At 31.5% G+C, this 102,865-nt stretch overlaps 2 protein-coding genes across 4 annotated transcripts; one reads left to right on the top strand and one right to left on the bottom strand.

Annotated features, from left to right (window-relative positions):
• Positions 1 to 17,868: 17,868 nt before the first annotated feature.
• On the top strand, positions 17,869 to 71,836 carry LOC134715101 (jouberin-like). 3 transcript variants are annotated; one of them, XM_063577029.1, is made up of 35 exons: positions 17,869 to 17,921; positions 25,818 to 25,886; positions 28,843 to 28,912; positions 29,533 to 29,575; positions 30,445 to 30,577; positions 31,666 to 31,741; positions 32,985 to 33,654; positions 34,827 to 34,941; positions 35,289 to 35,469; positions 36,032 to 36,127; positions 36,701 to 36,794; positions 37,189 to 37,284; positions 37,885 to 37,986; positions 38,486 to 38,611; positions 39,240 to 39,304; positions 39,632 to 39,766; positions 40,670 to 40,724; positions 41,309 to 41,424; positions 41,894 to 42,059; positions 43,500 to 43,641; positions 44,577 to 44,591; positions 47,741 to 47,793; positions 48,299 to 48,393; positions 48,842 to 48,975; positions 49,272 to 49,412; positions 50,058 to 50,139; positions 52,434 to 52,554; positions 53,262 to 53,381; positions 53,952 to 54,084; positions 54,365 to 54,435; positions 58,022 to 58,087; positions 58,696 to 58,858; positions 59,849 to 59,916; positions 60,474 to 60,562; positions 67,892 to 71,836. In XM_063577029.1, the coding sequence occupies exons 1-35, from the start codon at positions 17,909 to 17,911 to the stop codon at positions 67,995 to 67,997; spliced, it is 4,020 nt and encodes a 1,339-aa protein (XP_063433099.1). In that variant the 5' UTR covers positions 17,869 to 17,908; the 3' UTR covers positions 67,998 to 71,836. The 3 variants fall into 3 exon arrangements, with proteins under 3 accessions (XP_063433099.1, XP_063433109.1, XP_063433091.1); XM_063577039.1 differs by lacking the exon at positions 17,869 to 17,921 and adding an exon at positions 18,013 to 18,036; XM_063577021.1 differs by lacking the exons at positions 17,869 to 17,921; positions 44,577 to 44,591 and adding an exon at positions 20,597 to 20,645.
• A 16,064-nt stretch (positions 71,837 to 87,900) lies between these two features.
• On the bottom strand, positions 87,901 to 99,760 carry LOC134715119 (acid sphingomyelinase-like phosphodiesterase 3b). The gene is made up of 6 exons (XM_063577051.1): positions 99,570 to 99,760; positions 96,810 to 97,020; positions 95,532 to 95,779; positions 95,020 to 95,183; positions 92,899 to 93,079; positions 87,901 to 92,474 (listed from the first exon to the last, which is right to left on the bottom strand). Exons 1-6 carry the CDS (start codon positions 99,640 to 99,642, stop codon positions 91,831 to 91,833), a joined length of 1,521 nt encoding a protein of 506 aa, XP_063433121.1. The 5' UTR covers positions 99,643 to 99,760; the 3' UTR covers positions 87,901 to 91,830.
• Positions 99,761 to 102,865: the final 3,105 nt, after the last annotated feature.

The raw sequence follows: 102,865 nt of genomic DNA on the forward strand, positions 1-102,865 counted from the left end.
TATGAGGAATGACCGATCAACTTACAATGAAAGCATGGTGTACGGTTATTGTCAGCAAATAAGCGAACTTCAAAGCGGCCTAGGCTAGTTCTGAGAGGAAGAACAGGCTCACAGTTCAAAATATCGATATACCGTGCCCCATTTTCTATTTCGGTCCCTTTAATATAACCTCTTTTAACAGAGCCAGGAACAATTTGACCAAATCGAATCATTTGTGCAACAATATAACGATCGTCAAGCTCGTATGGAGCATCTTTTATGGTAACATGTGTTATTGACTTTTCTACATCAAAAAAGTTAATTGACCTATTCCTTAATGTTATACCATTTACTACCAACGTATCTTTTGACTCTACGTCTTTAAGAGACACAATACATTCTTTTTCCGTAATTTGTATAGATCCAACATTGTTTATATGGATTTGTTTACTTATTTCTGTTAGAATTTCATCGTGTTTTATCCCTTTGAAACCTTTGGTGTAATAATGTATGGATAATTGTCTGCTTACCCTCGACATTTTTCAGTGAGTTGAAATCAGGATGTCACAACAGGACACATAAACAAAGTCAAATTATGCATATACTGTGCAAAATGTCATTCTCTTTGTTTTCTAAATCCTTTTGAAGAACAAATATATGAAAATCTTGAAAAAATTGGCACCAGAAATATCCAATATAAGGAGTTTAAATTAATTTTCCGCTGCACAAAAACTCACACGTCCATTTACAAAGGGACATCACTCATCAATTATAGCTTAAATAAAGAGTCGTTTGACAATTTCCTCCATATTGTCCTTATTGAAGGTCGTATCTTATTTATTAGTTTTTCTTCATTTCAATTTCTATCTATCTATTATAGGCTTTTACGATGCAAAAACGCATAAACTTGATTGGTACAATTGTCATCAAAGGACATTAACTCTAAATGAAGTCGATTTGAGATTTCGACCATTCAGACTTATTTGTAGAACTTATCATGCTGATTATTTTGCAACTGTCTATTGTAGTTTTTAAAATAAAAGGCAGAATTGGAAAAAAAGTAAAATTTGTCCTTTTAAGGAAATAAATCCTATAAGAAAACGTCTGACAGTTTTAACATGCTGAACATTTTTTTTATCCTATCAGAGTGTCCTATTTATGAAGGTTTGAAAAATTAAAGACAAAACTTGCATTATATTCATATGTCTTTTTTTTTTTAGCTATGTCTGCCATTTTGCTTAGCAGCCGGGTCATCTGACACACATTTTACACTGAATATCCCAACGATAATTGTCAATAAGTTTATTTTTTGGTCTGACAGTTTCAGGGAAGAAGATTGAAACAGTAAACGGACGAAGGACGACAGACGCCAAATTATAAAAAAAAGTTCATGATTATAACACAATGTTGACTGCAGTATCCATATTTTAGACATGTTTACCTAATATGTCTCTTTGTTTTGTTCACGCACCGTTGTCAATTTCATGGAATTTGATGCGACTGTCATACAAGTGATAGGTTTGGCTAGCTATAAAACCAGGTTCAATCCATCATTTTCTACATAAAATAATGCCTGTCAGGAATATAAAAGTTGTCATATATCCATTTGTTTGATCTTTGGATTATGCCATTTGATTCAGCATTTTTATGATTTTACTTATTTTGTGTCCTGCGTGCCAGGTTGGCTAATGATACACCAACCATTGATACTAGGATTAAATTTTGATACAGTGTAGCCTGTGTTGTCCGACACACTAGGACCCGAAAAAATGCCGGATTAAGCATGGTGTCGGACTACTAATGGGTTTTTTCTGCAAGTATAGACATATTTTGGGACAAGAAAAATGTGTCGGTTAGAGCAGGATGTTCAAATACCCAGGCGTCCGATTAGGCAGGTTACACTGTATATGTTGTGATCTATGTTTACCGGAATGTTTGTTTATTGTATTTGGTGACTGTTTATTTCAACATTTACAAGATTCATTGATTTGTTTTGGTATTTGTTCCCATATATCTTTATCAAATATATTAACGTTCGACGAAAAAGACCGATCAAATAATTTACAATGCATATTACCATTCTCTACATATGTCGAAAAACAATACAGATGAAGCATTTCAATATTTGAAACCCAGGGTAGAAATCCACCACCATAAACATCTTCTAACCACAGAAAAGGTACCTCCTTAGTTGTGTGATACATTTTTTTAATGACATCAATGGACGTTATAGAGGGATTTCCATTACAGCGGATATGTTGGATACCGGTAATAAAAAAAAAGATGTTCTCCATTTTGAGTTACTTTGTCTCAAGGGTTCGGTATCGATATGCATACAACATTCTAAAACATCCGTTAACAAATTGTCTTTAGTCTTTTGTCGAAGGTGTTGAATTAATAATGGAATATTGATAATAACCTCATAATCAACTTTTACTACGAACTATGCGTTACTGCAGAAGTTGTTGACCCAACACAAACTAAATACACGTTTATATGTTAAATTTCTGTAATAATCTACAAAATTACCTAGCACAATATCCATATATGCCTCACTTTCGTCTTTAATTTTCTGTTGGATTCCTGGTCTTGTGGAAAATATATTCAATGTGTTCATTTTCATAATCCGAAATTATCCATATGTTGAACGTATCTGTAGGCGTGCCCATAGACTTTCTTGTAGAACTATGTACAAAAAATAACAAGAAAACACCTTTTCCTTTACATTTCATGTCATTGTTCAATAATGCACGATACTGATGTCTGTGTAGCAACGGATTTTCCAATTTGTCTTCTGATATGTTCCTGTAAAAGTATTCAAACTCTGTAGAAATATTCATTCCTTTATGTAGTATAAAAAAAGGGAAGATGTGGTATAAATGCCAATGAAAAAACTGTCCCAAGAGACCAAAATGACACAGACATTAACAACTATAGGTCACCGTACGGCCTTCAACAATGAGTAAAGCCCATACCGCTAATCAGCTATTAAAGGCCCCGATAGTGTTCTGTTAGATATACCCTTTCTTCTAGTTAGTTCCTTACTTTCAGTCCAATCATTTAAGATGTTTGGTATGCACTATTTAGTTCAATGAAAAATAACTAAAATAATTAAAAATCTATTATTAAATATATATGTTCCGGACCATATGAGTATTTGGACCATACGCGTATGGTCATGACCATATGGGTATATGCTCATATGGTCCGACCATACGCGTATCGTCGGGGTAATTAACACTCTGTTACAGTTTACTTTGAATACTTCTAAGTTTTTCATATGGTTTGACCGTTCATTAGAAATTTAAGTAATTTTATTATTATATTATAATAAAAAGATTAGCTAAATAAAAATTAAATGTTTCACATAGTTATTTTTACTTACTTGTCAAAACTATAATAAACACATTTATACCGATGGTCACTACCGATGGTCATTACCGATTTGTTATTACGAGTGAATTGCAATATGTCGACTTAAACAAATAAATTCCCAAAATGTATTAATGAACTGTTACACAAGAAGATAAGTCACTGGAAAGTAACATAGTTTATTTAAGTTGTCTTGTGAATATGATGTATTGTAGTCATATTACGTTATTTGAGATCTAGTACGGGGCGCCGAATGGGACTCTTGTGGTTTTGTACTCAAAATTCAATTTTGTACGGACAAAAGTGACTTTTGTTCAACAAAAATGAGTTCAGTTTAACAAAACTTGTATCATACTACAAATTTGAAATTTTGTCATACAAAATTATCTATCAGCGGACAAAAGTCACTTTTGTCATGACAAAATTCATTTTTGTTACAGAGACTTGACTTTTGTTACCTAATTGGAAAATTGAGCGACAAAAGTCAATTTTGTATTTAAATTAGTTTAGTTTGGTTTCTGTGAACTAATTTGCATACAAAATCGACTTTTGTTACACAAAATTGACTTTTGTTACACAAAATTGACTTTTGTTACACAAAATTGACTTTTGTTACACAAAAATTACTTTTGTTACACAAAATTTACTTTTGTTACACAAAATTGACTTTTGTTACACAAAATTGACTTTTGTCTCAACAAAATTGACAAAATTGAATTTTGTCTCAACAAAATTGACAAAATTGAATTTTGTCTTAACAAAATTAACAAAATTGAATTTTGTCTCAACAAAATTAACAAAATTGAATTTTGTCTCAACAAAATTAACAAAATTGAATTTTGTCTCACGAAAGTCAATTTTGTCTCACGAAAGTCAATTTTGTCTCATAAAAGTCAATTTTGTCGTCACAAAATTGACTTTTGTCTCAACAAAATTGACAAAATTGACTTTTGTCTCAACAAAATTAACAAAATTAACTGTTGTCTCAACAAAATTTACAAAATTGACTTTTGTCTCAACAAAATTAACAAAATTGACTTTTGTCTCAACAAAAATGACAAAATTGAATTTTGTATCAACAAAAATGACAAAATTGATTTTTGTCTCACAAAAGTCAATTTTGTCTCACAAAAGTCAATTTTGTCTCACAAAAGTCAATTTTGTCTCACAAAAGTCAATTTTGTCTCACAAAAGTCAATTTTGTCTCACAAAAGTCAATTTTGTCTCACAAAAGTTAATTTTGTTTCACAAAAGTCAATTTTGTCTCACAAAATTGAATCTTACCGTACACAATTGACTTTTGAGATTTAATTTCCATATCAGGTAACAAAAGTCAATTTTGTATGCAAATATGTTTATATTTGCATACCTTTAAGACAAAATTGACTTTTGTCTACAAAAATGAATTTTGTCATGACAAAAATGAATTTTGTCTACACAAATGAATTTTGTCATCACAAAATTGAAGTTCTCACAAAACAAGTCTGTAGCACATAGTTTTGTAAGACAAAAATGATTTTGTTATGACAGAACTGAATTTTGTACAAAACCACAAGAGTCCCATTCGGCGCCCCGTATCTAGAGCTTCTTAAAAACACCGTAGACATACCGGAATGACCCAAGACCTCGGTATCACTGTACGCATGCAGCTGCAAACAGGCTAGCTTTTCACTCGAAAACAAAAGGTGTAAATGAAAAGGATCGTGCACAACCAAGACTTGCAAATGCAAAAAGCTATGATACCGTAAGAAAGTAAATGGCACCACAAGCCTACTTTAAACATATTTTATTTGAAAAAAATCATGTACAGGCATACACATATAAATACAGTGTTAACATATCACAAAAGGATTCGGAAACAAGGTTTCCCTTATATTAATCCGTCTCCCTGTAGAAAAAAGATAAAGGGAAATAACTGCAAATAAAAAGTTGATTTTTTTTCATCAGATCTTTCCTATATATATATGTGCCGGCGGCGGAGTGTGTTTACAGGGGTTTACTCCTGGTTTGCCCACTTTTAATTCTACCGATTATCTATTAGTAAAGAAAACAAAAAAGACAAAAGGTTTAATGAGCATACAATTGTATAGTCTGTTCCAACTTAGGTATGGTCAGGTATATTGTTAGTAAGTGTTTTCTGCATATTCAGGTTGTTTTTTTGTATAGAAAAAATTATTAAAAAAATCAAATATTTTTTCTCATTATTCTCAATTTTATAAATGCATTGCATAAGGAAATATGTAAAATGAGGATAAATACAATCTTTTAAATTCACAACAAAAGTCACAAAACATGATATTCACAAATCTTCACTTCATTGTCCAGTTCAAATGGAGGAGATGGGATCGATCATCAGCTGCGTCCGAGTAATCTACCACGCTGATTAGTCCTTGTTGGAATCTTTCTTTCAGTAGTTGGAGTCTGGTTCTTATACTCTGTATCGTCATGTTTTTGGGGGCGGGCTCCTCCTGCTGCATACTGGATAATGTTGCATTCTGTAAGTGCCTGTGTCTTTTTCAGTAGCTCAATGATCTCGTAGATGTTTGCGTGAGCATGTTTGAGTCTCTTCTTAAGTTTGTCGTGCCATCCTTCCAAGTGATTTGTGGTGGGGGTCCTTCTGTGTAATAGTGATTCCATAGAAAACGGTAGCTTTCAATCCTGAACTCTGTCATGTATTCTGTAAATGAAGTTGTAGCCAGTATGTTTTCAGTTTCTTAAATGTCTTCTTTAGTGTTTAGCCAAACTTCCCCAACAAGGTGGGGTGGAACAAGAGGTAGTACTGCGGCTCCTTGTTGCAGTTGAGTTATGTCTTCATCTCTTTAATAGGACTGTAGTCCATATTTCTGTAACTATTGCCAAATACACTGGGTGAAGTTGAAGTAGCAGACTTTCACATTAACCCCTGGCCACACTGTTCGTGCTGCGTTGTTGGTTGCTGTTTCATAGTCAGTAAATAGCCTTTCTGGTTGAAGTTCTAACTGGTGTTGTTAGCAATCATGATTATTAATCGAAAAATATTTTATTGTTATTTTTTTTTTTGTAAAAAAAATGCTAGCTTGGATGCAGATTGCTGTGTAAATTGTGTTATATTTATAGCTTGGCTATTGAACAGTTGCATTTATATTCTAGTTGTTAGAATAAATTGGATATTTTTTATATTAAGTTTCAGAAGTGTATTTTATTAAAATTTTAAAAAAATAAGTTAAATAAAGTAAAGATATTCAATGAGATTTATTCTAATAAATCTTTAGTTTCATTCTTTTACTTTTTACATTTTTTCAGAATGTACCAATAATTAAAACTATTTGTTGATAAATTGGAAAAATAGTTCATTTCAAGTGCACATTTTTCCTATTTTTTGTATGAATAAAAATACATTTTCCTGCCAAAAATATATAAAATTTAGAAAGTTTTGCACACTTTCCTTGATTTAATAACAGAATATAATGTTCTTTTGAACATTTACAGGTAAAATAAAAGGTAAAAAATATTACTATAATTCAGAAATAAACTATAATTGTTAAAACAACAATTCCCTCTATGTTTACATATACATGTAATTAAAAGTGGGCAAACCAGGATGACACCGTTTACAGGACATTGTCGAGTGTCTCACCCAATTACGATCTTTATTATGCACGAACGACGCTATTAGCCAAAACGCTTCGAATCTACCAAAAAATTGTTGCACTTGTTTAAACACGAGTACATTTTCCTCTTGATTAAGGTTATTGCAGCCAAATAGGAGTGTTTCTATATTGTATGGGAAGGGAATTTTTTTTATCGTACGTTTTCGGACAAGGGAGTAATTATTACACTCGAGGAGAAAATGCTTACTGCTCTCGATTCTACCACAGGTACAGTTTTTACTTTCTACAAGATTTCTCTTAAATAAATGTTCGTTCAGATTGCTACAATCCATCCGAAGTCTGGCATGAAGTATTTGTCCTTTCCTGTCTCCATAAAAATAATAATTTGGCATTTTTCTTACATTTTGATTAAGGTAACTTTTAAGTGTAAACTTAGATGGACTTAGTCTGATATCGTCCGGAATAGCATTCCAGGATCGAATAACTGAGGGGAGAAAAGATTTCTGGTAAAATGCAGTTCTACACTTTATATGTTGCGTGTCATTCGTTCGTCGTGTGTCATAATTATGAATATTAAACAATTGCTGAAGGATAATGTCGCTTAAATAATCGGGGGTCTTATTGTGAAACATTTCATGAAATTTTATAAGTTTGTGTTTTTTACGTCTTTCTGATAGTAACTCCCATCCTGTTTCGTCGTATAATTTATTTATGGACGATAACTTAGTACCACCAGTAACTATCCTAGCCGCTTCAAGTTGCATATTTTCTAGTTTGTCACTTAAATAGTCTGGAATGTTGTCCCAAATGATATCTGTATATTCAAATAAAGGTCGGATAAAACTTAAATATATAGTTTGTAAATACTTTCTTTTCAATTTGAATTTCAAGGCACGAAACAAATTTAATCTAGGTGTTATCTTTTCAATTATTTTATTGACATGAGAATGCCATGAACCATCCTCATGAAAAATTAAACCAAGGTGTTTATGGCTTTCTACTTCTGAAATCATATCATCATTCATATAAAGAGGTGGATGATGGGGTTTAACTGATTTCTTGGAAACTGTCATAGCTTCAGTCTTTTTTGCATTAAAATTTACAAGCCATTGGACTGACCAATTGTTGATAGTCTCTATATCAGAATTAAGTTTGCTCGCTGCTGCATATTCATCTTCAACTACTATGAAAAGGGAAGTATCGTCAGCATGTAGTTTTATATTACAGTCTATGTCGTTTACAATGTCATTTATATATACTAAAAAAAGTAAGGGGCCTAATATTGATCCTTGAGGGACGCCAGCATTTACACCAAAAGTATCAGAGGATTGACCTGAAATAACAACTTTTTGTTTTCGATTTGATAAATAGCTCATAAACCATTTTAATAGGTTTCCTCTTATTCCAATATTTTTAAGTTTATAAATAAGACCTTCATGCCAGACTCGATCGAAAGCACGACTTATATCAAAAAAGACAACACGAATCTCTTTTCCTGCTTCTAGAGCTTTGCCAAATAAATCTGTTATGTGTAAAAGTTGGTTAATTGTAGAATCTCCAGGCATGAAACCTGACTGGGCACTTGTTATTATTTTATGTTTTGTTAAAAAGTTAAAGAAGTGCTTAAAAACACAACGTTCCATACTCTTACCATTGATCGACAAAAGTGATATCGGTCTATAGTTTGACACCAGTTCTCTATCACCACTTTTGAAAACTGGTATAACGCTTGCTAATTTCCAGGTTTCTGGATACACAGCTTCACGTATAGATTTATTGAAAAGCTGAGCCAGGGGCCTACTTAACTCTCGAGCAGCATACTTCAGAAGCCTACCGCTAATTTCATCAGGGCCCGTCGCTTTAGTGACATCTAACAGAGACAAGTGATCAAACACTTCCTCTTCGGTTATTATAATATTGTTTAAAATTGGTATATCATCGGACATGGGGGTATTAGGAAAAGACGCTTTAGAATCATCCACGGTAGCTTGCTTACAAAAAAAGAGATTAAATGCGTTTGATTTTTCATTGTCGTCTTCTATATATTCATTATTTACTAACAAATGGGGGTAATTTGACGCTTTCGAATGCTGTCCAGATAAATTTCTTAAAAGCTTCCACCAATTCTTAACATTGGTTTCTGGATTCTCTAATATATTTATTTGTTTGTTGAAAAAGTCAAGTTTAGCTGTTTTTATGAAATTTATGCATTGATTCCTAACATACCGAAATTGTCGCCAAGAATCAGCAGTATTTTTCTTTTTTGCCATTTTATGAAGTCTTTTTTCGGCGCCGAATTAGTTTTTTTATATGACCAGTTAGCCATGGCGGGTCTTGAGATCTAAACTTGACAAATTTACAAGGTATATGTTTTGCAGCTATTTTTAATATAGTTTCTGTAATTTTTGTCGCGGCAACATTTACGTCATTATTATTAATAGTATCATCCCAATTAACTTCACTCAGATCAAATTTATATTTAGTTAGGTCTGCGTGGTCATAGTCCCAAATCTTCCTATTAAAAACTTTATTTGGTGTTTTTTGAATGTTTATTATGCCACTCACAGGACAGTGATATCTTACATTAGCTTCCAAAATATTATCACCGACTTCAGTATATAAAAGTATGTCAGGATCATTTACTAAAATTAAATCCAGTAAAGATGAACTGGTCTCGCAGAAAAATGTCGGCTGATCAATTGCTTGGTTCAGGCCGTTTTGCAAAATAATATTTGTAAGTTTTGTGTTTCGATAATTCAACAAATTTTCGTTGAAATCGCCCGTTACTACTATTTTATCAATACCCGAATTGAAAGCATTTTCTATGGACAAATTCATATTATCCCAGTATTGCGCATTAGAATCAGGGGGTCTGTAAAATACTCCAAACAGACATTTACATTTTTGTGTGTTAATTTCTTTCCAGAGACACTCTAGATTTTGTATTTCAAGATCATGACGTCGTTTACTTGGTATATTATCTTTTACATAAACTAAGACCCCACCACCGATTTTGTCTCCATCCCGATCCTTTCGATATGGATTTTTAAAATTATCTAATTTTAATTGGCTATCAGCTATACCGGACTTAAGCCATGTTTCGGTAAGTAATATTATGTCCCTGCCCCCCCAGCTGAGCTTCGACTATAGATTTTTTAGGGAGAAGGCTTTGTATATTTAGGCATGAAAAAGTCAAAAGATCTTTATAACGATAAAAATCTAACATATCAGTTGAACTATCGTTATGGTTATGCATGTAGTTATTCGGTGAGTCGGACGTTGGCCCCGGATTTAGTTCGATATCACCTGCCGTATAAATAATAAGAAAAATATATAAAAATAACTGACAAATCGATAAACAAATGTCATTTGTATTTTCATATCTACCCATCAAAGGAGTTGCTTTTTTGGTGTCTTAAACCCATCTTGTACTTTTTAAATACGAATTCAAACTTGATAGCAAACAGGTAGAACAACTTTGATTTTTAAAATTTGTTTTTAATTCGAAGTATAAATATATTGTGAGAGCCTTTGTGCCAATTTGGGCAAACAGATTAACTAATATAACGGTATGTAAATCGATCGAGTGAGACAGTCGAGTAGACCTGACATAGTGTAGCCTACATGCAAGAATATAATTAGCGATGAAAACTAATAATGGCAGCAATATTTAATCTGTACGTATAAAATTGATACTTTGTCATGTAACAATCATCTGTTTTTTTTAGATAAAGCTTTTGTATTATTGAAACGTTTATAATGTAATTTGAAAAAAATACCTATATGGTCCAAATACTCATATGGTCCGGCCCGTTCATAACCAAACGAGTATTATACTCATATGGTCCGACCATACGCGTACGGTCGGACCATATGAGTATACGCATATGGCCATGACCATACGCGTATGGTCCAAATACTCATATGGTCCGGAACATATATATTAACACCCTCAAATCGATGTTCATCGATTTGACTCAAATTCTCATATTTGATTTATAAACATTTAAAACATTTATTCAAATTAGAAAAAAGTCTTAAATAAACAATTTGTATGGCATGGGATTGATAACATGTAGCTCCGTTTCGTGTGTTTTTTAGTCCTGACGCCAACTCTTTAACTATCGAGTTGACCTCCGATCGACATGTAAGCGATAGGAACAATTATCGCTATTTTGTGCATTTTTCGTTTTATCTTTTTTTGTGATAATTTTCATATCATGCTACTCGCTTGAGATGGAATAATTATCACTAGAAACTAAGGAGTCCACGTGGCGTTGCTAACGAAATTGACATGAACATGATGAAATTGACAACGTCGTCATAGGTAAAATAGCGATAAATAGATTATCATTGGTCATCTCAACTCGATTGCTTTTCTCACTTTCGCTGTACCAGCTCAAGCGAGAAAATCAATCTCGTTGAGATGATCAACGATAATCTATAAATATATATAGATATAGATATAAAAAGAAAGCGAAATAGAAAGCAAAATCGTGTGATTAGAATTTTCGGGTCTGTTTAATTTCCATTTATCCTGCAATTGGGTGTTCTACTATACAGATACAGCCCTACCGATATCGCTATGCTGTATCTGTGTATTATACAGATATCGCTTTAAAGATCCGCCCACTGCAGGACTTAGTATTGTATGAACCTGCGTGACCTCAGAATGTGTATTGCAGTCGCATTCTAATGACGTATTTAAAATTCCGAATTTACAATTACTTTTATATGTTCTGTTCGTTTTCAAACATTTCTTTAGAGCAATAAGAATCACACCAATTTTCTTATAACATACACACATGAACAGCAGTCTTTTCTACGATGACAACTATCGATGTCTTGAATGTGTATGATTGTGTAACAAAAACAACCATGTCAATTTCAGCATGCATGTTTAGTGAATGTCGAGTCTGAGGCGTAGGGCAACTCGTACACTCCTGTTTCAAATTGGACAATGTTTTGTTATTAGTTTTTACTGTTGAAATTAGTTGTTATGTTAGAAAAGGTAATAACTCGCCTTGAGCGATGTATTATTGTTGACCATTCGAGATTCTTTTTTTGCGAACCCATCTTCAGCTGAATGAGTGATTATTGTATCGTATTACTACAGGGGCCTCAAGGGATTTCAAATCGAAAATAAATGTAAAACATGTGTTTTTGTGTCTTTCAAAAACACAAATAATATACAGAATTAACTGCAGGATAAAGACTATAACTGTTTAGTGTCTTTAAATATCAGCATATAATATCGCATACACCTTGTGTCCTAGCCTCGTACAAATACAGCTGATATTTTAAGACACTAAACAGTTATTGTCTATATCATAGATTAAAATACTTGCTAATTGGGTTTATTTTACATGTATTTAAATGATTTTTTTCAGGATGGATTATATCAAAATGTATCAGAGTTTCTGACGTTTCCACTATATACTGCAATGGATATCCCTGCAAAATGACCATTGGTATCCCAATGTCAGATTAGTGTTGAAAGCAAACCCATTAGACACTACTCCAAATGGAAAGCGTCTTTATTGGAGTATTGGTATCCAATGTTTCCACTATACCGGGATAGAAGTTACTCCATTATGTTAATTGATGTCATTAGAAATGTTTTACAGTATAACATAACTAAGAAGGTATCTTTCGTATGGTTAAACGATGTTTATGATAATAGATTTTTAACCAGGAATTCAAATATCTTTATGCCAACTTGTAATGGGACATATTTGATGAATTGGAATATGAAAGAAAAAGCATGTAAACTAAAAAAAAAACATTTAGTGAAAAGAGAGGCGAAATTTACTAAGAGGACATTCAAACTCGTCAGTTTAAAATAACCTGACAAGTTGACAAGGCTAAAAAGAAAAAGAACAACACACAAATCAAAAGAGTGCAATAAAAAAAACATATGCATGTACATTGGCACTCATACCACATCTTCCTATATCTATCTTACAACTAAAAACTAAAAACTGAGCAAAAAGAACCCCACCAAAAGCTGGGTTCTCCGGAAGGTAAGCAGATCCTGCTCAACACGTGGCACCCGTCGTGTTGCTTATGTCAGAACAAACGTGGTAGTGCGGTAAGACACATTTGGGGAAAATGTGAAGAGATTGTTGTGACGACATATGGAACATATCCGTCGTAAATCACTGATGTATGTATTATATAATGGTCAGCTTATCCGTAATGGTGTCCGTAAGAATTTTTGAATGCAAGACTTCAAATTCGACACTTGGAACACTTAGTTCAATTGCTTCCTTGTGAGCATCAACCCTCTATCAATGAAATCATGATAGGAAACACAAGCCCTGAAATAGTGTATCAATTGAAATATATATGATGTGTATGCAGGCGCTGCTGGAATGCTGATACATAGAAATTGGGAAGCTGAAAGCATTTCTTCTGTCGTATAGTTTTGTTTCAACCGAGCCTCATAGTCAATTCCTTGATGTTTTTCCAGATGTGAGGCAGAATTTACTGTATCTATTGTATATTTTATCTCAAGTTCCATGGGGGGCGGTAGATGCGTTCAACACAGTTACCAAAATTGGAATTTTTATTAAGTGAGAGAACATCATCTATAAAGCGGAACGTAAAGTAAAATTATACTGTTTTTCTTTCTTCCAAGGAAATTCCTGCATGAAAACAGCCTCATGGATAAAGGAACAAGTCTACAATAAAAAGAGCACCGTTGATTCCGATGGGAATGTTGATTCTTTGTTGAAAAACAGATCCTCCGAAGGTTACTAAGTTGTTGTCAATCAAGAAATCAAGCATCTTGACAATATCAGTAATTGTTGGGTTTTTTTGTGTAAATAAGAGTGGTGTTTTACAAGGTACGATTTATCCGAGGATAATCCATTTATCCCTCCTTCAGACAAGATACGTTTATCTAACTTAGCCATGTTTTTTGTGAGATAAAAGCATGACCAACTGTTTCTATGATCTATGGAATGCTTTAGTGATTCACACCAATACTAGAATATGAAGTTTCACAATAACTTTGAAGTCCGGCTTTGATTGTTGATAAAAAATTATGTTAAGAAATTTAGAAAGAGGTTTTGTGGAGCACTTGGAAGACCAAGCATTACAACGTTATCTCAGTTTCTGTTTGAACATTAAAATATGTTAGAATGAAGAACAAAAATTGATACGGACTTTGTTCCCTTTCAATGGTAACGCCTGTCTCGTTTTATATATTATCTTAAAACTACTTTGTTCCCTTTCAATGGTAACGCCTGTCTCGTTTTATATATTATCTTAAAACTACTTTGTTCACTTTCAATGGTAACGCCTGTCTCGTTTTATATATTATCTTAAAACTACTTTGTTCCCTTTCAATGGTAACGCCTGTCTCGTTTTATATATTATCTTAAAACTACTTTGTTCCCTTTCAATGGTAACGCCTGTCTCGTTTTATATATTATCTTAAAACTACTTTGTTCCCTTTCAATGGTAACGCCTGTCTCGTTTTATATATTATCTTAAAACTACTTTGTTCCCTTTCAATGGTAACGCCTGTCTCGTTTTATATATTATCTTAATAAAACTACTGAATAATTGATATTCAAGAGCATTAAGATTTGCGCAACTGTATTCCAAATATAGATGGTATTAAACAGAGACGATTTAAAAAAAGACATTTTATTCTTATTAATGTATATGTATATGATTTTTATAGAATGGAGATAATATCATCTCTCTGAACTTTTTTAATGTTTCATTTTAGTTTATAAAAAATGTTTTTCTGTTACAAATCATGATGTATTGTTTTATGTATACGTGTTATGCTGCCCATCAAGGGCCCTTGATTGGAATAATAAATATTTTTATTCTTATTCTATTACCTTAATACTATTAGACTCGTATTTGTTTTCTTTAACGTGTGCAGTATCGCCGATTCCCTTAACGTGTGCAGTATCGCCGATTCCCTTAACGTGTGCAGTATCGCCGATTCCCTTAACATGTGCAGTATCGCCGATTCCCTTAACATGTGCAGTATCGCCGATTCCACACGATTCGGTACTGGTTATTTGCTGGTTGGTCCTTTTTTAAGACTTTTAAGTCGTTTGGGACTCTCAAAATCAGAATTTAATTGCTATACTTGAAAGTGTTCAGTCTGACGCAGCCGTGACGTATCGTCACGGAAAAAGGGGGGGGTACTAAACTTACCAGTATAACAGTATAAACAATTTATATGTTGAAACTCGCCGGATGGGGAAAATTATCTGAAAGACGACGCAATCATAGACTAACTCATTATCACAAAATTTTGAATACACCAGAGTATTTAAAAAGTAAAATCACAAAAATAATGAACTCTGAGGAATATTAAAAAAGGAACGTCCAAAATCAAAAGGCAAAATCAAACTGAGTCCAAACACATCAAACGAATGGATAACAACTGTCATATTCCTGACTTGGTACAGGCATTTTCTAATGTATAAAATGGTGGATTGAACCTGGTTTTATAGCTAGCTAAACCTCTCACTTATATGACAGTCGCATCAAATTCCATTAAATTGTCAACGATGCGTGAACAAAACAAACATACTCAAAGAGTTAAAATGTCAAAAATAGGGGTAAGTACAGCAGTCAACATTGTGTTATCATCTTAACACTATAAAAACAACAAATGTAACGAAGAAGCACAAAAAGGCATACATCAAATTTAACATCCTCATTTTGCTTATCCTATACGATTTTATTTATCTATGTAAAGTCTACCCGTAAAGGGTGGAAGGTTTTCAGTACTGGTGTAAAATTGTGCTTTTGAAACTCGCACAGGTAAACCTAAAATAATTTTGTCGTTCAAAGTATGACGGCATACATAAATGTAGAGTCACGTAAAGTAGATAAAATCATAAAAACACAGACTTAACAGAAAAAGTAGTATTTAATGAATAAAAAAGTTTTGTCATTTAAAGTATGATAAGATCCATATGTAAAAGTAATAGTAATAAATGAAATAGTTTGTCGTTCAAAGTATGATGTTTTACATAAGCACAGAGTCACGTCAAATGAATATCTCAAAAAACTGACTTAACAGTAAAAGTAATATCAATAAAGACAAAAAAAAGAATACAATAACACGTTTTTTAAGATGATAACCAACGTCACGACGCAAAATCTATACTTCAAGACCATCTTGTATTATTTGTGAAGTTGATAAGGAATATTTATCAACAAGTTCTTGGTACCTTCCGATGATTTTTTTTAGAAAAAGGACAAGACGTTCTTTGACATACCCCTGGTTTATCAACTTTCTGCCCAGACACTGGTGACGTTTTACAAAGTCTGAATAGGAGCTGCAAGCTCTTGAATACCGAATAAGTTTGGAAATGTATACTAGTATTCCATATGCAGGTGAAGTTGGTATATTACTACTTAGGTGGGGGAAATTGATAATTTCAAAATTAAAATCGTCTCGTTTCTCAATGATTCGGGTACTGAGATGACTGTGTATGTCAAATTCGAGGTATAAGTCTAAAGATGAGGCGGAGGAAGCCGTGTCTGTTGTCTCTTTAATTTCTAATTCTGGTGGGTATATTAATGGAACCCAATCAGAAAAGTTCGGATTGTTAATGGAAAGAAAATCATCAGTATATTTGAAAGTGAAATTAAATAACATGGCTTCTTTGATCTTCTTGTTTTTGACAACTGTCTGAAGGAACTCCGATTTATATGAAAATAAGAAGGGTCGACAAGAAGAGGTGCACAGTTCGTTCCCATAGGAATAATTGTGTTGTTCTCTCCTGTTTAAGCCTTTTTTGTACCTTCTGAGAATATTTCATTGCCAGCACCATAACAGTAAATGTGTATTTATAATATCTTTTTAAATTGATATGTTGATGGAAGTAAACTTTAACATTATTCATATAAAAGGACAAAAAGTACTGTGTAATTCCTTTCTGTTACGTTCTGTCAAGTTACCTGATAAATAATTTCTTTCTGTTACCAACTGTCCTGTTAGATCCTGTTAGATCCTGTTACTCAAGATTCTCTCATGTTACCGACATATCGGACTATATTTTAGCCGTATATTTCGTAACCTTTTGTATTGAAAAGGCTAGAATAAATAATTGGCATTTTATAAACTATTGCAGGATATACTAGTAGACCACAAATAGTATCTTTAACATATTCATTATTCCCATGGTTTTTATTTTAACTTTACATAAAAAAAAAAATATTGTGGCAGCTGAGGGTGAAACGAACATATTTTTTTTCTCAGGGTCAAATTCTATTTTTCTCCCAAAACTGGAAACAAACTTTTTCCTAAAAGAATCCATAGCCCCCACTCCCCCTCCCCAGAAAATAAAATCAAATGACGGCTGCCTCAGAAACTTTTTAAAATTGATTCACTTTGATAAAAGAAAAGAACTAGAATTTTCTGTACCATTTTTAAAATTGCCATTGTTACCACATTTAACAATTGTTTGAATTACAGACAACAGTTCCTAGGTCCTCAATGTGTGTTCATCGATTTGGTGCCATTTAAATACCGGTTCTAAAGACATTATTTTTTCCTATTGTCAAACAAGACACTTTCGGCAGTCTCAGCGGCGGGACAACTTAACATTCGTCGGAAACCATAGAACATCTATAACTTCTGACATCAATGTTGGGATAAATATGAAACCATCATTGTTATTCATGCTCGGAAACGGTATTTAATAATATAATTTGTTGACCCCACGCCCCTTTTTCCGGCTCCCCCCCCCCTTTTTCCACATGCATTTTTCCCACCTACCGTTAAAAGAGCAAAGTGTTTCATTGAAAAGTTTGGTTTATTGTCTTACTGGACAATTGGAATTGTGATGAAAAGAGTTGAATGTTAGTTATAGGATGAAAAGTGATCAGAAAAAAATAAGATATAAAACTGATATTGGTCATTGATAATATTTCAACCAATCGAAAGAGGCGTTATATTTGGTTGCCAAACGTAAACAAAAATGGCGGATGAAGGTAATGTTTTGAAAATTTACACATGTTTTAATAACATTTATCCTAAAACTGATATTATTAAAAATTTTACGCATTGTCTAGTGCAACAACAATAAACAGCAAATACACAAATCTTGTAATAATTGTAATTTTGTGTAAGAAACAACAAAATAAATGTCAATGTTTACCACTAAAACATGATCTGACCTGAATTTTTTAATTTTTTGGTTGCAATCTTTATATTCAGTAAATCATTTCGTATAGATTAATTTTCTTTATATTCATTGGAAAACCTTTGGACTTTTATAACTTCTGACATCAATTTATCATTAAAGATGAGACTATCAATTATTCATGTATAGATTGACAGTTTTCTTGGAAAAAAGGGTTGTGCTATTTAAAATATCTTTTTTTATCATGTTAATTGAGAAATGAAATTGAAACTGAACGAAAAGTTGGCAGAAGCAAGTGAAATTAACATTTAACATGTTTTTTACTACCTCTTAAAGCTGGTTGAAGTAAATAGAACAAAGTGTATATATATTATATAATAGATCATACATTTGTCATACATCTACAACCAGACACATATCTAATAAGTCTGAAAGTAAATTCAAAGGGAAATACATTCAATGCTATAAACATTTCCTTTACAGACAAACTAAAGAACAACAATCTTTTTCTTAATATTCTTTATGACAACACCCTTTCATTCTCTTGCCTTAAAAAGCAAAACCGTAAGAACAAATCACAGGTACATCAAATGTATTTAGACTAGTGAAATTTTTCATTTCTGGAATTAAAGAAATGAAACTTTTAAGCACCAAGGACCTAATTGTGCATATCTATCATGATGAGATCTCCATAACTTGTATTTTGTTAATGAACCACCATTGTCCAATTATCTTTCATCATCGTCAAATGATCCCGACTATTTAAAAATAACTACACTACATGTACATTGTATGATTGAAAGGTGTATATATATTGTAGTCAAAATTTATTACTTTCAGGCCCGTAGCCAGGAATTTCCAAAGGGGGGTTCGTTGGACTCACAAACTCGACTTTAACAGTCACAATTCAAACAGAACATTGACTTTAACAGTGCTTATTTGTTTTCAAGGAGGGTTCGTCGCAACCCTCCTGGCTACGGGTATCAGGGATTTCCATGGCCTGTTTAAGGATGGTGCCCCGCCATCGTTCAAATGTCTTGCGCCATCATCAAATGACTTGCGCCATCGTTCAATTGTCTTCCACCATCCTTCAAAACTTTGATTGTTTTAATAGCCTGACGCCAATTTTAGCGATTATAATCAAATGCATGTAATTGCATAACCCTCAGGCTTTTTTTTAAAGTATAATCCAATACAGTTCTAACGCCTGAGGGATATCCAGATAAAGATCGCTAATCACTTGTACCTGAGCTTGTACAGGTAGATCAACAAACCAAACAGGAGAATATTATCTGAAGATAGACTATTGATTCATTTGTCGAATTATTAAACTAAGTTTCCGCGAATGCTTATGATAATTCAGATTAAATAAAAAAAATAATAATCCTGTTACAAAGTTTAACAAATCGAACATGTGCTTTTATTTTCACTTATGCAATCAGCATCCCCTTTTTAAGAAGTACAATATTAGACATAAATCAGTAATTGTTATTTCATCGCAAATAACTCGAGTACTGCTGTATTGTAACAATAATATAGAATTTCTTTAACAGTTAAAAAGAAAAAACTTTTAATATTTCCTCTAAAGAAATATCGTACAGTAATTCCGAATTCATTTTGTAGTTTTAAAATACAGTCAAATTGATACATCTGTGTTTCCGGTTTATTTTCAGACTCGAAAGATGCATGTTGCATAGCATCGATTCAGGGTTTCCCCTGGGTCAATTATTTTTTTCGCCACATCTTTCGCCAAAACAAAATATTTTTCGCCACTTTATTATTTTTTTGCCAAATAATACAAATATATATTTTATTTTTAAATTGACTTTTTTTCCAGCCCCCCCCCCCTTTTTCCCTAAATAAGAAGTGTTTTTATAACAAAACAAAACATCTTACCACTTGAAATTGATCCCTCGTGCAAGGTGTAGTCATTACATTGAAGGGTTACTCTCATAGAGTTCTTCATAACGATAGTTTTCTTTTCTACTTCCATGACTTCTAGACCATCGTATATGCTTGAAACACGTGTGTCACTGAAACGACTTTAAAGTACCCACTCAAATCAAGGATATAAATGAAAGTTAAATGATAAAGTTTTAAATCAGAGACCTTCCTTGCTTTTGAAAATTTTTCGTCAATACAACAGTTTTCTGGACTATCATTAAAAGAAGGAGAGGAAGCGTAAAAATTTTGCTTCTAACACGTGCGTCGCAACGTGGTTAATAAATCCCATTTGTGACATGCACCAGAAGCCATTTAACCATATATCATACAATCAACACCTTTATTAATTAGTCCTATGATGTCGATAGCTGACCATAGCTATAAATGCAATCAGCTGATTATTGATTTTCTGTCAAAATCTTAACGAGTTCAAGGTGAATTCCGGATATTGTCTGATCGGTAAAGTCAGAGAAACCCGAAAAAAGTAAATAAACAAGATGGCTGAAAATAAATCGTTACATTTCTTTCGCCAATTTCTTTCACCATTGACAAATTTTAATCGCCACAAGTTATATTTTTTCGCAAATTGCAAAAATGGCGACGGCCAGCAGAAACCCTGATCGATTTGGTAGATAAAGTCATTAAAAACCTTTTTATTTGACAACATTTGCTTTAAAAATCTTTTTAACCTTATACATAACCCATACAAATAGTTTTGTCGTTGCTGCAAACCAGCCATACTGGTAATCATGGTAATGAAATTTGACAGTGTCCGTGAAAAATAAGCTCCACATGATTTTTAACCCCCATAAAAATTACCAAAAATATCAAGAAAACTACATGGGGACCTTCGTGATAGCTATTGGTAATTCTCGACTAAGGGGAAGGGAGGGGGCATGAGGGCTTGGCCTTTGAAGGGTTACAAACGGCAATTATTGAAAATATATATACTTCTATATAGTATTTATAATGAAAATTCATATAAATATAATTTAAATAAGCAATGCATTAGCATGTTCACCTATCCTTATGTAGAGGGATGAAATACATTGTACTTTCGATCGCTCTACACTGAACGGCGTAGATACAGTTTATGATGATGAAAGTTCCTCCATTGTTCAATTTTCATCCATGGAGATCCCTGGGTATGACTTTGGTTAGCGATTCCATATAAATAAATACAACAGTACTACACCCTGTTCAAATGTCCTTAATTAATTAAGCTAAAACAAAACCAGGAAAATACATCAACTACATGTATATCAGGGGTCCAAATTGGCGCTGGTCTGTTGGTCGGAGACCAGTAGATTATGTCAGCTGGTGGTAAGGAGGACAAGTAGAAATTTGTCGATTAAACCCACTGATTGCATCACAATTTAGGTTTGTTTGCAAACAAATTTAGATACTTGGAAATCATTTTTTAAAGAGACCGCTGGGCAAAAAAATAAATCAGTGTCATCTTAAAGGAGGATCGGAATATACATGTAGTTTATGAAATTGACAGAAGGAAACCTAAATATAAAAAATCCTGGGAATTGAAAATAAATTTTATAGTCGACTGCAATGTAATGAATATTTTAATCATTTGTCTCGGTTATTCATGTTTTTGAAATGTGGCTTATTTATGGGCAGCGCTCGAGACGACCCAGTCAGGCACCCTATACATTTGTAGTATGGTTGTTGTGAGGATTGTGATGATGTCATTGATGTGGAAGACAATGTTGAACTATTTTTCTGTCCTTGATCCTGATCTTGAGAAAGAAAGTCATTGAGATTATCAAAGCTTTTGTCAAATGAATGTAAATTTTGCAGGACCAGTAGATTTGCAGCCAGATCAGTAGATTTTTCAGTCCACTGGTCTGGCTGGCCAAAACACAAAAAAGTTTTAAATTGACCCCTGCAATATGACTACATATTTATAAGACATTCTAAGAGGAAAATAACCGGAACAACAGAAAACTGAACTGCAACAAAAACGAATGCAAACCTAAATAAAAACAATTAATAATAAATGCCATTTTCCTGGTACAGGATATTTTAAGAAAACAGGGTGGTATGAACCTGGTGTAATGGCTAGCTGAAACCTCTCGCTTACATTGTATATGGCAATGTTAAAAATATTGCTAAAATGATAACATTTCATGCTAGCATTACAAATAAAAAAAAGATAGAGAAATACACAAATAAATAATATACATTTTTGTACATGTACATGTAATACTACACAACAACATGTAAACCACAGAATAACGAAGGACACCTCCCATGAATCAGAGTTCTCTTTAAGATGCGTATATGCATCATTTTTGAAACTGTGTGTCCCATGAACAGAGGCAGATTTAGGGGGGGGGGGGCGGGGGGCCCGGGCCCCTCCTTTTTGGGAAAAATTTGGTTGCTTATATAGGGAATCACTGAAGCGTGACTGAAGTGGGCCCCCTCTTAGGTCAGTCAGTGGGCCCCCACTTATGAAAATTCCTGGATCCGCCACTGATGAACGCATCCTGATTGTATCCCCTGAGTCCCAAAAACATTGTTTTGCTTAGAAGATTTATGATTGTCAACATTGTTTTGTCTAGAAACTTAATGGAGTCCATATTGAAATATTTTTTTTTAAATGTGGCCCTACACCAAGAATAGATAGACCAAGAAAGAAGTCTGTTGTATATTTTGTAATGAAAAATTACTATTAAGAGATCATAATTTATATTAATATGTAATAAAAACTACAATTTAACGTGCATTGATTTAGTTTAATTTCGTCATATTTCATTATATTAAGACACATGAAATTACATGCATCCTGGACTCATCAAAATCTTTTGGGACTCACCATTTTTGAAAGTGAGGACTCACAAAAGACACAATGAAAACTCCCCTGGTTATTTATGTTTTTTAACAAATTTTCATCACATTATTGCAGTTAAAAAAATTCTGAGTGTTACTGCCAAAATTGTGAGTAACCAACTCCTTTAATGTCCACACAATATTACAAATACATGCCAGAAATATTCTTTTCTATACATGTATATATGTTATATGTTATAAACCAGTCTAAATTGAAAACTACGTTCAAACCTATGATTGCTTTGGATAAAAAACACAATTTTTATACTTGTGCATATGTAAAACAAATTTTGTACATGTAGAAGCACAAACAACATTTTCCAAAAGACCAAAAAAGAGAAAAAGTACATTTAAGGGGGTTCGCGGGTCTAAATCATTTATATACGATTTCTCTATATTTTTCTATAAATAAACTTTATCTTATAGTGAATAGAAAAATAAAATAAAAAAATGGGGTCACCGTTCATTTGCGCTCACAATCTGCCTTCGAAAGAAGCACACAAGTGTTTTTTTTTCTGTTGAACTAATAGGAGAAATAAAGGTTATATCGAAATAAAAAATGAAATTTATTACAGAAATCGCTCAAATTTTACAATAATTTAGTTTAAGTACAGCATATATCGAAATTATATTAAAAATTATAGGTCACCGATGAGTTAAAAGAGATATTTCAATTTTAAAGCCAAAAAATGGCATTTTTCCACCAAAGGGAGATAATTTGGAACTTTGTCAATGATGTTTACATTTTAAAAGTCATCTGGGGCCAACACGAATTAATTGTTTTGAATGTTTTTGTACCATATGATAAAGTAACAACTACAAAAGGTAATAAATAAAATTTGTAATGAAAAACAAATGTTTAATTTTTTTCTGAAATTTTTATACCCTCGAGCCTCCTTAAACAAAACGCATTTGACTAACAGGTCGAACAACTGATGTTTTTTAACCCTGCTGACTGCCATGGGCTATTGCCAAATAAAATTGATCACAAGATGTAACAAAATGGATCTTAATATAAATTTAATACTAAACAGAAAGCAATTAATGTGTGGCCACGATGTACATGTTATGCCACAAACAAAAGGTGTCAATATTCTTTTTGTACACCGGATCCGGATTTCGACAATAAATGTCTCTTCAGTAATGTTAGGGATCGAAATGGTATTTGGAAGGCCATATAAAAAGTACCCTCATTTTAAGATAGACTCTTGAAAGAGTCAATGTAGGATGAACGGATCATATAAACCGGAGGGAAAATATGGTACAAGCCCAAACAAAAAAATATAAACGAGTCTAAATTGAAAACTACGTTCAAACCTATGATTGCGTTGGATAAAAACTGTAATTTTTATACTTGTGCATGTAAGCAGATTTGTATTATTATTATAAATTTGATTTGTGTAATTACTTTAAATTTCGATGACAGCTGCAGCAATTGAACAGTCCATCTTTTCAATAGAGAAAGAATGTATATATTATAAACCTACAAAGTAACTGGAAAGGGAAAGTCACAAAATATATATTGTTCAATCAAGTTCAACATACTTTCAAACTATTTTTTTTTTCATTGTACATCTGTTGCTGTTAGTATTTTTTGTCCTGTTTGTAGTACATCCTATTTGTCGTCAGCTGTGACATCTTTGATCAGTTATTGTCAGCTGTGACATCTTTGATCAGTTATTGTCAGCATCATCAAAGTTTGTTTTGAAAGGAAAGATTACTGTAGAATCCTAATCGAAATTTAAACCATTGTTATCCAAAATTATTAAATGGCAACTGTTACGTCGGAACTGCCCAATGATTCAAAGAAGAAAATATGAAAACAGTTTGAAATAGTCGGATACATCTGAATGTACATGGTGACATTGTAAAACGTCACAAAAGATTATTCAGACACTGTTACTTATAGTCCTGTACAAATTGAATAGAGATAGAAATTATTTTGTATAACCATAGTCAACTCTATATATCATCTACGTCACATATACATGTACATGCATACATGTATATGTATGTTGCAGCTGGGTTTTTTAAATTATTGTTTACAATTTATAAATTCCGGAATAGATTTCAAAGGAATATAAAGCTTTTTAAACAACAAAGATATTGTACTATAGAAGAAAGATGTAATGTTAGTAGTTGATAATAGAAAGGGATGGTAACAAGAATGTGATAATCAAGATCAGCTGAACTTACAGTCTGTGCCAAATTGTTTGGTCTTTGTCTGACAGAAAAAGAAATTTAATGTTTTTCTACTATAATATTTTCATGTAAAATATCTGAAAATATAAGTCTTATCGAAAGACCTTTTGTCTGACATTTTATTCATCAGACAGACTTTTTGATATCGGTACACTATACTTACATGACTTATTAAATTCTAGCTTTTACAATTTTGGATGACATAAATACCCCCAATAATATAACATTGTATAATGATGGAATTTAGAACTATTATATATATATCAACTAATCCTTCTTTTTTTTACAATTTTTATAAAGTTTAATGTCTATAAAAGTTTAAATATGTTCTTTCTCTCAATATGAAGTATTGAATTTTTGCATACAATCATATTCATAATAATAGTAAACTGCGTTTAACTTTCTTGATTATACAGCTACATTTCTTGTAAATGAATAAAGAAAAATTTTCTGTCCTCACACAATCTATGTTTATTTATGGAATAAGTAAAAATAGAAGAAGTGAATGTGTATTATGCATGTAATGTGTGATATAAATATAGTTAAGGATGAATTTCATTTTATTTAACAATGTACACATTATAGTGATACATGTAAGAAGTTTATTAAGAAATATTAATAGAACTTATAAATTAGTACAATTACTTTCTATTAACATGATTAAAAACACTACCATAGATACTCACCTATTATTTTTAAAGAGAATAATTAGTCAGTTTATTTTTTTTAAATTACAAGACAATCTTTGTTGTAGGCAAGGTAAAGAAGACCAGAAAGCCTAAAGCCAAGTCTGATATAAAGGAAAATGCAGGGATTGAAATGGGTAAGTCAAAACATTAGAAGTTTCTGTAAATAAGCTTCAAAGGTTTTTAATATAAAGGTACATTTGTGCATGTACTTTCAAAGTTGTTTGTAAATGTGATGTGCCAACATGGCCAATGTCTGGTGATTACTTCCATCTGTAAATGTGATGTGCCAACATGGCCAATGTCTGGTGATTACTTCCATCTGTAAATGTGATGTGCCAATGTCTGGTGATTACATCCATCTGTAAATGTGATGTGCCAACATGGCCAATGTCTGGTGATTACTTCCATCTGTAAATGTGATGCACCAATGTCTGGTGATTACTTTCATCTGTAAATGTGATGTGCCAATGTCTGGTGATTACTTCCTTCTGTTAATGTGATGTGCCAATGTCTGGTGATTACTTTCATCTGTAAATGTGATGTGCCAATGTCTGGTCATTACTTCCATCTGTAAATGTGATGTGCCAATGTCTGGTCATTACTTCCATATGTAAATGTGATGTGCCAATGTCTGGTGATTACTTCCATCTGTAAATGTGATGTGCCAATGTCTGGTCATTACTTCCATATGTAAATGTGATGTGCCAATGTCTGGTCATTACTTCCATCTGTAAATGTGATGTGCCAATGTCTGGTCATTACTTCCATATGTAAATGTGATGTGCCAATGTCTGGTCATTACTTCCATCTGTAAATGTGATGTGCCAATGTCTGGTGATTACTTTCATCTGTAAATGTGATGTGCCAATGTCTGGTGATTACTTTCATCTGTAAATGTGATGTGCCAATGTCTGGTCATTACTTCCATCTGTAAATGTAATGTGCCAATGTCTGGTGATTACTTCCATCTGTAAATCTGATGCGTCAATGTCTGGTGATTACTTCCTTCGGTAAATGTGATGTGCCAATGTCTGGTGATTACTTCCATCTGTAAATGTGATGTGCCAACATGGACAATGTCTGGTGATTACTTTCATCTGTAAATGTGATGTGCCAATGTCTGGTGATTACTTCCATCTGTAAATGTGATGTGCCAATGTCTGGTGATTACTTTCATCTGTAAATGTGATGTGCCAATGTCTGGTGATTACTTTCATCTGTAAATTTGATGTGCCAATGTCTGGTGATTACTTCCTTCTGTAAATGTGATGTGCCAATGTCTGGTGATTACTTTCATCTGTAAATGTGATGTGCCAATGTCTGGTGATTAATTCCATCTGTAAATGTGATGTGCCAACATGGCCAATGTCTGGTGATTACTTTCATCTGTAAATGTGATGTGCCAATGTCTGGTGATTACTTCCTTCTGTAAATGTGATGTGCCAATGTCTGGTGATTACTTCCATCTGTAAATGTGATTTGCCAATTTCTGGTGTTTACTTCCATCTGTAAATGTGATGCGCCAATGTCTGGTGATTACTTCCTTCTGTAAATGTGATGTGCCAATGTCTGGTGATTAATTCCATCTGTAAATGTGATGTGCCAACATGGCCAATGTCTGGTGATTACTTTCATCTGTAAATGTGATGTGCCAATGTCTGGTGATTACTTCCTTCTGTAAATGTGATGTTCCAATGTCTGGTGATTACATCCATATGTAAATGTGATGTGCCAATGTCTGGTGATTACTTCCATCTGTAAATGTGATGTGCCAATGTCTTGTGATTACATCGATCTGTAAATGTGATGCGCCAATGTCTGGTGATTACATCCTTCTGTAAATGTGATGTGCCAATGTCTGGTGATTACTTTCATCTGTAAATGTGATGTGCCAACATGGCCAATGTCTGGTGATTACTTCCTTCTGTAAATGTGATGTGCCAATGTCTGGTGATTACTTCCTTCTGTAAATGTGATGTTCCAATGTCTGGTGATTACATCCATATGTAAATGTGATGTGCCAATGTCTGGTGATTACTTCCATCTGTAAATGTGATGTGCCAATGTCTTGTGATTACATCGATCTGTAAATGTGATGCGCCAATGTCTGGTGATTACATCCTTCTGTAAATGTGATGTGCCAATGTCTGGTGATTACTTTCATCTGTAAATGTGATGTGCCAACATGGCCAATGTCTGGTGATTACTTCCATCTGTAAATGTGATGTGCCAATGTCTGGTGATTACTTCCATCTGTAAATGTGATGTGCTAATTTCTCGTGATTACTTCCATCTGTGAATGTGATGTGCCAATGTCTGGTGATTACTTCCTTCTGTAAATGTGATGTGCCAATGTCTGGTGATTACTTCCTTCTGTAAATGTGATGTGCCAATTTCTGGTGATTACTTCCATCTGTAAATGTGATGCGCCAATGTCTGGTGATTACTTCCTTCTGTAAATGTGAGGTGCCAATGTCTGGTGATTAATTCCATCTGTAAATTTGATGTGCCAACATGTCCAATGTCTGGTGATTACTTTCATCTGAAAATATGATGTGCCAATGTCTGGTGATTACTTCCTTCTGTAAATGTGATTTTTCAATGTCTGGTGATTACATCCATCTGTAAATGTGATGTGCCAATGTCTGGTGATTACTTCCATCTGTAAATGTGATTTTTCAATGTCTGGTGATTACATCCATCTGTAAATGTGATGTGCCAATGTCTGGTCATTACTTCCATCTGTAAATGACACAATTATATAAACAATTCCCCGCTATATAAATGACTTTTTCTAAAAAAAAAAAAAAGTGGTATGATTTTGAAATGCTATAAGCAACTGTATTGGGTGTATGGAATTATTATAAGTTGTACATGTCTGTCGGCCACATTCATCTGACCTTGACCTCATTTTCATTGTTCATAAGTCTATGTTGAGTTTTCCAGGTTATGTCTGTTTCTCAGACACCATATAGCTATGAGCAATAAATCAACTATGTATAGTTGGTGTTCAGAATGATTGTAAGGTGTACTATGTTTTATTTTTTTACACAGCTCATCATCATGTAGATAATTTTATAACTTTTTCAGATTCTTTTGGTGATAGTGCAAAGTCAAAGCTGGATATTTTACTTCAGCAAGCTGTAGTTGAGTCCACTTCGTAAGTTTAAATACTTTTTTTAAAGAAAATACAAGTTTAGTTTGTTTATAGGTCAAATTTTATTTGATAGCTACATGTAGTATCAATTAATTTGGTGTAGTGTGTGTTTTACAATAATGATGCGCCCTGCATCTTTTGTTTTAAAGATAATGATAGATTATTTTGATTAATTATTTGATCATTTCAACAAGATTGATTTTCTGGCTTGAGCTGGTACAGCTATAATGAAAGAACTTATTCCTTCTGTGTTAAAATTTAGATTAAGTAAAACAGTGATGTATTTGAATAGTTATCACTGTAAATAGGGATTCTTATATTTACAAATGCAGATTTTTGGTGAGGTGGATCAGGCAATATAACAGATATATTCAAATATCAAATCCAGAATTATTGACATTGTCAATCCTTCAAATATAGTTATTCCTATTCTAATTCAATAAACTTTAAATGTTTAAAACATTGACAATGTTTGGTAAATGTCAACTGCCATTGTGCAACATTTTTTCAAATGTCATCCCATCAATGATGGAATTATTGAAGATCATATCCAAACAAAATAAATCTAAATGTATTATTTTGAAAGATTAAAACTATACATGTTATAATTTGATATATTTTAGGAGTGCCAAAGCCAAGAAAAAGAAAAAGAAAGATGATATAGTTGTATGTTGAATTTAAATATAGTTCAAGAATTTGAACCTACAATGACTTTAGTGATAATTTGCTGTTTTATTGCATTTTGATGCCCCTCCTACGATAGTAGAGGGGCATTATATTTTCTGGTCTGTGGCTCCGTCGTTCGTCTGTGCATCCGTTCTTCTACTTCCAGCTTCAGGTTAAAGATTTTGGTCACAATAGTTTTTGATGAAGCTGAAGTCCAATCAACTTGAAACTTAGTACACTTGTTGCTCGTGACATGATCTTTCTAATTTTAAAGCCAAATTAGACTTTTGACCCCAATTTCACAGTCAACTAAAAATAGAAAATAAAAGTGGGGGTTTCAGGTTAAAGTTTTTTGGTCCAGGTAGTTTTGATGAAATTGAAGTCCAATCAACTTGAAAGTTAGTACACATGTTCCCTATAGTATAATCTTTCTAATTTTAATGCCAAATTAGATTTTACTCAATTTCACAGTCCACTGAACACACAAAATTATAGTGCGAGTGGGGCATCTGTGTACTTTGGACACATTCTTGTTTTTATTTGTTAAAAGTTTGTCATTTCTTGTCTGAGGTAATAATTTATAGTTTACTCTGTCCAAATCTAGCCGATGTTACTTAGTAAAAATCTCTCTCTATGTTGTAATATATTCAAATCTAGGAGCCTTCTGTATACTTTGTAATTAAATTATACTTTTCTGTCTAGTTTGATTAAAATTTAGAAATTCATATATTATACTTTTGTTTGCATGCTAGTTAAAGGCTATAAATCAATATATATATACATGCAACTTAAAATGTTAAGACACTTGAACCACTGTTAAACCATTGATTTGCTAATAACACATTTGTATGAAATATGTGTTTTTGTAGTTGGAATCCCTGCGCAAGGGTGAAGGATTACAGAAGGATGAAGATGCCGCCATTAAAGCCAACACCTACGATCCTAATGATAGTCCAAAAAATATGAAGAGCAATAAAAGGAAACAAAAAATAATGGAAGAAAGTAAGAGAAAACTATAAAGTGATTTTTGGGCTCTCCATCCCCCCCCCCCCCCCCCCCCCCCCCCCCTCTTTTTGGACGAGTTGAGCTTATGCAATCATTTGTCATCATTTATTGTGGTCCTGTGAATTTTTTTAATGCCCAACCTATGATAGTAGAGGGGCATTATGTTTTCTGGTCTGTGGGTTCTTTCGTCCATCTGTCTGTTTGTCCCGCTTCAGGACAAAGTTTTTGGTCAAGGTAGTTTTTGTTGAAGCTTAAGTCCAATCAATTCGAAACTGAATACACTTGCTGCTTATGATATGATCTTTCTAATTTTAAAGCCAAATTAGACTTTTGAACCCAATTTCAGGGTCCACTGAACATTTGAAAATGTAAACGGGAGTTTTAAGTTTAAGTTTTTGGTCAAGGTAGTTTTTGATGAAGTTGAAGTCTAATCAACTTGAAATTTAGTACACATGTCCCCTATGGTATGATCTTTTTAATTTTAATGTCAAATTCGATTTTTTTACCACATTTCGCGGTCCATTGAACATGCAAAATGATAGTGTGAGGAGGGCATCCGTGTACTTTGGACACATTCTTATTTTAATCCGCTCCTCTGAAAGCACAATGGACGCATTCTTGTTTTAATCTGCTCCTCTGAATACACAATGAACACATTCTTGTTTAAATCTGCTGCTCTGAATACACAATGGACACATTCTTGTTTTAATCTGCTTCTCTGAAAGCACAACGTCAAATGTTATGAAATTGGGCAGTAAAAATGTTTGGCATCATTTCTTTAATAATCCTTATTTTGTTCCTTTTTACTGCCTCGTGTAAACACAGAACATGTTCAAAATGGCTGCTGCTGTTGTTTATGGTTTAATGTTGCATGTTTTTACTTGATGAGCAATTTAAGCTTCTCAAAGCCTCAAGTTTTGTTCTTGTATGTTTCAAAACAACTTGAACAAGTTTTGATAAAGACAGGTTTAATTCTTTTATTTTTTCAAAGACACAGTTTATTTTAAACTTTAGAATAAATTATTTTTTAGATACATTTGAACAATGCTTCTAAAGGGTAATTGTTAATTGAATATAAATTTTAGATGCAAAGCTTGAAAAACCAGATAATACAGATAAAAAGAAGAAGAAGAAGCCCATAGATGATACATTAAATGAACTGTAAGTCAAAACCCAACAGGAGGTAATTTCGGTGTTATGACAAAGTTTATACAATTGGTAGCATTTATTTAGCATATTAAAACACAATTTTGCACAATTTTGAGAACCACATTGTGCCTTTTGGTACTGTTATTTATATCATTTCTTGGAATCGCTTCACTCAGTATGTGCTTTTGATTTGGGGAATAAAGTTATTGCAGTAAAAAGGAAGACAAAGTGACATGATACAACTTTTCTTTTATCTCAGAATAGAATAAACAAAGTGGAGATTTCAAATCATCAAAGTTCAACTCATAAGGGTTAAAGGGGCTTTGAAGAACTGGAATTTTTACTTTTATCTAATTTTTAGGGGGTAAAAGAATTAGAACCAACAATGTTCAAGAGTTTTGACTTTAAACTCATTAATTATTCCACTGCTGTGTATTGAACCAATGTTATATTTTCCAGTTTTACACATATATTTTACACATCATTAAGGATAGAAAGTAGTATGTTAGGTAAGGTCCCAAAATGGCCCCCTTTTTAAGCGTAAATTTCAAATTCAGATTTATTGACCAATATCACAATAAATTATAGCTAATTAAGTGACTAGATAGGAAATAAGCCATTTTGTTGAAAATTTTAGGTGTGTATTTCATTATGACGTCACAAATTGTACTAATATTAATTATTCATGAGAAAATCAATGAAAATGGGTAAATTTCCTTAGATTATTGGACAGGAAACATAGAGCGTATACCTCGACAACAAAGATCTTTAAAATAATGTTTGTAGAGACATTTGACATGTCTTATTTGAGTATTATGTTTGTCAACGACTGCACTCTATGTTTCCTGGTCCTTAAGATGATTGAAATCCAGCTGATTATGTCAAATTTCACCAAAATCCCTCATTTTGACCTTTTTGAGATGTAAACATCAATGTGTTAGAATTAAACTTCGACAAACACAGTTCTGTTTAACTTTCTCACATGTCTTTAAGACAACTTAAAACATTTATTGTCTTGTTACTATGAACTTTATAATTGGGGCCAAATATGGTCCTTACAGAACTTACTCCTTTCATGAAACATAATATAAAGTTATGTATTCACCAATAAACCTTTTTTTTAATTTAAATTTTTCTTAAATTGAACCATTAATAAATTACCATTATCAGAATTGCAGTTAATATAGGGGAACATGGAGGTTTCTAAGTTATCCTCCTTGTATGTGTTATATTAAATTGATTAAATCTGTTACAGAGAAACTGAAATCATTTCTCCTGAGAAAACTAAGAAGAAAAAGAAGAAACCACCAGATAACACTGAAGAAAATGAAGTAATATCTCCACCTCCAGAAGAAGCTCTCTCTCCAAAAGGAGGTAAAAAGAAAAAGAAGAAGACTGCAGAAGAAATAGAACTGTCACCTCCAGAGTCTGAAGAAGTGTTGACACCAAAAGAAGGTAAAAAGAAGAAAAAGAAGATTATGAACACTGAACCAGAGGAGGAGCCTTTAGTAACTACAGACGAAGCACCAACACCCAAACCAAGGAAACCAAGAAAAAAGAAAGAAGTATTATCTGAGGAAGAAACTACAGTTTCACCTAGAGAAGAGGAAACTCCTACAAAAACTGGTAAGAAGAAAAAGAAAGCAGTTCTATCAGATGAGGAGCGTCCTGTATCTCCAGAACCAATCACAAGCAAGGAGGGTAAGAAAAAGAAAAAAGCAGTCTTATCAGAGGACGAGCGTCCAATATCTCCAGAACCAAGCACAAGCAAGGAAAAAAAGAAGAAAAAGAAAAAAGATACAGAAGACACAGAAGGGCTTACTGTATCTCCTAGAGAAGATGAGGAGGTTACAACTCCAGAAAAGAAGAAAAAGAAAAAGAAAGTGAGAACTGAGGAGGAAGGTCCACAACCAAGTGATGATGAGGTAATTAATGAAAACATTTTGTTGGTGTTTGTCGATTTGAAATTGAAAAAAATCTTTCCATAAGTAAGTTTTACAGTTTATTTTCTAAAAAAAATGTTTTTCCTCAAATCAAAATGGCTGTCTTTTAAACTTGTCTAATAGGTCTGCCTAGAAGTACAAAAAGATCCTATTAGAATTGAAATAATTTCATAAATCCTTGCTCTATGCTCATTTTAATACAAGTAGGTATTATATTTGTCATCATTTTACACTGCTATCAATTGGTATAAAGTAATGAAAAATATAATGCCTACCCAATTTTAAAATGAGCATAGAGCATGTTTTTGAAGATACATTCATAAACTACTCCTTTTCTGGAATCATTTCACTTGTTTAATGAGTTTAAGAAAACTATCAACATATATATGCTGTATAAAATATAATATTTTGTTGATGATTTTAATCCCAAATAGACTGGCAGGGTTTAATGTTTAACATCAAAAGCACAGCTATAAATATAGATTCTACCACTGCATCAAGTGTGATACTATATTTATCTACTCAAGACAGTTTAATTTTCAATTTTAAAACGCAAGGCTCCCTGCAGTGGCAGATCCATGGGGAGTACCAGGGGTTAGAACCCCCTCTTTTGGCTGATCAATGCATTTGAATGGGGACATATAGTGGAACACCCCCCTTTGTCCTGGGTTGGGAACACCCCCCCCCCCCCCTTTTTCCCCCCTTTTAAAATGGCTGGATCTGCCACTGCCCTGAGAGTTTTTAATATTTAAAATTTAACTGTCGAAAGTGGAAATATTTCATATCACATGTGATTTGTTGGTGGAATCTGTTTCTCCAATGAATTTTGAACAATAAACAGTCAAACTGCTTCTTTTCCAATGATTTACAAAAAGATGTATTCTTTCTATGTGAAGTCACCAGACATGGTTGCCATTTTTCATGTCGTCGCAATAGGAAATTCAGAGGAAAGCAAGAAAAATCAACATCATAATCAGATTTTAACCAATGAAGAACTGAGACCAAGCGAACCACAAGTTAATTAATTTTTTTATACAATGGGTGCAGAAATGGATAAATTGGTGAAGAATTAGAGAAATGTAGTTATCAAATTTATAACCATAATCCATATATTGTTCTTTAACCATATTTATATATTTATTTGTCATTTTAAGGTTTTGTCAAATGCAGACGAAGAGGATGAGGAAGAAAAAGATGAAACTGAAGAAAAACTTAAGGAAGAACCAAAAAAGAAAAAAGGAAAAACAAAAGCTAAAACACCAGAAGAAAGTAAGTTTAAGAAATACCTTATGAAAATAACAACCAGATAAGAGCTTGGTAAACCTATAGTAGATGTCATTTGAATTTTTTTTTAAATGTTGTACTTTTATTAGGATGTCTTAGAATGCCTTGAAATGACCAAGCTAGTAAATAAACTCATCATAGATACCATAAAATTGTCTATTTAAATGAACAATTTATTGATATGCATGCAATAATCAGCAGCAATATAACATTATTAACCATTTTGATACAAGCGAAAAAAGTCATATTGCTCTATCGACTTACAACAAAATTAAAAGTTTTCCAATCTTAAAAAGTAAGTTAAAATTAAAAATGTTGACATTTTTTCCTAGTTGAAAAAGAGAATGAACAAAGAAGAAAAGAACGAGCAGAAATTGAAGACATTGGACAAGTTTTGGCTGTGATGATTCATCGTACAGACAAATTGAAAAATGACTTTCACATCTTGCATCCACTAGTCCGTGTCCATATTGTTGATGAGAATACTGGGGAATATCTTCTCAAGCAAACAAAGTATGTATTTGCATAAGTATTAACAAATTTCTATATTCAAGACTGCTGCAAAGTTTAGTTTTTTGTATAGAGCAAACTATTGATTAGATTCTGTGGATTTATTTAATTTGTTGGATACCAATTTTCATGGTTTACGTGGGATTATGTCAACCTCGATTTTCAATGTTCAAAGAATAACAAACTTTTTATTAGGTTGCAATGACAAATCTATTTGTATTGAAATTGTGTCTAGGACACTTTGTAACAGTAGTAAGTTTTCGTTTAGAGATTAAGCTGTGTGTTAACAGCCCTGATGTCTTTAATTAAATGCTCATTATAGACAACTTTTAATTTATAATGGCACTTCCCATAAAAAAGAAAGATCAGGTTTCTAAAATATTTCTTTTGAGATGATTTCGAGCTATATATTACGTATTGATACTTTCCTATTGTTAAATGTCACATGTTGACCTCTAGATGTTTTGCTTTAGAATTCTGTCACATCTTGTTGTGTTAACTATGTTTGAGTCTAGCTCAAATGTATTTAAAGAATTTATTGTATCCATATTTATTTTATTTTCAGAGATCGGCCTGTCACAGCTTATTTTGAGACTAAGAATGAAGCCATAGATAAGATCTTACCTATAATGACACAACCTTTTGACTTCAAGCAAAAGAAGTAAGAAAACTAATAGTAATACACAAATGGCCTATTTGGATAAAAAAAAAAAAGTATTTTATAAATAGTACAAATTAAAAGAAGAAATAGGTTAAAATCCTACTTTAATAAGTGACCTAATTATTACTACCGGTATTGCATCAAATAAAATATACTGCTTACTACACTGGTACATTTATCTTACAATAAAGTTGAAATCATTGGTGCTGTTTATTGAACATCCTTGCAACAAATAGAAAAAATAAGACTAATTTATCATACAAAATTTTGTACAGTTGGTCAATATGAAAAGAAGGGGAAAAAATAATCTGTACATAATATTTTGATTTTGTATATTAAATTACATCCAACTTCATTTGATCCAATCTTTACTTAGAAAAATCATTTCTATTTATATTTAATAGAAAAGGGTACAACATATATATTTATATTTACATACATGTAATATAAATGGTTTTTAATTTGATGAAAGAAAGTTTGTCAATTCAGATTTTTACAAGCATGTAGAGAGGACTTACATTTACATTTATATATTATGATACTTTAGGTGAAAGTTTATTTTTTTATTTTTAGGTCTGTTTTGCCTGTATGGGAAGAATTATTGCTGTTTAATGAGAACTACAATTATTTTATAAAATCTGATCCCAAAGTTATTGTTCTGTTTGAGGTAAGTTTTCTGTTGTGTACTCTCTAGAAATCTAGATATTTTGTATTTGGTTTTTTTCATGTTGAATGTTGTAATGCTAAACATAGAACTGTTATTTTGTGAAAATTTTCTGCTAAATTGTAAAAAATGAAAAATTTAATGGATTTTTTGAAACAAATATGTATATTACTCTCAAAGGATTAAAAGATAAATGCAATTTATTTTTTATCTCTCTTAAATTTTTAGAGAATGAAAAAGATTAATTGATTATATAAAGCAAATACTGTGTCAAGTTTTATTTATCTACTGTCTTTTATTTACTAATTATTTGTTCTTCTTGTTAACATATATATATCAAAATACTGTTTTCACTAGTAAAATTCATAAATATGAAATGTTATTTTCCTAATTTTAGCTGCTTGACTTTGTGAGTATGAATCATGCCAGTGAGAAGTTTTCTTCCCAAGGGAGTGAAGGAGGATGGTACAGAATAGCATGGGCATTCCTTAAGGTATTATTTATGATATTAAAAAAACAGCACAGGGTTACATATTTAAGAAGATGTGGTATGGTCAACCAGTATAGGTCAAGGTACTGGCTTCAATATGGAGTCTTGGCTCACACAGAACAGCAAACTATATACGCATCTATTTAGTCTCCTTTTGAGTTCATTCACCACAACACATATGAACTGAATGCCTGTATGTCAATGTTGCATCAAGAGTATAACTGCAAATGAAAGGAAAAAGATACTAGAGAGTCTTTCAACTCATAAATCTAAAATCAACTGACAACACCACGGCTAAAAAATATTTGGTTTTCTGCTTTCATCTAGAGAGAAATAAATACCTTGACCCTGATTAATTTCAACACTGAAAACGAATCGATAGAAGATTTTTAATCTCACATTTGTAGTGGCAACATAAATATTTCTTATATCTGATATAAAAGTCTTCTTTTTACAATTAAAAATAAAACATTAGCTGTTAACTACAACTGAAAATGTATTAGACATTCATAGTATATATTTGCACAATAATTATTCCAGTTTTTATTATATTTTTGCATGTTAAGATTTATAGCTTTAACTTGTGTATTATTTATTGTACAGGTTTTAGGAAATAATAATAAAATAAATACTGGGTCTAAAGTGAGATTACAACTGTTTGAACCACCATCTTCTCAAGTTAGGACAGGACCAAATCAACCTGAGGTTTGTTTATTTGTTATTTGTTAATGTCATAATGATTATAAAAAAATATGTGTATTATGATGATGTTGTCTTGCCTGTGACATAAGTCACAGTATGCCTCTAAAGTATAAGTTGTGTCTTCTGATTATTTCTTTTGACTTTAGAAAACTCTCATGTATGTGTCAAACACTAGAACACACTTACATATATGACACTCATTAGGAAAAACTTCCACATATAACACCATTACATATATAACTCAATTCAGAATAAAATAACAAATTTACATACTTTATTACTTAATATTTGACACTAATTATTTAACTCTTACATATTTGCCACACATTATTTTAAATTTACATATTTAGCACACATTATTTAACCCTTGCATATTTGACACACATTATTTTAGATTTACATATTTAGCACACATTATTTTACATTTACATATTTGGAACATTTTATTATGTATTTCAATTTTTAGCAGCCATACTGAAACATTTTAAATATCGTATTGTAGGTTTACCAGTGGTGGAAGGCCTCACAAAGACGTCCCTATCCATCTACAGTATATGTAACATTGAAGGGTATAACTCCACCTGATGAAGTGGAACCTGCACTAAGATCTATGTTTGCTACACAAAAGGTAATGAAAAATATTTTATTTTAAACTCTTCATGGAATATAAGTCACTCCCATTAGAAATAAATTCAATTTAAAACTGCTTTGACTTAGCTAATTGAGGTTACTGTAAATTCAGAAATTATTCCATGCATTTATTATTGAAAATTTTTAACACTGAACAAATAATAGTAATTAATTATTGCAAATATAGGAAAATCTGCATACAATTCTATGTACCAGATATCAGAATGCAAGTAATATTTTTGATTCTTACCCAGTCACATTTTGCTCACTACTAAAAAAGCGTTCAATAAATTCTGAATTTACTTTACTTAATATGAAATTAAGAATATGTGTTATGATTTCTAATGTGACAACTCTCCTTCAAAGATCAAATGAAATAAAATTTAACAACTATAGATAACCATTTGGTTGATTCTAACTTCAACATTAATTTCTTGGAAATTAGATTGCTTTTTTTTCTTTCTTTGGTTTACATATCAGTACAGGATTTTAATTATAGCATGTTGTCATGCAGGTATTTTACTTGTAATATTTTTGTTGTTGAGTTGTAGTTGTATCAATGTATTCTCTACATATTCTTTAATTGATATACTGGTATGTAAATGAACTGTATATTTCTTTTCTAGGAAGAAGGATTTACAACTTATCAAGATTTAAAGAAGAGCGTTAGCTGGGGAGATAAAAAGAGACTGTACGATAATTTGTGTGTTACAATTTATATTTTTTGTCGACTGATAAGTTCAAGATAGAAAATAACAAAAGATTTGTGGTAAAAAAAATTGAAATCATTTAATACGAAAGAAAGAAAACAGTTGAGTTTGTAGATCATTGAACCTAGTTTTTACGGAAATTTCTCAATTTATAAAGTGTTTATTTCTACAATAGTTATCAATGATGAAATGTTGACTGAATGAAACAATATCTGAACTTATTGCATTTCAATTTATTATAAATATTTTTTCATGATATATTATATAACTTTACAATTATTTTCATTGCTGATGTTATATGATTACAGAGATAGTTCCAGACACACCTTATCATCATGGACAAGACTTGTAGGTCAGACCTGTAGGATTCCTAATCATTTAGAACACATGATACCTGGCGGAAGAAGAGGTTGTTATGTTCTGAAATTCTCTCATGATGGCAGGTTAGAAGGATGAAAATCACTTGTTATTAATTTTATATGCTCCCACTGTAATGGAGGGGGCATTAAATTTAACAGTTGTCCATCTCTATGTCCATACGTCCTAATATTGGTTTCTGTTCTGTTCTCTATCTTTAGTTTTCCTAAAAAAAATCTTATGAAACTTATACACAAGGATAAATACCACCAAACACAGATTAAGTATGAATTTTGGTGTAGTCACTTTTTTCTTTCTAGAGTTATTCTACTTTAAAAAATGGTAAAATTACTAGAAAAGTTTTGTTTCTGTTATCTCACTTTAGTTTTCCTCAACCAAATGTTAAAAATGATATACACAATGCATATGATCACAAAACACAGATCATGTTTGAATTTTGGTTGCGTTAATTTTACTGTTCTAGAGATATGACTCTTCACAATTGAAAAAATTGCAGAATTTTCATTTCCATTCTCTAACTTAAGTTTGCCTCAACCAAATGTTATGAAACTTATACACAATGCTTATTACCACAAAACACTGATCATGTATAAACTTTTGTGGTGTAACTTTTCCTTTCTAGAGTAATGCCCCTTTAAAAATGGAAAAATGGCTGAGTTTCTTTTCTCCAACTTCATTTTGCCCCTACCAAAATGGTTGAATGCAATGTTATGAAACTTATACACAGTGATTATTATCACAAAACTCAGTTCAAATACGCATTTTAACAAAATTCTGTAAAAGTAAATTAAGAGGTTTATTCACAATAATTGCAAAACAAGAGCAACAGAAAGTAAATTTCCATTAGCCATAATGGCAAAAAGGAAACTGTCCATATGCAAAAAATAACAAGATAGGCTTGAAAATTTCCGTTGTGTTTTACTTATTATAATAACATGTTCAACTAAACTTATTAATGTATATTCCAGGAGTTTAGCCTGTGGATGCCATGATAGAGATAGTTACCCAATTCTAGTCTATGAAGTAAGTGTGTCTTTCAAAATCATGATATGTGCATTGAAAAGTTCTTTTGTTCCTATAGATTTTAGGGAAAATAGTATTGTATAAGAAGATTTGTGGGCAGTTGGGCTCAAATTGGGTTTGCTGTTGATACGTAAGCAAACCTTGTAAACAGATTTGCAATTATCAAAGAAAACATGTAAGAATTGATGCCAGCATAACTTCAAATACATTACTGTTATGCCCATTCTAATGCAACTGGGAGAAGAAGAGAAAAAAAAACATAGCTAAATCATACATTTTAAAATCAGTCACGTGATGATTGTGTTTGTTTTAATCAACACTTCAATCTGACATGGAGTTAATGTCCTGAAATTGTGGTCTTATCCAATCAGAATTAATAATATATTGTTGCAATATTTGTGAAATTTTCTTGTTAAAAATGAGATTTTGTTTCACTCATTTCTCTAATTGTAAATAGATGAAAATTTGGTAAGTGAGATATAAATTTAAGATATAACGGATCAAAGATATAGAGTTTTTGTGTCATTTAATCTGTAAGTTTCATATAGAAAAAAGTAAATGTTACAAATATTTTGCTATTTCAGGTGCCATCTTTTGAACTGAAAGGAAAATTAAAAGGACATTTTGGTATTGTTTATGATCTGTCGTGGTCAAAAAGAGATACCCATTTAAGTTCCGCATCATCTGATGGCACTGTCAGGTGAGTATTAACAATCCTCAAGTCTCTTTCATAGACATGAAAGTGTCTAAATTAATGAAATAGAATATTATTTATTTGAATTTACACAATAAAGTTGTTAAATTATTTTTACTTCTGTCTGTGTTTGGTATGTCATCTGTTAAGCTAATGTTATGGTAGGTTTGTGCATTGATTTAATTTCAATGTACAATTCCTTATATTTAATGTACATAAATGTTTAATGTTTTATTTTCTTTAGAAAATTACTTTTAATACTTACTCAAACAGACTTGGACAGTAAAAATTGATAGTAAAATAGCAGGATCTAGATTTCAAGTAATACATAGAAAAAAAGTCATACATTAAAATGTAACCAATTTTTTTACATATCTGTCAAAACTTCAATCACAGTATTCTGTTATAACACTACATATATATATTGTTTCAGAAGTAATATTTTAAAACACATGTATATCTTTCTATTTCTTAGAGTTTGGAATTTAGAGGACTTTGATAAAGCTGAGAATATTTTACCTCATCCAGCCTATGTATATACATCTCAGTTCCATCCCCGTATTGACACCATTGTTGTGACGGGATGTTACGATCAAGTGATACGTGTGTGGGACATACAAGGAGAGGATGTCCATGGATGTGTAAGTAGTCGCACATGGTTTGTTATCATCTGGTAGTATATGTCTGACACACATATGTATACCTACACACCTACACATAAAACAGAGGAATAAGTTTTACATTGAAATGTAATATATTTGATATTTGATAAGTTGTTATAATATTAAATTTTTTGGGACACTTTAAACAAGGTTGTCAATGGAACTGTCAGTAGGTACATACCATACCCATCTAGATATTATTGCTCTCATTTTTTTTTGTCTACTGATATGTTACATATGTGTGGAGACGGTACATACCACTGTGTTAGAAACAGACACTCCATTTTATATATTTATATCTAACCAAGTACAGTTTTTACATTGAAAATATACAAGATTTGATAAGAATAAAGACTTACTATTAAATGTCATAAACTTTTATTAAGTTGTTTTACTAAAAGGAATATATGTTGTGATTGCAGTAAGAATAAGACTTTATAAACATAAGAGTTATAACAAAGCTTTAATATATATACAAAGTTTTATAACCTTTTTAGTTTTTATTTTATAAGCAGAAACCATTTATGTGACATATTAATGAAGATTAAATGAAGTTGTGTATCAAAAACCAATTTATTTGGTAAAATCAAAACAGATTTAAAACGCAGTGCATGTAATAGAAATCTTCAAAACAAATGTAAAGCTTGCAAATTTCATATAATTTACAATATTATAAATATACTCTATACTGAACTTTGAAAACAGGTTTGTTCTTTTAATTGGAAGACTGTAAGTACAGTTTTATTCCCAGGAATGAAATTTATTCACAGACTTACTTTATATGCATGAACATTTATTTCAAATCTATCTGGTTCTGTCATTTAACGTGATTTTCTTTTCATCTCCTTAATTGTTTCTCAAAAAGCTCATTAAATCTAAGCACAGTCTCTGGTTTTGATTCAGTGATATGCCTACATCAGTAGATATTCTGTTAAAAAAAAGATAATTTGGATTTGCATCATAAGACTATATTTCATTTAAGTACTTTGGAAGACAAGAACATTATTAAATAAAAGGACAGTATTTATAAATTCTTTATATTGATGAACAAGTTGGATGATCTATTTAGATTTTCCATTTCCTGAAATATTTTCTCTTTATTTTCAAATATTTTTCTCATCAATACTTCTTACATTAAAGAAGTTGGTAAAGGGTAATTTTGATGCAACGTGTTTTGCCGTTTTTATTTCACATGCAGCAGTGAAAAAGGTTTGTCATTCACAGAGTTTCGTGAAATCGTTAAAAAGATCAACGTGCAAGAGATTTTTAATTGTTGTTCATCGGGAAATGGCAGTTTTATTTCGCGTGCAGATACACACACCTTTTCGCCCCTCATTGAATTAATTAAATAACTGATAAATTAATATTAAAACATGTACTTCTAAACCACAATTTTATTTTTTATTTTTATAAATTTAGCTGAAGCAAGAAATAGAGAGTCACAAAGGCTATGTGAATTCTGTATGTTTTGATAGTGATGGACAGAAAATGTACTCTGCAGACAGTATTGGAAGCATCAGTATCTGGAATGTGTTTGTTACGGAACAACCCCATCATAGAGGTAATTTAAATCATTCCATTATGTCATACAAGTAACTTTAGTATTGCAGCCTAACAAATTATGCTTTATTAATGCTTGATTATATTAACCCTAGAGAAAGTTAAGGTGTATGCATGCTATTTCAGGTATCATCAACAATATATTAGTTTGTGATTCAGTTTGTTAAAAGATTAGGTCAGTTAAAGGGAAACCACTAGTTGTAGGTCAACCAAACTTGGTATGCAGATTCATAAGCATAGGCACATCTCTTTGTCTATTGAGATTATTTGGGCCTTTCACCTTAAGTCTAAGTTCATTGACTGTCAATTTTTTGGGTGTTTGACAGGTTCAAGAATTGCCATTATGATTTTAAACAATTACATTAATTACATAAAGGTCAGTATAAATATATAAGATAGTGTGTATTAGTGTGAAATGAAACTATAAGTGTTATACTGCTAATAACTTTATTGTATCCCTTATCAAACACAGTAGTAAGTTCCCTGTTCCTTAATCTAATTTACTGTGTGTAATTATATTGGTCATACCCCTATAAGTGTCTTTGGAAATGTAATGGAAATGGACCTGAAATCAATAAGGACAGACATGTAAAAACATACATGGAAACCAGGAATGGCTCTTTAATAATATAGTAACTACCCATAGAAGTATTTAAATTGTTAGCTTCCTATATAGTATTGGATTTTGTTCATAGTCTAAGGCCATATAGTTACCTATAGTTGCTAAAATCCCCATCATTTGGTCTCTAGAGGACATTATTTGTTTGTCTCATAGGTTATCATGCCACATTTCTATTACAGTTTGAACCTTTGTTTTTGTTCAAATTTTACAAAATTTAACAAATCAGCATAACTTGTGATCAGTTTAATTTTGGATTTTGATTTGTTTTTCAACTACCATATAATGTCCTGTGTATCTAACTTATAATTTTACAGACACGAATAAAAGTGGTATGTATTTTTGAGTGTGGAATACAGATTAACAGTAGCACTGAGTAGTGTCTTACAACTCTATATTAATATATAAAAGTGTCATGAGTGTTGGTTTCTAACTTAGCATATTTTTTTCTCCCTAAACATCAATGAAAACCTTGTGACTGACTTGGTTTTGAACATTATTTTTGTACTGTACATTCTACTCCAGCCTTTATATATATATATATATATATATATATTCATAAGTACGTCTGAGTCAGTGACAACCCTACAACAGATGTATCCATCGGATCGCCATCAATGATGGTGATACATGGCTGTGTAGATAATGTATATACAACTCGTCTAAACATCAACCCAGGTGGTCGTGTGGTCTAGCGGGACGGCTGCAGTGCAGGCGATTTGGTGTCACGATATCACAGTAGCATGGGTTCGAATCCCGGCGAGGGAAGAACCAAAAATTTGCGAAAGCAAATTTACAGATCTAACATTGTTGGGTTGATGTTTAGACGAGTTGTATATATATATATATATATATATCTTTATTCTCAATAACCCATCACTTTGACATGGTAAAGAGAGGGGGTTTTTTTCTTTCTATTTTTAAATAATTATTGTTTTGCTCCCCGATATTATTTGTTAAAACATGTGCATTAAAATCATGTAATTTTTGTACAAAATTCAATTAATATACAGAACTCAGAATAATTTTCTGATTGTTGCTCAATATTTCTGTTAATTTCTGCACAGCCCTTAGATTTACATACTGTTTTCTATGTGCTGCACATAGTTTTGACAAAATTGATAGGGTCAAAGAAATTTAAATGCATGATTGAAAATAATTCAAAATTCTAAGTAAAACTTTGTTAATATTGATACATTAGTCATTGGTTTTATAATTGCTCAAAATATGTTTTACTCCAACCTACAAGTTTTTGACATGCTACAAAATCAAACTGGAGTTGTGAAGTTGATTTGTGATATAAATGCTTTTAAAGTACCTCAGTATTCAAATAAAATACTTATTTCTTATACTTCATGGGTATTAAAAGTCAAACCAATTTCTAGGAGAATGAGTATGTGTAAAAACAATGTAAATTGTCAACAGAAATTAAAATTAGATTGTATTAAATTGCTAACAACTCCTTCACTATTAACTAAGTCATTAACTTACACTTTATGTCTGTTTGTTTTTTGTTCACACATTATTTACAATAAAATGAAATTTTATGCAACTGTCATAGAAGTAAGAGGTTTCACTAGCTTTTAAACCAAGTTAAATCCACCATTTTTATAGAAGTAAGAGGTTTAGCTAGCTTTAGAACCAGGTTAAATCCACCATTTCTATAGAAGTAAGAGGTTTAGCTAGCTTTAGAACCAGGTTAAATCCACCATTTATACACTAGAAAATTCAGGTACCAAGTCAAAAATATGACAGTTGTTATCCATTTGTTTCAGGTGTTTGGGCTTTTGATTTTGCTATTTGATTTAGGGACTTTGCGTTTTGATATTTCTTTTCACAACTCAATCAGGGTAATGGTAGAAATACACATATCAAATGGCTTGCCCAATTTTTAAACGGATTTTTGTGACAAAAATGTCGGTTATTGATTTGGGGATGTACGGCGGGCGGGCGGACGGGCTGCAATCAAATGTTGTCCGTGCAGTAACTTGTGAACCGTTAAATCAAAGCTTTTAAAATTTTAATATGTTGTTACTGACAACTAAATGAAGGTCAAGTTCAATAATGGCGATTTTGACCTTTACCATTCAGGAGTTATGGTTCTTGAAAGATTGAAAAATGGAGTTTCCAGTCGTGTCCGTGCATTTACGCATGACCTGTTCTACCAAAGCTTCCCAAACTTTAATATGTTGTTACTGATGACAAAGTAGAGGTCAAGTTCAATAATGACTATTTTGACTTTTACAGTTCAGGAGTTATGGTTCTTGAAAGATTGAAAAATGGTGTTTCCAGTGGTGTCAGTGCATTTTCTTATGAACCATTCAGCCAAAGCTTTGGAAATTTTTTTTATGTTGTTACTGATGACAAAATAGAGGTCAAGTTCAATAATGACGATTTTGACTTTTACCGTTCAGGAGTTATGGTTCTTGAAAGATTGTAAAATGGCGTTTCCATTCACGTTGTTGCATTTACTCATGAACCATTCAATCTAAGCTTTTCAAATTTTAATATGTTGATACTGATGACAAAATGGAGGTCAAATTTGATATTGACGATTTTCACTTTCACCATTCATCAGTAATGGTTCTTGTGATATTGCCAGGACACAAATAAATATTAATAAATCTGGTTTGCTGTCGTGACAGCCTCTTGTTATTGTTTAAATTGCCTTTAAAAATGGCTTTTCAATATTAACATACCAACTGCAGTGAATTCAAATATTCAGTTAAAGTGTCATTAGAGATAAAACAAGATATTTGTCATAGCTAGTTACGCTTTTTTTTGTTTTTAAAATGAAGCTTGGTGTCATTTTAAAACAAATACCCTATTTTGGCATGCATAATTCATGTTTTTTTCCTACAAAAATAAAAATGCCCCACATGAGTGCAGATTAAAGATTACATTACCCAAAGAGATAAGGGAAACACTTGATTTTGATAGGTTCTTTATGCTCTGACATGTTAGTTTTTAAAATTATAGACAATAAGGATTCTCGCACTTCTTTTTGTTTCTTTTCAAATAATTTAATGATTTACCTAATCCTTATTTTAATATACAAATTTAATTACAATTCCAATATTTTCAGGTAAAAAATGGTGCGACAAGCAATGTTGTTGAAATTTTAGTTTTTAAATGAAAGTGGAATAAACTTGTTGGAAAGGCAAAAAAAAAAACTATGGTGGGACAAGCCATGTTGTTGAAATTTTAGTTTTTAAATGAAAGTGGAATAAACTAGTTGAAAATGTAAAAGAAATGGTGGGACAAGCAATGTTGTTGAAATTTTAGTTTTTAAATGAAAGTGGAATAAACATGTTGAAAATGTCAAAAAAAATGGTGGGACAAGCAATGTTGTTGAAATTTTAGTTTTTAAATGAAAGTGGAATAAACATGTTGAAAATGCAAAAAAAAAATGGAAATGAAGCTGAAGATTTGGTAAATTTTCATATCACTTTTCTTTTAACATCAATGATTATTTTTCCAGGTTTCATGAGAGACTGGACATTGTTCCATACAATATCAGATCCAGAATTAAAGGTCAGTATATGTATAGATTAAGACAAACCTTTTTGAAAATGTACACAATCACAAGTATAGCAGATGGAAATTTATAAATATAAAAAATGAGTATTGTGTTTATTTTATCTATCAAGCAATGATTTGGACTAATAGTAGTATATTTAGATACAATGTTGAACTTAGAAAGGAATAAAAATCTTATGCCACAGGTACTGGACATCATTTCTTAAACCAAAAAATAAGACGTGTGCTCATTTCTTAAAATTTTCAATCTTATGATACCCCTTGATAATGATGGGCCTTATAATTAATTGATTGATTGTTGGTGCATATTCAAGACTCCTGACTATTTCATTACTGCCAGTTTTTATTGAAGGAGTAAGCAAAAGAATAGAAAGATACACAACCTGCAGTATGAAAACTGACCAACCAGTAGGCCATATTTAAACTGTAATCTGATGTGTATTAATTCTTGTGCTATTATATTGATTGATATTTTGAAAGAGAGTTGTCTTTGTTGTAGGACACCCCCATCAATCATTTAAAACTTCATCACAGTGGCCGTAGACTTTTGGTGCATAGCAGAGATAACATAATACGCATGGTAGATCTTAGAGTGTAAGTTATATATTATTGAATATTGCTCTTAGAATTCTAATTTGGATAAAAGCATCTTTATTTCGTAAATCGTCTATGAAAAGTTGATAGGGAGTGGGTCTTATTTTAGTGAAATGTTTACCTTAACTTGATCCAGGGATAGTAAGGTACCCTAAATCAAAATAATAACCAGCAGAACAAAGATGGAAAGAAAAAAAAACAAGACATAAAAAATAACAGAAAATATAAGATTGAACAATACAGAAAAATGTAGGTCAAACATGAGGTGGACACTTGGTATATTCTTACATTACAGAAACAATTAAACAAAGTTGTTGAGGTTATTAATAAAAAATAGTTTAACTAATTTTTCCCTGCAAGGTTTTTCGTTAAATATTTTATAATTATATATACTTCATTTAAGCTTAGAACAAGCAATTGGTGAACTTACTTATTTCTTTTTCCACAGTCAAAGAGTGATGCAAAAGTATATTGGTCATTTGAACTTCCGTGAACAGTTAAGAAGCACAATAACCCCTTGTGGATCATTTGTGTTCTCTGGCAGTGAGGATAACTTGGTTTATGCTTGGCATACAGAAACAGGTATAACAGTTTTTAAGTCTTTATAAGTGATCCAAAAAATAACAGTAGTAATGTTATGATTTTAAAAACGTTGAAAAAAGCAGATTTACTCTTGTTTATTTGATTCAAATTTGTTGAAATTGAAATTTTGTCAGTCAAAACAGTTTAAAATTTCAGAACTAATATATAAAATTCAAATATTTTAGGATGAAATGGTTACTTTTCGCAGTAAATTCAGCTATATGACTGGTATTCCTCATTCAAAAATATTTGACTAACATTAAATTTGATATCATTTCTTTGTGTTCTAATTACAGGTGACCAAGTGGTGATGTACACAGACCTGAATTACAGAAACCCTGTGACTGATGTAGATTACCATCCTAGAGATCACATGATTGCCATGTGTTCAGTAGGAGAAAACCAACCTATCATTATTTATAACTATGATCCACACAGTAAGTAGTCATATTTAAAATGTGAGTTACCTCCCTTTGAGCTATATTATTATAAGCCAATTATCTGTATGAAGGATGAACTATTTTGAAATCTAAGAGTAGCTTCTTATTGACTACTTGATAAAAAGTAATGTCGTAGTGAAAGGCATATGTTTCATAAAACACAGATCCTGTTAGAATTTGTGTTGCATCACATTTACAATTTTTGAGTTATGTCCCTTTAAAAGCTTATATGCAAGATGTGCATCATCTGTGTCCATGAACACAGACACATTCTCTATTTAAGTTTAAAAGTATATCAAAGTTACTCATGTTACTGTTGAGGAAAGTTTAGAATGTACCGTTCTTTTTTCAAGGATACCAATTTTCATGGATTGAGGAAAAATTGTCTTTAAGATATTTGATTTCATTGTTTTTGTCATAGACAACCGACAAGCTTTAAAGACTATTTTTACTTAGAGTAACACTTGCAATTTGGTGGTTAACCTTTACCTGTGAAAACAATGCAAGAAGAAACCAACAAAGAATAATGAATCTACAGTACTAATTATATGTGCCAATATGTATGTACATTGAATAAGAGTTAAATAAACATCTGACAAATGTATGTGTAACGGAGTATTGAGATATCTCTATAAATTTCAGTTGCCCAGATGGAAGCAGGCTTATCTCCAAGACACATAACCCCTGAACCCATTAGAGAACATGAGGAAACTGTTATGCCTGGGTAAATATATTCATATGTTAAATATTAAACCCTATTGTGTATAAAAATTAATATTAGAAGTAGACCATAACAACAGCTATACATTCTTCAGTTTTGTGAAATGATAAGGAACTAGCTAATTAAGTCTCACAAACAAAGTTTGGAGACTATTTGTTTTTGCTCAGTTCTTATTATTAGCTCACCTGGCTCTTAGGGCCAAGTGAGCTTTTCTCATCACTTGGCGTCGTCCGTCGTCTGTCATCGTCTGTCATCTGTCGTCGTTAACTTTTACAAAAAATCTTCTCCTCTGAAACTACTGGGCCAAATAAAATCAAACTTGGCCACAATCATCATTAGGGTATTAAGTTTAAAAATTGTGTCCGATGACCTGGCCAACTAACCAAGATGGCCACCATGGCTAAAAATAGAACATAGGGGTAAAATGCAGTTTTTGGCGTATAACTCTAAAACCAAAGCATTTAGAGCAAATCTGACTGGGGGTAAAATTGTTAATCAGGTCAAGATCTATCTGCCCTGAAATTTTCAGATGAATTGGACCACTGGTTGTTGGGTTGCTGCCCCTGAATTGGTAATTTTAACGAAATTTTGCTGTTATCTTTAATATTATTATAGATAGAGATAAAATGTAAATCACAAAAATGTTCAGCAAAGTAAGGTTTACAAATAAGTCAACAGGACCAAAATGGTCAGTTGACCCCTTTAGGAGGTATTGCCCTTTATAGTTCATTTTTAACCATTTTTCTTAAATCTCGGTTATCTTTTACAAAAATCTTCTCCTCTGAAACTACTGGGCCAAATAAAATCAAACTTGGCCACAATCATCATTGGGGTATCTAGTTTAAAAATGTGTCTGATGACCCAGCCAACCAACCAAGATGGCCGCCATGGCTAAAAATAGAACAAAAGGGTAAAATGCAGTTTTTGGCTTATAACTTAAAACCCAAAGCATTTAGATCAAATCTGATTGGAATTCATATTGTTCATCAGGTGAAGATCTATCTGCTCTGACGTTTTCAGTTGAATTGGACAACTGGTTGTTAGAGTGCTGCCCCTGAATTGGTAATTTTATAGAAATTTTGCTGTTTTTTGTTATTATCTTGAATATTATTATAGATAAAGATAAATTATAAACAGCAATAAATTACAGAAAAGTAAGACCTAAAAATAAGTCAACATGACCAAAATGGCCATTGACCCCTAAGGAGTTATTGCCCTTATAGTCAATTTTTTTAATTTTTCTTAAAATTTGTAAATTTTTACTAACATTTTCCACTGAAACTACTTGGCCAATCATTATAGAAAGGGATAATTGTATGCAGCAAGAATGTTCAGTAAAGTAAGATCTACAAACACATCACCATCACCAAAACACAATTTTGTCATAAAACCATCTGTGTCCTTTGTTGAATATTCACATAGAACATTTTCTTTTTCTTCTTCAACCACTTTAAAAATAAACTTGTTCGCAGCGTTTCTCTAAAACCACTTGTCAGATTTACTTAGGGTTTCATAAAATGTTAGACTAATATGTCTAGATGAGCCATCAATCGTTCGTTTCTGCATCCCACCCCAAAACCATATATATTCTTGAATGGGACGATACAACAAATCAAATGAAATTAAAGGGAAGGGAAGGGAAGTCCCGGGGTCATCCCCACCCCGTTCAATTTGAGAATTTTCTATTATCTTGTAAACGGTCCAGATCCCCACCCCTAAACCATATATATTCTTGTAGGGGACAATAAAACAAATGAAATGAAATTGAAGGGAAGTCCCTAGGGGGTCACCCACCCCCTCTTGTTTGAAAACTTGTAAACGGTCAACATCTCCATCCCTAAACCATATATATTCTTGTATGGGACAACAAAAACAAATCAAATGAAATGTAAATGGGAAGTCCCGAGGGGGTCACCCCACTTCCTCCTGTTTGAATACTTGTAAATGGTGGATATCCCATCCCCTAAGCCATATATATTCTTGTATGGGACAAAAACAAATCAAATCAAATGAACATGGGACCATATGAATGGCAAGTTATCGGAGCTTTGTTTGGGAGACTTCGCAACAGCATCCTGTTACAATTACTTCATGTTAACATTGCACTTTTATTTGTTGATTTTTTTTTTATTAAGAATTGTCATTCAATAAACAGGTTATTATACAAATATTTCTGAAGATCATTCCTTCTAAAACAAACAATCATATATATGTTTCGATGCATTTGAATTTCAGGAAAATGTGCAGATTTCATTCATTACAAATGTAAATTTAAAGATATTATTTATATTTTCTAGTTCTCCTAGAAAAGAGGAATTAACAACAGGTGCTTCCTCCATGATATTTAACAAAGAAGAATTCAATGCCCATACTGCAGGAAGATATGAAAAAGTTTTAAGGAAACTACATAGTGCTACAGTAAGATTTCATATTTTCTTTCTTTGAAAAACTTTTAGCACTAAAAGACTGGCTGATTAAACATTTGCATATCTTATTGAAAACAATCCTTTCTGGTATCTCAGTTAACTACAATTTGTATGGAAGTGTCAACCAGTAATTGTAACAAATTTTTATGCATAATGTTAATGCTAACCTTATTTTCATGCTCCAGTGACCAGGTAAAGTGATTGCAACTACTAAAGCAAAATTTGACTGTTACTTCCATCCACATCATTGACTCTGGTGGATCTATGTTCATCAGCAATCATCCCATATCATTTAACTTTTAGATAAAAATGATTTTGATTTTAATAAAGTTGTATTTGATGTCGAATATTAGTGGCCGAATCATCCCGATTGTATCAATTCAGTTTCTTAAATTAGATCTGTTTTTCCTTAATTGGGTAATGTGGGTCAACATGGGTTTTGATTAGAAATATAAGTCAGTCTGTCAGTTGTAACATAACCTTGACATCATTTTCATATTTAGCAGTTAAAGTCATAGCTTTCAGATTTAACTTTTTTTAGGATCTTTTTCTAAAAAAAAAATGTATCAATTATTTATTATTTGAATTAACCTTTCTACACTGTTGAGTAAGTGAATAATTTCAATAAATAGACAATTAGTTAAAGATTCAAACAGTTGGTAAATACCAGATATGTTGATGCAGTTTTCACTTTTTCAGACTCAAATGGCATCAACTCCATCGCTAGACCTCCCAGGAATGACACCAGCAACTACCTCACCACAACTTGCACATACAGGATTCAGATCATTAGACCCTAATATGACACCAAGAACTATGGTACGTTTATTTCATCTTTGGACCCATTGGTTTCATAAAGACCTTTGGTATGCTTTTTATGCCATTACTCTTAACAATTCCAACAAGAATAATGGTAGGCTCAATTATTACATACAAGAACCATGACCTAGAATTTAAATTAACTCTGTTAGCTTTTGTACTCAATATACCGAACAATTACACCAAGAAGTCTTGGAGGTTTCATGTAGGTGTTTGTGAAGAAGTACTTGCACAAGATTATTGATATTTGTTATTATACATTTTATTTATGGATATAAAACAAAAAAGGGCCTTATTTCACTGAATCAGGAATCTTTTGATTCAGAAAATATAATTGAAATTGTACTTGTTGATGCTTACTTTTTGTTATATTTGCAGATATTCACCTGACATATTTTGAGTTATATATTGAGTTTAAGCTTCGTTCCAGTTGAATTCAAATACATCTAGTTCTATTTATATATTTGAGAATCATTAAATCATGAAAATTTAAGGTTATTTTCTATTTTTAGATGGCATTCCCATCTTCTTTCTCAATTCATTCAACAAATTTTTATTTTCAATTTTTAGATGGCCTCCCCAGCTACTTTCTCACCTCATTCAACGAAGACCATGAGTGGTATAATGCAGCAACAACAGTTTAGATCACAGAATATGTACATGAAAACTGGGGATTCTGACTGGAGACCAGGATTTACTGATGGTACTTATTTAAGAATTGAATGTATCTTTTTGTAAATTGTTACAGTTAACAAACAAGGTACACATTTCTTCATTGATATTTCAAACTTAGGTTTAAATGAATACATGTTCATTATCAATGAGTTTTAATTTTGACTCTCAAGTCAGAAATTCAAATGGGTTATTTTTTTTTATTTTATTTTTTTTAATTTTATTTTTAGCAGATTGAACCAAATAGGTAATGCTCCTTTGATAATGATAAATTGATAAACACAATATTTTATGATTTCTCCTGATTACAGTGGGTAGATATGGTGCCAGAAGTACTAGTCCAACATTTATAGGCAGGCCACCACAACTTTCAATGACAGCTGTAAGTATTTATAATTTCACAACACCTCTCCACATCCCAGGTGGGTGATTTTCTCACTGTGTTGACACATTTGGGCCTTTGGATGTTTTCTGGCCTTTTTTGGGGTTGTGTCCCCTTTTTTTCTATACCCCAAAATCCTTTTTCAATTTTATCATATGTAAAAAAAAAAAGTAAGAATATGCTGTTATTAAACCAGGTGGAGGAGAAAAAACAAATTTTATGTTTTGCTTTTAGTTTTTGGTAGAATTGAAAAAAGGAAAAAATTAGTGAATCATTGCTTTGATCCCAATTTTCATTTATCATTGAAAGTTGTGTATCAATTCCATCGTGACAGCCTAGGTCATTAATTTATAGCATGTAGGCATTTAGTGTGGGAGGTTGTTAGTTTGAGTCCTGGTAGGGTAAAACTATACAAACTTTTAAAATATGAATATAAAAATAGTTTTGCATTGGCATCAATACATATACTTCTAGTATAAACTTGCCACATTTTGAATGATAACAGCTGTAAATCATGGTTTCTTCTAACATCATATATAGGGTGTTGTGACCATGTTGTAAATGTTGTTATTCTGAGTGAATCATGTGTTAACCCCTTTAATAGATATCGGTTGGTCCTTGAAAATCCTGCCAGAAGATTCTTGTATTAAATCAACATTTTATTGTATAGTTAAGCAAATTCAGCTTGTGTATTGAATGTCTAAAATATAAATGTTAATAACATTTAATATGTACAGATTTCATATCAACCCTTGAAGTCTAGCTTGTGTATTGAATGTCTAAAATATAAATGTTAATAACATTTAATATGTACAGATTTCATATCAACCCATGCAGTCTAGCTTGTGTATTGAATGTCTAAAATATAAATGTTAATAACATTTAATATGTACAGATTTCATATCAACCCATGCAGTCTAGCTTGTGTATTGAATGTCTAAAATATAAATGTTAATAACATTTAATATGTACAGATTTCATATCAACCCATGCAGTCTAGCTTGTGTATTGAATGTCTAAAATATAAATGTTAATAACATTTAATATGTACAGACTTCATATCAACCCATGAAGTCTAGCTTGTGTATTGAATGTCTAAAATATAAATGTTAATAACATTTAATATGTACAGACTTCATATCAATCCATGAAGTATAGACTCAAAATCAATAAACTAGAAAAGTTAACTGAATAATTGATAGTCAGGGAAAATTTCAAACTTTAAAAAAAAACTATTTAAGAAAGGTATGTTTTAAAAGTATCAATTGATGACTGATGTTCAATCCAAGGTTAAAGGGAATGATTATGTTTCATATTTCTACTAAGGGGATGTTTAATGACCATGACTATCCACAGAGGTCTCACACAGTCAGTGTAATATTAGTTTCACAGTTTTCTAGTGAGCTAAAGCAATATATATATGGGGTCAGTTAATTCCAAATGGGGTGATAGCAAAACAAATTCATCCAGCTATTTTAACATGTGGCATTTAGGCTAGTGTCCTATCAAAGTGATCAAGTCTTTATTATAAAGAACCTACTTCAATTGGTTTATACAAAAACAAATGCCATCAGGAACATCTTATTCGCTTTTAATCTGTTTTCTGCATTTATTCAATCGTTAATCATCAATTTCTTCATCTAGTGTCATGTCCAAACTTTTTAGATTTTTTCCTCACTACCATTTCTAACTGTGCATTGAAATAAACCATGCTCACTAACCCCTATTAAATATACAGGGTCTATACATGGTCACCCTATTAAATATACAGGGTCTATACATGGTCACTCTATTAAATATACAGGGTCTATACATGGTCACTCTATTAAATATACAGGGTCTATACATGGTCACCCTATTAAATATACAGGGTCTATACATGGTCACTCTATTAAATATACAGGGTCTATACATGGTCACTCTATTAAATATACAGGGTCTATACATGGTCACTCTTGCCAAATGATACCAAAAAATGTAATTGAGGTAAGATAATATATAATGACTGGTTTTTTTTTGCTTGCCTCTTTTGTATCTTCTCCACCTTTTAAATACAGTATATGTCCAGTTTATAATAGTTATTATACCCAATGCAACAAAAATGAGGAGGGTATAATGTTTTGACCCGTCAGTCCTGTTTTTGTCATCACAATTCTTCTGAAACCACACAACAGAATTTCCTGAAAATTTGTTGATAATTAGGACATACTATGTAGATGTGCTTATCGACAGGAAATTATGATTCAATTTTTTTTCTTGAAAGCATTAATTTATTTGTGCAGTGACAATGTTGGGGCATGGGTATGTGAGTGTGCTCACTTATGTTTTAAATTTTTGTACAGAATAAATGAGGTTGCTTTGATTTTTGGGGGGATATCGAGTAAACAAAATGTGTATCAGTTAGTTAATCAAGGAGTTATTGATTGTTTGTTGAAAATTCTTAATTAAAAACTTAAACAATTAGTTGTAGGAATGTTCTATCTAAAGCTTCTTCTAAAAATTAATATATTGTACATGAGCTGTGACGCATGGGAAAATACCCAGATATTTGTTTAAAGAACTCTTGATAACTGTGCCTCCTCATAATTGCATGAAAGTTGATACATCATTATTTGAAATAAGTACAAATGTAATGAGATCTGAAAGTTACTATTTATCAACTGCAATGGACCTATTTAGATGAATATTTAAAATTATTCTTAGAAGCTTTTTTCAAATGATTGATCAAACAGAAAAGTTAATTCATGCTTTTATTCATAGGATTATTAAAATACATCTGGAATTTATTCCCTTGGGATGAGGTATACTCATTGGGTTTTTCCTTTCTAAATGGACTTACTATTACAGCTGATTGCATCGAGTGTCTAGGGAAAGGTAGAATCCTAAGTAAGCTTACTTGTAAGTCATTATTAAGTAAGATTTAGCACCCTCCTTTCAAGGTAGTCTAGTCTTAGAGATAGATAGATTAGTTATCTGTCGGACTAGTCTACTTTAAAAGGAGGATAGTTTATCTAACCTAATAATGACTTCATGTTTCAGCTAACAACCAAGCTGACCAAGGTTTCTACCTTTCCTTACAGCTGTAAACATTTTAATTGTGTAGCAGTTTCATATGATTTTGTATTTTTGATTGGCGTTCCCAATTCCTAAACTTGATTTTTGAATATTGAATTTTATTGTTGAATGAAATGCCATATCAAGAACTGCAAATGCTTTCTGTGACAACATTAAAAACAATGTACAGAAAAACACACAAAACGCTTGATTTAACTCATAATATCATGGATTTAGCAGAAAAATGTAATTATATGAGTTGAATGCTTCTTGTAATTTTACAAGGTTACAGTATCGTTACAATGAGCACACATTATTAGTATGAAGCATGAAATACAAAAAGGACTTAGGTGAATGCTTTTACACCCCAACAAAATTTCAAAAATTGGCATTCAATACTTTAATACATTTATTAAATATTGGTTATTAAATTTTTAATTATATTTAAAACTGCTTAGATTATGTGTAATAATTGTCGTATATAATAACCCTGGTGTGTGATAAATAATGTATTTGAAAATTGTCTTTGCAGGGACCAGGGAAAGCTCAGTTCAGTTTCCAGGCTCCTGCTGGTAAAGCAGTACCTAGTTACAAACAGGTAATGGTAATCACACATTGTAATTGCAATCAAACATTGTAATTGTAATTAGACTTTGTAATTGTAATCAGACATTGTAATAGTAATCACACATTGTAATTGCAATCAAACATTGTAAAAAAGATTGTTTTATCAAGTATTTATTGTAGTATTAAGATTTTTAAAGTTTAGCATGTTGTCTTATGTACCTGTCAGTGAAAACATTAAATGGCTTTTCAAGAAAATTTGAATCCTCTGTTCAATAAAAACACACACACCTAGCTTTTACACACAACAAACATGTATTAAAATGCTATACTACTAAGAACCGTCAAATTGAAATTGAGTTGAAAATAGCTAGGTGAGCTGCAAAGTAATTTGATAGTAGTGAGGTGTAGAAGAGTAATGTGAATATGTTAAACTAAATGTCTTGCATGTAAATGTCATCAAAGATACAAACTTGTGAATGTGCTGAAGTCAGACAAAATGTCCTCAATTGTCTCAACATGAAAATAAATTTGTTTACAAAACTTAAAAGAAATAATTAATGTGGATTGTTTGATTCTGTTTTAGTTAAAATTTGTCTAATTGTGTTCTTCTGTTCTGATTAATATTTTGTATTTAATTAGGTTATTGCTTTGTATAACTACCGTGCCCAAAGATCAGATGAACTCACCATATTCAAAGGAGATGTTATATCTATATTGTACAAAGATAGTGATAGTTGGTGGATGGGAGAACTGCCCGACGGACAACAGGGTTACTTCCCTTCAAATTATGTCGCTGAAGAAGGTATGTCAAATCAATAAAAATAGGAATGCTGACATCCATATTCACTGAACTAGTTCACGTTTTTATTTCAAGGGCCAGCTTGGAGCTGCCTCCAGGTGTGGGATTTTCTTGCTGCGTTGAAGACCCATTGTTGGCCTTCAGCTGCTGTCTATTTGACATGCTCCCCATTCCCATTCTCAAATTTGTTTTGCTCATAGTAATAAATTATTGTATGCATTTATTATTTTGATTGAGGATCTTCAAACAAATGCTAGATTCATAGATGTGATTTCCTGAAATGCCTCCCAGAATAATGATATTAGTATGTAAGATATGATGTCTGATTTTGGCTATACTAATAGTAGCAAGTTTTCTGGCAATGATCAAAAAAAATAATGGTGTCCAGATGTTATCCTTTTAGCCTATTCTTTTATAAAGATTGGTTTGTAATGTCCCATGAGATAAAGCTCTCTTTCAAATATAAACAGTCACATCAGTAATTGATTGCTTCAAAGTGGGTCAAAATTTGGTTTCCATGTAATATCTTTTGAACCAATATAATCATTTGTCCATATTCACCAACCAATGGCCAATTGAAAGAGCAAGTCTGCTGATTTTTTTTAAGGACATCAGGTAAAAGAACATGGTCACTACTACCTATTGTTTCTACTTCTACAAATACAGAAATATAGCTCAGTTTGTGCACCCATAATGCTTCTGGAATTTTAAATATAGTAACATAAGGTTTGAAATTACATAATGCTGTACTAAAAAACATGAAGAAAGTACTGAAATTTCTATGTAAATAAAGAAAAGAAGTGATTTTGCCTGATATTTCATAAAACAAATTATAAAATAATCAGTTCATGACACAGAATAAAATTTAAGATAAACAACATGGCATACAAACTTCCTGTCTGTACCAATAAAAGGATAAATGTTAAAATAACATAGAGTTTAGAGACAATACACTATGAAACGTATGATTAATTAATTTATTGTATTGTACAGGTGCTGATATTGATGCTAAAATGGGTCTTGTACAAGATAGTGAGAGTGATGAAGATGATGATAAAAAGGTAGGTGGTTTTTCTGAGGAAATTTTATCTTTATGAAGTTAATCTGAATATCAAGAATATAAGAGTAAATAAGATTAATTTGACAAAAATACACTTAAAAAAACCAAATGTGTGTATTTCATATACAAGGCATTAGGTATGATCATCTTTGAACAATACAAGAGCTGATATTTATTTTTTTGTTTTTAACTGAAGAGCGTTCCTGTTCTTGCTGTGCAGTGCTGACTCTGCAAATCATTTTGATAAATAACAGAGACTTCCAGCAATGAATGTATAAACAAAGGTAGATGTGTCAGTCATCAACTTCTTAATGACAAAATATTTAGAACAAGCTTTTATCTGAAAAAGTTTGCAACCTTCTATTCTTTGAATTGTTTTGACCTTGTACTGCAAAACCTGTGTGTCAACTAGTTGGTCATGATCTATATATTCAAAAGAATGGAAGTTGCAGAATAAATTTGTTGATAGAGAAATCTGCTTCACTGTCCTTTCAATTCAAAGATCTCTTTTTGTCAGTTGGTATATGTTTGACATCTTTTTGTCATTCTTTATTGAAGGTGACTGCAGTCAGAACAAAGACTGGAGAGTTGAAGTTTATTTCTGCCACAGAAGATACTGAAGATGAGCTTCTGAGTTCAAGAAAAAGGTAGGTTAGAAAAAGTACAAATAGTGTATTGTATCCTGTAAGAAAATGAATAAGCTATATATTAAAAGATACTATTTTCCTGAAAACAAAAACTATTGAACTTCTTCTATGTGAACCTTTGAAAAGTAGACCATTTTGTTTTACTGGAGTGTGATTTTCACTACTGGCAATAACAACTATTCTTCAAACATTGGTGAAGTCACAATTGATACATTCTAAAGCATGTTTTTGTATGAGAGGTTTTGATTATATAAATAAATATATACTGCTATAACGGTTTCTAAGAAGAAATTATAGCTGTCAGACTATTTTATAAAAATACATTGATTTTCAAGGTTTTGTTAAAGTCTGCATGCAAGCCTATATAGAAGTTATACTTTGTTGTACATGTTAAGTCATAGTTCACATATATCCAAGAAATCTACAATTCTACAAAAAAATGTTTAACAAAAATAATTAATCCACAGTATTTAAGATTAACGTCTTTATCACCCACGATTTCATGTTTTTCTCTCTTACTGTGACTTGATTGTAGATGTTGCGCATTGATAGGACATTTGAGCAAAAATAAATAGGATGTTTGAGCGCCAAAGTAGAATCCATTTGAGCGCCAGAATTTTAATCCATTTTAGTTAAAAATCAAAGTTGTCAAAGCCCATTTTTTAACCCTTTTAGTAAATAAATAATATATAATAAATACAAGGCAGCACAATATAAAACATGTCAATTAGAATACAGCACTAGTAGACTCAAGACAGCACAACATAAAACAATATAATTTTTTTTAATTAAAATACAGCACTAAAAGTCTAAAAGGTAAAATCAAATGTTAAAAGTCTGTTCTAGCCTGGAATTTATAAACTAGAGAGAACGTATGCAACGGGCTCGACTAGATATACCCCCTGTGCAATACTGTTCATAGAATTGCATTAGGAACTGCTCGTTCTCTTTATCTTTTCTCGATTGTGGTCCACATTCCTCTATACTTCGTATCTTTATATATTTTGTTGTTTGTAATTTTATAAAAGTATCGCTAAAATGGGCTATCAAAAATACAGGTTAGTGGATCAATCTGGCGCTTAAATGGGCTCTAATGTTGGCGCTCAAATGTCCCCTAGTAGTTTTATTTTTTTCCCTCAAATGTCCTGTGCCCGCTGCCCTTTACCTATTGCAGTTCATTATATTATAATTCTGACCAAATTGCATATTTTTTATCAAATCAAACTGTTTAACTGCATAGAATTTTTAGCAACCCGTCTTATAAAATTTTGAAATGTAAGAAATGCACAATGTTGATAGATAGCAGATATTTTGTTTCCTGTTATTTGTGTATTCAGTGTCAAGTTATTATGTTTTAATCTTAGTACCAGTATTATAAGGAGACAGTAAGTATAGTAAAAATATCATTCAGCAAAATGGCAATGGAAAGGGAATCAGCAAGGGCACAATAAAAAGGGAGGAAAGTTACACTGTGTTTAGCAGTCAAGTGCTATAATTATATGTATTGTTTTCACTGAGGAAAATGGAGAATCACACTTTGATTAATACCGTCATATTACTCAAGATTTCAATCTTTTATATGATGTTGATCATTATTCCTCATGCTATGAACTATCAGAGTTTAAAGTTTTGTCCCAGATCATAAATGTCTGTCAGTCATATTAACCAGAATGAATCAGTGATGAATGTTTTTAAAGTTTTTATTGTTCCAACATCCACTATTTTGCAGTCTGGTGATTCAAACTTTTTGTTGTGGTTTGGCAAAGAATTTTTTATTGCAACATTTGATTTGTAGATTTTTTTTGTCGCAGCAAAGTCTGTGATTAGGTCAGATATGGGGAACCACTAGTTGTAGTACAGTGTAATCATAGTTGGTAGTGACTTGCATAGGCACATTTTCTTGGAGATTGTTATTGGACTCTGCCCCATAGTTTCGTTGACTAAAACTTTTGCATAGTTTACATGTTTTAGTATGTGATTAGGTCAGATAATGAGGAACCACTTGTGGTAGGTCAATGATGATTGGTATGGAATTGTATTAGTATATTGGCACATTTATTTCCATGGAGAATATTTGGCTCTGCCCCCTCAGTCATGTTCTTTTGACTATATTTTGCATAGTGTACATGTTAAAGGTTGTGATTAGATCTGTTTAAGATGAACCACTAATGTTAAGTTAATGATGTTTGAATTGTAGCTGTGTAAGCATTTAGAAGTCTCATTTCCATAGCGATGATATGGCTCTGTACATTCATTATGGTTTATTGGCTTTTAAAATTTGCCTCCAGAATTTTATTTTTTTTTCAATTTCAATTTTCAAAGATTATATTTTGGCTTAAACTGCACCTTAAACTTGAGAAAAATTATTAGTCTAAGATTGCTGTAATATGCATCAATTTAAAAATTGATATCATACAGTTGACCATTAACATTTTTAAAAGTAAGGAGAGTCATTGGAGCAAAAACAATACATGCAATAGTATATAGGGTACAGGCTGTAATATTAGGGACCCTGCATAGTAAAGGGTTACTATCCATCCATTTTAAAGTTAATTGAAATATAATATTATCAATGAATGTCTAGTGTTAAAATTTATCCGTTTGCTCCAATATGTGGAATATCTGATGGCTGTCACTTGAATGAGCTTTGTTTTCACTTCAGTATTGATTATTGGCCTCTCCACTCTAAAATGTAAAAACTTGGTAGATTATGTTTAAATTCTATTTAAAATTGAAGCAAAGTAAATATCAAAGAGCATCCTTACATGCTTTGACATCCCTCAGAAATACCTCAGTATAAATTTGATTGTCTGTAGACTGCTTGTATCTTTTAAATGTTTGTCGCACCTACATTTTGTAAAAATAAATATATTTTAAATACAGTTTCAAATTAATTTTTTATTAACATATTTCTAAGAGTTTTAAAAAAAATTATGTTTTGTAAATGTTTAAGAGCATGTTCTATACTTAGTAATACATTTAAAAGCCTTGATTTATGAAAATGTCAGCAAAAGTAAGAATCAGATAATTTTACAATGAAATTTCTATCAAACTGTATTATTCATAAATCTGGAACGCTGACTTTTCTCAAATGTCACAAAATATAACAATAACCATTTAACTGATTATTGGTGGTATATATAATTCATGACAAGTTCCTACAGCGAAATGACCAACGATTTACAAATGATACATGATCCCTTAGGAAATTGACATGATAAACGGATAAACGTAAACATGTAATTGCATGAAATTTCTTCGTAATGTCCCTGCTAGTTAATTAGAAGTTTTTCATTACCCCAGAAAATGTTTTAAAGAATTATTAAATGTTTGACTAGTGTTTGGAAATGTTTTGGCTCTGAAGCAGAAAAAGCTTTGAAATATTGATGTCTTATTGAAAACAGCTCTGAAAGATCAAAGAGTCGTTACTTGATTTTAAAACCATCACACTATCTTCTAATGAATTTTGTATAATATATGCATGGGTCAACATCATAGTTGTCATTAATTGCTAGTGAAGAATCTCTCTGTGAACTCTAATCACATGGAATTATCTATTGTAAATTCCATGTCATCTCTTTTCTCCAAGTTATACTCATTGATTTTTAGATTTTCAATACTTCAGGTTAAATTCAATTTTTAAATGGAAAGTTGTATTTCATATTTGTTTTGTTTCAATGTGACATGTGAATTAAAAAAAAAAAGATAGGAAAGTTACAATACACTGGTATATACTGGGTGTAAAGTGAAGTACAAGTGAAAAACATTATTGACTGTCCTACTACCAATAAAATGATTATACAGTTTGACAGTGTTAAGGATACTAATGCAGAATTTTTTACAAACAGTATCCTTAAAATATTTTTAAGCTATAAAATGGACAAATTCTTTTGGAAGTCATATTCTTGGCTTCATATAACTGGTCTCACCTCTTCATACTAAGCAGCTTAGATGTTCAATAAACAGTTTAATTCATTATTTTTGTGCCTTAGGATTTAGTTTTGTTATGTGATCTTGTATTCAGATGAATATGGCTATAGTCTTTGGAAATTACTCCCTCTTTTTTTTTCTTTTTTTTTTTATCTTAGACCTCGAAATAACCTATTGTGATTTCTTTGGAATTTAGTGCTAGTTCTTGGCAATTATCTTACCTACATGACATATATTGTTTGTTGGGATATGTCAAAGCTTAACCCATCACAAAAACAAAGTCAAATAAAATAATTTACTCTACAATATTTCATACTAGTCTTTTTCTACGTCTTGCTTATCTTTGTTCTATTCCTCTTACACAGGATGCTTGCAGAAAAACAGGAAAATTCCATTGAATAAATTGAAAGTAGTAGCATTTAAATAATCTTAATGTTAAAGCTGCAGTCTTTTGTGATTAGAGATATTGTTGTGAGGGATTATAGGCTGCCAAGTTCTTATAGAAATGGAAGGCTATTCATATTCCCCAGAACAATAGTATATTTCCATAATATAACAACACTTTCTATGTTAGATTGAAAGCCTGATGGTTTGATCAGGTTTATTGATGTTTCATTTATTAACCTGTGGAAACTTGAAGAAAATCTTTCTGTGAAAAGAAAAAAAAGATGACTTTTAATGTCTAGGTAGATGAAAGCTAGATAGTTATGGGATATTTATTTTTCAAATTACACAGCTTTGCAGTTATATTTGCATAAAAACAGTTTGATCAACTATTTTGTATGGAATTTTTCTTCTTAAGTATGAAGAAAAGGAGATGTTAGGTTAATGGCAGTAAAACTGCAACGCAATAACATATGTAAAATACTGAAAAAAAGCACATGTATATGTATGTAATGAATATGAGGCATTCTGTAAATAGTGAATAGAAAAGATGATATTTTTAATGAATTTTAATTTTTAATCAGATTTGAAATAAAATGCATCATATTAAGTATAAGGAAGTTAATTCTAGAAATTACCTTAATAAATTCTAAAAAGATCAATAGATAGAGGAAATGAATGAGCCATTATCTCAATTCAAGTTCACAGTTTTAAGGTAGCAGTCTGTAGGTAGGCATATTGCTTTACTGGGTAACATTAAACTAACTGAGCCAACCAGATTTTGCTTACCTCATTTATAGCCATGACACAGCAATAATTAACTTAAAAGTTTTAATTTGACCCTGTCATTGATCTGAGCAATATAAGGTGAGGTCCATATCATATATGTCTGATTATTATGGTTTTAAGAAAATGTACACTTTTTCTTTCCATTAACTGATGAACTCAAATAATTAACCATCTACAGTACTTTAAGGGGGCAGACCTTCATCGGACATTGATATCTGGTGTTTTTGAGCTTGGGATTTCAGGATTGATCCTTTGGAGAATTTTTTTTTTTTTTAATTTTTGAATGTCAGGATTTAAATTTCTTTAAATTGGGAACCTCAGGACTTCATGTTTTTAAGCCCCAGATTACTGAATCAGGAACCCTCTGATCCCCTCTTTTAACTGTTTAAAAGACACATATAAACACATGTCCTTTAGGGGATAAATATGTAAAAAACTTAAATTAAGAATTGAATGCTTCTATTTGTAATTTTATTTGGGATGTAACAAAAAGCATGACTGAATTACATTTTATATGATACCAGTTAATTCGTTAACCATTACATTCATTTGACATATCGTGTGAAATATGTTACTGATTTATTTTTATTTGATGAAAAATATTACGGACAATTTAGTAACAACAAAAACATAAAATTCTTTAAGAAAAAAAAAAGGATTTTAAAAAATTGATTTTGTTTGTAAGGTAATTAACATCAATTTCCTTGTTAACCAGCATCTATCATGATAAACATCAGAAATCTATAGGTTTTAATTGTGAAGCAAACTTTTTATTTTTATTTGTACTTTTATGCCAAAGTAAAATGAACAAATGCTATTTTATTTGTCAATGATTTTTGCTCTTGTGGCTATGCACAAGTTTTTGTTGATTTAACTGAAAGGTAAATATTTGTAGAGTTTTCCCACATTTTGAAAGAGAAAAGAAATAAAACGATTTTATATTGACAGTGAAAATGGGGTGTTACAATTTCCTGAAGCATCAGCTGAATCCATGCAGAAATTTGAATTATTGTATTCTACCTCACAAATTATAAATCTATGAGAAATTATTGGTATAAATCATAGTTATAGCAAGGGAGGAAATAAGTCAATTTTAATGGGAAAAGGGAGGTTCATTGATTGAGATAACCCAGTTTTTCTTTTATGAAAGATGCTCTAATGACATTTTTATAATATTTTAAAGTAATTGTTAAAACCTTTCAAGATTAGTTTATTAAATGTAGGACTAGCCCATGTAATATATATATTGAAAGGTTGTGTTGATTTATCAACTTATAGAATTGTGCATGGTGGCATTGGGAGATCATGGCCATATTTAATTTCATTTTGACTACCTTAAGAAAAACACCTAATAGCTATAGGAACTACATACTAAGATATTAAAAAAAAATGCAAGCTCTGTGATTTATTGTGGCATTTGAGCCATATGGTGTTGATGTAAGTTTCTGATGAAGTTGAAGTCCAAACTTAGTTCACATGTTATGATCTTTCTAATTTTAATGCCAAAATAGAGTTTTGACCTGAATTTCATGGTCCACTGATAATAGAAAATGATAATGCATGTGATGAATTCATGTACTATGAACACATACTTATTTTGTATTGATTTCCAGTGGTAAACTTAGCATGCTTTAATACTATTTACAAGAAATTTTAGCTAGAGGATCTTCAAGTACTATCAGTTATTGCACATTACCTTGTCAAAAGTTCACCATCATTTGTGTAGGTTTATAAAGTTGTATTCATATTACTATCTAAAACATTACCTTTTCAAAAGTTCACCATCATTTGTGTAGATTTATAAAGTTGTATTCATATTACTATCTAAAATATTAAAAGTTGTTTCTAGTTCATTCATTTTTCTTAGACAATACTCTGGATGAACAAAGTCTGAGGGAAATATCAGTCAAACTGTGAAAGTATGATGAAAATTTCATTATGAAAATACGAGAGAAAACGATAGCTTGAAGCTTATGTTAATCTGCCAACCATGTCCTAAACTGCTGTGTACCCCTAAATAAATAATAAGCTATTATTACTGGAGGTATAAAAACTAGTAAGATGGGAATAAAACTTCTACAGCTTATTTAACCATGCTAACTCAGCTATGTTGATAGGTTTCAATTAATTATTATTTCTTTCATATTTTGTGTGAAAGTCATTATTTCACACTTAGAAGGTCCTAAATTATTCATTGTTTTCTATTATTTCTTATTATCTTTTCAGTAGAAGGAAAAAGAAACGTGATTCCTTGGAGAATGCTGAAGCAGCCTCACTTGATAGTGCTAGCGGGAAACGAAATAGCAAAATTGTTGGAGAATCAAATGCGTGAAGGATGATTTATTGACAAACATTTTGTGACCTTACTGAAGCATAGCTGTGATAGATATTTTAAGAATTTTGAATCATGTCAACTTCATATATAAGAACCATTGCATTATGGGGTCTTATTTTTTGCTAGCATTTTATACAAACTTTCCAAAAATTCAAAAGGTTGAAAGTTTTTTTTAGATATGATTAGTGCATCAATTAGACAATTAATGTTATATGGATAGGGGTCCCAGTAATATTGTTATATGGATAGGGGTCCCAGTAATATTGTTATATGGATAGGGGTCCCAGTAATATTGTTATATGGATAGGGGTCCCAGTAATATTGATTTTATACTTTAGTGGACAGAAAAATACAAGTTTAAACAGAAATCTTCATGATTTTTTTTTGTTTTTTTTTAAAGACTTGATTTATTTCAAAAATACAAATCAACATTTTCCATAGGAAGATTTTTTTGTTAATTATAAGTATTCCATATGTTTATGTCCCCTGTATTTTGAAATTTGAATAATTTGCTTTTTCAAATACTATTTCAATCTTAATCAAATTGTTTTATTGAAAATATGCCAAATTCTCCACCTTTACTTTGTTATGGGGTTTACCTTTTAAAAAATGGATTGGTAAATGATTAATCATATTCTTGATTTCTATGATCTGTTATCTTGACTTGTTTCTATGGAGATTTCTCCTGTTCATCCGTCCAGGTTGACTGATCTTTGGTTTTAGTAGCTGCGGTAGTTGCATGCATTTACATGAGTTACAATTGAACTATAATTTAAACTATATGGAATCTCATTATATTTTCTATTTATTTATTTATTTGACATTTAAACATTTTCAACAAAACTATTTACTCTATTGCTTCTGTCTGATTCAGTTCTGCTTGTGAATTTAAGTTTGGTTAATTTTATTTTTTTTCATATTTCAAAGAAAAGGATTAAAAATATGATATTTTGCAAAGTTTTGAAATATTTATAAAACTGGTTTTATTTTATGTAAAAGGGATATTTGATACAGTTTAAAATCCATCAGAAACATTTTTCATACAGGACTTTATATTGAAAGACATGTCCTTTGTTGAATATTGACGATTTTGATACGGAGATCGGTTTTCACAATTAAAATGATCAATTATTCAGTGGTCTTTGTAGGATAAACAAATGCATATCGCCTATCACTGATGTTTGTTGTACATTTCGTTAACTGTCAAGCAATAAATTGAAATGGAAAAATGAATCAATAATTGATTGAAATTATATTTCTGATGATTTGTCAGTTTAATGTTTGTTGTATTTGCTAATGTCATGTTTTTTATATTTTTATGCTCTTTTTTGTTATTTAATGACAGCATTTAATATATAAAAAATAATAAATGGTTTCATTCATAGATCTAATTATTCACATGGTACACAATGGTTATTGAAATCAAATGTAGTAATGTTAGTATATTTATATTTACTTCATGTATATGTATTTTAATGGACTCTACTATTTCATTTCTTTTTTATTAGACATCTTTTTTTTAAAGTATTAAGTATATTTATCTTTTTTTACTACACCCCCTCCTCTCACCATTTTGAAAATCATGGACCTGCTTCTGTATGTCATCAGTGAGAAATCATCTACAATCATACCAACTGTTGCCATAGCCAGGAGGGTAGGGTTCATACAAACAACTGCTTAAAGTGGTACCCAACACCTTCACTTAAATTAACTTGGCTTGTTTAATTTTCATAAAAATTTGACTACGGTAAGTATTTACTTTGACCATTTGACAAAAATATGGAAAAAAAATTTGAACCAACCATTTTTATCAGAAAAATTTCACTGGTTATATAGCAGTTTGACAAACACTTATTCTGATCATTGAGCAGCTTAATATTCCCTTAACAACGCAATGTAATTTTAACGGTCAGCTGATTTTCAGAGTTATCTCCCTGTAGTGTTAGGTACCACCTTAAAAAACACTATTGATGTCTATATGTTTCATCCCTGCAAGAATGTGAATCGCGCATGAATAGATTATGTAGTTTCGGAAACATGGTTTATTGAAGTGTAAACCAAAAGAAAAATTCTAATTGACCAATCCAATTCAAGTATTTATAGATATGCAAATGATATAAGACTTATTGTATAGTAAAACATAAGGAAACTAGGCAAACAAATAAAGCCTGGTTGTCTTTTGTTGGTCCCCTTTCTGATCTAATGGCTATGCCAGGGATAGACTCCCTTTGTACCCCTATCTATGTTGTTTACAAAACATTTAATGTAACAAGATAAAAATGTAAGATTTTTTTACATCTCATTCCATTCAAGGGAGAAAGTATACATGTGCATGTTCAATCATTTTCATAAGTTTTAATGTATTTTGTCATCCTTGAAAAAACATCTGCCCATTACGGGGTGACAAAAAGGGGTATCCCTTGATTAGTTACTTGCCAACTGTGAAGCTTATTTAGAAACAAACAATTAGTTATAAAACATTGTTTTTAAACAGCCCAGCAGATCTAGAACCACATTAAACATGATCAAATCTTACTGAAATATTCGTTCACTAGTACTACAAACAATGACATTAAAAATCAATGTTAATCAACAATCTATATAAAGAAATTAGAAAATTATGTCTTTGAAATAACTAGTATGAATAGGTTACAGAGTTCATTGTAATTAATGAGATTTAATATATAAGCTGATTCCGTCCAGGAAGTTAATTCAGGTTGTTGTTGTCGTTTGTTTATTTCCACCCATTTATTTCTTAACTGTGATATGATTAAACATGGTTGTTTATGAAGCTTTGATGTACAAAACAAGATTTTTGAACCTTCCATGCAATTTAATTAACTTTTGTTGTTGATTTGTAAAAACTCAATATGAATCCTCATTTGGTACCTGTTAATTTTAGATGATATTTTTATAATTTCTGACATCAGTTTTATTTGTGATTGTTTATTTCTATAATTATGATTTTTATGGTTGATGATGTAATATCTGCCGTGTTCAATGAATCTGTTCGACTGAATTATTGTATAATTAAGTGAATTGCGTTGATTATTTTTGTGCTTTTTCACTGATAATTGCATAATTTTCACAATTTGTCTGTAAATTATGATTACTTTAATTACCATTTATAGTCTAGCTAGCTTTCTCTGGTGTAGGAAAACTTTGTCATTAGTGTCATAGCCAATGAAGGAGTCGCTGTATTGTTGTCAAAAGAAATAGTAAAAGTTTGTTAAAGATATAATAGACAATAAATCTGCCAAAAATGCAGTTTCTGATTTTCATAATTGTCAAGATATAGTCATAGGGAGTCAGCTGGGCAGACAGTTTTGTTTCAAATTAATCTATCTTCTCCTCACATATAAATTTAATTTGTCGTGCATATGGTATTTGGGAGTAGAAGGTTTTCAAATCTGTCCATTTGTATGTAAAAACATTTTGTTTGCATTTAGAGAGGAGTATATAAAAATGACTTTTACAAATGTTTTTAATTTTAAATCAAATCCAGATAAAGGATTCCTTTTTATTTATACAAAGTTCAGACTTAACAGAACAGAACATTAGCTAACATGATATATATCCACCTAAATTGTTGTGAATACTGTGCTTCATTTTCTTAGTGCCAAAGTGTAATGTCTATTCTTATGTAACTTCAATATTTATAATGTACTTTTCTTGGAGAAGCTATGATAAGGACATTTTGTTTTGGTTTCTTGAATTCAAAATCAAAATTTATGAATCCATCATCATATATTATCTTCAAGACGTTCCTAATGCATGATTCTGTCAAATATAACTTATCACAGTGGCTAATCTGGGGTTAGAACTCCACTTATTTTGTAGATCAATGCATTTAAAGATGACCCATGTTTGGAACCCCCCTTTATTCTTAGTTGGGAACCCCCTTTTGACGATGACTGGATCCACCCCTGTATCAGCTTTGGACAATTCCTTACAAATGATGGCCCTTATCATACCTATTTTATCATTGAAGCATGTTTTCTAGTGATTTATAATATTATAAGGAAAATTACTATGCAAATTATAAATATATTTATATATAGTGTATATATGTAAATGTACTAGATGAATATTTATTATGAAAAATACAAGTTAAAGCTTATCTTGTTTTTATTTATATCAATCGAAAGTTATATTATGTCCCAGCTTACCAAAATAATACAGAATAGATCCATGGTACACATATGCTTACACCTATATAATGTAGCCAGGACTAGCTTCAGTTATTTCTGTGAGATATGAATGGGACTTTTTGCCCAGACCAATCTCTTTCAGCCTAGTTTAATGAAATACTTCATCAAATACACTCTAAAGGTACCATGCATCCTTTCTGTACCTCTGTATTCTGATTAATCTAGGTTCCCTTAGACTGTTAATTGTTTAATGTCCAGTGGCAAATGTTTCAGAGGTAAACGTAGTAAATATATAAATAATTTGCTATCATATACTAACATCTTACTTGATTAAAGGACAATTTTGCTCAACAGATGGAAGTACTGGTATTTTATTGCCAACCTAAAAAAATGTGATATTCTTATTGAGAACAGCATCTACATGTATGTGCTTCTCTGCATCATCTCCCATATCAGCCATAAGTCAAATATTGAATGTAGTTATATCTGAAGGAGTCCAATGATGATTTGCAACAAGAATGTGTCTATTGTACACCGATGCCCCACAGGCACTTTCGTTTTCTATGTTCAGTGGACCGTAAAATCGGTTTCAACACTCTAGTTTGGCATTAAAATTAGAAAGATCATATCATAGGAAACATGTGTACTAAGTTTAAAGTTGATTGGACTTCAACTTCATCAAAAACTTTTAACTGGAAGTGTGACAAACAACGGACGCACAGACAGAAAAAACATGATAGCCCTAAGTGGGGCATAAAAAAGTTATGCGACTCCAATTTACATGTGTTGGGGATTATGTACTCGATGATGTAGGTTTAGTTGTACATCTTAGTTCATATGTATAAACTAACAGATCACATAAACATGTCATGGTTTATACATTAGTTGAATGTGGCTTTGAACTGTTAATATGTATTGATTAGTTGAAATTGGGCATTGCATAGTAATTATACTACTGCTACTCTTGGCCAGTTTAAAATGCTCGAAGTCAGTACATTAAGAAATCTAGATCAGTTTGTACATGTATTGTGTTTTTCTTTAGGGATACACTAAGTTGTGTTGGTAGTGACTGTTTTGATGCCCCTACATAAATGTGTTGCTGGCTCATGAAGATGTAGACCTGATCTAATAAGCATTTTGATCATCGACCTGTTAACAAGCTATGTAAGACATTTATGTCTAAGACTTTTAACATAATTTTTAATTACTGGGTATACTCAGTTAAACACCGAGACATTTCAGCATACTTTGAAAGTATTTATAAACTGAAAAAAATACAGAACGCTGATAAATTGTATCTGCGTTTTTCGCTTTTAGACATAATATAAAGAATCAACCCCAACATTTTTTCTTCAATACATTACCTTAGCTGTATTTGGCGTACTAGTATCTATCACGAATTTCTATTTAATTATTGTCGTCCTGAACATGTGAGGTATTTGCCATTGAACATTACGCAACCAACAATCAATCAATCATGCTTAATCATTGTTCTTTTAAAATCATAAGAAATCATAAATATAATATTCTAACTTGATGGATGCTACCTCTTGTCCAGTAATTTGAAATGGACGAAAAACTTTGAAGCGTAAGAGAATAAAAGGGAGCGTGCACTCATAAAGGTAGATATTGGTATTAATTTTGACAGTTACCCCACATCTAATTATTGCAATTCAATAACAAGAGCCGAGTTGAAACTGTTTAAATTATGAAAATAACTGTTACAAAACGTGTAATTCGAAAAACTACATCACTTTTAAATAAAAATTCATGCTGATGAAACATTAATATAATTCTCTAACCACCTATTTCATTTTCTGTGGATACCTGCTGATTATTGGAAGAGATCGATGAAGCATTATCATTCATGTTTGAAAGGAAATAAAAAGTCGTTATGGTTAATAGCTTTTGTTTTCAAATACTTTAGGTTAAGTCCCATATCCGCCAAATCGATAATTCATACGGGTGGAAACAAACAGCTTACAGCATAATCGAATATTTTAACCTAATATGTTCTTTTAACGTTGCGTCCAGCAGCCGACACGTTTTAAAAATTAGCCAATCGAATTCCTCCACATCCGTCGTATGCATTCATAGGTATTATATCTCATGGGACGTTAGTTTTTTTATAAATCGGAGATGCATGCTAATGGCCAATTATATTTTATGATCTCAGTAATCAATGGAATTGAGTTCAAACTAATTCCCACTCCTCTTTGGGTATCCAGATCGACACGTTTTCCAGTGCACAATACAAATCAAGATTTTATTTTATATCTTAGACTAATTTAAATAAAAGCAAAGAAATGGAAAGGTCAATAGGTTGACATTGGTATTCATGAGTTCAAACAATATTTATTTGAAATAATGCATCACATAGAACTCAGATAGTTCTGGTAATATGTTGAATTATACATGGGATGCATGGGGTTCAAGAAACACGCAAAGTTATTTAGAATAATCGGTATAAAAAACATGATCAACATTTATATATACAATAGATAAAAACTCCCATTCAAATTTAACATATATTCTTAGTAAGAATTTATTTTGACTGTGTAAATATTGTATATAAGCAATAAAGATTCGTTTCTTATGTTTCTTTTTTTTTTGTTAGTTATACCAAACCCCGTAATCCGAACATTTAGAATCACAAACAAACGATAAGAGAAAACATACGCTCTGACATATCAATTGTCTCTAAGCAAAAAATAAACTGAACACTATATTGTAGCCTTCGTTTAAGTGACAATGATCAAGGATCACTAGTACTACATTGTGTTAATTGGTAGTTTTTTTGTTGGTTTTTTTTTGTTGCTTAGTTCATTTTGTCTGTCCGGAATATTGCGCCTGTCCCAAGTCAGGAGCCTCTGGCCTTTGTTAGTCTTGTATTGTTTTTGATTTTGGTTTCGTGTGTACAATTTGTAGTTTGGTATGGCGTTCATTATCACTGAACTAGTGTATATATTGTTTATATAAGGGGCCAGCCGAAGGACGCCTCCGGGTGCGGGATTTTTTCCCTGTTAGTGACCTCCTGCTGGTGTCTGTTCTTCTATTGTCGGGTTGTTGTCTCTTTAACACATTCCCCATTTCCATTCTCAATTTTATTATTATTTAATTTTGTTATATCAGTAATCTAACAAAAATGTCCTTGTCCGTCATCATACATTTAGTTTCATTCCCACTTGATTTGGGGAAAAAATAACAGATACAGCGGGGCTTTTTTTTTTATGCCTGATCCATTTTAAATTTCTCATTTTTACAGATTCTTGAATAAAGAGTCCTTTAAAAAGTTATATTTTGAAAAGGAAATTCTTAAAAATCACGTATGGACTTCGCGTCTTTATTTGAAATCTTGGAGTTATTTGAACTATGTATAACATTGCTAAACTTTCAGGGTACATTTAATGGACTAAACAATGGACTGGGCAGAGCTTACAAGACCAGATTCCAGTATCCCTTTTGTTATGTTTGCTATCAAAAGGGTCACGATTCGGTCCCTTCGTTAAGATGAAAGACCAGATCGTTACTCGTCGCTAATAGAAAGAGGGGATCGCACCTTAACCCCTAATGACTTTATCGTAATCCCGGTTAGCTACATGTAGATGAGAGAAAGGGACAAATTTGGGGACCAAGGGGTCGGATTCTAACCATTGGCTAGCAAAGATGTTTTTTCGGTTGCATGCCAAGTTAATAAATATTTTCTGTTGATTACTTTCGAAAATAAATTCCCAGTTCAAAATATGGAATCTGTGATTGCGTGTTTGTGCAATTGTTACGTTTTGTGCTTAGGTTTCATTTAATTTTCCAAATGCATTTCATGTTATTTAATCTATATGATGATCTAAGCGAACTGTATAATGTATCCAATGTTTGCATTTTGGAGAAACTTTAATGCGATCGTTATATTGGATCATCATGTCGTTCGTCAATATTGGTAAACCTGAAAAATATAGCACGTGGCTGCTTGTACTGTTTAATATTTCACGCGCTTGGTGTTCTACCTGGGACAAAATCATTATTATTATATTAACTTCTGGAATTCTGCGACACACGATAGGTTGGATGCTTGATAAGAGAAATCCTGCGAGAATAGGACACGTTTAAAATGGAATTGAAGCTTCTCTATCAATCAGTACTGCAGATGACAGTCAGCGCGTGCAGGTATTCTAAAGCAATTGGATAATTTAGATATACAGACGACAGGTGCACACGCGATGTTTTAGAGAGAAGTAAAATTGATTGGAAATTAATCAGTAACAAATTTAGTTTCTTTGATGGAACTAATGTCCGAGATGAAACAAATCCAATAAAAACGCACTGCATGCAGGTAAGCACAGCACTGTATATAGGAGAAGTGTAATTAAGTAACACTACATTGACCGATGATCAAGTCAATTTCAGGTATATCAAGCAATACTGTTGAGAATTCTGTGTCAATAAGATTACTTCGAAATATTGTCACACGACACGTATGGTTCTTGTCAAATACTGATTTGACGTAATGTAATTTGCCGGGTGCTTCACTATTCAAGACCCAATCTATACTATTCAAATGAAAGTTAACTCATCCGATCTTTTTTCTCAAGTTGAAACAATTAGCCTCTGATTGTAAATGTATGAAAATTCAATTATTTTCACTTAAGCGATGAAGATATTTTGGAGATTTGTGATTTGTGCAGGATTTGCTGGCTTTTGTTGCTTTAACGAAAATAATTTATATTATTGCTTGGTCTTCTTAACTTTAATCTATTCGGTCAAAACTATAATGGATCACTTTAAAATTAATATTTTTTCAATATGATATTGATATATTCTTGTAAGCATTTCCTTTTCTTCAAACAAAAGTAATCAATTTTTTTTAACTAAATATGCGATATGGTCATTGTTGAAGGCCGTACGGTGATCTGTAGGTTTAATTAATGTATCATTTTGGTCTCTTGTAAATTCGTTCGCTCTTGCTTAAGAGCAAATGCACTGAATTTTTTTTTAGAAACTAGGCCTACTGCATTAATTTTAAACAATGCACGACTTCGATTCAAACAAACTTGGCAATAAAGCGTGGGTGTTTGTGTGATTTTTGCGATAAATCAGTTAGATACTTTGAATCTTTGTAATCATTTCAATTTTTGACTTCCAATGACCGATATTTATTTTTTATTTTTAATGACATAGTTATTATTTACCAGCGACAATATGACAGATTTCATTGGTTTAAGTAATTATTTTTTTGACGGGACTCTCATTGCAGCTTAAAGAGTGTTTTACCATTAAAACAATATTACATTTATCTTATTATATTAAAAAAAAACGCGAATCCACTGTATTACAAGCCAAATCATAAGATATGGATGGATCTCCGTCACAGTGGCTCGTTTGTTAAATTGATCTTTCTTAATCACGAGCAAGTCTCAAGATTGGAACCCATTTTCTTTTAAGCTACTACCCTACCGAGAGCTAATGCATGATATGTCAATTAACATACGGAGAATGCTTTAATGTTCTTAAAAATTATTCATTTGCTAGGATTAAAAATAAAAATTTGGCAATCACCAATCATTTCTGCGCATGCACTATCCGCCATCAGCAACACTCTTTGCAATTCAAAATGCATTTAGGGTATGCAAATAATAAAATAAAAAAAACCAATAATGACCCGAATAGTAACAAAAGAAGTCAAATGTGCAGCTTTATTAAGAAAAGCTTGATAAAACCCTAGCTTCTAAAGAATATAGCCAAAATATCAAAATTATAATGAATTTATCCTAATGCATACGAATGAAGCAAATCATTGGACAGTCTCAGTGGTATCGGTCTTCCTTCTAGAAGCGTGCTTATATATATGAATTAGAATTTGCAATTCCTCGAAAACATAAAAAAAAATCATGGCGATGTGTAGACATACGAGATTGGACATACACATCTATACGGATGGTGTTTTTGGATGGACACAATGCATATCTTTTATATTTTAAATATCTTATTGATTGTAAAAGTATTTGAAAACAATATGATCGTCAGCTTTCTCACCTAGTTCTAATTAAAGCAGTTTAATAATGAAATTCATGGGAATCTTTTGTATTTTTAGAAAAAAACATCCTGCGAATTTGATGTTAAAATATCAATAAATGAAGAAGCCTTTTCAGAAAGGGTTATATTGACACCAGTATATTGAATCTATAATTCAGCACTTAATAATATAAATATTTTATACTGAGTACAGGTTTGTGTAAATTCATGATTTCCGATCCTTGACACAAACAATGCACCCAATTTCAGTTCAGTTAATATGGATAAAGAGACCTTATCAAATATTTATTCATATAACTCCGTGGTCATACTTTGGATGTCCGATCACTGGGGCATGAACATGTAATTATTGATTTTTGTTAATCACCATAAAAATGTAAAAACAGCTGATCTAACGACAAACATTGCCGCATCAATAATCAATATGTTAATTTCAAACGATTGTCTATTGTGAGATGCATCTTGCAATGATCCCAAATGTAGCTGATCAAATAATAAAGTTCTTGGAGAATTTTCCCGGTTCCGGGAGTAACTTAAATGATAAAGTTTCGACATTCTTCACCAGACAAAAGTACAATCAATGCTAATTGTAATTTTACTTTTAGTCTAGTTTGATACAATTATATGTGTTGTCGGACACTGTTAAACAGTTTGTTTCTTTTAAACTGAAATATTTGCTTATAACAGAAACATGCAATACATTTGCATATTTTTATTTTCATCGTGCGTATCGAGCAAAGTTTTTATACAGAACAAAAAAGCGTTGCACGTGTACACTTTATTTCAAAAGATAAGTCCTGCAACAATAATTATATTTACTCGACTTGAAAAATGCCACTTGTATACGAAATCAAATTCAATAACAAAATATCAAATTAATATAGATTAAAAGTTTCGTATTGAATTCATTCTAATGTGAAAGTGAAAATATATCTTAATTGATGATCGTCTAAAATTTCATATTTTCAGGTAAATTCTGAGACATGGATTTAAACATTATTGAGTGGTGGATGGCGAATGCATCTTATTTGGCACTTGTGGAATAATCAGGATACTTGTTTGATTATACACCGGTGCCAAGTAATTAGTGGCGCCTTTTCTACAAAATGTTATCTGGAGGCACTATCGGATCACGTGTGACACCACACAGCCAATGAATGACAGCAATCCGATATCGACATGTTGTTGATGGAGTTTGGTAGGTCTATCATTTGTCGTTTTAGTATCTCGATGTTGTGTCTCCCTCCTCTTTTAGTTTTCCAATATGACCGTTAACCAAATCTAGGCGATTCTTAGAATATTCCAAATTATTTTTTAAACAAAGTATGTTCCCTGTAAATGAGACGAGAAATGGGTTGTGCAAGGTTTGCTGGTTGTCTAATTTATATAAAGTAGAGATAAGATATGGGTTTTTAGTATCAAGCAGAATGAGGAATTTTCAAAATTCATTTATAACACCAAATATATTTCTATTTGTGTTCACAGTTTTCATCATCTTCGTTAGCCAAGGGTTACGATTCAGTGCCCTCCTCTCTTGGAACAACTGATCTCAGCTAGATTTTATGAAGTAGTACAGAGTTTGAAAAAATTACTTTTGAAGCTTTTATTATGATTTGAAAATTTGAAAAGTATGTTTATTATAATCTTCGCTATATCTTCAGGGGAGACATCTGCATAAATTTGGTGATAAAAATAAGGGTCATGTGGCAACTATTTCATTATGTATATGGCCGTCCGGGGTCTTGTTCGTATCTTATTGGGGTTTTCCGTTCGGTTATTTGTTGTTGCTGTCAAAACCTTGTACTCTTTTGGAGATCATATATTGACTGCTGTACGTCTTTTGTGTTATTGTGTTGTTGGGTTGTTTCTTTATTGTGTTTATTTCACATCTACCTGTTTATTTCTTTCATTTATTTCTAGAAAAAAGTTGTTGTCTCATTTGCAGTACACCTCATATGAATTATTCCCACCAATCTAACTATACAAATCCTTGATCCTACTTAATAAAGGCAGACATACGGCAAGTCACAGCATCATCTTGATAAAAAGAATCGTCCAGAGGTAAGCATAGGTCGTCAACAATAGACGAATTTCTTTACAAACTATAAACCTCCAAATCGTCTGTTGTATCAACAATTGTGACTGTTTAATAAAAAGATACCCAATTGTAAAATCTTTGTTTCCTTTTTGAATCTTTCTTACACATTTTCACAGTTATCGTTACTTTGAAACAATTTCTATGTTCTGATAAGTTTAACTCTTGTTCGATTTTTACTTTTCAACCAGCGTTGTGAGTTTCTTTGCAACAATAACATGAATAAATATTGAAACTAAACATTTATCTTAAACATTTTCTCGTTTTTATTGTTTTATTTTTATCATTTCGGGTGCTTTAGTGTTCACTATGCGTTATGGGTTTTCCTCATTATCGAAGGTCGTATGGTGACCTATAGTTGTTAACAACTATGTCAGTTGGTCTCTGGTGGAAAGTTGTTTCATTGGCAATCATGAAAACTCATCAGATCGATAGAAAGCACAGAAACATCTAACAAAAACACCAACATAGCCAAGCAGGCTATTTATACATCCCCATAACACCATAGACAGAAAGTACAGACCTGAGAGTTCAAAACAAATAACAACTTGTATTTAAGCAAACCCCTATACATCTTGGAGTTCAATAACAACTATGTCAGTTGGCAGTGGTCATTCCAGTTGTTTTTAAAATTGAGAAACATCCAGTCAAGTGAGCTTGTATTTTTCATGTATTGGGAAAGAACTTTTTAGTCTGACAAATTTTGCATTGGTGATTGAGACCAAAGTCTGTTGACGAATTATGTTTAATAATGTAAAATAGGTTGTGACTCTTGAACTACTGACCAATACATCTGTAGGGGTCTTGATTTTTCTCATGATAATTTTGGTGAATGTTTAACATATTGTTTCAAACGATATAAACCGGAATACAAATTTTACCGAATTTCAATTTGAGGTATTGTGTTGATTATCGTTCACTAAACATTTTGACTGTACAAGACGCTTGTCTCATTCCACAACATTAATCTTGCTCAGATACACGTAATGGAAATGTATATGATCGTAGCTATTTTAGCAGCTATAAATTGACGAAATGTGCGGACACAATTTTTTAATCAGGCTAGGAAAAGAATGACTTTTGATCTGTGTAATATTGTTTCTAGATTAAGTTGTGCGATACATTTTCACTTGCTATTACTTATATGGAAAGTATCAAGTATGTATACATCCTCAAGGCTTTCCAACTTTTGAATGTGAATTTTCTGATGATGGTAAATACAATACTTCATTTTCTGCTATACAATTGACACTCAATCGAGAGCCTTTTCTGATTTGATTTTATTGTGCGTTTCAGTTCTACAATTTATTTTTACGGTAATGGAGACAATATGCATGGCACGAGCTTTTCCTCAGCCACAAGATTGTGTGTCTTTATAAAGTCAGGAATTTCGTCAAATGAATACCACATTCATGTCTTATCTGTTGAATTTATACACAATTTCTTGGGTTGATTTGTAGTTTGAAGTATGATGCGAATGCATGCTCTATGTTGACAGCTAGGTTCTTATATGCTTTACGTCAAGTAGCAAATATTTCATGTTTACTCAAGACTAAAACAAATTAAAGTAAATACAAAATGTAAGTTATGCAGATATGACGACCCGGACGAAGAGCTGGATATGTGGACAGTTATTGGAAAATGAGTATACTGGATATGGTCAGGAAACTTGCATTGCAACAGGCTACGTACTGACTATTGCAATGATTCTTTAAAGTACAGGCATTTAGCATGAAAATCGCACAACATGTTTAAATGTTAAACAGACCACATGGGTGTAGTCAAGGTAATAATTTTGATGAATTTCTGTTTTAGGTTGTCCTTTGAATGACATTCATCCCATATTTCATTTAAATCATTTTCAAGTTTGTTTTTATCATTTGAAAGATATCTACATAAATTATTGGTATTTTCTTGATTCTGACATTCAGGAAGTATTACATAATTGAATATACAAAAACGTTAATCTAATTTATATTCGAATGGATTGAAATGGGCATGTTAATCTGTCGATGAGTATATACCGGTACTATGCAAAGCAATATGTTAACACCCGTTAAAGATATCATGCAACAACTATAATTTGTAAATGGAAATAGCAGCACCGTCTTCATTAAGAACAACCAACTCTTCCTTTTCATTGTTGAAAGCAATGTCGTAAGGATGTTTGATGCCGTCAGTTTCCCGTAGAATCTCGCCTTGGTACTGACCATCTTGAGAAAACTTGTGGATGTTGTGTGAATCGTATCCAGCAACATACAATGAACCACGTTTGTCTAAAGTAAGACCACTTGGACAGTCTATTTTCGCGTTGTGGTGTATAAATCGTTTTAGTCCTCTGACTTGTTCACAGTGTATTTCCCCATGTTTACCATTTGTCCAGAATATGCAGTTGTGGTCGTCTGTTGTGACATACCAAGGGTCGTATTTTGTGTTTATGGTACTTGTGACGTTTCCATGTGTATCCATCACGCTAAGCTTACGAAAGTCGTTGTGTACGGCTATTTTGTCTCCAAACTGATTTATTGCCTGAAAATTACCTCCTGCTTTCTGATATTGTTTTGTGTGGAAATTCTTCATATTCATTTCTTGGAATCCTTTGCTTCCTGCTGTGACAACAACACATTTGTGGTTCTTTAGTAAGGTCACATCGTAAATAGGGTTGTCAAATTCCAGAGTATCCCATTGGTGAGTGTCTGGATCAAACACGTAGCCATGACATCCAAAATTTTCAACGAGAAACAAGCGACCACCTGGCAATAAGCAACATCTTAAACACTTGACGTTCTCTCCGAAAGTAGCAGTTTTAAAATTCTTCATCGCTGGATTGTAGATTTTAGACATTTGAAAACTACAAATTCAGGACAAGGATTCTCTGTGAAGAAAAGTACCAAGTGTAATTATTTGGTTTATCAATGTTATTAATAGGTGCCATTATTACATTAAGATGACCACAATTGAATAAAAAATCCATGATTCAGAAAGAAAAAAAAAGAAAACTTAGTTGCCGTATATGAAACTATTGAGATGTTGCACGATTGCAAATAAGTCAACTATCAACAACAGTTCAAATGAAGTGGCTGTAAGTAATAATGGGCAACCGTGCGGCCTTCAACAATGAGAAAAAAAAACCATACTGTATAGTCGGCTGTAAATTGCCCGACATTAAAAATATAAAATAATTCAATTGAGAAAACTAAAAGCCTAATTTATAACACAACAATTTACAAAAAACAAATATGACAGGCATGAACCAAAGATAAGCACTGAAAAACAGGTTCATGCCTGTCATATTTGTTTTTTGTAAATTGTTGTGTTATAAATTAGGCTTTTAGTTTTCTCAATTGAATTATTTTATATTTTTAATGTCGGGCAATTTACAGCCGACTATACAGTATGGGTTTTATATATAATGTCGTGGGGTTTAACATGTTTGTGAGCTCTTACTCGCTTAACCTGGGACAGTGGTCAGGTGAATAAAAACAACATAAGAACAAATTGTAAAGATCATTTAAAAAAGTTATTTTTGGTTGAATTTAAGCGATTATATTGTAAGATAACAATTGTAAAATATAGGCTTGTTGTTTGGGAAATTACATGTGTTTCAAGTCTTCAAAGTAGTATAATGAATAAATGAAAATGATCCGTACCGTTAAAACTGTATTTTGATTTCTACACTGGGTTCCAATTTTTATAAAATAAGGAGGGTAATACTTATTGTAAAATTTTAACATTTAAGTAAACCAAATGACTTAAAAATTCTGTTAAAATTTCGACACTCGATCATTTACAAAGAGATATATGTTCTTGAAATAAGTGTTTTTTAGTTTGCGGAATGGTGATGAACGGTTTTTTCTGCGTTTCCTGACAAAACGTGTTCGGAAACGGTCTTTTCGTGATCAAAACAAGATTGACCCTTTGTTAGAAAATGAACACAGGCTTAAATAAAGAAGTTTATAGTTACATTAAAGTTCACAGAATATTTCAATATCAAGAATCCTGTGTAATTTGATCTGTTATTCAAAAGGGAATGGAAAGGTTATTTATTCCAGCTGGCGCTTTAAACTCCAAATTTCTAATAAAAAAATGAAGGAAACTTTTAAAAGATCTTGTGTTGCCGACACATTTAATAAGAACAACATACACTCACACAAGATCTGATCAGAGTTTACCACAATGTAACAGTTGCATTGATATGGACACCCCTATATCAATTAAAACAATAACTGTAAAAAGATATAATAACTTACAATCATACTTCTTCCTAGTTTTCAGATTTTATTGATTTTGTGTGTTACTTTTTATTGACTATGATAAGGGTATATTTAAAGTTGCTTTATTGCATACATAAATTCATGTATCACGTGTTTTTTTCAAGTTTCATTTGTGCATTTAGATAAGAAATAAAGGGTAATATATGCATTTGAGCTGGTAAATTAAAAAAAATTGCATGTAAGTATATGTCGGACTTCTCATTTAAAAGTAGTTCATTTTATCTTATAATTAGATTTTATTCTCAACAATCCATACTAAAATGTACCGATAACAAATTAGATTAAAAAAAATGTCCCCTGCAGATATTTTGTTCTGTCCAGTGTCATTAACTTAAAACAATTTTGTGTTCTTGGTCTTTTAAACTGTTTATAAGGTCTAAACTAAATGAAGGATTGAGAGCAAATGCAATGCAATTTCCGATATAATTAACATTTCGTAAGGAGATTTGATAACTCTTTGAGATATATTTGATTGTCCTTGATTTTTGAAGACATTGGTGATATAAACCGTTGATATATACTAGTATTTGAAAAGAATACTGACAAAATTTGACCTTTATGTCGAATTAACATACGCTCCTTCTTCTTCGAGACATCTCATTGATCTCGGATTTTACAACCGCCTCCAGGAAGCTTGTCCACATCAATGATGATCAGATATTATTGACAAGGTGGTAGTGTATCGTATTCTTGATAATCCATCGGAGTTTTAATATTTACCTGCCCTGTGCTATATAACCATATTATACTGGACACGATTCTCGACTCTAATGGACTGGTTGATTCTCTATGTTTCTAAAATTCACGAGCTATTTTGTTATGTCAAGGTTGTTGATATTAAATTGTTACTGTTGACATTATCTTTTTTTTGGGCAGACCAATGGAAGTAGTTTCTGTTGTCTGTCTTGGCGGTAAAGGGTTGTCAAAGAAAAACATGTCTGTACTGTCGGGTTAATGCATCTTCGGCAAACAGTTCTTTCTTGTTTTGCAGTTCTGATGCCGAGCGTGCACACGTGCCTTACTTTCAAAGCTAAGTGTTTTCGCTTCTCCATCTGGCATCTTACTAATATAAAAAAAGAAGATGTGGTATGATTGCCAATGAGACAACTATCAACAAAAGACCAAAATGACACAGACATTAACAACTATAGGTAACCGTACGGCCTTCAAACAATGAGCAAAGCCCATACCGCATAGTCAGCTAAAAAATGCCCCGATAAGACATTGTAAAACTAAGTTCATCTCCTATGGGGTCATTATAATCGTCTGTATCATGTATATATGTACCATGTTACAACCAATTAATTTATCCCACAAATTACTGAAAGCTAGTTAATGTCTTTATTGCGAAAAAAAGGTTTGTTCAGTCTCACAATCTGATGCGGTAGTAGTGCTAGATCGGATTATTTTGGTATGTGATCCGGTTTGTAATTCATAAAACCTGAAAAGAACTTTTAAGTTAATCATTCTCCTTGGATTGGACCAATTTCTAACGGCTTTGACATTTTTCAGGATTTACTTTAACCTTTTAGGCTCTAACAAAATTTTCCAGGATTTTATAAACTGCTGAAAAAAGATTACACTATTAAAGAGTGCCTGACCTATCTTTATGGCGTTTAGTTTGAAGAGTCTTGATTATCGTTCACTAAACGCATTGACTCTAAAAAACGCTTATTCCATTCCACATATTAAATCTTGTTCAGATACACGTGGTGGAATTGTATATTGTCTTCCTGGAGTATAACCGTAGTTATTTCAGCAGCTATAAATTGACGAAAAGTACAAACACAGGACAGCTTTCATTTGAAAGTGCGATCAGGCTAAAAAATGTCTTTAGATCTGTGTAACAGTATTGCTAAATTAAGTAATGCGATACATTTTCACTTGCAATAACTTATATGGAAAAATTTATCAAAGGTACAAAGAGGGCCTCGTCTATCTTGATAGTTTAAAATACTAAGATCAAGGGTCACATTTTTCTAGCCACATTGTAATTGTACTCCAAATTGAAAGCTGTTATGTGTCTGTACTTTTCGTCAATTTATAGCTGCTAAATGGCAACGATCATGTACAGGGATGACAAACATAATTATATTTTCATCAGCAACATTTAGTGTTTGGGATGAGATAAGCGTCTTTTAGAGTCAATGTGTTTAGTGAACGATACTCAACACAATGCCTCAACCTGGAATGCGTTATTGTTTGAAACAATGTAAAGAACATTCACCAAACTTGTCACGAGAAGACCCCTACAGATGTATTGGTCAGTAGTTCAAAGGTCAAAATCTATTTGACATCATTGAATATAAATCGACAACAGGCTCTAATCTCAATCACCAAAGCAAAATTTGCCAGACTAAAAACGTTTCCTTCCAATATATAAAAAATGGCAATTCACTCGATAGGATGTTTCGCAATTTTTAAAACCGAAATGATCACTGGCAACTGATATAGTTTTTATTGAACACCAAGTGTATAGAGGTGAACTTAAATACAAACCACACAAAAATTGGTTTAAATTGCAGGAGGTATTTAGAAAGTTAGAAATGCATACAAGTACTGTGTAGTCAAGATTTAATTATAAAATTGAGAAAGGAAACGGGGAATTGACAAAGAGACAACAAACCGACCAAAGGACAGAAATTAGCCAGATGCTACCAAAAGGGCATCAACTGTTACATTGATAACATCCCCTCCTTACTTGGAGTGTAAGCACCTAGCTCCTCCTAAAGTTATCAACACGCAGCCTGGAAATTACACAGTACGATTGCACATCCACATATTTAAAGTTGTGCATAATGTACTAGTGTTATGAAATTGTTCCGAGGATTGTCCTTTATTTTACCAGAAATTAGAATTTTTATAGCGACTACGTTAATTCCACATTGAAATTATAACTTTATTAGGGCTTTCAGGTTAATTGGTGAAAGGCCTTAGCAATCACATTGTCTTTCCTTGTTTGTTTGTGTCCGTCTGTCTATGAATATGAACATTGTGAAAGCAACTCCTCTCATTATGGTTTGTGTTTTAATGCAATACATACTCGATCTAAATAATCAATTAAACTGAGGAGTTGGACATTTCACAACTGTGTAAATGTTTCGATTTATATGCTCTTCAATTCGGAGATAATTTTAACAGTTTGTAGTGGTATTTCTATACTTGTAGTTCTACTTGGATGTAGCTTTCACAATTGGAAGATATCCACAGTAATCTGTGACACAGATATGGTCAAGAAAATCATAATATCATCAATAAAACTTAGAGATATTTACCGAATTAAACTTTAAATCTCTAGTCTGTTAAGTTTTGGCAAAACCTGAACTTTATGCTAACTGAACTAATCAGTGTTTAAATTGCTTTGATAAAAATACCAATGATTTAATTTTATTACATAAATATAATAATCTCATCACAAATAATCATTGCAAAACATAATATGGACATTACAGCATTTAAAAAAAGAGGTTGGCTATTTTTACATTTACAAGTTAAAATACACTTCAAACAGACTACTTTTTATATCATAACAATGAATTCAGAATTTGTTTAAATATGTTTGCCAATGAATAGAGCATGCTAATTGTTCAATGTTTCACATTATTGCCAACCTAGGGGATAATTATGTACTGTTAACTTGTGTTAAGTATGTTGTGATATAGTAAATAACATTTCAAAATCAGGTTCATATTAATTGCAATTATTCATATCAAGTACTTTAAAATAAATAACTTGAATTAACAAAGAAAACAATTAAACCAGATGTATATACATGCATTATATAAAATAATATAAAACAGATACAAGTACAAGTACACAAGACATTTTTTAATTATAAAAACTTTTCAAATATTTTTTTCTCTCTTCAATACCTCTAAGTGATGGTTTGCATGGGAAATAAACAATCATTCTTGAGCTTCACACAACTATAAACTAGCAAATGCTTAGGGAAACATTGTTGATCTATACAGATATGCATACATCTAACAACGCCCCTTGTTACTACAGAAAAAAAATATAGCTTTTAGCTTTATAGCTTAATCAGAGACATATTTGATCATGCATGAGCTATATCAAATATGGACAACTGTTATGTATATGATATCATAGTTTATTTTTTTATTGCACATAAAATTATAAAGAAAATAATAACAGAACATTCAGTATAAAAAAATCACATAGCTGAGAGGGTAATAGAACCAATTGTTACCCCCTAAAGAAATCATTTTCAACCTTGGCTTAGATCGTCGACACCAAATTTTATGACATATGGAGAACTTGGTCGTACACCAATAGATAGCGTAATAAAATGTAGAATGGTGTATTTTTGGAACAAACTTCTCACCAATGAAAATAAACTGAGCAGTATACTTTATCAAATTATGTTCAAATTAAAAGATGATCACACTTTCAAATGGATGGATTATATTAAATCGATCCTAGACAATGCCGGACTAAGCTATGTTTGGACTCAGCAATCACCATTAGATATAAATCAACTAAAAATCGTACTGAAAGAAAAACTAAAAGATTCATTCATTCAACAGTGGCATAGTCAAATTGACAACTCATCCAGAGGAGAATTTTATGGACTTTTTAAAACAATCTTTGGACAAGAAAACTATCTTTTAAAATTAACACCATTCGAACGTAAATATATTTCAAAATTAAGATGCTGCAATTTAAAAATTCCAGTAGAATTGGGAAGATGGTATCACATTCCAAAAGAAGAGAGGACATGCAATTTGTGTTTAACTGCAATTGGCAATGAATACCATTATTTATTTGAATGCAATTCTTTATTAGTAAAAAATATTAGAAATCAGCATATTCCAGAGTACTATGTGAAATATCCGAGTGAAGCAAAAATGAAAGGACTACTGTCATATTAATGTTCTTAAAAACGTATCTTTATTCATTTCAAAGTTAACTAAAATATTATGATATTAAAATATTATAATATAAAGTAAAGTAATTTTCTATATACATGTATTTCATTTCTAAGTTGTTTTATTTATTTCTTTAATTGTATGTGATTGTATTTTGTAATTTACCTCTTGTTTCACATGTCAATGTGACTGAGTGTTTTTAAAATAAAGCATATTGTATTGTATTGACTAGGTTGACAATGTTTTCTCAGGATAATAATCTGCTCTATCACCAGTGGCGGATCCAGAGGGGGGGTTCCGGGGTGCGCACCCCCCCTTTATTTTTGGCGATCAATGCATTTGTATCGGGACATATGTTTTGCACCCCCCCCCTTTGCCCTGGGTTAGCACCCCCCCTTTCGAAAATTCCTGCATCCGCCCCTGTCTATCACCCTTGCACGCTTTCAATTTGTAAAAACCAAAACCAAAAATTAAAAAAAACTTGATGATTTTGAAAAGTGGAAGCAAATGTTTGAAGTGATACTTGATAATTCTATGCATTTTTAATATATGAAGTTCCATAAGGAGGCCTGCTACCCTCTAAAATCTACATCTATAATCTATGTGTATAAAAGCAACCTATAGATAGCTTTAAAAAAAAGCTGCACCCACCTAATAAATAACCACTTTATTATCCATAGTTCATATATACTTTGTGCAAACTGTTATGTTTTAATAATTACATTAGATGTAAGTTTCATTATAATACGTTATTCTGATTGGCTAACTGCACATCACATGTTATTCCGTAAACAATTGCATAAGACAATAACATCTATCATGCATGATGACACGAGGTCCCACAATAAAGTGCACAGGTGAATTAAATAAAACTGGATAAAATCGTGTTTTCATGATCCTAGCTAAAAAAATGTAATTATAAGTATTGAATGCTTCTTTTTGTATTTTTATAGGGTGGTAAAAGCGTTGACCGTGCGTACATTTTTAGAATGAAGCGCTTCCGCGCTTCATACAAAATGTACTTCGGTCAACGCACTTACCACCCAATAAATTTACAAAAAGAAGCATTCAATTCTTAAAACAATTTCATTTTCTATTAATTTTAAAAAGTAATTGACATTACATTTATTGTAAATCATTGAATAATTGATAGACATATGTTACAATAAATTATCATCCCATGATATACATGTATAATAATAATTGTTTGATAAATATTTTAAAAGCTATCTATTTTGAAATCAAGAATCTACATAATGTAAAGTTAAAATTAATGAGGTGTAATTGATTTCACATGGAATGATATGTTACCGTTTTTATCTTACTAGATAATTCCAGCCTAAGTTTTGTGATTAAAATTTTACTAGAATAAAAATGTATTAAAATAACATATATTTTTTTCAAAGACCTGCAAATATAAAAATTGAGTGCCGTGTTTTTAAAAACATTATACAAAATTAAAGCAAGTGACAATCACAATTTATGAAGTAGTGCTTCATTTGCACTACTTCATTTGCATAGTGCATGATATAATGTTAAAGGTTAGAGAAAAATTGTGAAGAAAATGAAAAAAATGTTATACTGATAAAAATCTGGGCATTTCCAGACACTTCTCTGCACTTAAAACATGACTTTTTATCATTATATGCAAGGCTTCTTAATCTTAAATCTATTTTTAAAATATGATTAACACTGCATTCTTAGATGGCCACATTTCTTTTACAATGAATAAGTTTTTTCATGACATGCAAATACAAATATATATTATTTAGTAATTTGCTGCCTGTTCAAGAATAATGTGACTTACCATATCACCAGTTTACTGGACACTACAAACATATCAAGGATATTGGTATTCAAAGATTTGTTAAACCTTCATACTTTAACAAAAGGAATTCTACAGGCAATTCTGTTTTTGTTGTTGTTGAATGAATCTAGTATAATATCTTATCATTTAAATTATTATGAACACAACATATGGGAGAGATTTCCCAAAAATACAAACTGGCATTTTAAGTTTTTATAACATTATTGTTACATAGTAGCATTTCCTGAAATCCCCATAATTTAATTCCATTTGTGTATGTTGTTTAACAACTGCTATACAATGTACAGTATTTAAGCCCAATTTCTGAATTTACAATATAATTACCTGAATGAACTTTCTTAGGTCTACCCGGTAATCAAACATGCTTTATAAGTTCTTCGCATTATAGTATACAATCACATCTTTAACATTACAAAATAAAATAATAATTGAGCACCATTTGAGGTTTTTTTTGGCAGTATTTTATAATATGCCCAAAAATAAACACATGTATGAGGTTAATCATAAATTCACAACCTTAAAATTATTCTTTAAAAAGTATAAAACCGTTGGGTTTTTTTCCTTTAATTTATTGGACCTTTACCAACTGGTGATGAAAATCTTGAATATTGATGAGGAATAAAAACGGTATGTTTCTTAATACAGATAATGGCAACAATAACAGCCAATACAAAAACAGTCCCTGCAAGTGTGCAAATAACAATAACCATATAACGGGGCACATGTGCTTTAGGTCGTGGGGTAGTATGGGGATGGGAATGTGGTTCTGGATTCAACGTTGGGTTTGGTTTATTTAAACAATCAATGAAGTCACTCATCCTAAGTTCTGTTATAGAACAAACATGGACTCTCTTGCATGTGTCATTACAGTCAGGATTCAGGTCTTGGCTGACAGAATTATACTGAATGTACTTCTTGAAAAGTTGTGGATTATTCCTGAATGATTGAGCGGCCTGCATGAAATCCACTGGGTTTAAACTTTTTAATCTATAATCACTCTTGGCATCATATTCCTTTTCCCATTTATCTTTATTGGTAGTAATGACTGCAGACAAGTTTAGGAAATACTGGTGGTAGTCTAGTATTTCTCCAGTGTCTCTGTTATATTCATAAAGTCTTATTGATGGGTTGTTGGAACCCACACCTGGTAGAGTACTCTTCCATGGAGTTACTGCTGGACTTAGAAACAGCATCCCTGAAGGATTTCCTAGAAATAAATAGGTATGTCTGAATAAGATGTCTGTTTTTGTTTTATAATGTTGTCATTTTGCTGTTTCATTGACATACATCACTTCTTGATTTTACTATTTAGTAGAGTATTTAATTTTTTACTTCATTGCAGTGATTTTTAAGGTGTGGCACAGGAGGATCGAGTACTAAATAAAGTAGTTTAAACTGTGTCAAATATAAATTCAACTGTCCCTAGACAGCTGCAGTGTCTGTGGTTGTTTTTTTCTCTCTTTTTTTTTTACAAAAACTGAGAGACACTTGATGGTAGATATTTGGTAGTCTCTGCTAAATTATAGACCTCAAACACATTTAAAAAATCTCAGACATTTCAAGCTTACTGCGCAAAAGGTACATGACAAATATAAATCAAAAGTTAAGGCGACAAGAAGATGTCACTTTACCAATTCTGTCTTTAAGAATCCTGAAGCTATCTGTATGTTCATGTCCATAAATCTGTGCTGCTATAATCCCACTGTACTGGGTTACTAAGTGGACATATTTCTCATTGAAATTATTACTAAACCACATTAATCCTGATGACAACTCAAACAAACCTGGTGGAATGTGAGATATTATGATCACCTGAAATAAACCAATTATCATTGAAAAGAGTATAATAACATAAATACTGAATTCTGAGGAAAAACTCAAAGTTTGAAGTCCATAAAATATTCAAAACAGACAGTCCTTAAAGAAAAGGCAAAATCAAAAGCTCAAACACATCAAATAAATGGATAACAACCGTAAAATTCCTGTCTTGGTACAGTCATTTTCTTATGTAGAAAATGGTGGATTAAACCTGGTTTTATAGCTAGCCAAACATCTCACTTGTATGACAGATGCATGAAATTATGTTATATTGACAATAATGTAAAAACAAAACATTTAAACTTGTCACATTTCTCATGTTGTATAAATATTCATGAAATTATAATAATAATAATGGTATCAATACTGTCACATGAAGTTTGCACACACAAGCTGACAAAAATTGATATGAATAAAAGATATATATGGAATGTTACATTTTAATTTTACAAGTTATTTCAAATCATTTTTCAAGGTTGATGAAAATGAAAGATGTAAGGAATATCTTCTCCAATAAAGTAATTTAACAGAAACATAGGGTCTAGTTGTTTTAGAAGCAGATTAAATAGTTTGGTCTGGATGACATGGAAAATCAGTATATTAAATTTAATTGTAGAAGTGTTTAAAGAGTTTTATTTAATTGTATGTGATCTATAAAACATTTTCTGAATATTTATGTTGAAGTATCTTATACAAATGACTCAAAAGCATTTCAATATCTAACAGTAAATGCAATGTCATTACAAACTATTTTGGAGAATCACAATATTTTTTAATATCATAAACTATTTTGATATGAGCGTCACTGATGAGTCTTATGTAGACGAAACACGCGTCTGGCTTACTAAATTATAATCCTGGTATATTTGATAACTATTTTTAATCCTATTTACCATGTTTACAGAGAAAAAGATTACTAATGCTTCTTTCAAAACTTTCTCTGTTAATATTCATGACATAAACATATAATAAAAGCATGGACCAGTTAAATCAAACAGATGAAATAACATATTAGTAAAAACAGATCTGTTTACTTAGCAAATATCACCCAATATCATTAATAGGATGTTAATCGTCTAAACAACATTAGCTAATTTCACAAATTTTATTAATTATGACATTTAAAAATAATTGCTTGATACTAAATATAAGGATACTAAATCAAATAGCTGGATTGTAATATTTATGGACATGATGGAAGGCTATAACATTGTAATAACTCTTATTTAATATGCTTTATGAAGAATCTATTTGAATGATAATAAGGAAAGGTGTTATAACTACAAATTAGCAAAACTATGAAAACTGTATAGTTTTCTATGTGATATGTGCTATAACAAATACTTGTCTAAAAAAAACCTGGGTACTTCATATCAAAAATTGCTGCTGAAAGTTTGTTACCTCCAGAAAAATCTGAATAAATACTTGAAATGTGTACAAACAGTGAGAAGCACTTCTGCATTGTATAAACACTGTACAAACATTCTACAAATAAACAAGCAAAGCTAACAAAACTATATCCCTGACCCTTGCAAAGTCCATAATTAAAAGAAGGTGCTTAAAGGCATAATATTGTGAAGATTGGAGGAGGAGGGGAAATGAATGAACACTGTAGTGTTCAGATGATTGAAAATTTAATACTTTCTGATGTAAACTGCAAAAATTATTCTGACAAAAATTAAAATAGGAGGTGCATAATAGAAAATATATTGGTAAGATTTTGAAAAAGTTTTAATAATTGAACTAATGATTTAAGAAGGGTTGAGGGACAGACTAGTGAAAAAAACTCAAACTGCAAGCTTTACAAAGCTGGGTATAATTGTGGCTTATTATACATGTTGTAAGTCATTGCACAAATTCTACTGAGAAGAAATGCTACTCGAGGGAGAGTAAGATCTCTCCTTAACCTTTCAAGAACACATGTGTAATTTTACCTTTTTTTGACTGGTCTGAGCTTGCTTTAACTGTTTCTCTAACCATTTTAATTGACCAGAAGGATCAGAACTATTTTGAGTCAGAGGATTAAAGCCATAGTACAAGTTGGTGTTTAGTCCTAGGACTAATAAGTTTGGATTTAACAAACTGCTATAGTATCCACCTGTGAATAAAGAAATGACAAGAACAATTTAAATGATAAAAAAAGGTATTTAGTTTTTGAAAAATAAGAATAAATACTTCAGATAAGATAAGGAGGGCAATTCTAATGTACATGTCTGTGGTAGATCCAGAAACTTTCATAAGGGGGGGGCCCGCTACGGTCATGCTTCAGTGATTCCCGATATAATCAACCATTTTTTTCAAAGAAAATCCACCTCTGCATGTATCACACAAATTTAAATAAATGTGGTTAACTTCACCAGAACATCTTCAAACAAAAAGTAGAATACATCTAGTTTTATATTCCTTTAGTATTCTGTTTTGTCTTATTTCCTGGTCTTCTATTTACCTGTTTTAAATACTGTTGCCTCATTCTCTCCAAGAAGTTTGGACCACTGACTTACAGACAGAACATCTGAGTAGTAAGATGTAGCACCAGGTGGGAAGGCATCTTTTGGGTACTCATCATGGTTCCCTAATACTGGGTATATAGATGTGTTTGGAAATACCTTCATCAGCTGTTCAGTCACATTACCAATGTTGTAGTATATTTTAGTCTGGTCAAGGTCAGTGTCATTGACATGGGGAACACTGTCACTTAAATTAAATAATAAATTTTAAATTACTTAGGAAATATTTAAATTTTAGAAACAATTATATATTCAAATTTAAAAAAAATAAAATATCATAATGATTTATAAGTTATCTTAATGTCTGTATTTCCTTATTCAATTGTATAAACTATTATTTTCTTTTCATCTTTTATCGATAGTTATCTAAGCATTATTTGTACCATGAAAAATGGGTTCATGGACAACAGACACATGCCAAACGATGCATACAGAACACAAAGCATCTGTTTATAAGATAAATAAGTATCCAGGTGTTCCAGCCTCATTAAACTTTAAACAAAATCTAATACCAGTGTTGACAAATAAGTATCCTGGTGTATCTCATTCAGCAACATTAATCCTAACAAGGAGAGACACAAAATTAACTATGTAAAAACTACAAAGTCAGCCAAAAGCATGACTATGATAAGAAGGGGAGGTAATTACCACAAGAAATGTACTCTATTATAAATATCTATTCTTTTTACATTTTGTAAAAATTATTTGAAGTTGAATTTTGAGTGAAAATAAAAAAGAATTGTATTACAATATATAACTCTGTATAGTAAAAATAATTTTTAATGAGCAATTTTATCATGTGTTTTAAGATCAGTATACATGTATACATAAAATATTATACAAATCACATCTTTAGGCCAAAAAAATATCAGTCTGTTTAAGGTTACAGACTTTTAAAAAAATAGGGTAGATAGGTTCATACGTGTTTATCCATTTTTATTTTATTTTTTCATTTTATTTTTTATGACATGATTTTGAGTCATGCAGTTTTGTCTTGTCGGAGTTGATCATGAGCTGAATGTACCCATATTTTCAATTATTGGATTTTTCCCTTTTTAATAATTATTGGTTGGAAAAAAATAGCTGCAAAGTGCTTATTCCATCACACTTTTGACATGAGTTCAGTTTATTTTTCACTTTATGTCGGATATAATATGACTTAGGGTCGTTCAATAGACATACATTTTTTGGCCTTATTTGAATTTAAATTAACCTACCCTGTCCAAAAAATAAAGTCTGGATTCGGATGAATACTCTGCATTGCATTTATAGCTGAAATAATGAGTTTCATTGGTGAATCACAGAGATAGTTTCCATAGATACTGTTGCTATGACTTTGACCTCCATCAGAATGACACATTTTATTTGGATCTCCATTTTTACTATAGTTAGCATCATAATGGAAGTCTGTCACTTGCCAAAAGTAACCTGAAATAAAAGTTTCACACAATAAGTACTGCAGAAACACAATTATTTAAATAACTGTCTTTGTAAATGCTGTCTAAGTGCTACAATCAGTTATGAATTCATAAATATTGCTCTTTCTAAAAGTTCAGTGGCAAGTATAAAGTTCAACAAAATGACCATTTTATTAACTACCTTGGTAAAGGCTGATAAAGTACAATATTTAGCATGTTTAGTTTGACATACTGATGGTGATTTCAAGTACAAATGTATTGACTATCTTTTCTTAGTGTCCAGTTGCAAATATTACTTATAATTCTGCAGAAATACTAATGAATATTATGAAATATAATATGAGGCAGGCATTACCTGTGAATGGGAACGAAGTTTGTATGGTTGTTTTTTTTAAAATCAAACATGCTAAAAAGAGAAACGGAAATACCATAACGTTTCCGATTTTGGTTCTCTTATTTAGTTGTGACATTATTTAAGTAATGACGTCCTATTCAAAGTAAACATAGAAATGCTGTCAGTAGGTAACGTCTTTTTTATAACAAACAATTTTAAAAAATGAACTTTTATTGAGTTCCTTTCTTAGACTGATAAATATACATTTTTTTCAAAGTCTCATGTAAACAAGACTGTAAACTGAAGTAGATTTCTGCACAGATCTGGAAATTCAAAAACATGACAAAAAAAACAATAACAGTAGAAAACACAATAAAAAAAAATCAGGAATTTTTTTCTTGTACTAATGAACTCAAAATCGTTCAAATTTTTTTTTCCACGTTTTTGAAGTTCTGGATCTGCACAGAAATCTACAATGTACTTCCTTTTTTCGGTCTGGTTTGCATGAAACTGTGAGTAAAATATATATGTATCAGTCTAGTGTAAAATAGGAAGGAACGCAATAACAATTTAATTTTTAATAATTCCTTGATATGAAAAAAGCATTACCTGATGAAAAAGTTTCTTTGTTTACATTGCAAATGACGTCATAACTTAAATAATGTCACAACTAAAATCCCTAACAACAGAACCAAAATGGGAAACATTATGGTATATTCCGTTTAAAAATTCAAACATGTTTGAATTAAAAAAAAATATTCATACATACTTCGTCCCCTTTCACAGGTAATGCCTGCCTCATATTACAATAAAAAAATTCCGGAAATTTTCCAGATTTTTTTGTTGTTATATTTATTGAATTTTCTACTTCATACCTACCTGTATATAATGAACAAAAATGTTGATACTTCTTTTAAAATAGAAGTTTAGTTCATTAAGTGAATCAGTGTCATTTTAGATTTTAGACTATTTTTAACGAAGTATTAAGAGGCTCGAGGGTATAAAAATTTCAGGAAAAAATTTAACATTTGTTTTTCATTACAAATTTTATTTATTACCTTTTGTAGTTGTTACTTTATCATATGGTACAAAAACATTCAAAACAATTAATTCGTGTTGGCCCCAGATGACTTTTAAAATGTAAACATCATTGAAAAAGATCCAAATTATCTCCCTTTGGTGAAAAAAATGCCATTTTTTTGCTTTAAAATTGAAATATCTCTTTTAACTCATCGGTGACCTATATTTTTTAATATAATTTCGATATATGCTGTACTTAAACTAAATTATTGTAAAATTTGAGCGATTTCTGTAATAAATTTCTTTTTTTAATTTCGATATTACCTTTATTTCTCCTATTAGTTCAACAGAAAAAAAACACTTTTATGCTTCTTTCGAAAGCAGATTGTGAGCGCAAATGAACGGTGACCCCATTTTTTTATTTTATTTTTCTATTAACTATAAGATAAAGTTTATTTATAGAAAAATATAGAGAAATCCTATATAAATGATTTAGACCCGCGAACCCCCTTTAAGTGAATAACTTTTAATATCGTCCGTGTAAAATAAGCCCATAGTCTTTTAATATATGCAATTGCGTTTTATACTGTGAAATAACAAAGTGATTTTAGCTGTATAAGTCCGTGTAATATAAGCCCATTGTGTAAAATCAAGAAATTGATGTGCTCCTAACTACAGGAGGAAGTTACTGAAAGAAGAAGAAGAAGAAGTTCATTAAACCAAGACTCATATTTTACTAATATCATTAAGTGAATCAGTGTCATTTTAGATTTTAGACTATTTTTAACGAAGTATCAGAGTGAATAACTTTTAATATCGTCCGTGTAAAATAAGCCCATCGTCTTTTAATATATGCAATTGCGTTTTATACTGTGAAATAACAAAGTGATTTTAGCTGTATAAGTCCGTGTAATATAAGCCCATTGTGTATAATCAAGAAATTGATGTGCTCCTAACCACAGGAGGAAGTTACTGAAAGAAGAAGAAGAAGAAGACTCAAAGATACTACTGACTTTACTGATTTTGCTTAAAATATGTGCTGAAAGTGTGAAATCCTTTGAAAAAATAATTCCAAGTAAACAAGACCCTTTCCTTGTTCATTTCAATTTATCTATAACTTATCAACAGAGCAAGATCAACAAAATTATATTTGCCCCTTCACTTGCCTCAGACTTCAGTTCTTGAAGTTCTTGTTGCATACATACCTTTCTTCACGACGCCTCCGTCACTGCTGCAGATGAAAACAAAGAAAGCAAGATAAATGATTAGGAACTGCATGGTCACATCAGGAAATATTTCTTTGTTGAGGAAGTTATTCGCTTTTTAACTTTTTTTCTGTAGTTTCACTTTCTCTTTCTCAAAGTCCAAAACAAACGACTTTTATTGACTTCATTAGTAAAACTGAAACAAGGGGAGGTAAAAAAAAATAAAAAAAAATTATGTAATTTCGTACCCTAACTATTTCGTACCCTGGCAATAACCATTTTTAAAAGTACTCGGACCACCTGATATCAGGATACATTGGTAACTCCAATAGTGTTCTGTTCATAGTTACATATCTGTGTTACTATGGATGAATATACAATATAAATGTTATGTTAAATTTTAACACCTTAATACCGTCGTTTAAAACAAACTATATATATATCAACAGAGACATATAATACATGTATTATATGTCTCTGATATCAAGAGTCTGTAATTCAGTGGTTGTCGTTGGTTTATGTTTTACATAATTTTGTTTTTCGTTAAAAAAAATTTTTATATAAGTTTTCTTGTTTGAATTGTTTAACTTTTACATTGTCATTTCGAGGCCTTTTATAACTGACTATATATATGCGGTATGGGCTTTGCTCATTGTTGAAGGCCTTACGGTGTCCTATAGTTGTTAATTCCTGTGTCATTTTGGTCTCTTGTGAAAAGTTATCTCATTGACAATCATACCACATCTTTCTTTTTCATATATACAATGTTTTCTGTGTTATATTTCTCATTCAGTCCATTTTTTTTATTCCTTATGTGACCAAGTTTAACGATGTTACTCGCATCCTTTTTTTCAGTTAAATTAAAAATTTGGACATTTTTTTTTTAATCAAATTATTTGTTATAATAAATTTCTTTGATATTAAGGTTTCTCAATATTACATTTCATATCACTAACTATTAAATAACATCATAATATAAAAAAGAAGATGTGGTATAATTGCCAATGAGACAACTATCCACAAAAGACCAAAATGACACAGACACTAACACCTATAGGTCACCGTACGGCCTTCAAAAATAAGCAAAGCCCATACCGCATAGTCTGCTATAAAAGGCCCCCGATAAGACAATGTAAAACAATTCAAACAAGAAAACAAACGGCCTTATTTATGTAAAAAAAAATGAACGAAAAACAAATATGTGACACATAAACAAACGACAACCACTGAATTAACAGGCTCCGGAAACATAAGGTGCTCATTTTAAATTCTTAGTTTGGACATTGAGTGATAAGTTTTACACTGTAAACATAATTAGTGACACAAATAACCCGTTTTCATAACAGCTAGTGTATGTTCTTAATTATTCTAACCTGCGATCATCAATTCGCATTTATTCTTCCAATTTAAAAAAAAATTTAGCATAATCTCTGAACAATATCCCTTAATAAGATTGTTGTTTGTTACGATTATTCGTATATAGATGGTATAGGTATTCTATCTAGTCCTTCCTGTGGCTCGGTAAATGTGATGAATATTTTCAACTCTACTCCTCGAAGTAGACGGAGTCATGGTAATCGTCATTATACGTGACCAACTCAGAGTCTGCATGATGTCTCTATTAATGACTTGCTGTCATTTATACAATAGCCGTAAGGTGTTCATCATATTTGCACGAAACTTTATTCGTTACCCCTTCCATAACTTCATTGTCTGACTGTTCAATTTATGTTTGGAAACCATCGTTACAAACCCTAATTATAACCAATACAAACGTACAGCTATCATTTCGGATATGGCAAGTAACAGACTTTTCACTACATGTACTCAAAGGAAAAGATGATAAACTTCTTGAGCAATATCCTTCATCATACATGAATCGAAAATGCATCCCTATTTCAGCGATCAGTCTGTACCAATCATTTCTTAAACCTATACCAAACATTGCAAACACATTTTGCAGGATCTGATCAATATTGACGACGTCAAGTTGAAACCTCCAAATTAATTGCACCTGTGCTAGTTCCCAGTTAACATATTATCCGTCTGGCTACGTTATTACTGGTGACCTCAACATTGCCAATAACACTTCTCTGAGAAATGTGTTATCCAAATCTCCGATATATCGTGAGCCTTAATCCATCAATTAGAAACACAACTTCAGCATACTGATGGATTCAGTCGAGGATTGTGCCAGGCAATGGGCTTAACTCGAGAAAGAATAAGTGAGGCTGTGAGGTCGATGGTACAAATCAGAATCAAGAAACTGAATGGGTCTACCAATATTTATATACCTTTAATTTTAACCTAAATGTTACAAAACACTTGTCCTACCTCCATGACAAATGTGTTGTTGTCCCCGCAGATAAATCCCAAAACAACATCGTTTTTGTGCGTTAATCTCATTACATAAGCTGCTTAATAAATGAATGAGTTTTTAACAATTCACTTGGAAATTCAACATATACCCCCACGATACTTACCAAAGAGGAAATCCTTGATAATCATGTTCCTTTGGAATTTAAACCAAAGATGAAGAACGTGATCTTTGATCACTGTATTGGATACCTAAGCTACATAAGTGTCCTTACACACAACGGTATATTTGTGGGTCTTCCAACTTTTCCACGAAACCTGTTTCTTAAATTAATATATATAATCAGCAATCAAAGCCGGACTTTAAAGTTAATGTGAAACTGCTTATTCTAGAGGTGACATGAATCAGATGTGGATACTGAAAAATATCCAAGATCTGTTTGAGTACATACGATATTCCATCTTGCAATAGTATAAAAACATTTAACTTTTCTACACTTTACACCCCTAGTTTTGGTGGGGTTCGTGTTGTTTATTCTTTAGTTTTCTATGTTGTGTCATGTGTACTATTGTTTTTCTGTTTGTCTTTTTCATTTTTAGCCATGGCGTTGTCAGTTTGCTTTAGATTTATGAGTTTGGAATCTTTCGTCCCTCTTTTACACAAGTTTTTCCCATTCCAAACTAAAAGACATATTGAAAGAGTTTGTTTTGTTTTAAATTTGTTTTATAAAAAAGAAAGACCAACGTAAATACAATCATCTTGTCTCAGGGAGAGATGAATTCTACTTTGTAAAAAATCACTCTGATTTTAACAAAAATTCTCTGAAAAGACAGTACTATCAAGATACTTGATTTCTTAATTGTCAACATACCTGTTACGGTTGTAGGATATGTTTTTCAGCAAAATATTGGTATTTTTATGGGAACCAATTGTGCCCCACTTTTTTGCCGACTTGTTCTTTTATTCTTATGAGGCTGAC

The sequence above is a fragment of the Mytilus trossulus genome, chromosome 1, assembly GCF_036588685.1.
Source record: "Mytilus trossulus isolate FHL-02 chromosome 1, PNRI_Mtr1.1.1.hap1, whole genome shotgun sequence".
Classification (NCBI taxonomy): Eukaryota; Metazoa; Mollusca; class Bivalvia; order Mytilida; family Mytilidae; genus Mytilus; species Mytilus trossulus.

Bases quoted from the DNA above. Each gene is read 5' to 3' on its own strand.
- LOC134715101 (XM_063577021.1), top strand. From the start codon at position 20,612: ATGGCGACGGCCAGCAGAAACCCTGATCGATTTG. The intron at 43,642-47,740 runs GTAATTTAAATC...TTATTTTTCCAG, and splicing joins GGAACAACCCCATCATAGAG to GTTTCATGAGAGACTGGACA. The intron at 50,140-52,433 runs GTAAATATATTC...TATATTTTCTAG, and splicing joins GAGGAAACTGTTATGCCTGG to TTCTCCTAGAAAAGAGGAAT.
- LOC134715119 (XM_063577051.1), bottom strand. From the start codon at position 99,642: ATGCAGTTCCTAATCATTTATCTTGCTTTCTTTGTTTTCATCTGCAGC. The intron at 97,021-99,569 runs GTATGTATGCAA...CTTTTATTTCAG, and splicing joins CGGAGGCGTCGTGAAGAAAG to GTTACTTTTGGCAAGTGACA. The intron at 95,184-95,531 runs GTAAATAGAAGA...CTTTATTCACAG, and splicing joins GGCAACAGTATTTAAAACAG to GTGGATACTATAGCAGTTTG.